Here is a 144,179-nt window from a genome sequence, read left to right on the forward strand (position 1 = left end):
GAGCCCCCTCCCTCCCCCCTCCCTCCCCCTCCCCCCTACCCCCCCTCCCCTCTCCCCCTCCCTCCCCCCTCCCTCCCCTACCCCCTCACTCCCCCCTTCCCCCCTCCCCTCCCCCCCTCCCTCCCCCTCCCCTCCTCCCTCCACACCTCCCTCCTCCCTCCCTCCCCCTTCCCTCCCTCCCCTCCTCCCGGTTACAATGGAAACCCTACGAGGACGGGCCCAACGGGGAAAGAGTGGTACTGGGAAAAGGGGAGAGCCCCCCTCCCTCCCCCCTTCCCCCTCCCATCCCCCTCCCTCCCCCTCCCTGCCCCTCCCTCCCCCTTCCCCCCTCCCCCTCCCCTACCTCCCCCTCCCTCCCCCTCCCCCCCTTCCCCTCTCCCTCCCCCCTCCCCCCTTCCCCCCTCCCTCCCCCTCCCCCCCCTACCCCCCTCCCCTCTCCCCCTCCCTCCCCCCTCCCTCCCCCCTCCCTCCCCCCTCCCTCCCCCTCACCCCTACCCCCTCACTCCCCCCTCCCCCCCTTCCCCCCTCCCCCCTCCCCTCCCCCCTCCCTCCCCCTCCCCTCCTCCCTCCTCCCTCCCCCTTCCCTCCCTCCCCTCCTCCCGGTTACAATGGAAACCCTACGAGGACGGGCCCAACGGGGAAAGAGTGGTACTGGGAAAAGGGGAGAGCCCCCTCCCTCCCCCCTTCCCCCTCCCATCCCCCCTCCCTCCCCCTCCCTCCCCCTCCCTCCCCCTCCCCCCCTACCCCCCCTCCCCTCTCCCCCTCCCTCCCCCCTCCCCCCTACCCCCTCACTCCCCCCTCCCCCCCTTCCCCCCTCCCCTCCCCCCCTCCCTCCCCCTCCCCTCCTCCCTCCACACCTCCCTCCTCCCTCCCTCCCCCTTCCCTCCCTCCCCTCCTCCCGGTTACAATGGAAACCCTACGAGGACGGGCCCAACGGGGAAAGAGGGGTACTGGGAAAAGGGGAGGTCCCCCTCCCCCTTCCCCCCTCCCTCCCACCCCCTCCCCCCTCCCCTCCCCCCTCCACTCCCCTCTCCCTCCCCTTCTCCCCACCTCTGCCCCCTTCCTCCCCCCCTCCTCTCCACCCATCCTCTCCCCCCCTCCTCTCCCCCCCTCTCCTCTCCCCTCTCCTCTCCCCCCTCTCCTCTCCCCCCCTCTCCTCTCCCCCTCTCCTCTCCCCCCCTCTCCTCTCCCCCCCTCTCCTCTCCCCCTTCCCTCCCCCCTCCCCCTCCCTTCCCCCCTCCCTTTCCCCTCCCTTCCCCCCCCTTCCCCCCTCCCTTACACCCTCCCTCCCCCTCTCCTCCCCTCTCCCCCCTCCCTCCCTCCCCACTCTCCTCTCCTCCCTACCTCATCCCTCCCTCCCTCCCTTCCCCGCAGCGCTGACCGCCGGGAAGTGTAGTCGCCGTCGCCTCTCCCGCTTCTGCTCTATAGATAAGATTAATTTCTTTTTCAACAAAGAATGCTGTTTATTTTAAAGTAAAATAGACACCTCTCCTCTCTCCCCCCCTCTCCTCTCCTCTCTCCCCCCCCTCTCCTCTCCTCTCCCCCCTCTCCTCTCCCCCCTCTCCTCTCCCCCCTCTCCCCTCTCCTCTCCCCCCTCTCCTCTCCCCCTCCACTCTTTCCTCTCCCCTCTCCTCTCCCCTCCCCCCCTCTCCTCTCCCCCCTCTCCTCTCCTCCCTCCTCTCCCCCCTCCTCCCCCCCCTCCTCCTCTCCCCCCTCCTCCTCTCCCCCCTCCTCCTCTCCCCCTCCCTCCTCCCCCCCTCCCTCCTCCCCCCTTCCCCCCTCCCACCCCTCCCCCCCTCCCCCCCTCTCCTCTCCCCCTCCTCCTCTCCCCGAAGCGGAAGTGTAGTCGCCGTCGCCTCTCCCGCTTCTGCTCTATAGATAAGATTAATTTCTTTTTCAACAAAGAATGCTGTTTATTTTAAAGTAAAATAGACACCTCTCCTCTCTCCCCCCTCTCCTCTCCTCTCCCCCCTCTCCTCTCCTCTCCCCCCTCTCCTCTCCCCCCTCTCCTCTCCCCCCTCTCCTCTCCCCCCTCTCCCCTCTCCTCTCCCCCCTCTCCTCTCCCCCTCCACTCTTTCCTCTCCCCTCTCCTCTCCCCCCTCTCCTCTCCCCCCTCTCCTCTCCCCCCTCCTCTCCCCCCTCCTCCCCCCTCCCTCCTCCCCCCTCCCTCCCTCCCTCCTCCCCCCTTCCCCCCTCCCCCCCTCCCACCCCTCCCCCCCTCCCACCCCTCCCCCCCTCCCCCCCTCCCCCCCTCCTCTCCCCCCCCCTCCTCTCCCCCCCCCTCCTCTCCCCCTCCTCCTCTCCCCGAAGCGGAAGTGTAGTCGCCGTCGCCTCTCCCGCTGTTTGATTTCATTTATAACAAAGACATTTATTTAAAATGAGGAATGTGATTTTCATTAAGTTTGATTTTATTTATTTTAAAAAAGCTGCTGCTCTATAGATAAGTTTATTTCCTTTTCAACAAAGAACGCTGTTTATTTTAAAGTAAAAACGCGGTTTTTGTCATTGGGTTTCATCCTCCCTGTTAGCGCCCGATGGTTGGGTCTTTACGTGGGGTACAGTGATTGGCTCTACCATCCCTGTTAGCACCCGATTGGCTGGGTCTGTACGTGGGGTGCAGTGATTGGCTCCACCCTCCCTGTTAGCGCCCGATTGGCTGGGTCTCTACGTGGGGTGCAGTGATTGGCTCCAACCTCACACTTGATGTGGGTGGAGCAGTTGATTTGAACTGACACCAACTGCCGTAACCAACAGTCCACCGCGCTGCTGCTGGTTGAGGACAGGCTCCAGCATCGCTCAGGAGGGCAGTTTAATCCAAATACAGAAAGAATATTTATAGATAAGTTTCTTATCATTTCCAACAGAAAAATTACATTTATTTTAAACGGTACGAGATTTCCATTGCATTTAATTTTATTTTTAAAAAAAGATAAAAGACAGAGATTTCATAGATAAGTTTACTTTCTTTTTTAACAAAAGAACATTTATTTCACATAAGTTTAATTTCATTTATAACAAAAACATAAGCTGCTGCTCTATAAATAAGTTTAATTTCTTTTTCAACAAAGGATGCTGTTTATTTTAAGTAAAATAGGCCCCTCTCCTCTCTCCCCCACTCTCCTCTCCTCTCTCCCCCCCCTCTCCTCTCCTCTCCCCCCTCTCCTCTCCTCTCCCCTCTCCTCTCCCCCCTCTCCCCTCTCCTCTCCCCTCTCCTCTCCCCCTCTCCTCTCCCCCCTCTCCTCCTCCCCTCTCTCCTCTCCCCCCTCTCCCCTCCCCCCTCTCCCCTCTCCCCTCCCCCCTCTCCTCTCCCCCCTCTCCTCTCCCCTCCCTCCCCCTCCCTCCCCCTCCCCCTACCCCCCTCCCCTCTCCCCTCCCTCCCCCTTCCCTCCCCCCTCCCTCCCCCCTCACCCCTACCCCCTCACTCCCCCTTCCCCCCTCCCTCCCCCTCCCTCCCTCCCCCTCCCCTCCTCCCTCCACACCCCTCCCTCCTCCCTCCCTCCCCCTTCCCTCCCTCCCCTCCTCCCGGTTACAATGGAAACCCTACGAGGACGGGCCCAACGGGGAAAGAGGGGTACTGGGAAAAGGGGAGGTCCCCCTCCCTCCCTCCCCCCTACCCACCTCCCTCCCCTCTCCCTCCCCCCCTTCCCTCCTCCCTTCCCCCCTCCCCTCCCCCCTCCCATCCCCCCTCCCTCCCCCCTACCCCCCTCCCTCCCCTCTCCCTCCCCTCTCATTCCCCTCTCCCTCCCCCCTCCCCTCCCCCCCTCCCTCCCCTCCTCCCTCCCCCAACCCTCCCCCTTTCCTCCCCTCCCGGTTACAATGGAAACCCTACGAGGACGAGCCAACGGGCCCACTTGGTCTAGTATATATATTACTAAAATTCAGATCTTGTGTTTATGTATATATATGTCACTGATTCTGGCTGATTTAGGCAAAACTGTGAAACCGTACCGCCACGATTGTTGTACCGCCTTAATCACCACGCGGTTCGCTGCTGGAAAATCATATTTTTATTTAATTCGGTCGCATATTTTTTAAGTTACAGAGGTTTTAAAGCGCTGCCCCCCCCTTATTGAAGTTTCTATAGGGGGCGCTGCGGTGCGGATTTAGTCTTCAGCGTGTGATGTCACAATGGACAAGCAGCTGCTATTGGTGTCTACTCTTTACAAATTTACATCTTTTTATTTTTAACCTTTTTTTTCAAGGTCTTCAGCTTGTGACGTCACAATGCTTGTGTGAGATGGTTGTTACATTGTTGCGAAAGGCAACTGATTGTTTTTTAAAGTTGTGTTTTTTATTGCAAGTCACTTAACATACACAGATCAGCATGGGGCCCCTATGCTCGTGGGCCACCGGGGCAAGTGTTTCGAAAAAAGAAAGGGGAGGTCCCCCTTCCCCCTCAACCCCTCCCTCCCCCCTTCCCCCCTCCCCTCCCCCCCTCCATCCCCCTCCCCTCCTCCCCTCCCCCCCTCCCTCCCCGCCTCCCAGTTACAATGGAAACCCTACGGGGACGGCCCAACGGGGAAAGAGTGGTACTGGGAAAAGGGGAGGTCCCCCTCCCTCCCCTCCCCCCTCCCTCCCCTCCCCCTCCCCTCCCCCCTCCCTCCCCCTCCCCTCCCCCCTCCCCCCCTCCCCCCCTCCCTCCCCCTCCCCTCCCCCCTCCACACCTCCTCCTCCCTTCCCTCCCCCCCACTCCCCTCCCGGTTACAATGGAAACCCCTACGAAGACGGGCCCAACGGGAAAAGAGGGGTACTGGAAAAGGGGAGGTCCCCCTCCCTCCCCCTTCCCCCCTCCCCTCCCCCCTCCCTCCCTCCCCCCCCTCCCCTCCCCCTCCCCTCCTCCCTTCACACCTCCCTCCTCTCCCTCCCTCCCCCTTCCCTCCCTCCCCTCCTCCGGTTACAATGGAAACCCTACTAGGACGGGCCCAACGGGGAAAGAGGGGTACTGGGAAAAGGGGAGGTCCCCCTCCCTCCCCCTTCCCCCTTTGCTCTACAATCTTGCACTTTTCCACTGTTTTGGACGCCATTGTATTGTTATATTTATCATTACTCTATGTATACTGCTTACTTTGTGAGTTTCATGTGAAGAAGGAATTTTATTGCACCCTGGTGCATCTGACAATATACTAATCTAATCTTATCCTACGATCCGTCACAATCAAATAACCTGTTGACACTCAATCAAACTCATGGATGAGTAATGGCCATATGTGTGATTGCTTAACATTCGGTGTTGCATTGAAAGATCAAAGACATGAATCCATTTTATTGCCTAACAATTTCCATTGTGCAATGCAGCATTTAAAAAATGGCGAGAGGTTGTGGATGGAAGGCCTTTGTGTAATGTTTGGTCAGCAAGATCTAAAGAGCAGATGGTGAGACAGAAAAATTCCAAGTTCTAAAACTTGGTGTGGAGGAATCTCAGTCAAAAAATTCACAGCCCCTTCACCTGTGTCTGGGAAAAGGTAGTTCTCTCAGAATCACAGTGTGGATTCTGTCTAAATAGAGGTGATAATGGAAATGATCTTTACTGCAAAACAGCTCTTAGAAAAAATGCAGGACAGAGCAAGGAAGAAAAAAACATAGCCTTTTCTTACAAATAAACTTAAAGAATTTTGACTTTCAAAGACTTTTGTAATGATATGTGGATTGGAAGGGTTTGGGGGCATGGGCCAAATGCAGACAATTGAGATTTGTCAGAATGCCAGCTTGGTTGGGCATGGACAAGTAGGGCTGAAGGGCCTGTTGCCATGGTGTATAGTTCCATGACTCTAAAATGTTGTTGACTCTAAACAGGGCGGCACAGTAGCACTGCTGTAGTATAGATTTGTAGGTTATGTAGATTTGTAGGTTAATTGGCTTCTGTAAATTGTGCAGGATGCAAAACTGGGATAACAGAACTAGTTACAAGTGATCATTGGTCAGTGCAGACTCGATGGGCTGAAGGGCCTGTTTCCATGCTGTATCTCTAAACTAAACTAAACTAAACTAAACTAAACTGTTTATTCACAAAATGCTGGAGTAACTCAGCAGGTCGGGCAGCATCTCGGGAGAGAAGGAATGGGTGACGTTTCGGGTCGAGACCCTTCTTCAGACTGAAGAAGGGTCTCGACCCGAAACGTCACCCATTCCTTCTCTCCCGAGATGCTGCCCGACCTGCTGAGTTACTCCAGCATTTTGTGAATAAATCGATTTGTACCAGCATCTGCAGTTATTTTCTTAAACTAAACTGTTAACTGACAGAGATGGTGGAGAATCCTCTCAAATTTGTCCCCTCTCAGAAATTCCTCTCTCTTCTATACCTGCCACATGATGTCTTACAATCCTTGTTTGTAACCAGCAGGTCCACCACAGCCCAATTCTTGTGCAGGCTTGGATCAAGCATGACTGTGCTCTAATCCTCATCCCCAAAAGGATTTCATTTGGATTGGAACTAATCTAGAGATTAATGGGGAAATGTTCAATCATTATAACATGATCTCTAAAAGCAATATTACCCCAACTTCTGTTATCAAGCTTCACCCGGTGGAATGTTCAAACACTCAGGGATTGGCATCTAAAGCAATGTCAACTTGTTCACCGGAGACACAAGGAACTGCCGATGCTGGAATTTTGAGTAAATCACAATGTTTGAAGAAGGCTCCTGACCTGAAACGTTATCTGTCCATTCTCCGTTGAGTTCTTCCAGCACTTTGTGTTTTGACTTGTTCACTGAAGCTTTCCAGAGAACGGGCCTTACATCAAACATGCACTGAAGACTCATTCACCAACCGTCTCCCATCGGCACGACATTGCCCCCTCTCAAACAATAAAGGTCTCAGAAAACACCCTGGAAATGTAGACCACTTTCCAAATTATGAGAGTTACCTCGGTGAAGTTCATGATAAAAGTTATCAACCACTACCCCGCCATTTTCCAGAAATAGCCTTTGGCTGCCTGAGGAAAAGAATGTTAGTAAACCAAGATCTCAAATCCAGTATTAACATAGACCACTGTACAGCCCAGTAATGGGCCATTCGGCCCACAATGTTTGTGACTATATCCCTCTATTCTTTGCACTTCCATGTGCTTACCTAAAATCTTCTTGAATGCCACTATCGTATCTGCCTCCATCACTACTCCTGGCAATGCGTTCAAGGCCCCCACCACTCTCTGTGTAAAAAAAAATTCCCTGCACATCTATTATTATATTACTAAAACTCTGTGTTTGTTTGTGTGTATGTGTCCACCATAACTTTTTGGTTCGCACAGCCAAAACGGTACACCATAGCGCCACAATGTTTGCACCACGTTACTCACCATTATCCTGGGCATAATCTCTAACAACTCTCATTCAAATTGAAGCTACATTTTTAAAGCTAGAGTAATTTTAAAGTTTAAAAAAATCCTTTCTAACCCATTTCTTGAAGGTCTTCAGCGTGTGACGTCACAATGGCACCCGTGCGACTGTGAGAGATGAGCTCGCGCTCATTTTCTATCCTTTATCAGAGACTCCAACGGACCACATAGCCTATGCACTTCACTTCTCTTCCCTTTGGAGATCTTCAGTGGACAAACTATGCACTATTGCTTTATTATGTGAAAATGTTCCTTGAAATAGAAACATAGAAACATAGAAAATAGGTGCAGGAGTAGGCCATTCGGCCCTTCGAGCCTGCACCGCCATTCAATATGATCATGGCTGATCATCCAGCTCAGTAGCCTGTACCTGCCTTCTCTCCATACCCCCTGATCCCTTTAGCAAAAAGGGCCAAATCTAACTCCCTCTTAAATATAGCCAATGAACTGGCCTCAACTACCTTCTGTGGCAGAGAATTCCACAGACTCACCACTCTCTGTGTGAAGAAATGTTTTCTCATCTCGGTCCTAAAAGACTTCCCCCTTATCCTTAAGCTGTGACCCCTGGTTCTGGACTCCCCCAACATCGGGAACAATCTTCCCGCATCTAGCCTCTCCAACCCCTTAAGAATTTTATATGTTTCTATAAGATCCCCCCTCAGTCTTCTAAATTCCAGCGAGTACAAGCCTAGTCTATCCAGTCTTTCTTCATATGAAAGTCCCGCCATCCCAGGGATCAATCTAGTGAACCTTCTCCGTACTCCCTCTAAGGCAAGAACGTCTTTCCTCAGATTAGGAGCCCAAAACTGCACACAATACTCCAGGTGCGGTCTCACCAAGGCCCTGTACAACTGCAGTAGAACCTCCCTGCTCCTAAACTCAAATCCTCTTGCTATGAATGCCAACATACCATTCGCTTTCTTCACTGCCTGCTGCACCTGCACGCTTGCTTTCAATGACTGGTGCACCATGATACCCAGGTCACGTTGCATCTCCCCTTCTCCTAATCGTTCACCATTCAGGTAATACTCTGCTTTCCTGTTCTTGCCGCCAAAGTGGATAACCTCACATTTATCCACATTATATTACATCTGCCATGCATTTGCCCACTCGCCTAATCTATCCAAGTCACTCTGCAGCCTCCTAGCATCCTCCTCGCAGCTAACACTGCCACCCAGCTTCGTGTCATCCGCAAACTTAGAGATGTTGCATTCAATTCCCTCGTCCAAATCATTAATATACACTGTAAATAGCTGGGGTCCCAGCACTGAGCCTTGCGGTACCCCACTAGTCACTGCCTGCCATTCCGAAAAGGACCTGTTTATTCCTACTCTTTGCATCCTGTCCGCCAACCAATTTTCTATCCACCTCAACACTGAACCCTCAATACCGTGTGCTTTAAGTTTGTACACCAATCTCCTATGTGGGACCTTGTCGAAGGCCTTCTGAAAGTCCAGATATAACACATCGACTGGTTCTCCCTTATCCACTCTACTAGTTACATCCTCGAAAAATTCTATAAGATTCGTCAGACATGATTTGCCTTTTGTAAATCCATGCTGACTTTGTCCGATGATTTCACCACTTTCCAAATGTGATGCTATCACATCTTTAATAACTGACTCTAGCATTTTCCCCACTACCGATGTTAGGCTAACTGGTCTATAATTCCCCGTTTTCTCTCTCCCTCCCTCCCTTTTTAAAAAGTGGGGTTACATTAGCTACCCTCCAGTCCTCAGGAACTACTCCAGAATCTAAGGAGTTTTGAAAAATTATCACTAATGCATCCACTATTTCTGAGGCTACTTCCTCAAGCTCAGTTTTGTTTCTTCACTTTCACATATGGCAGCACACAGAAGAACTGGAATCTCACACATTAACAAAATATTAACTATTACATTTTCATCCTGACTGAATTTCCTGTTGAATTTCTTTCTTGCCTCCAGACTTTCCTTTTAATCACTCCAAATTTCCACATGGATTTTCAGTTCGTTCATTTCCTCTAAGATCTTCCCTTGCTCTAATTTCCTGCATGACTTTTCTGTAGCCATGCCATTTCGCACAGCACTGTCCCATCTATAACATTTAATTCCTTGCTCCAACGCACCACTCTCTTTATGCTTCCTGAAACGGAACAAATAAATTCTTACCTGCACCAGCACAACAGATATGTAAACATACCAAAACAGCTGAAATGTATGAATGTCCTTCTGAAGGGTCTGAAGAAGGATCCTGACCCAAAAAGTTACCTAGCCATGTTCTCCAGAGATGCTGCCTGACCCGCTGAACTACTCCAGCACTCTGTATCTTTATTTTGCAAACAAGCATCTGCAGTTCCTTGCTTCTACTGAATGTCCTTATTCTGGATTGATTTGAGACCTCGGACAAAAAAATCAATTGCCTTGTTCAGCTTTCCTAATACTCTTGTGTGAAAGTAGTTACCAATAAATTAATTTAAAGCTATCTGGCAAATACTTAGTCGATTTAAAAGTTTCTTCACTGGCTCTTCATCATTGAACAAGTACGACTGGCACTATAATCAACATAAATTAATTGAAAATACACAGTCATGTTTATGCAATTGTTTACCAGTATTACGAGTTTAAATGTCATTTGTCCATTTTTTGTGGAAAGTATACAACTGCAAGTGTGCATTTATAAACTAGAAACTGCTTAGCCTTGTTGGCATGGAATAGTGAAAATCAGAGATGGCACTTGAGGCAGAAATTATTTCAGTATTTTCCAGGCCAATTGATATATTTTGCTGCAGAGTCATAGCTCTTCAACCAATCAACCATTCCTTGCCACCTGCCGCCATATCAATCCTGGAGATAGGACTGGCAGGATACCAGCCTACACCAGGAGCTGCACGAGTTTACTTGATATGCATCATTAGATGACCTGCATACAACATGTTTACTTGGCTCCAAACAGCAAACAATCCAAGAGCAACAAACTGCAATTTATGAGTGTGTGCTTTTACAGAGTACAATTTTAAAGCAGAACCTCATTTTCTATCCTTCATCAGAGACTCCAACGGACCACATAGTCTATGCACTTCTCTTCCCTTTGGTAACACAGTGGCGCAATAGTAGAGCTACTGCCACACAGCGCCAGAGATCCGAACTCGATACTGATTATAGGTGCTGTCGGTGCAGAGCTTCTGTTCTCCCTGTGACCACGTGGGTTTTTTTCAGGTGCTCCGGTTTCCTCCCACATTCCAAAGATGTGTAAGTTTGTGGATGAATTGGCTTCTGTAAATTGCTCTAGTGTGTGGGATGTGAAAGTGAGATAACACAGAACTAGTATACAGTGGATCAATGGTCGGCGTGGGCGAAGGGCCTGTTTCCAGGCTGCATTTCTAAACTAAATATTCCCTTTGAATATCCTTGCCTCTGTGAAACAGACACTGTGACAAGTTGGATTTATTGTCATATACAAATGTACAGTGGAGTTCAGGTACAATGAAAATCTTGCTTGCAGCTGGATCACAGGAATATAGACTCAGACAACACACAAAACATACATTATACAAGACATTGAAAAGACGTGTACAAAACATAATTCAAAAACAAATCCATGCTAGTGTAAGAACCTGATGGTTGTAGGAAACTAGTTGTTTCTGAACCTGGTATGTGGGACTTTAGCCTTCTGGAACTCTTGCCGGGTGGAAACTGCAAGATGAGGGCATGGCCTGGGCTACGTTAAGATTCCTTATAGTTAAATCACTATGAACGCAATTTCTAATTTTGGATGAAGTTCAGAAAGGGTAGGCACAAGTTCCATTCTGCCACATCTCCGCCACATTCTGCCACATCTCTAGTAGTGCAACTTGGGTTCTGGAAAGTCAACTCCATTTTATTTAGTCAGCTTGGAAAGGACAAAGACTTCTTACTTTGTTGTGTCTGACAGTATTCTTCAAAAAATAATGAACTTATGCATAGAAATGCCTCCACTGAAGTTTCAGGTCTGGGCTGAAGTCTGACGAAACATTACCTATCCGTGTTCTCCAGGGATGCTGCCTGACCCGCCAAGTTAACCCAGCTTGCCTTTTGTTATGGTGAAAGTTGTATTCGAGTCAGATCGGTGTTATTTTAGAATGTATGGATACTTTTCGAGCTTTGCTCAACAGTTGTTATGGGATAATATTTCATTGAATAGTGTTGGAACCAAATGGTTCATTTGCCGGGAAGGTGATTAGCTTAATTTGTGCCATGATTGTCACAACATGACGTGACATGCAGCGACTTTCTTATGCACAACCTTTGGTCTTGTTTAATAGTCACTGTAGTTCTAAGTTCTAACACATGGAGAGCTTCAGGACATTTTAGATATGATATGGAATTCTATTATATCATTTATCATATTTATTTATTAAAGATTCTAAAATATGACTATTTTCATCCATAAAAGAGACCTACTTAATTTTTAATTATTGAATAAATCATGATTTTTGCATATGAACAAGTATTTGATTTTTTAATTGGCTTTTTGTGTAGTTTTGATTGTATATCTCTATACAGTTGTTAAAGCAATTCAGTTTTGTAAATATTTGACTAGTTTCCTTGTAAAGTATTTCACACAACTCTGAAAATGAAATTGTGCTTAATAGTGCCATTTAAAATCACTTCATTGTCAAAGTAAGTATAGGAGGTAATGGGAAATTTTATGTTAGTTGAATGGTTAGATTAAAGAATCTCTTATTTTCTTTTGTACATCAGCTCACTTGTAATGGAATTCACTGTGATCACTTTCCAGCTGTTCTTTGTAACAAAGAAATGCATTAAAAGAGGCCTTAGTTCTCTGAGATAAATCATATGGCTACACAAAGAACATCCCTAAAGGCTACAATCTGCTCATCCTCCAATAGGATATTTGTTTCTGCAGCACTAACTGCAATACAACTTGTTCTCTGGGCTGAAAGCTCATGTTTATTCATCACACAAATCCATGGGCAAGTTCATTACTTGTACAAGGACCATTTACAGAGCAAGCATAAACTTGTGTTAGATAAAATCAATGCAATTAGAGTTGAGTGGTCAGAATATATATGTGGGCACACCTAGGAATTATGCAACATAGTCGAAATGTTTTATAAAAGCTATGCTCAAACCTGATTTGACATTTGTAGCAGTGAATCCATTGCAATTAAAGCAGATGCTTGTACAGTGGACTGCATTGTGATGTTTTTTGTTTATCCGATCACTTTATGAACATAACTTGTGCAGCAACGTGGATCCTTCCTCTGCTCAAGTTCTGAATTATTTCCAAAAATCAACAGCTTTAAAAGTTATTAGTAGCTGACCACTGCACATCAGAAAATTGCCAGATTTAATCCTGCCCATGCTGTTAGTAATCCCAATTGAGGCAGCAACAGGTGAGAGAGGAAAACTGTCAAGGGTTTTTGTTTATAGTTATAATCTAAAACTCTGCAGGAAGGTACTCTGATTGAAGCCAAATTTGGTTCAGCAGATAATGCTTGAAGGCATGACTGAAAGAAGATGAGGAGAGGAACTTGCTGAGGAATTGAAGAAAACAATGAAATGTATTACCATTATCAACAGATACCTACTACATTGTACAAAATAGCAAAATTAATTACGAATGGTTAATAAAACCGGAGGCAAAATCTCCATAGCCACACTAGCTGTACCACCGCAGAAAACTCACTACTTACATGCACCAAATGCTACTCTGGCCTCCCCAAGGTGCCTCACATGGCGGGCTTCCCGAGGTGCCGCGGCCACGGTGCCTGCCTGGAATGTTCATCGGTCAGCGAGATCTCGCCCGAAGGCTCGGCAATCGTTGGGCCAGAAACCCGCCTGAAGGCCTGTCAGACGTTGGAACCGGGAGCCTGCCAGAAGGTTCGTCGATGAAGTAACCTGGGGTCGGCAGGACCTGTAACCCACCTGGAGGTTTGACAGAGCCCGCCCGAAGACTCGGCACACAGCACAACCGGGACGGAGCTGGAGATGTCATATGTGAGGAATGTGGGCCGGTAGGAGGGTGAGCTGGGGCAATGCCTCCAGCGCCTTCAAGGTTGGCTACAGGAGCGCCCCAGGACACAAAGGTGGCTAGACAGTCCAACCTGACTTTGGGCTTTGAATGATGGCGCCAAAAATGGAGGCGCCCACAGGTGTAGCATATGGAAAAATACTTTTTCATACTGTGCAGCCACACATGTGATAAATGAAGCACTATTGACTATAGTTTCCTGAAAATGGCAATACAATTAGACAGGGTGGTAAAGAAGGCGTAAGGCATGGAGAAACAAGGAACTACAGATGCCGGTTTGCATAAAAAGACAGAAAGTGCCGGTGTAACTCAGCAAAGGTATTTATTCACAAAATGCTGGAGTAACTCAGCAGGTCAGGCAGCATCTCGGGAGAGAAGGAATGGGCGACGTTTCGGGTCGGTGTAACTCAGCGGGTCAGGCAGCATCTCTGGAGAACATAGATAGGTGATGTTTCAGGCCAGGTCTCTTCTTCAGATAAATTTAGACTTTAGGCTTTAGAGATACAGTGTGGAAACAGGCCCTTTGGTCCACTGAGTCCACGTCGACCAGCAATCACCCCATACACTAGCACTATCCTACACACTAAGGTCAATTTACAATTTTACAGAAGCCAGTTATCTTACAAACCCGTACATCTTTGGCGTGTGGGAGGAAACTGGAGTACCCAAAGAAAACCCACGGAAGCACAGGGAGATTGTACAAACTTCGTACAAACAGCACTCATAGTCAGGATCGAACCTGGGTCTGTGGCACTGTAAGGCAGTAACTCTATCACTGTGCTACTGTCCTGATTGTGGAGGGGGATGGGGAAAGAAAGCTGGAAGAGAGGAGGGGCAGGACAGAGCCTGGCAGGTGGATATGGATGAGCGGGAGGGGGGGGGGGGGGGGGGGGGGAGAGAGGGGGTTGATAGGCAGATGATTGGACAAAGGCCAGAGATGAAAAGACAGAAGGTATGAGGTTGAAGAGGACACCCGAAACCGAGTTTCACAGTGAATAACATTAGCAGATTTCATACTCCACACAGGGTAATGATGTTCAATGATGATGACAATAATAACAAAATAGTAAAGCAGGATTCATAGTTGTCTAAGCCCTTGTCAGCCCTGTAACAAGACTCTCGGATATACAATGTATTTGACTGAAATATTTTCAATTAAGTAGTTATTAAAATATGGAATACCATTCCAAAGGTGGCTATTTAAGTCAAATCATTCCAGGAAGAAATTAAGAGGACGTTAGCTATATAGGTCAAGGGAAGTATTTAAAGGATGCAGCAAAGGAATGGGGCATTCTGTGGTGCAGATGGTTGAGCTCCAGAGACCCAGTTTCGATCTTAACCATGGGGGCTGTCTTTGTGGAGTTTGCACGTTGTCCCTGTGACCACGTGGATTTCCTTCGGGTGCTCCGATTTCCTCCCACATCCCAAATGAAGAATGACCACATGGGTTAAGTACATTGGATCAGTCAGGAAAGAAAGGATATTAGTGAGGAAGTAGTAATGCAGGAATTTGGTGCATCTGCTAATTACTGTGAATATAAATAAGTTTAATGTAAATGGCATTAAAAAGTGTAATGGTGGCACTTGCTCAGCAGTAGAGTTGCTGCCTTGCAGCACCAGAATCCCGGGTTCGATCCGAACTATGGGTGCTGCCCAAATGGGGCTAGTACATTCTCCCTGTGACTGCCTGGGTTTTCTCTGGGTGCTCCAGTTTCCTCCCACATTCCAAAGACATGCAGGTTTGTAGGTTAATTGGCTTTGGCAAAATTATAAATTGTCCCTAGTGTACAGGATCACTGGTAGGTGATTGCTGGTTGGTGCAGACTTGGTGGGCCAATAGGCCTTTTTCCACGCCGTATTATCTAAAGTCTAAAGGGAATATTTTCATGGGATCAATTTGTTCATCGAGTTGAAAGTTGGCAGTGAAGATGGTTATCTGAAGTTTCTCTGAACTGTTTTGATAAGTTGTTACTAGCTAAAATCTTTTATTATGATCTTACACAAATTTTAAAAAATCCTATTTTGCTTTACATGTCCAACTTAGTTTTCACCACCTCAGCAGGATTTATAGCTTTCTTAGCTCTTGTCAGCCCTGTAACCAGACACTGGGATATACAGAGATCCTTCATTGTCTGTGGGAAAGTGCTTGATCAGGTTGGCTTTTCCCTTTGGCTGTTCTGTAGACAATAGCACCCATATCAGGTGTCAAAGTGAATCAAAGCCCAAAGCTCTCTTTATCTGCAAAAAATGGTGTTTGGATATATTTTCATAAGCTATAGAGATTTCGGTATAGAAGGTGATTGTCTCCTTGGGGAAAGGTCAGTGTTGTATGAGATCTTTCTATTTAAATGCTGATTTTCTGTTTAGTTTAGAGATGCAGCATGGAAACAGGCCCATCGACTCACGAGTCCATACTGCCCATCGATCATCCGTTCACACTGGTTCTATGTTATCCCACTTTCTCATCAACTCCCTACATACCAGGGGCAATTTACAAAAGCCAATCAATCTACAAGCCCGCACGTCTTTGGAATGTGGGAAGAAACTGGAGCACCCGGAGAAAACCCAGGCAGTCACAGGGAGAACGTTCAATACAATACAATATATTTTTATTGTCATTGTACAGGGGTACAACGAGATTGGGAATGTGCCTCCCATACGATGCAATAATTTAATTAGCTAGTCAGTATTAATTTAAACAACAACAACCCAACAAAACAGATTGTAACAGTTTTAAGACAGAATAAAGTGCAAGTAGATCTGCCGGATCACTGTGTGTTTTGACCATCCGGCTCAGCAGGACGGTTCATAGCAGCTATGGCCCTGGGGATGAAGCTGTTCCTGAGTCTGGAGGTGCGGGCGTAGAAGGCCTTGTATCGTCTGGCCGATGGAAGGAGTTCGAACAGACTGTTGCAGGGGTGTGAAGAGTCTTTGTGGATGCTGGTGGCTTTTCTGAGGCATCGTGTGTTGTAGATGCCCTCTAAGGCTGGTAGCTGTGTTCCGATGGTCCTCTGAGCTCTATGGACTACCCGCTGAAGAGCTTTCCTCTCTGCCTCCGTGCAGCTGAGGTACCACACAGGGATGCCATGTGTTAGGATGCTTTCTATGGTGCAGCGGTAGAATGTCGTCAGCAGCTGTTGGGGTAGACCAGACTTCTTCAGTGTTCTTAGGTGGAACAATCGTTGCTGTGCCTTCTTGACCAATGCAGCAGTGTTATTGGACCATGTTAGGTCATCCGAAATGTGAGTGCCCAGAAACCTGAAGCTGGACACTCTCTCCACACTGTCCCCGTTAATAAAGATTCAAACTCCATACAGGCAGCACCCATGGTTAGGATCGAACCCGGGATTCTGGTGCTGCAAGACAGCAACTTTACTGCTGAGCCAGTGCCACCATTACACTTTTTAATGCCATTTACATTAAACTTATTTATATTCACAGTAATTAGCAGATGCACCAAATTCCTGCATTACTACTTCCTCACTAATATCCTTTCTTTCCTGACTGATCCAATGTACTGAACCCATGTGGTCATTCTTCATTTGTGAACCCTGGGTGAAGCGAGGTACTCAAGCATATGGGAAATCACAACTGAGGCCAAATCAGTTCTCCCTCAGCGCTCTCATTAACAATTTCACGTTGCTCTGTCCAATGGTTTTTAAGTTGAACATGGTACATTATGAAGAATGTCTGATATCCTTTACTATTTGTCAATTTAATAACTAGATGAATACAGCATAGGGAAGCTTTGACAACTATTGTCTATAGTCATTGTAAAATATGACGGGGAGATAGTATAAGCTAAAAGAGACATTGTGCAGCCAATTTCCTTTCAACATGCACAGACAGTTTAGATGAGGCAGTTGTGGGTGGCGGCATATTTCTCCCATGATGGTGCAATTTCCTGTAGTGATGCAGAGGACACAGAGTAATCAATCGCCTTCGGCTATTAAATTTTACGGATCCAATATTTTACTGAACATAATCTGCAAGTTATAAATTTATTATCCTGCCCATTATTTTTTTTCAAATATTCAGTTTGATAGTTTAGTTTAGTTTGAAGTTACAGCATGGATCCAGGCCCTTCGGCCCACAGTTTGCACTGACCAGTGATCACCCACACTAGTTCTATCCTATGCACTAGGTTCAATTTACCGAGGCCAATTAACCTACAAACCTGCATATTTTGGGGATATGGGAGGAAACCATAGCCACCGAAGGAAACCCACGCAGTCACAGGGTGAAGGTGGAAATTCCACACAGTCAGCACCCGAGGTCAAGTCAACCCCGGGTCTCTGGCGCTGTGAGGCAGCAGCTTTATTGGTGTGCTTTTGTGCCACCATAGTGCTGTCACAGGTAGCATTTGCTGAGCTTGTTTTCACTCAACTCTTGATTGTGTTCATTTTCTTGTTATAATTTTTACAATCGTTCCATCTTGGCCACATCTTTTAGCATATATTTCTGTTGGTTAGTCTATCCAGCAATAACCACTAGTGTCCTTTATCATCTATCATGATTGCTACTTTCTGATAGTTCACATTCACTATTGTGGGCTTCAGAATGAATTCCAGGACCTGGAGGAGGCAAACAAGGAAAGGAGTCATGAAGATGAATGGAAGACCAATAAGTGGGAAATTGATGGCATTGGCCAGAGGTTGGAGAACTTTGCACAGAAAATACTCAAAGAAACTGTATGTATCTTTGTAAGGACAGGGGCTGGTTAACAAGGTTAGTAATGGAAATTGCTGCATTAGTTATTCAATTACAGGAGGGTGGGAGGAAATAAAATGAGTCCCACCTGCCAAACACTTTGTTTAGTTTAATTTAGTTTAGTTTAAAGATTCAGCTGGAAACAGGCCCTTTGGCCCACCAAGTCCACACTGACCATTGATCACACACATACTAGTGCCTTGTTATCTTAATTTTGCATCCTACACACTGGGGGCAATTTACAAGGCCAATTAACCTTCTAAACTGCATGTCTTTGGAATGAGGGAGGAAATTGGAGCAAACCCACAGGGTCACAGAGAGAATGTACAATCTGCACACAGATAGCACCCATAGTCAGCATCAAACCCAGGACTCTGGCGCTGTGAGACAGCAACGCCACTGTGCTGTCCTTTGTATAACATTCAAGATTAATTTATTTTATCAAATTTCAATTCCCAATCCAGCAGCTAGGATTCGGAACATGACATCACATCCAGCTGAGATAAGCTAACTCAGTATCAACATTTCTGATTGATGTAGCTCCACTACTCAGTGGGAAAGCTCACAAAGCCATAAGCGATGTGTGCCAACTGAATCCTGTGAACCTTTGTTACAGTGATGTCAAGCATGATTGATCATAAATTACGATACAATTAATTCATTTTGTCATGTTGAAACAGTTGAAACAACTTTCATTGAATATTGGTAAATTAGCAACTTCAGTGAATTTTAAAAAAATTGAATATCCTGAAGGGGGCAAATGAAAATGATCTTAAGAAGAAAGCTTCGAAAGAAGCTTTCAAACAGCTTGCATTTCAATAGGATGTTTAATGTAGGAAAATGTTCCAGGATGCTTCTCAAAGAAATGATCAGCCATAAATGAAAAATAAAAGAAAGATCATAAGGTGGTAAGGTCATAAGTAATAGGAGTAGAATTAGGCCATTCAGCCCATTAAGTCTGCTCCGCTATTCAATCATGGCTGATGTATCTCTCCCTCCTAACCCCATTCACCTGCCTTCTCCCCATAACCTCTGGCACCTGTACTAATCAAGAAACTATCTATCTCTGCCTTAAAAATATCCACTGACTTGACCTCCGCAGCCTTCTGTGACAAAGAATTCCACAGATCCACCACCCTCTGACTAAAGAAATTTCTGCTCATCTCTTTCCTAAAATAAAGATATGTTAAATTGGTGACTAAAGGCTTAGCTTACGTGTACTTTGAACTGTGCCATCCAAAGCCATGTGAACAGCAGTTTGAACTTCCACCAATGCAGTTAATGTTTTTGATGTTCTTGATGTTAATGCTCCTTTGGAAGCTTTGTCATCAATCATCAGATGCTCCAATTTAATAGATTCTAAAGATTTTCTGATTTAATGTTGGAAAAGCTGTAAAATATTATATGATCTGTGAAATTTTGTGCCAAATTAATTTTGGACTCTTCCATGCTCCTTCACACTAAAGATGGATTTTCAGTGGACACCCAATCTTCTTCTGCAGTCTGGCTCATATGACTTCTCTGCAGCTGAACTAGTGTGCAATTTCACTTTCAACAACCAGACATCTGCACTGTTTTTCCCTCTGCCTTGCCTTCGGCATTCAGGAGACAAGGATCTCTCATCTATCCTGGCTTCTAATATAAATGATTCTACTCTTTTGACTAGTGGTGCAATTATCATCATATCATATCATATATATACAGCCGGAAACAGGCCTTTTCGGCCCTCCAAGTCCGTGCCGCCCAGCGATCCCCGCACATTAACACTATCCTACACCCACTAGGGACAATTTTTACATTTACCCAGCCAATTAACCTACATACCTGTACGTCTTTGGATATAGAAACAGCATCCACTCATTTTCTCTCTCTCTTTCCTGTTCCTCGTTTGACTGAGAAAATGTTGATTCCTGGTATTTGAAATTAAAAGAGAAATAAAGATTGGGTTATGGAGACATCAGAAATTGCAATGCTGGAATCTTGAACAAAACACAAAGTGCTGGAGGAACTCAATGGGTCAGGCAGCACCTGCGGAGAAAATGAACAAGTGAAGTTTGGGGTTGGGACCCTTCTTCAGATTGGGTCTGAAGACTTTCAGTCTGAAGAAGAGTCCCGGCTGAAACATTGTCATCAATTCCCTCCACAGATTCAGCTTGACCCGCTGAGTTCCTCCAGCACTTTATGTTTTGCTCAAAGATTGGCTTATGGTTAGAGAATAAAAGAAAATAAGAATTGTATGCGTGTCCTTTTTGTAACTTGTAAGACAAAATAGATAATTTAAAGAAGAAGTATGTTGAGAGGAAAAAAATATGTTCGGGTTTATTATTGTCACGTATCAAGGTATGGTGAAAAGCTTCATTTTGCATGCTTTCCAAACAGATCAGATGTATCATATATAAATACAATGAGTTCAAACTCACGTACAATAGATAGAACAACGGAGAAGATACAGAATATAGTTCTCAACATTGTAGTGCATCAATTCCATAGATAAACTACAATATCTTCAAAAAGGTAGAGGTAAATTGGACAGCAATTTATGGAAGGACTGTTAAAAAGCCCAATAGCAGAGGGGAAGAAGTGATTCCGGAGTCTGGTGGTAAGCGCATTCAAACTTCTGTACCTTCTGTCGGACTCAAACAGGCAGAATGAATGACTAGGGTGGGACGTCTTTGATAATGTTGGCTACTTTTCCAAGGCAGTTCAAAGTAAAATGGAGTCAATGGTGGGAGGACTGGTCTGTGTGATGGACTGGGCTACATTTATAACTTTCTGTAAATTCTTGCGGTCATGGGCAGAGCTGTTCCCAAACCAAGCTGCGATGTAACCCGGCAGTATGCCTTCTATGGTGCATCTGTAGAGATTTGTAAGGATCATGCAGACATGCCAACTTTCCTCAGTGTCTTCAGGAAGTGGAGGTGTTGGTGTGCATTCTTGGCTGGTGCATTATTGTGGTTGGTCAATGAGATCATTGGTATTATTAAGGCCAAGTAGCTTGAAACTCTCAACAATTTCCATTTCTGCACTATTGATGCTGATTGGAGCGTATACTCCACCATGCATCCTGAAGTCAATAACTAGCTCCTTCAATATGTTGACATTGAGGGAGAGGTGATTGTCCTGTAAGTTCTCTGTCTCCTTCCTGTACTCCATCTCGTCATTGTTCATGACTTGGCCCACAGTGGTGTCGTGGGCAAACATGTACATGGAGTAAGAGCTGAATTTGTCCGTACAGTCGTGAGCATGTAAATCAATATGCAAATATTTTCTTCAGTAACCTCTCCCGACTTGCCAGCATTTTGTGCCCCTACCCATAACCAGCATGGTCTTCTCCATGCTGGTTTCCTTGTCCCCATTGCTTGTTTGCCTGCAGTTATTCTCCATCCCATATTGGATGAAAGAGCAAATTATGATTGTGATTGTCCTGCAAAATGCTTGGGTGATCAAGTTGCCAGTGTGTATTTTGGGAGCAAGGCAGACAACATAGCCTAATGTGTTAAGTTGAAGGAAATAGTGTGAATTTTAGGATTCGGTATTGATTGACAAGAATTGTTGGCTGGAGTCTTGTGGATTCTACCTACACACCATTACTCTTCTCCCATCTTTCCCACTCAGCTGGTACCTTAGCAATATATGAAGAACATTATTTTCTTTAAAGGACAGTGCATTCTAATATTGAATACTCAATCCAAGGAAAGTGTAATGAAAGTTGTTTTGTTCATCTTGAAAATAAAGCAACCTGATTCATTTCGGATAATAGTAAATGGATAACAGTTTGGCGATCTCTTTCCTCGCCTTCTTCCACCATTCCCTTTGTATGTTTCATCTGAGAATTTCAGATCGAATATTGTATGTATGTCTAACATGAACCGCACCAATACTATTGTTATCATAAGAAACAGTGGCTGATTACAGATTTGCATTGATTAGCAACAATAAGGCAATGATTCTCACGAAAGCACTGCTAAGGTAAGTCACTTAAAACATCCACAGGCATGTTCTTCGTGATTAGCTGAGTGAAATACCTGCATTGTTTTTGTTGGAATGGGACAAGTTTGAGCGGCGATATTAAGACACGAAAGTCAAGTTGGGCCGGGCTGGGTTGGAGGGACTGAAGTTGCGGATTGGGGTCGGGTTACTTCCTCTTTATTGAAGTGTGCGAGGCGTTGATCGGAGCAGAGAGAGGCGGGGCGTCACCGTCACCGTCACTTTATATAATGTGATTTGCCACACAAGGCGGCTACTCAGAATCAGACGGGAGACATAACGTTAGGAGGATTTTCGAAGGCATTGCTGATATGGCGGCTGCAGAGCAGTGGCTTCTTATCTACCTGTCTTTGTTTTCCCTCAAGGAATGGACTTTAGCTTTCAATTTGGATACGAAAAATGTCATGAAAAAAGTCGGAAAAAAGTCCAGCCTGTTTGGTTTTTCTCTTGCTATGCACCATCAGTTACAACCTTCAAATGAAATAATGTAAGTATGGATACATATGATTTTTATTTTACTCGAGGACGCTACTTTCAGAGTTGGAGAGAGGAGTGCAAAGTGTGAACTCTGCGCGTTATGGTGTAACCTCGCGCACCTTCACTGAGCAATTGCATTCGAGCAGGCGCATGGAATTTAAAAACTTGTCGCAAAGGTTTAAACAAGTGCAGCGAGAAGTTTCCGCCAGCGGCTACAATACCTGTTGAGCTCCCCCCTCCTCCCCAAGCCTGCCGGCGCTGGGACATTGAGGTCGCTCCGCCACTCCGCCACTCCAGGAAAACCCTGGCTGGAGACGCTGCCGTTGCCCGTAGTGTTTGGTTGTTCTCTGATTCCCATTAATCTACGTCGGTCTTTTGGTTTTGAAATGTTTTAAAATATTTAAGATCTTTATTAGAAGTAAAAAGGTTGCAGATATTTCACTAAGATTGTAGCTGGGTGTCTCGCCCCGATTAAAGAAAGCAAAGCGGTGAAGGGTGAAGCCCATCATTGGTATGCAGGGCAGCGCCGCCCGTGTGTGTTGCTCCTCGCACCGCTAACTCCTCCAAGGGGATCACAGGAATCTTGCAAAGTTGGAGCCGGGATGACCCCACGCAATTGTCTTCAGTGCAAATAATCCTAAAAGCCTTTTTATTATCATACAAACGACTGTCCTTTAATTGAAGAAGGTTACAACTCCAGCATTGAAACTTTTAAACATTTAACTGAGCAAATGCAACTTTTTCAGGGACTTTTGTTCTAATCTTTTTCTTTTTGCAAATATTTTTTTGCACGTTGCAATGCAGCGACGGGGTGGCGAGAGCAACTTTCACGGAATGTGCATCAGCACAAAACCTGCCAAAAACTGTTTTGCGAGAGTGGTGCTTTGAATGGCTGGGGTTTGGGTGGGGGAGGGGAGGGGCGTGGGTGGGGAGGGGGAGGGGCCTCGCCCATCGCCGCGTCGGGCGGCGGGTCCGGTTGCCATGGTGCGCGGCCCTCCGCTGCACCGCCATGACTGGGGCGCACAGCCACAGTAACGCCCGGACGGCCTGGCCTGCAGGTCGGTGCGGAGGCCAGCCTGGTCTTGCAAGTAAAACCTGTTGCTGAATGCATTTCCATCTTTCCCCTTGGCATTAAAGACCCTGGGACAAGTCGCAAGGAGGGACGGACGCCTTGATTGTTTAGGAAGGAACAGCAAATGCTGGTTTGCACCGAAGATGAACACAACACAAATTCCTGGAGTAACTCAGCGGGTCAGGCAGCGTCATGTTTAGTCTTTCCGTTGACTGCACAGCACGCAACAACAAAAAAAGCTTTTCACTACCTTGGTACATGTGACAACAAATTAAAAAGTAAACCAGTTCTTGAGACTCAATGGCCCGCACTGAGGTGCTGCTTAAGCGCTGGAGACTGGTTCGATCCCTGCCTCGTGTGCTGTTGGTGTGGAGTTTGCACGCTCGTGTGACTGCGTGGATTTAAACCGAGTGGTCTGGCTTCCTCCCAACGTCCCAAAGACGTTTGGGTTTGTGGGATAATTGGCTTCTGTAAAATTGCCCTTAGTGTGTAGGGAATTGATGCAAACGTGTGATAACATAGGATCAGTTTTTTAGTTTAGTTTATTGGTGATCGATGGTGGCATGGATCGAAGGGCCTGTTTTCCTACTGTATTTTTCAATCAGTTAAATCTGATGGATTCTGTTTATTCCATTGTACCCCCAATAAATGGGTTCGTTGAAATTGTTTCACATTTGTCACAACCTGTGTATTGTTGGAATGTGTAGCAAAGTACAGTTGTGTTTGACATGTTTGGTTTATTCTTTTCACATGTACTGAGGTACACTGAAAAGCTTTGTTTTGCATGCTAGCTAAACAGATCAGTTAAAGAAGCCTGATAGAGGGGAAGAAGCTGAGTCTGGCACGTGCTTTTAAACCTGCACCTTTCTGCTGGATAGATAGATACAGGATGAAGGAACGACTGGGGTGGGACAAGTCTTTGATTATGATGGCTACTTTTCGGAGGCAGTGTGAAGTGTAGATGGAGTCTGTGGTGGGAAGTCTTGTCTGTGTGATGAACTAGTGATCATAATGGGTCCATTCATTTTCGCAAGATCAACAAATTGTATGCAGTCCCTTTTTAATTTGAGAATATACCCAAAGCCTTGCACAACTAAAAGGGTATTGGCAGGAAGAAGTTGAAGAGTTAGACCAGGTTATTGTAGGAAAATCTTGATGAAAGGCGTTTAAAAGTGTGTGAGTAACAAGAGGGAGGTGTTGTTGGGTGATCTTTGCAGAGGGATCCAAATGCCAAAAGTTTCTGCAAACTAACATTGTATCCATTGTAGCTGAAGAGTGAAGGAGATAAGACCAACCATAAGTTTTAATGATGTTCAAGAAGTATTTAAATAGGTGTGAGTATTTGAAATTTGGTGTATTATGAAAATTGGAACTTGCAGAGATGGTGAGAAGGGTATTATGGGTTACAAGAATGAGGCGTTAGAAAAGAATTGGCACAATTTCCAAAATGATTTAAGATTGTATTGGGTAGAATTTGTGCTTGCAAGGAGAGCATTGAATAATGTTGCAGAGACGGTGGCTACTCTTTCAATGATGGGACCAAGCCATCTGATCACATTTTATTTTTGCAGCCTTTAACATTCTTGAGTTTAGTCAAAGTGAGCAAAGACAAATTTGATTTGTATTTGTACTGGTAGGGTGGGACATACGTAAAGATGGCGATGGAAGAGACTGGTTTATGGATATGATTCTGTGTTGGCTGTCAATAGTTATTTGGTTGGTCTTCCATTTGGGGCTCAAGTTCCCAGATATTTGTGAGGAGGAACACACTTCATACTTAAGAATTATATTTCTAGGTACTCCCTGACAGATTCTTAGATTTTTTTTGACAAATAAGTACTCGAGGAAAGTAATGCACTGCTTTATGCCTTAAACCATTGCAATGATGTTTTTTGTAAGAGAAATTTTTAATTAGATCGAGGATGTAAAACATTTCTCTGCAGACGGATTGCAGTAGGGTGGGGAAAAAGCTGGAAAAGAGGTGCTGAGAGACGAAGACTGGCAGGTAATGGGTGGATACAGATGAGGAGTGTTTGGTAGACGTGTAGAATAAGTGACAAAGGCTAGAGGTGAAATGGAAAACATGAGGGAAGAGGAATAAAATATAAAGGTAAAGGGAGGGATACAAGAGGAATGTGACGGGATGTAAAAGAGGAGGAAATAAAAGGGACATATGGGTCTTGCTAACGGAGAGCAATGTACCAAGGTGGGGAAAGGAGCAATGTGACTGAAGGACTGAATGTGACGAGAGAGAGGTTGTGAGGCATTATATGAAATTGGACAATTCAACATTCATACCATTAGGTTGTAAGCTATCTAAGTGGAATATGAGGTGTTCTTCCTTCAGTTTTTGTGTGCCATTTGTTCTGGCAATGGTGGAGGCCAAGGACTACACACTGAAAACATTTGTAGCTCCCTCTGTTTGGGACCCAGTTTGGAGATACATTGCGGAAACAGACTCTGGCCCATGGAATCTGTGCCGACCAGCGATCCCCGCATACTAACACTATCCTACAATTTACAACTTTACCAAGCCAATTAACCCACAAATCTGTACGTCTTTGGAGTGTGGGAGGAAACCAAAGATCACGGAGAAAACCCACGCGGTCACTGGGAGAACATACAAACTCTGTAGTCAGCACCCGTAGTCGGGATGGAACCCGGGTCTCTGCCGCTGTGAGGCAGCAACTCTACTGCTGCGCCCGATATTATGATATGCTGGAGCAGTGATTTAGTGTTGTTTTTAGACATATGGCGTGGAAACAGGCCCTTCGGCCCACCGAGTCCACGCTGACCACACTAGTTCTGTTATCACACTTTGTCATCCTCGTCCTCGGCAACTTGCAGAGGGCCAATTAACCTACAAACCTGTACGTCTTTGTGATGTGGGAGGAAACCAGATTACCCGGAAAAACCAACTTAGTCTCAGGGCATGAATACGCTGGAATTTAGAAGTAGGCTTGTATACGCTGGAATTTAGAAGGATGAGAGGGGATCTTATTGAAACATAAGATTTTTAAGGGATTGGACGCGCTAGAGGAAACATGTTCCCAATGTTGGGGGAGTCCAGAACCAGGGGCCACAGTTTAGGAATAAGGGGTAGGCCATTTACAACGGAGATGAGGAAAAGCTTTTTCACCCAGAGAGTTGTAAATCTGTGGAACTCTCTGCCTCAGAAGGCAGTGGAGGCCAATTCTCTGGATGCTTTCAAGAGAGAGCTAGATAGAGCTCTTAATGATAGCGGAGTCAGGGGGTATGGGGAGAAGGCAGGAACGGGGTGCTGATTGTGGATGATCAGCCATGATCACATTGAATGGCGGTGCTGGCTCGAAGGGCCGAATGGCCTCCTCCTGCACCTATTGTCTATTGACACAAATGGTGGCATGAGATTGTGAAGGTAAGTTAAAAAGGTTGGCAACCAGGAGATCCAGCAAGCCGGGACGAACAGAGTGCAAGTGTTTACCGAAATGGTTGCCTGGATTCCCACACTTCAGTCGCCTTCCTCCTATCACCACCTTCAGGCAATAATCTCCCAACCCCAAGTCCCTCATTTCCTCTTAATCCCCCCCCCCCCCCCCCCCCCCATTCCCCTTCCCCTACCCTGACCCCTTCCACCTATAACCCTTCCTTTGGCTTTATATTGCATTCATCTTTTAGTTTAGTTAGAGAGAAACATGCCGTTCGGCCATGTGGTCCGCGCTGACCAGCGATCCCTGCACATTAACACTATCCTACACCCATTAGGGACAATTGTTACATTCACCAAGCCAATTAACCTAAACCTGTACATCTTTGGAGTGTGGGAGGAAACCGAATATCTTGGAGAAAACACACGCAGGTCACGGGGAGAACGTACAAACTCGGTATGGACAGCACCCGTAGTCGGGATTGAACCCGGGTCTCTGGTGCTGCATTTGCTGTAAGGCAGCAACTCTACCGCTGTGCCACCGTGACTGCCGTTTTCTCCTTGCCTAACACAACTTGGTCTCCTTTTCATTTCTTGCCTTTCTCACTGATTCCACCCACTTGCGAATCAAAACGTCATCTGTATTTGCCTATCTCTTGTCCCGCTTTGTCCCGTTTGCACCTCTTTTACCAGCTTTCTCCCCCCAACGACAATCGGTTTGAAGAAGAGTACCAATCTGATTGTTGCCTGTCCGTTCTCTCCACAGATTCTGTCTGACCTGCTGAGTTGCTCTAGCACTTTGTTGAAGTGTAATAATGTTATTCTTTATCCTTACTATTCATGGGGTCCTTATTATGTTCATCTGTGAAGATGCCCTGAACTTAGCGTGACATTTGAGGTGCAATGGGCTAAAATTTCAGCAAATTTTGCACCTGCAAAATTGCAGTATTTAAGTTTGGAATTCTTCTTTCTAGGTAAAGCCACCTGTGAAGTGATAGATATTGAGTTTTAGAAAGAGAGACCTATCTCTAATGTTGCCAAGCATTATGATCGCCTTATCTCATCCTAGAATGCTTTTCAGCCAAATAACTATTTTTAAAATCTAGTCAGTGTTGTAGGAAACACAGCATCTAACTTCTTCTGGTAACAGCAATGTGAAAATAACAGATATCTGATGTTAATGAAAGGATTAATGTTGACCAGGGCATCTGATTCGGAGGCAAAAATGTTACCGCATTCAAACGTCAATCACAAATGTGCCCTAAGACGGTTTGTAAAGCAGCATCTCATTGTTTGCAAGGTTGGAAACATATTATTTTCAAATGACTGATTTAAAAAAAAATCCTGCTTGTGTTCCATCTGTCAATATCTTTCCTTCAAAGTACCCTGGCACACTATTGTCAGGTTATTGAAGGCATGCTTGCCACTCGAGACTGAGGAAATATTGTATTTGTACAGATGCAGCTGTATAAGGTACTTGGTTTAGATAGTTTGACCCATAAAATTGCTGATTAATTGCTGTTCAAAGAAATGTGAAATATTTTGAACTAGTGTGTGTGTGTGTGTGTGTGTGTGTGGATATATAAGTAAAACCAGTTTCGATTAATTCAGTTCCTCATGGCTGGACATTAGCACATACTCAACTTGTTTTATTTTAAAGTAAACTCCGCTAGTGTGTGCTTGTGCATGAACGCACATGTGTTTATGGCAGGGGATGGAAGTCGGTCACTGCTGCTATGTTAACTTTGCACATTTCAGCTCCATCTGGCAGACTCCAATTGACCTTTTAGTTTATCTTGTGGAAGTATGTCCCCTCCAGTTTCAGCAGGAGATAAATCGGCTTGAATTCCAAATTGTGACGGGTATTCAATGAAAACTGCAGAGAAATGAGTGTCTGTAGATCCCAAAAGATCAGAAAGGAGGTCATTCGTCCTGTTGAATTGTTTTAGGTGTCAATTAAATTTATTCAGCTGTGTAGATCCCTGCTGGGTCAGTTAGTCTGTTGGTGCACAGTATATTGGCTCCATGATAAACAGCCATTTGCGTGAGTTTCTAGAAGAGGGTTGTGCATCCAGCAAGAACTGATTGATGCCTTTGGCAATGGAGGAGTGAAAAGGTCCTTTAATTTCATTTCAGGCACGATAACTCTTTAGAAGATGGAACAGTACAACACAGGAAGAGACCCTTCAGCCCACAATGATTGTCAAACATAATGCCAAATTAATCTCATCTGTCTGCACATGATCCATATCCCTCCATTCCATGCATATCCATATGCCTATCTAAAAGCTGCTTAAATGCCGCAATCGTATATGCTTCCCTCGTCATCCCAGTTAGTATCAGGTCTCTCCGATCTCAACTCCAAAGAAAACGGTACAAGTTTATCCAACCTTATAGCTAATACCCTGTAATCCAGGCAATGTTCTAGTAAATCTCTTTTGCATCCACTCCAAAGCCTCCACATCCCTCATGTAATGGGACAACCAAAACAAAGTGCAACAACCCACCAGATAAACTGCTACACAGCTGGTTGCTAGCTGTACTGCAAGTTTTGTGACTAAAGACAAATCTTGTCCTTTCTTTATTAAAAGGCGATCAAAATGTTAGTATGTGCTTTGCATTCTCCTCTCTTTGGTGAAAGCAGCCAAATTACTTTCTCTGACAGTGCATTTCTTCAGTAACATAAATGGAGTCCTTTGTAAAAATTCATAAAATTAACAATCAACTGTTCATTAAAAAAAATCTTGGAAGGGATAATCTGCATGAAATATTTTATTACGGGGCACTGACCTTGTTTCGGAGGGCCAGGAATTCATGCTGTAGTGTTGCCAAAAGGTGCAACAAGATAAAAGTTTAGGAATTTCTTATTTGTAATAACAGCTTATCCTATTCTTGTAAAAACACAGAAGGCTAGTGATTCTGTACATGCTCCTCAGAAGGAACCTCATTAGTTCTGTTTCCCTGCAGCTCCTTCTCTTTCACATGTCCATCAACTCCTCTTTGCATTTTTGCCATTAACCTACATTAGCTGTGACATTAGGTAGATGGTTAACTTGATAATGCATGTTCAGGATGTTGAATGGAGGAACCCACACAGTCGCAGAAATAACTTACAATCTCTACGCATCTAGGTGCTTAGTTGCTCTCTGTTGCAAATAACGTGCCAACGATCAGTAAATCATTATCCCTTGCTTGTAAGATGTGATACCTGTTCCCATAAATGGGCTGGTGAATTATACATCCACCTCACCTTTGGTGGGATCTAACATCCCATGTCTGTTCTCTAATCCCGTTCTAGGACATCACTCCTCGCTTATAACTATAGATTATAATCAGTTTAACCAAATCCATGATTTTGGGAGGTATAGGTAGGAGAAACCAGAAAATACTGGAAGTACACAAACAGCCAATGGAATTGATCAAAGACTCTAATATTTTGACCTGAAGCATGAGATGAAGGGGCTTTGAACTGAAGTATTAACTCTGCTTTCATTTCCACAGATGCTGCCTGACATGTTCAGCATTTTTTTGCTTTTTCTTGGCTGGAGGAACTTGTCTTGTGGAAGAATAGCACATTGTTTCAGGCTTTTATAATGGCATCTTAGTCCGTGGAAATGTTAGCTTCCTAAAGAGTGGAATCCAGTCTCCAAGAGTTTGCGTGCAACAAGTTGCACCTTTTTAAGGGGAAATATAATATTTTGACCTTGGCATTCATTACTTCACTGTCCTGCAGCAATATACTCTGAAGCGCATGGGAATGAAAGTGCAGGAAGGTCATGAGGTGACAACCAATCATAAAATAAAATATAATGTGCTTGAAGCACTGAGCAGATCAGGTGTCACTGGGAGAGGGGATATGAAAGTATTGAAGCAAACTATGGAAGGATCTCTGAAATTTCTGGTGTCAGAACATAAATCTGGGCATCTCAACTGTCTGAAGCCACAGGGATTGCATTGCATATTCTTCAAAGATTGTATCTTGCTAATTGCATGAATGTCTGTAAATAGAGGTCTTGTGTAAAGTCAAAGTCTTAAGTTTCTATTATTGAACTTTAATTAAAAGATAATTAACAACATTTTCTGGTCTTCTGCAGGAAGTAGTTTTTGTCTGCTTGGAATGAGGAAGTTGTGTACTGACAAGTAATGAGGTTTGGCTGGGCACATATAGATGACTATATGACTGCTTTATCTGGGTTAAGGAATCAAAGCAAATGAGCTTCCCATTTAGATGCAGGATGATGGCATTCTTGCTCTATGAACCTTGCAGCTTTGAGGCACTAAACTATGCTGCTCCTTCATTACTCTCTGAATCTTGCTGTTTGAAACATAGAAACATAGAAAATAGGTGCAGGAGGAGGCCATTCGGCCCTTCGAGCCGGCACCGCCATTCATTGTGATCATGGCTGATCGTCCACAATCAATAACCCGTGCCTGCCTTCTCCCCATATCCCTTGATTCCACAAGCCCCAAGAGCTCTATCTAACTCTCTCTTAAATCCATCCAGTGATTTGGCCTCCGCTGCCCTCTGTGGCAGAGAATTCCACAAATTCACAACTCTCTGGGTGAAAATGTTTCTTCTCACCTCAGTTTTAAATGACCTCCCCTTTATTCTAAGACTGTGGCCCCTCGTACTGGACTCGCCCAACATTGGGAACATTTTTCCTGCATCTAGCTTGTCCAGTCCTTTTATAATTTTATATGTTTATATAAGATTCCCTCTCATCCTTCTAAACTCCAGTGAATACAAGCCTAGTCTTTTCAATCTTTCCTCATATGACAGTACTGCCATCCCAGGGATCAATCTTGTGAACCTAGGCTGCACTGCCTCAATTACAAGGATGGCCTTCCTCAAATTAGGAGACCAAAACTGTACACAATACTCCAGATGTGGTCTTACCAGGGCCCTATACAAATGCAGAAGAACCTCTTTCCTCCTAAACTGAACTCCTCTTGTTATGAAGGCCAACATGCCATTAGCTTTCTTCACTTCCTGCTGTACCTGCACACCACGTTTCAGTGACTGGTGTACAAGGACACCCATGTCTCGCTGCACCTCTCCCTTACCTAACCTAACGCCATTGAGATAATAATCTGCCTCCTTGTTTTTGCCGCCAAAGTGGATAACCTCACATTTATCTATATTATACTGCATCTGCCCACTCACTCAACCTGTCCAGGTCACCCTGCAACCTCCTAACATCCTCTTCACAGTTTACACTGCCACCCAGCTTTGTGTCATCCGCAAACTAGCTAGTGTTGCTTCTAATTTCCTTCTTCCAAATCATTAATATATATGGTAAACAGTTGCAGCCCCAACACCGAGCCTTGCGGCACTCCACTCGCCACTGCCTGCCATTCTGAAAACGACCCGTTTACTCCTACGCTTTGAGTTTGATCTCAACTCCCACTACTTCACTCCAGAATATGACAATTCCTGAAGGCTTTGAAAGTGCATGTTGACTGATGCATCAGGGTGGGGAAGATCCATAAATGCCTTTTTCAGAAATCGGCTGGGTTGAGTGCAGCAGGTCGAATGAATTGTGCGAGCTACACGAGGAAAGTTCAGCTTGAGACTGCAGACTATTTGGACATAAATGGAATCAATGAAATGAAATTAATTAATGAGTGATCTGGTGGTGACATAAATGCAGCCAATTACAGCCTGCACTTGTAGGAAGGTATCTTGAGCCTCGTCCCTAAGTACCAGGTCATTGGGGCTGGTCTCACCAATAGTAGACCATCTGTCTTGACACATGTGAGTGGCCAGCTGCAAGAGCCCACATATGTGTCTAGTCAAGTTCTGGGAGGATTCTGAGGATTCTGTAGAGATTGAAGATAATGGTCACTTTCATGGCTACTGGTAAAGTATGACTGTTCGGGAGATGGTAAAAATATGCAGCCATGTATGGTGATAGAACCTTTTCCATTACTGTTCTGACCATGTACAAGAAACTGAACCTCTACCTATGCATCCAATATACAACATAGAAGCTCCTGCAATTGCATCTCAGTTATGAGCACCTCTTTGCAATGGAGCCTACATTTGGCCCTTAGCCTCCAATTGAAGACCATTACCCATCTCTGCGTCCCACTCTTGCTGCTGGAGAAATGGTGGTTATGAATTTGTGAAGATCTGCTGTAAGCAAATATGAGATTCCAAAACTTCCAAACTCAACCTCAGTTACATAGTTATTGTAAACTCTCAAACTTTCCATAACATTTCTCAAGAAAAGAACATCATAGTTACTGATACTACATCAACGCTCAAAGTAGCATCTGGTCAAAATAAATCGTTGATTCCCAAATTTGTTTCCTTTGAAGATATACACAAAATGGTGGAGTGGCTCAGGTGGACAGGCAGCATCTCTGGAGAGAAGGAATGAAATGAATAGAGATATCTGTCTCCCTCTCCCCTGACTCTCAGTCTGAAGAAGGGTCTTGACCCAAAACCTCACCCATTCCTTCGTTCCAGAGATGCTACCTGTCCCACTGAGTTACTCCAGCGTTTTGTATCTGTCTTCGGTGTAAACCAGCATCTGCAGTTCCTTCCTACACATTTCTTTGCTTCTGCTTGGCTTGGTTTCATTGACATATCACAAACTGCTCTTACACTTGTTCTTAATTAGTAATGTGAACACATTTAAGTACCAACCCATCTTCCAGAGGGGATGTCATAATCCTAGATCAGCATTCCTGGGTAAAATTTGAAAATTGACAAATTTGGATTGACTTTCTGAAACAAAAGCAGAAAATGCTTGATACATTCAACAGATCTGGCAGCTTCTGTAAAAGGAAGTCATTCAAAGCAAATAAATCACTCTTCTGTGCAGAAACATAGAAAATAGGTACAGGAGGAGTACATTTAGTCCTTCGAGCCAGCACCACCAATCATTGTGATCATGGCGGAGTCATCTACAATCAGTACCCGTGCCTAACTTTTCCCCATATCCCTTGATTCCACTTGCCCCGAGAGCTCTATCTAACTCTCTTAAATTCATCCAGTGAATTGGCCTCCACTTCCTTCTGTGGCAGAGAATTCCACAAATTCACAACTCTCTGGGTGAAAAAGTTTCTTCTCACCTCAGTTTTAAATGGCCTCCCCTTTATTCTTAGACTGTGGCCCCTGGTTCTGGACTCGCCCAACATTGGGAACATTTTTCCTGCATCTAGCTTGTCCAGTCCCTTTATAATTTTATATGTTTCTATAAGATCCCCTCTCATTCTTCTAAACTCCAGTGAATACAAGCCTAGTCTTTCCAATCTTTCCTCATATGACAGTCCCTCCATCCCAGGGATTAACCTCGTGAACCTACGCTGCCCTGCCTCAATAGCAAGGACGTCCTTCCTCAAATTAGGAGACCAAAACTGCACACAGTACTCCAGATATGGTCTCACCAGTGCCCTTTTACGATTGCAGAAGGACTTCTTTGCTCCTGTACTCAAATCCTCTCGTTATTAAGTCCAATAATTGACTTTCTTCACTGCCTGCTGTACCTGCATGCTTACTTTCAGTGACTGGTGTACAAGGACACCAAGGTCTCGTTGCACTTCCCCATTACCCAATCTGACACCATTGAGATAATAAACTGCCTCCTTATTTTTGCCGCCAATGTGAATAACCTCACATTAGTGTCTTCTTACCTTTACAATTCCTCATCTACATTATACTACATCTGCCATGCATCTGCCCACTCACTCAACCTGTCCAAGGCACCCTGCAACCTCCTAACATCCTCTTCGCAGTTCACACTGCCACCCAGCTTTGTGTCATCCGCAAACGTTCTAGTGTTACTGCTAATTCCATCATCCAAATCATTAATATATATTGTAAATAGTTGCGGCCCCAGCACCAAGCCTTGCGGCACTCCACTCTCCACTGCCTGCCATTCTGAAAAGGACCTGTTTATTTCTATTCTTTGCTTCCTGTCTGCCAACCAATTCTCTATCCATGACAATACCCTACCCCCAATACCATGTGCTCTAATTTTGCTCACCAACCTCCCGTGTGATACCTTATCAAAGGATTTCTGAAGGTCTAGATACACTACATCTACTGGCTCTCCTTCATCCAATTTACTTGTCACATCCTCAAAAAATTCCAGTAGATTGGTCAAGCAAGATTTCCCCTTCATAAATCCATGCTGACTTGGACCAATCCTTTTACCTCTATCCAAATGCACCATTTTAACCTCTTTAATAATTGACTCCAGCATCTTCCCCATCACCGATGTCAGGCTAACTGGTCTATAATTTCCCGTTTTCTCTCTCGCTCCTTTCTTGAAAAGTGGGATAACATTAGCTACCCTCCAATCCACAGGAACTGATCCTGAATCTATTGAACATTGGAAAATGATCACCATTGCATCCACGATTTCTTGAGCTACCTGCTTGAGTTCCCTGGGATGCAGACCATCAGGCCCTGGGGATTTATCAGCCTTCAGTCCCATCAGTCTACCCAATACTATTTCTCGCCTAATGCAAATTTATTTCATCCCTCTGTCTCCCTTGATCCTCTGTCCACTAGTACATCTGGGAGATTGCTTGTGTCTTCCTTAGTGAAGACAGATCCGAAGTATCTGTTCAACTCTTCCGCCATTTCATTGTTACCCATAATATTTTCACCCGTTTCTGCCTTCAAGGGGCCCACATTTGTCTTTACTAATCTTTTTCTCTTAACATACCTAAAGAAGCTTTTACTGTCCTTCTTTATATTCTTGGCCAGCTTGGCATCGTACCTCATCTTTTCAGCCCGTATTGCCCATTTTGTTACCTTCTGTTGTCCTTTGAAAGTTGCCTAACCCTCTGGCTTCCTGCTACTCTTTGCTATCTTATACATCTTTTCTTTTAGTTTTATTCCATCTCTAACTTCCCTTGTCAGCCACAGCTGCCTCATATTTCCCTTAGAATCTTTCTTCCTCTTTGGAATGAAATGGTCCTGCATCTTCTGGATTATGTTCAGAAATTCCTGCCATTGCTGTTCCACCGTCATTCCTGCTAGGATCCTTTTCCATTCGACCTTGGCCAGCTCCTCTCTCATGCCTTCATAGTCCCCTTTGTTCAACTGCAACACTGACATTCCTGGTTTAACCTTCTCCCTCTCAAATTGCAGATAAAACTAATCATATTATGGTCACTACCTCCAAAAGGTTCCTTTACCTTGTGTTCCCTTATTAAATCTGGTTCATTGGACAACACTAAATCCAGAATTGCCTTCTCTCTGGTAGGCTTCAGTGCAAGCTGCTCTAAGAATCCATCTTGGAGGCACTCTACAAACTCCCTTTCTGGGGTCCAGAACCAACCTGATTTTCCCAGTCTACCTCGCATATTGAAATCCCCCATAACTACAGTAGCATTACCTTTGTTACATGCCAATTTAAACTCCGACTGCAACTTACACCCTATATCCGGGCTACTGTTTGGGGGTCTATAGATAACTCCCATTAGTGTCTGTTTACCTTTACAATTCCTCAACTCTATCCACAGTGACTCTACATCGTCAATTCCGATGTTTCTTAATTATTCTTATACTCTCCCTTTAGCTCCATCCTTGTCTATCCCATTTGAAACACCCCCCCCCCCCCACTATTTAATTTAAAACCACCCGTGTAGCAGTGGCAAATCTACAGTTTTAACACTGGGCCAACTTTGAAAACCTCATTTAAATTTGAGCATTTCATAAAATTCATCTTTTTATACACCAATGAGTGATTTGCGATGATTTGTCCACTTAAGTACTGTAAAGTTAAGGAAATTTGACATGTATCCAGTGATTCTTACAAATTTTCAATGCTTACTAATTCTTAGCAATACGCCATCTATACTTTACACTGGCTAATAAGCAGTCAGCATAATTAAGGACACCCACTCCCCATTCCTTCTATCTTCTTCACGGTCCTGTGGTGTTTGCCCTGGGGTAGAAGATGTAAAAGCTTGAAAGCACATTCCACTATATTCAAGAACTGCCTCGTCTGCTTTTATCAAACTCTTGAATGGTCCTCTTGTACGCTCGGGATAAATTTAGGATCTTCTGATCTGCATTGTTGTTACTTGCAGTTTTTTAATCTGGACTTTCTTTGCTGTTGTGATACTAGATTCTAAATTCTGTTTCTTTTTTCTTTTATGCGACCTGATGTACTCGCATGTAGTGTGATTTGCCTGGAACCCACACAAAACAAAGTTTTTCAGTGGTGCACTGTACACATGACAATAATAAACTAATAATACCAAAATACTCTAACATTGCCACAGACTAAGCCTCTGGATAAAGTTCAATTCAGTGGGTGAGGCATATGCTGGTTGTAGGAATGTATTTGCAGAACAGCATGAAAGTACCATCAAAATTGTGCCTCACACACTTGACAATACTGGATGTGTCCACTAATTCAGTGCATGTGTGCCAAGCACATGAAGAACCCAAAACAAAAAGTTGCGGTGTAGCCATTACATCATGGAGTTTTGATAAAAATTCCATCTTGTAGGGCAGTAATATGTTGCACCATGCAAAGGAGTTTCTAGATCTATGTATTAAATAGTCTGGAATATAGATTGATGAAAGCGACAATGTGGATTAGGACTGTTTGCTTGTAGGAGGAGGAGAGGTCAAATGAAATGGTTGGACCGAAAGGGTCTTGAGTATATGTTGTAACTTCTGTGCATTTCTGTATATTGAATGCATGATTTCATAAAGATTGTCGGTTGTCCAATTCTGGGAATTGCAGGCAATTTTTCCTTCCATGCCGAACTTAGTCACTAGGATTTTCTAGTCCGCGGCTGCATATTGGCTAACAAGCAGTTGAACCAAGGACATAATTTGTTCGTTTAATTAAAAATTGACAAGTACTACCTGCTTCCATAGTTTGTTAAATTTAATTAATGCTGCTAATGTTTGCCAGTGACTGACTTTCAGCTGCTAAATATGTAGCTACAGAGCAATGATGCCTTTAACGATAACGTCACTGTGCTGTGGGTTCTGAGTGATCAGTGTGGTAACAGCGCTTGGAAACTGAAGGCTAGTAATTAAAGAACTACAACACTGAGGCACTGTCAAATCATGAGAATAGCATGAGATTAAGAGAGCAGTCTGAATGGGGGGAAAAGTTGTAAGCTATAAATAAAATGTCACAGGAAACCCCTATTGTGCCGATCATTATTGGCTTCAGAATATGTTGGATTATTTTTGAGTCGAAATGATGCTTTGTTTAAATAATAAAACAAGTTCTTTTGTTGTAAGAAATAGTACTATATGATGCATGTTTGCATGTAGACATCATTGATGGCATTCACTGACTTGCAAAATTTCACAGTCATTATTGAAAAGACCCACTTGTGGTATATGATGGATGCAGAGGTCTGCATTAACACAAGCATTTTATTATTGTTTGTTGGAAGTGGTAATTGACATGGAGATCCATAAATCAGCAAACAAATTGCAAGCTGATGTCACTTAAGGGGTCACTGCATAGCCTGTAGGAGGGAAAGTAACAAGAACCCTCAAGGTTTTGACCTCCGGAAAGATCAATACTATTAGTTTTTGACTAGTGGACCCGTTGGGCCCAAACCCCTCTCCTGCATTGGTGCAGCACCCTTCCCCACCTCCCCTCCTCACTTCCTCCCCCTCCTCAACCCCCCTTATCCTCCCTCCTCCCCCCTCCCCCCTCCCTCCCTTCCTAGGAGATAGATTTAAACTTTAAAATGTGAATTACTTTAAAAATATAACCGATTTCAATTAAACTTCTTCCATTAGCACCAAAGGGACGACGGTGAGTAGGGTGGGCCTAAAATTGACGCGCTATCGTGTACCGTTTTGGCTATAGTTCAAGAACAAACAAACAAACAAACAAATGAGAGTTTTAGTATATAGATGCTCTGTTTGCTAAAGCCAGTTCCTTCATAATATTCCTTAATACATCTGCAGCCAGCTGAAGAGGGCTCTGGGTTTTGTAACTTTGCAAAGTGCAGGGTCTCAATGACTGGAACAGCCATAGCAATAAGAGCATATGCAAGTGAGTGAATAGTAGTGATTTGAAGGAAAAGCAAAATAAACCGCAGAGGCTGGAAGTACACTCGGCAGGTCAGCCAGCATCTGTGGAAAGAGAAATAGAATTAATATTTCGGGTCCAAGATCCTTGGTCAGAATTTTCTTTAAACAGATGACTGGCAGAAATGGTCAGTTCTGATGCAGACAGAAAAGGCGAATTATGTAAAGTTGGAAAATTCAGTGCAGAGTCCTGAAGGCTGCAATGTGCTCAGGTGAGGTGTTCCTCAAGCTTGCATTTGGCCTAATTGTTAAAGTTAGGGCGGCCACAGACAGGTCTTCATTTGTTGTGTGATCACTGCTAGGATCAGAGCCTGCAATCTCTGATGCTTTTCTGATAGCCGTCATAATGCCACGCAGCACATAACCCGACTTTCCTTTTGGCACAGTTTAATAATCACTCACTGATCAATGTAGATTATCCCCTCTGTACCTGTTCACTTGGATGATCCTAGACATGGAGGGGTTGACCTCCTAAGAAAGGTTAAATAGATTGGTACTCAACACATTAGTGTTAAGAGCGACAGGTAGTCTTATTAAAATGCCTCTAAGCTTCTTTAGAGGGCTAGACATAGGAAATGCTGAGAGAATATTTCCTCTGATAGGAGAACCTCAATCAGATAAAATGTTCCACCTATTCATGTAATTGGGATCCTTCCCATCACCCAGCAGGAACCCTACATTCTGTGCAAGTTGCTGCTCTCCAATGAACAAGAAGTTGACGAAAACAAGTAACTTTGCACAATTTGGAATAACGATTGCAAAAAAAAGCCAAGTAGCAAATTTAGGCTTGTTCATTGACTTTCATTATATGCTATTTATCATACCCAGACCTGGGTACTTAATGAGCAGACATGGGAAGAGCCCAGTGGCCCTTTGAAAATCTCTGTTTTGGAGTGTTGAATTTCGGATTAGAAATCAGCAAAAACAGACTCTGTCCAGTTTGCTTCTTGATTTTTATGCAAAATACATAACACAAATTTATGGATGTTCAAAGCCTCTATTTGTGTTTATGTGATGCCTTGAGTTCATCATTTGTAAGGGTACTCCTTTGCTAAAGGTGATAAGTATTCTTAAATATTTCTAAAGAACAAGAGTATTCTGGAAATGTATGGTGCTACTTTATTCATTGCATTATTTTAGTATGCATGTGCTTGTTTCTTTAATTCTAAAACTGATTTGGGACACTTAAGAATTTACACTGAGGGAGGAAAGAATGCGTTCAAAATAGAAGCTTGAGTTGGAGTCAGTGAGTCTTTGTTTTGCTATTGTAGTGCAGTTCTGCAAAACCTTGGATTTTGGCCTCTGAAAGGATCTTTACTTTTTTTCGGAAAGTTTTCAAGCTTCTCACAAATCTTTTGTCCTTTGTTCAAGTTCACGACTGTCGGTTTCAGCGACGTCATACATAGACATCTAATAATGGCCTGTGGCTACTGCTGCTGGTCACCATGCCTCGTGAAATGAAAGCCAGTATCTGTTCTTTACAACAGAAAGAGGGAAGGAAGGCAACTATAGAGAAAGCTGTTCCTTTGCCTTGAGAATGCACCCAACTCTACTAAACTTGGAAATTAATTGAAGCTATGGCATTCAGCACGTCCCTTTCAAAAAAGACTGAAGAGAGAAATGTTTTGTTTCTACTTTAAAATTAGTATTTTTCTTAGTGTTTCATTGTTAATTTAATATAATGCCTTAAAATTTAGTTAGTAACAAAATATGCCATGTACATCCCAGTTGCTGGAGTTCAAAGGAACATTTCTGTGGTTTTGTCTCCCATTGATTGTTCTTAGACATGGCCTGAATGCTGATATTCACCATATATAAAAACAATTAGGAAGGTATTCAATCTTCATATGGAATATTCCAATTTTGCATGATATGCAGACTAAAGTTTAGGAACAACTGTACAGTTCAAAGCATCCACTCAACGATAAGTGGTTTCTTTGCAAATAACTTGACGTGTTGAAGATAGACACAAAATGCTGGAATAACTCGGAGGGCCAGGCTGCATCTCTGGATAGAAAAAATGGATGACATTTCTGGTCGGGACCCTTCTTCAGAATAACCCATGTTGAGATGGGTACAAGTCAACTTGGACTTAACATGTGCCGAGGGCATGAAGATGCCTGGATTTATCCAGCAATGGTGCTGACTTCATTTTCTCAGTGATGCAGCATTTGGTGCTGCTGCCTCATAGCGCCAGTAAACCAGGGTCAACCCTGACCTATGCAGAGTTGGTACTCATCATAGAGACAAGTTGATAGGGTTAATTGGCTAATGTCAATTCTTCATTGCTATTAGTAAATGGCAGATATAATCAAAAGGGGAGTTAATGGACATGTGTGAGAGAGATTGTTGCAAATGAATACATGGAAAAAAAGGAATAGGGGAATGGGATTGCTTGTTTTGGGGGTTAATATGGGCTGAATAGCCTCCTGTGTCATGATAAGTGTAAGATAAGCTTGGTAAGCTTGATATATGATGCTTATCTGTTTAGGATTGCTTCTGAAGTAGTATTTGTAGGAATCTGTACCAACACAGTGCCAGTAATCTACTATCTTACACTCTTGTAATTAAGTATGATTTCTGCCTATGTATGGTGAGATTTTTACTGAACTGTATGCAAAAACAAAATCACAGTACCTAGGTACATGTGACAATAAAGTAGTATTGAACCATTGAATAGTTGAAAATTGCAGTCCCTGATCCCTGCTGCAAAGCTCTCTCCCTCTGTCTGCCCTGCATGTAAGTATTCAATGATCTGTTTGATCACACATCTAATGTTTTAAAATTAATTCTGAACAGGTTATTGGTTGGTGCACCGAAAGCAGAAGGATTTCCAGAGCAGAAGGCTAAAGTAACAGGCGGATTATACAAATGCCCCATTACAAACAGTGAAAATGACTGTGTGCGTGCCGTTTTTGACAATGATGGTGAGTGTTATTTTATTGAATGTCAGGATAGCTAACAGTATAAAAGGTTCTGCTGAATAATAATAATAATAATAATAATAATAATATTCATTTATTGTCATTGCAACGAGTACAACGAAATTAAAAAATAGCCAATCCTGACGGTGCGTACAAACATATATGCAATAAATGCAAAAACAAATAAATACATAAATACAATTAAATACAATTATATTAAGTACAAGATTTTTTAACGGTGTTGCCTAGTGCAAAGGTAGTGTTCAGTTCTCGTATGGCCCTGGGGTAAAAACTGTTCTTAAGTCTGTTTGTTCGGGATTTGATCGACCTGAAACGTCGACCAGAGGGCAGATGAACAAACAGACGGTGGCCGGGGTGGGATGGATCTTTTATTATTTTGCCTGCTCTACTGAGGCAGCGTAGGCTGAACAGGTGCTCCAGGGAGGGCAGTGAGCAGCCGATGATCTTCTGGGCCGTCGTGATGACCCTCTGAAGGGCCTTCCTGTCCTTTTCTGAGCAGCTGGCATACCATGTGGTTATACAGTATGCCAGCACACTCTCGATGGAGCAGTGATAGAAGGACAACATGAGCTTCTCCTGCAGGTTGGTTTTCCTGAGGATCCTCAGGAAGTGGAGTCTCTGCTGTGCCTTCTTTACTGTGGTGATGGTGTTGGTAGACCAGGTAAGATCCTCTGCGATGTGCGTACCCAGGAACCTGAAAGCTGGTACCCTTTCCACACAGACCCCATTGATGTAGAGTGGGTCGTAGTCTACACTGGTTTTTCTAAAGTCAATTATAAGTTCCTTTGTTTTGGAGGAGTTCAGGACCAGATTGTTCACTGAACACCATGCTGCCAGCCTTTGGATTTCATCCCTATAGGCTGTCTCATCTCCTTCTGAGATGAGTCCAACCACAGTCGTGTCATCCGCGAACTTGATGATGGTGTTGGTGGGATGGGTGGGGGCGCAGTCGTGAGTGTAGAGGGAGTAAAGGATGGGGCTCAACACACAGCCCTGTGGTGAGCCGGTGCTCAGTGTAATGGTGGAGGAGAGGTGAGGGCCTATTTTGACGGTCTGGGGGCGGTTGGTCAGGAAGTCCTTGATCCATTGGCAGATGGTTTGGGAAAATCCAAGGTCGGAAAGTTTGGTGACCAGTCTGCTCGGGATGACCGTGTTAAAGGCAGAGCTGAAGTCGAGGAAGAGCATCCTCACATAGCTCCCCTGGTGTTCAAGGTGGGTCAGTGCAGTGTGAAGAGCAGTGTCGATGGCATCCCCTGTAGACCTATTTGCTCTGTAGGCAAACTGGTGTGGGTCGAAGGTGGGTGGGAGGCTGGCTTTGATGTGCTGCAGGACCAGTCTCTCGAAGCACTTTGTGATGACCGGTGTGAGTGCTACCGGACGGTAGTCGTTAAGACCGCTGATGACAGACTTTTTCGGCAGTGGGATGATTGTGGCGGACTTCAGGCAGGGAGGGATGGTGGATTTTAAAAGGGACAGGTTGAAGATTTTTGTGAAGACCTCAGATAATTGGTCTGCACATTCCCTCAGCACTCTGCCCGTCACACCATCGGGGCCTGCAGCTTTCCTGGGATTCACAGAAAATGTTAAACAAGAAAATATCGCTGACCTTTTAGTCTTTAAGCTATAGGGAGAACTGTAAATGTATTTCATAACTTATCCTCTAATTGCAGCAGACGTATGTACATTTATATTAAAAGTTCCCAAGTATTGGAAATATTTACAGGACTGCACAACATTGATAGAAAATTGATAAACAACAACAAATAGTGGTGGTGACAGTTGTTTCTTGGAAGTTGGGGGGGGGGGGGAGGAAGAGGAGTGTGTATATGGGGAAATTCAGCAAGAATTAGTCCAATGGTCGCTGTTTTTCTTAATGTATCAGTGATTTGTATGGGTATGGAGGGGTATAGGGCGTTCCAAATTTGGTGTTTGCTCAGAAGCTCTGAGAAGGATAATAATAAACAGTTGAAATGGAGGTCTGGGCAGTAAATGAAATTTAATGCAAAGAAATGTGGAACACTACACTAGGTGGAATGAATAAGACAAAATTCTAAAAGAAATACCGAAATACAGAGATTTGCGCTATCTATACAGTTTATTGAAAGTAACAGAGTTGGTTTGGAAAGTGTTCTTTTAAATAAATAAAAAAAGCATAGGATCCTAGCTTTATAAACACAGATATTGGAGCAAGGAAGTCATGATAATTTTTTTCCAAAACACTAGTACAACCACAACTGGAATATTGAGTCCATTCTGAGTGCCAAACATTTGGACAGATTTGAAGGTTTTGGGGAGAATACAGAAGAGATTTCCCTAAATAATTCCTGGAATGACTTTTAGTTATATGGGTGGACTGGAGAGGGTGGAGTTTTTTGATTTTTGAAGAGGTAAATGAAGCAGGTTGATGAAAACCGGACAGTAGACTTTATCTGAATGAATTTTAGTAAGACATTTGTCAATATCCTGCATGCTAGGCTGGTCTAGAAGATCAATGCACCTGGGATCCAAGGAGAGCTGGCTAATTCAATTCATAAGTGTTTTGGTAATAGGAGGCGGGGTGTAGAGGTGGAAGAATGTCTGATTGAAAGTCTGTGATATACTACAGGGATCTGTGCTGGCACTGTTATTTGTGATATATTTCAATAGACAATAGGTGCAGGAGGAGGCCATTCGGCCCTTCGAGCCAGCACCACCATTCAATGTGATCATGGCTGATCATTCTCAATCAGTACCCCGTTCCTGCCTTCTCCCCATACCCTCTGACTCCGCTATCCTTAAGAGCTCTATCCAGCTCTCTCTTGAATGCATTCAGAGAATTGGCCTCCACTGCCTTCTGAGGCAGAGAATTCCACAGATTCACAACTCTGACTGAAAAAGTTTTTCGTCATCTCAGTGGCCCCTTGTTCTGGACTTCCCCAACATTGGGAACATGTTTCCTGCCTCTAACGTGTCCAACCCCTTAATAATCTTATACGTTTCGATAAGATCTCCTCTCATCCTTCTAAATTCCAGTGTATACAAGCCTAGTCGCTCCAGTCTTTCAACATATGATAGTCCCGCCATTCCAGGAATGAACCTAGTAAACCTACGCTGCACGCCCTCAATAGCAAGAATATCCTTCCTCAAATTTGGAGACCAAAACTGCACACAGCACTCCAGGTGCGGTCTCACTAGGGCCCTGTACAACTGCAGAAGGACCTCTTTGCTCCTATACTCAACTCCTCTTGTTATGAAGGCCAACATTCCATTGGCTTTCTTCACTGCCTGCTGTACCTGCATGCTTCCTTTCAGTGACTGATGCACTAGGAACCCAGATCTCATTGTACGTCCCCTGTTCCTAACTTGACACCATTCAGATAATACTCTGCCTTCCTATTCAGGTCATTAGTAAATGGAATGCATTAACACATGTGGATGAACAAATGTTGTCAAAACCCTGGACTCTTGCATATGGGTTCAGTGGGCTGTTTCTATGTATTCTGTACTTAATTGGGGATTGTACTTGTGTATGGAAATAATCTTACTGATCTAAATGCAAAAATATACTATTGAACCATTACAGTGATGAATTTTGTCTAAGACTACAGCAGGATGCAGATTAGATGGAAAGTTTGGCAGTAGCATTGGCAGATGGAATTTAATCTCATCAAGTGTAAGATGATGCATTTTGGGAAGTCAAAAGGGTACAACATGTACAGTAATAGGTTGGGTGCTAAGGAATGTTGATGAACAAAGAAATCTCAGGGATCAAGTTCATCTGAGCGTGTTGGGTTTGTGAAAGGCAAATGAGACTAGGTTAGATGGGACTGACATTTTAGTCAACCTGGACAGGTTGGGCTGAAGAGTCTGTTTCCTGTATGAGTTAATAACTAAATGGTTGTAATGCTTTATAATCCATCAGCAAAGACAGTGATAATGTGGCAAATGGAAAGGGAAATAAACTGATGTCCAAAAAAGTGGTGGTGTGAGGGGGGCTGGTATGCAGGAATCATTGTTTGCATGGTGTAAATGTTTTGGAAGTGGACCACCAATCTATAATTTGCGTCTTGTAAACATTTCATGACGGCTGTGGTGTGACATTGGACTCAACACTCGATACAACCAACTAGGGTTTCTAGACCACCTGGTGGATTGTGTTACTCTGTTACTGTGACTAGAATGAGGTGATTAAGACCCAGCCCACGGAACACATGTATTCTGTTCCTGTTCCCGGAAAGCATTCCAAATATGAGTGAGTTGAACAACATTCACCATCCAGTATCTGCCTTCAGTACTCCATTGAAATTGGAACATTGAACAGAGTGTAAAGCTGGTGATCACTGCAAAATCATTTTGCTCCCATTGTGTGCCTTAGCGAAACTCATGATATTATAGTGTAGTTTGCACATAAAATAACATAAATGTTATGATCAGAAAGCCTTTTGCTGACTTTAGTTGACTGCAGGGATTCTGCCTGTCTCCATGATGTAATACGGTTCTCTCCCAGTCATTGGAAATGTAATCGGTGTTTATACTATATCGGTTGCTAATTTGATGCAGATCCCAGCTGCTGTGGAAATTAATCTGCTGCCAACACTGGAGAGAGAATGTTTTAAAGAAGTTATTCTCTCATGTAAATTCACCATTAGTTTTCCAGATGGATGGCAGGTTCAGAAAATTACTCAGTGACTTTCCAAATATCTAATGCAGCACCAGAGATATTTTTATTCACAGTCAATTGTCATTAGCTAATGTGTGCAATGTAGGAAAGGAGATAAAGGTAATCCTCTGACTCTCCAGTCATAATTCTTTCGTACTGTAAGCCAGATGATTCTGCTGGTAATTGTTATAGGAAAATTTTGCCCGAACAGTATGTGACGTATAGCGCTGTGCCCATAGCACTATATTTAAAGCCCATAGCGTTGTGGCCCGTAGCGCTATATTTAGAACCCACAGCGCTGCAGCCGACAGCTCTTTGTTTAAATTCCCAGGTGCTAAGTCAACAGCGCTCTGTTTAAACCTTTGTGCGCCAAACCGGCAGCGCTGTGTGTATTGCTTTGCGTGCCAAGTCTGTAGCGCTGTGTGTATTGATTTGAGCGCCAAGTCTGTAGCACTCTGTATTGCTTTACGCGCCAGTCTGCGGCTGATAGCGTTTTGTTCCCGGGGAGGGGGGGGGCTCGCTCAGATGCAATCCCTTGCCATTGGTTATAGTTTGAATTTGGGAGCAGCATTATTGGCCAGGACTTGCCGGCGGTTATTTCAACAGCTGATATCTTACCTGTATAAAGGCAGGCGCCAAGAAGCCATAAGTTTAGTTTATGTACGAGAGGGGTTCACCAATGGGCTGAGTCGCGATCAGCGCCGCAGACGGAGGCAGAAAAAGAGGTGTGCTGCTGTAAAACGGACCCCGCGCATACCAAGACAAGTATTGTTTTTGTTCTCTCTTGTCAATAAAACTGATTTGTACCTAAACAGACGAGTGTGCCTTTTTTCTGTTCTACTAGTCAGATCCTTGAACCTGTTCCCTTGAAACAGTAATATAATTTATTGAATTTTTGTTTATATAATTGATGACCACAATAATAGCATCAAAACGCAAAGTCATTGCAATCAAAGACCGTCCACAAAAGTTGAGGTTGATGTTGTGTAGTGTTCAAGAGCCTGATCCTGTGGTCTTTTTCAGTGAATACAGAAAGTATTCAGACCCCTTCATTTTTTCCACATTTTGCTACATTACAGCCTTATTTTAAAATGGATTAAATTAATTTTTTAATCTTCAATCTACACACCAGACCCCGTAATAAAAAAATGAAAACAGGTGTTTTGAAATTATTGCAAAGTAATTAAAAAGAAATAACTGAAATATCCTGGTGAATCTCTTCTATACCCTTTCCAACTTGATAACATCTGTCCTGTAGCGGGGCAACTAAAACCACAAGTGTGGTCTCACCAATTATTTGTACAACTGCATTGTGATTTCCTAATATTTGTACTGGATACCCTTTCCATTGAAGACAAGTGTGCCAAACACCTCCTTTATCACTCCATCTGCCTGACCCACCACTTTCAGGAACCATGCACGTGTACTCCCAGATCTCTGTTCGACAATACTTTCTGGGGTTTTACCATTTATTAAGTACTATTTTGGTTTAACATACTAAAATGCAACACTGCAATCATGTCAGAGTTAAATTAATTTGCCACTCCTTGGCCCTCCTTCCAAATTGATTTAGATCCCATTGTAAACTTTATACCATTTTTCCCCATCTATAACAAGCATTCTCACCAAGTGAAACAAAGAAAAGCACAAAAGGTTGGAGTAATTCAGTGCGTCAGGCAGCATCTGTGAAGAGCTTGGAAAGGTGATGTTTTGGGTTGTGACCCTTCTTCAGACTTTTAGTCCCGACCTGAAATGTCACATATTTATGTTCTACAGAGATATTGCCAGACACGCTGAGTTACTCCAGTGTTTTGTGTCTTTCTTTGGTAAGTCAACATCTGCAGTTCCTTGTTATTACATTCATAACATGTAGATTAATTGATAGCACATAAAGAAATAACTCCTTTTAGGTTGTATCCATTTATGGAGACACAATGCAATGTTAAAAACGTGCCAATGACATATCTCAGGATACTTAACTCGTAAATGGATAAAGCGAAGAGTAACCCTGATGATAAAAAGTAATATAAAGTCAGAACAGAGAGGATGCGAGTTCAGAATCAATAGTTGGCAATTAGTTTCGATGGAGATTGCAGGGAGCTGAAAACATTGAGATGGAAATTTGTCAGTTGGCACTCAATCTGTGGTAATAATGTACAGCGTTGAATAAGTAAAATTTCTCACTATATCTCAGTACGCATGACAATAATAAATCAATACCAAATCAAGAAAAAGGAGACTGTATAACAAAGGTACTATAATCGTCATGTGGACTTTAATCTTTGTATAGGCTGTGTAGACTAAATCAGCAGGAATAGAGAAAAAGACAAATTAAGGAGTATATCATATTTTGTTGTCTGTCAAAAAACCTGCAAGAGAAAAATATATTCACAAGGTACTGCAGATACTGGTTTCCACTAAAGATAGACCTTAAAAAGGGAAAGATATTTTAGATTTGGTATAATGCAATGAAAATCGTCAGTTAAAACATTTTAAATAAGAACATAAATTGTTAGAAATATTCGGCAGATCAATATTAGACGGATACATGGATAGGACGGGTTTGGAGGGATATGGACCAAGTGCAGACAAGTGGGAATAGTGCAGATGGGACATTGTTGGCCGGTGTGGGGAAGTTGGGCTGGAGAACCTATTTCCACACTGTAGCACTCGATGACTCTATCAGGAGGCATCTTTGGGGAGAGAGAGACAGATTTAATGCTTCAGGCCTGAAGTGGAAAAAGGAAATAAAAAGTCTTGTGTAAAGTTGTAAATAGGGGAAGGCAAAGAGAGAACACTGGAATGTCTGTGATAGGGTGGAGACCAAAGTTGTCTTGGAATTGCTTTTGATATTGGTTTAGGGGAAGGACACTAATGTTAATCATTAGTGGAACTTTCCAGAGAGTAAAAATGTACACAGATGAATGAGTTAAATGTTAAAGTTAGTTTTCTCTAGACAGACAACAATGCAACAAAGTTAGTGGTAAAACAGTAAATTTAATAGGCCAGGCGGGAATGGGGAGGTCAGCACTGGGTATCTTTAGACACCCACAGAGCTCACCTCGTGTCCCACTCAAGAAACCAAAGGACAAAACGGTTTAGTTATATCTTTATCTTATCATTGAATGATGTGACACAACTCACATCATGCCCATACGTAGTAAAGGAAATAAGACCATGTCCATATAAGGTATTAAAAAGTCATCAGTAGGTCTGTTTTTTTTTCATAATAAAGCAATCTCAGATTTTTTTTTAGCAAAGCCAACTAAAGGTCAGTCTTTTTAAATTAAAGTATGTGCTGTACTTCCCAGGGTTAAACACAGCTCACCCTCTTTCTGCTTAGCTAAGCAATTTGCAATGTGCAAAGAAGAAGCAGACATCCATTTTGTGACCTGTTTCTTCTTTAATTACTTTGACTCTTTCACTCAATAGAGAAAAACAAACCGAAGGTAGACACAAAATGCTGGAGTAACTTAGTGGGCGATAGGCAGCATCTCTGGAGAGAAGGAATGGTGACATTTCGGGTCGAGACACTTCTTTAGACTCTTCAAGTTGGGACTGCTGTGATATGCTGAACACAACAAAATGGGTAGAAATCTGAGATAGGAGAATGCTGGAATAGTTGGCAGAAAAGGTACCATTTGTGAAAAATATAAAATGGTACAGGTGGATGACACTGGAATTTACTAATTTTTGACACAAACAGGAAAAGCTAATTACCAGAGAGGTTGAATTGCATATAGAATTACACTCTCTGTGATTAGTAATGTGGAGAAACACAAAACTGCACAACTAATAATGTGAGGAAACAGAGAATGCTGGAATCTGGAGCAAAAACTAATCCACCAGAAGAACATGGCGGGTGAAGTGGCATCTGTGGAGACAAAAGAGATGTTTCAACATTTTAGATCTTGTATCAGGATTGGTGGGGGAGAGGGGGGGGGGGGGGGAATGGCCAATATAGAAGTGCTGGAAGGACAGGAGTTGATAGGTGGATCCAGATGAATGGAGGGCTGATGGAACCAAGTAAGGGGCGGAGGGTGATGGAAAGGGTGAACAGAGAGAGACTCTGGGTGGACTGGTGGGAGTGGGAAAGGAACACTGGAAGCATGGGCTACTGGAAAATAGAAGATACAATGTTCATTTTATTGTGGTGTAAGCCACCCATGTGGAATGAGGATTTGTTCTTCTAATTTGTGTTTGGTCGTGCTGTGGCAGTGGAAGGGGACGAGAATGGAATGTCAGTGTGGGAATGGAAAGGGGAATTGAAATGATGTTCAACCGTAAGCTGAGATGGCTGTTGTAGTCAGAACACGGATGCTTTGCAAACCATTGGCTTATCTACGCTTGATCTCTCCCATTTAGAGGAGGTCTCACAGCAAGCACTAAATACAGTAGACCAGTTTGGACGAGGTACATGTGAATGTCTGCCTCACTGGAAGGATTGTTTGAGTCGTTGGAATCTCTTGCACCTTCTATATTTGCAGGGGAAAGAACCAGTGGGTGGGATGGGTGCGGAGGGATTGGAGCAAGCAACATCTTGGGTTAATGACCTATTGTCAAACGAAAAGAGCAGAAAAACAAATATTTTATCTGTCTTGATGGAAGAAGATTGGTATTGGCATTTGTTTATTAGACAAATCTGAAAAACAGTGCAGAAAAACAGGACAGAAATCTAATAAATGGCTAAGACCCGATGACCCGTATCCCAAGCTTGTGAAAGAGTTGTCTATGGAAATTGTGGATGCATCAGTTGCCTACTTCCAATATTTTACCAATTTTAGAAAATTTACAACAGACTGGAGAGCAGCAATCTTAACTTTATTACTTGAGAACAAAGAACCATAGATTAGTTGGCCTAGATCAGTAGTAAGAAAAGGAAAACATTTATGATTATGGAAATGTTAATGGCACAAAAAAAAATATCAAGAGTGAGAAGAATCTTATGTGGAGTTTTAAAAGGAAGATCATATTTCCTAACTCCATTTGGGGTTGTAACATGCAGAATAGTTAAACGGGAACCATCAATTAGATTCTCTGAGAGCTTACTAAACAAAGTGATGGAATCTTGGATATTAAGATGACTCGAGGAGTATAGTGTTAGTGCAGGAAAGTGGCACAAAGGTCTTAAGACCAGTCTTGATCTTATTACATACAGAGCTGACAGGAATGGCCCACTGTTTTAGTTTATTTTTAATTTCTAATGGTTTATTAAACAAAATTCAAACTTGGGATTGGGGATAATAAACAGACTTGTACTGATAATTGGTTAATTAATAGAAAACTGGGAGTCAGAATGAACTGAACAGCTTAGGTTTGGGAGGCTATGATTGGTGAGACTGATAGGACTGGGAGTCATAGTAGATCCAAGTTGATTGTACACGTGAATTGTTATAAATTAACATGCGGGAACAGCTATATTTAGGAAGGCAGAGAATATGTTGGTCTTAGTTACAAGAGGCATTGAGTACAAGAGTAAAGAAGTCTTATTGGAATATGGTGTATAGCTAGTCTTCCTCTCTAAGGAAAGATCGTGCTATAGTGGGAGCACAAGCACACCAAAGCTTCATCAGATTGATTCCTGGAATATGACATTTGGCCTTTGAGGAAAGATTACGCAATCTCTAGATTTTAAAAGAGTCGGTGGTAAACATAGAAACTTTTTCCCAAGCCTGATAGGGTTGATGATTCCCTGGCTGGAGGATTTCAAACTACAAGTCAGGATCTCAAAATTCTTCACGATGACTGCAATGAGGTTTTGGAATTCTGCATGCAAGAGGGATGTGGAGGTTCAGTGACTGAGTATATCCAAGACAGAGATTGCTGGATTTTTGGAAAATAGGGGAATGGACGGAACTAGAGTTAGCACAGGAATGAGGTGAGGTTTAACGATCAGTCATTGTATTATAAAAAGACAGAGGAGGTGAGGAGCTCAGGGGTCTATTTCTTCTGTTTCCTAGATGGTTATGAAATGTGCTTTGCTGATTTCTGCAACATTTTGGGCTTCTCTTTATCCATTCTGCCTGGGGAAATCATGGGAGAAATCCACAGGTTAGCTCACCTAAAGGGACTTTTGCCTCCCTTGCTCCTCAGCAAATAAAATATATTTGCAGAGTTTATTATCCTCAGTTTTGACAGACAAGTGTCAGTGCTTTGGGCATTTGAGACCGTGGTAAATCCTATCTGCAAGCGTAGCTGTGTCATTGGCTTGGCAGATGACGAGTGTCCTATTTCTGTTTTCCTAAGTACAGTGAAGTTCCTTTTTGCATATAGTTAATAAATCTTGCTATAGATGGGCGCAAACATACTTAAATACAAGAATGTTAGAGTAGTAAATTACACTGAGACAGTACATGAGAGCCACCACATTTCCAGTGCCATTTTGTGCAATTCAAGTCCAAACTGTTAACAATGGAGAAACTTAATTTTGCCATAAAGGTCTTTAGTCCTGGTGGCGGCACTGGGTCGGAGTTGCAAGGTTTGCCTGGACAGGCGATGTCGTTGGTGTCCTCCACTGCTCCATGTCGCAGCAAATCTCACTTACAAAAGATTTGGTGATTTTTAAAGGTTGCAATTACCAGGGGGAATTGTGAGAATCCCAATGGGAAGGACCACATCTCCATGAACTATACATGCTACAATTGCTGCCTTCACATTGCAAACTAGTATCAGTGCCAGAAATATGAGGTGTCTCCTTTGGCCACCTTCTTTCCCACCACTCAGAGCCTAAGATCTGAACAATGGACAGCCTAATGGCACATTCAAAAAGGTTACGGGGAAATGTTTAATTTTAATTGTCTCTAAACCTGTTATTTTTACCCTCTTTACAGTTGACCTATCACAGGAAAGTAAAGATGATCAGTGGATGGGTGTATCTGTGGAAAGCCAGGGTCCAGGAGGAAAGGTTTTGGTAAGTTTTGAGCTCTTCACAAATGTTCCTTTCCTACTACTTTCCTTGGAACCTGGTGCCCAGCCGTTCCTTCCACCCATTTACCCGTGCTGTTTTCAGAGTAGTCCACTGTATTTACTGCCGACCGTGTAGCTTATCTACATTAGGAAGACTAGATGCAATGACGGGATATCTCCATTCAATCCACTGGCTTCTGATAGCTTTTACTTATCTGTTGAACCCCCTTTTGACCTTGCTGACCGTGACCATCCAACTGTTCCAATGACACTCAATTGAACTTGAAAAACAGCTTCCTTTGACAAGGCAAACAATCTCCTTCTGAGCTCAACACTTCAGGTCCTAACCATGGCTCCATTTTATTTTTTCAGCTAACAGCTCTTGGCAATTTTTTTTATTTGTATTTCCTTTAGAGCTACCTTTCATGGCCAATTGGAACGCCATTTTGCTTCATTTACAATGGAAATATCTATGAAGGATTTCCTTCTGGAATTGCAACTAAAATGAAGCTATTGAGGAATAATTTGTTTATATGCTTGTAACTTTGGTTTTCAGCCTGGGTGATCTCCGTGCAGGTAGATGGGACAGATCATTTTAAAAACAGATACATAGGTTCAATTCATTATTTTTAATTAGTGGGGAATTTTTGGCAGGAATTGTTCAGTAGAAAAATGATCACTTCGAAGTGAGGCACAACAAAACAAAATTTGGAAACTCCGACTTGCAGCGAGTGGATTTTTCTGGTTAATATTAACCTGCGGAACATTGGTGATGGGGAACTTGGCATTTGTAAAGCCATTGAATATCATGGATAGATTAGACTGCTCTTGGAGATGGTATTGTCTGGCATTTTGTGACATGAATGTTATTTACTATTCCTTACCCCTTGCCTGCATGGTGTTTAGGTCTAGCTGCTTGCATGCACCCACTGTTCCATATCTTGAGGAGTGTCAAATGGATTCAAACATTACACAATTATCAGCAGACATCATTTCTGAGTCTGTTGGTAAGAACTTAATTGCTGAAGATGGTTGCAATGATTATCACGGTTTGATTTAATGGTGGGCTGTATAGGTAAGTGGATGGATTATTATTATTCTTATTGTCTAACTGTTCATCTTAAATGTAAAATGTTTTGTAATTTCAGGTTTGTGCGCATCGATATGAGCAAAGGCGACATGTGAATAATTCAGAGGAGTCTCGTGATGTGACCGGACAGTGCTATATTTTGAGCCAGGATCTAATTTTCCGACGGGAAGGAACTGATATAAATGTGAAACTTTGTGCCGGGCGACCTCAAGGTCATGAAAAGTTTGGTATCTGTCAGCAAGGTGTAGCTAGTGCTTTCTCCAAGGGTGATAATTATTCTGTGTATGGGGCTCCAGGTGCCTACAACTGGAAAGGTAACATTCTTCCGAACAAAGCACTGTAACATTGAGTTTTTTTGTGGTATATGATATCTGTAAAATAACATATCAAGTTTGCAGAATAATGTTTCACTTTTTAAAAATTGTAATAAATATGAAGAATCAGCAATTAGCAGCTGTTTACAATATATTGTCTGTAAAGTTAAATTAATCTGCTTAATCTCCTTTGAATTCATGACCATGCATGGGTTTGTATGTAAAATTGCTCAGGATACTTTTCAGATTCATCATTCAAAATTTTCCTGTCAAAAGAACATGTAAACTCTGCCAAGTTTGAAATGCCATTTTCACGTCCCATGGTAGATTCCACCATTTTCCTGACTACTCTTACTTTACATCCCTGCTTGGAATTTGAATTTGTGGGTTGAGTTACTGAAATGAAATTCATATATTTAAAATTCGTACAATTGTGTAATCAATATAATTGAGAATGTAAAACCAACAAGAATTCTCATTAAATACTCAAAGTAACCTACAGCATACTAACCATAATGCAACATGCACCTGTACTTTGGATGGAGTCACTTATGCTGATAATTACCTGTTTGTCCCCTCAGGTATTGTGCATGTAGAATCCAGAAATGTTGAGGAAATTAATTTTGATGATGGACCCTACGAAGTCGGTGATGAAAGTATCAGGGATGAGAAATTGGTGCCTGTTCCTGCCAACAGCTATTTAGGTATGTTAAGTAAAGGGAATAAATATTGTGTGCGTATGTATATATTGTATGTAAGGGCAGAAGTTTGAGGCAAATAGATGGCTCATTCAGTGAGTCATTGCACAGTGACTTAGGTTGAATGGTGTCTTTCTGTGCTATGAGATTTTATTCCAAGATTGGTTCTGATTCATTGGGGCGGCATGGTGCATCGATAGAGTTCCTACCTTGCAGCACCAGAGACCCAGGTTCTATCCTGACTACGGGTGCTGCATGTACAGAGCTTGTACGTTCTCCCTGTAGATCTTCTCCACATGCACTGGTTTCCTCCCACACTCCAAAGACTTAGATGTTTGTAGGTTAATTGGCTTCAGTAAAGTTGTCCTGAACATGTGGGATAGGCATATATGGATATGGAGGGATATGAATTATATGGTGGAGGCAGATAAGAGTTGGTCTTAGCATCATGTTCAGCACAGACATTGTGGGCTGAAAAGTCTGTTCTAATCCGGTACTGTTCCATCTAGTTAACTTGTGCAATTCGATTCAAGAGAAACTCTCCAAATAAGAGAATATTTAAGTCACTATTCCCGTAACACGGTGTTTGTCTTGTGTGGCCATACTCCGAGATTGGTGGGGGACTTGCTGAAGTTTAAGAACGTGGAATTACCAAGTCTTGGAGTGAAGTTGAACCCCAATCCTTATTCGTGGGAGTGGGCCTATTTCCCTTACCGCAGAGAGATGTAGGGGTACCTAAGCTGCAAATTCCACATCACACATTCCTATACAGTTCACTGTTGCTCAGTCTAAGGTGTCCCCAGCAAGCCTGGGCCAAAGGGAAAAAAATGCCAGAGATGTTTTGTTCCCTGAAGAGCCGATGTTCCCTGCAGACCAAGACCATTAATCTCCTTTTGATTAGATTGCCTTAGTCACTGAAAGAGTTACGGTCTTTTTTGTGGCCTAAATGGGACGTGTGCCAGGTTTGAGCTGGCATGAATTCTACTGAGGTTTATCAAAGACATAATGAGCAGAATTTTCCCAGGAAAGTTTTGGAAGTGACTCGGGTGTACTCCTTCGACATTGGTTCAAATAAAAAATGTACCATGGTGATGTTCCACCTCCCCCTCAACAAACTCTCATCAAAAGAGCAGTCTGAGCAGAACTATGATCCAGCAGTGGAAGTTTTTACCACCTTCACTGACTTAAGGAATGTTAGCATCTAAGGAGTGTTTAATTACTGATTTTTTTGTTATCTTATACCATGAGTCATGCAATTTATACTTGAATAATTATTTTCTGGTTTGCGTTTATAAAGTATAATTCCTTGGTGTGAGGTATTCCACAGATGCAGGTCACCTTTAGTCTGCATCCATTTGATTCCCATGATCGTGTCATCAGAACATCTGACTGCAGAGAATTATGGCCAGACGCAAAAAACCGAGCAGGAGCCTTGTTTAATTACCAATGTGCTCGTATTGTTCAATAGAATATAGAACATAGAACAGTACCGCACCAGAACCGACCCTTTGGCCCACAATGTCTGTGCAGAACATGATGCCAGGACCAACTCCTGTATCCCTCCATTACCTGCATGTCATGTGCCTATCCAAAAGTCTCTTAAATGCCAGTAGCGTATCTTCCCCAACCACCTTGTAATATACTCGTAACCAAATTGCAAATATGTATTGATTTAATAGATTGCAGATATGATGCAATTACATTTTTATAGTGTCATTACCTGTCAAGTTGCCCATGGGTGTTTTATTGATTAGAGTATGTGCCTTCATTCTACTGTTCTGTGTTAGGCTTCTCTCTGGACTCGGGCAGGGGAATCATATCGCACGACACATTGACCATCGTGTCGGGTGCACCAAGAGCCAACCACACTGGGGCTGTTCTTTTCCTAAAGATGGAAAGACAAAATCTAAAGTCCGAGTACATCCTGAATGGAGAAGGGCTAGCATCGTCTTTTGGATATGATATTGCTGTCGTGGATCTTAATCAAGACAGGTTAGTCCATGGAGCTGTAGCAGGCGACAAGTGATAATTTGATATTCTGCAGGTCACGTGTCAGACTAGCAAGCTCCCAACCCACCCCTTTCCCATCACCTTCTTTCTGCCAGCTATCACCTTCAACTACCATCAGTCTGACCCAAAATGTCATCTGTGCATTCACACCACAGATGGCACCGGGCCCACTGAGCCTCTCCCGCAGTATGTTTTTTGATTGCGGTTCCAATAACTGCAATCTCTCCCACACAATGGGTTAACACAGTAGTGAGCCAAAAGTGCAGACCATGCTAACTTTTCTTTCCCTGATTATATTCATAAGGAAAACCAAAACAAAGCATACTGACTCAATTGGCACAAATTCATCTGATTAAGATAAGAAGAGCAAAGAAATTGTATGTGAAATGATTGCTAGTTAAAAGGAAATACACAAGTCGTCTGAAATATAGTTTCAATTGGTTTGTTTGTGGAAGAATGGCGGGGCAAATGAAGATGCTGGTTTCCACAAAAGGACACAAAGTACTGGAGTAATGTAGCAGGGTAGGCAACATCTCTGTAGAACACGAGATGCTGCCTGACCTGCTGAGTTATACTCTGGCACTTTGTGCCGTTTGAAGCACCTACATTTTAGAGCCAGAAGGAATGGCTTGACATACCGAATAAAGGATCCAGGCCCCTCAGAATGTTTTGCACTTTGATTAACTAGAAACATAGAAAATAGGTGCAGGAGTAGGCCATTTGGCCCTTCGAGCCAGCACCACCATTCAATATGATCATGACTGATCATCCAAAATCAGTACCCTGTTCCTGGTTTTTCCCCATATCCCTTGATTCTGTTAGCCCCAAGAACTAACTCTAACTCTCGAAAACATCCACTGAATTGGCCACCACTGCCATCTGTGGCAGAGAATTCCACAGATTGACAACTCTCTGCGTGAAAATTTCTTTCCTCATCTCAGTCCTAAATGGTCTACTGTCGTGAGTCCAAATCGAGCGATGTTATCAAAAGACTTTATTCTTGGTAAAAACCGTGACAAGACGCAACGCACTTACTTTGGACACACACTACTTTACTAGCTAATATAATCTAATCTCATCTCTCCAGTTTGGCACCAGACACACCTATACCTCGCTCTCCCGCACCACGTGACCCGTTAGCCCAACCGAGGGTTCGAGACCCCCCCGCCAATCCGTATGTCCCTACACTACTCCTTATTCTTAAACTGTGACCCCTGTTTCTGGACTCCCCCAACATCAGAAACATTTTTCCTGCATCTCGCCTGCCCAATCCATTAAGAATTTTTTTGTTTCTTTCAGATCCCCTCTCATCCTAAATTCCAGTGAATACAAGCCTAGTCGACCCATTCTATCATCATATGTCAGTCCCGCCATCCCGGGAATTAACCTGGTGAACCTACATTGCACTCCCTCAATAGCAAGGATGTTCTTCCTCAAATTTGGAGACACATTGCACACAATACTCCAGGTGTGGTCTGACCAGGGGCCCTGTACAACTGCAGTTGGACCTCCTTGCTCCTATACTCAAATCCTCTCGTTATGAACGCCAATACACCATTTACTTTCTTCACTGCCTGCATGCTTACTTTCAGTGATTGATGTGCAAGGACACCCGGGTCTTGTTGCACCGCCCCTTTTCCTAATCTGACATCTAAATATCCAGTCTCTTCAGTTTCAAAATCTATATACTAAAACTCTCGTTTGTTATCTTGTGACTGAACTTCAGTCAAAACGGTGCACGATAGCACGACAATTTTAGGCCCACCTTACTCACCATTGCCACTTTAGTGAAAATGCAAGTAGTTTCATTGAAATCGGTGTTATATTTTTAAAGTTATTCACATTTTAAAGTTTAGAGGGAGGGGGGAGTGGGGGAGAAGGGAGAGGAGGGGGGGTTGAGGAGAGAGGGGGGGGGGTTGAGGAGAGAGGGGGGGGGTTGAGGAGAGAGGGGGGGGTTGAGGAGAGAGGGGGGGGTTGAGGAGAGAGGGGGGGTTGAGGAGAGAGGGGGGGGTTGAGGAGAGAGGGGGGGGTTGAGGAGAGAGGGGGGGGGGTTGAGGAGAGAGGAGGGGGTTGAGGAGAGAGGAGTGGGGGGACGACAGGTGCTGCACCAATGTAGGAGAGGTTTGGGCCTAACGGGTCCACTTTGTCTAGTAAATAATAAATCTGGCCCTCTCTCATTACTAACCTAATCTAGTTTGTGAATCTACTCAGTGCCATCTCTAGTGTTATCAGATCCTTCCTTTAATCTAATGACTAGGAACATACACTGCAACTTGCTACAGGATAATTATAGTAACTGAAGGAGGATTTCAACTCGAAACATTGTCCATCCGTTTTACTCCGCAGATGTGGCTTAACCTACTGAGTACCTCTAGCAATTATTTTTTTGTTCAAGTCAAATAGAGTGCAGGGTGTGAAGTTAACATGATTACCTATTAGCATTCAAAAAACAAATCAGGATGCCATCTGCTGGCATAACAACTAGTGCGGATAAATGATCATCCTTTAGAATAATTTTTTTTACAGACAGAAGGAAAAAAACTAGCATTTATACAACACAATTCAGAACATTCCAAAAATACTCTTCAGCTAATAAAGTACATATTAAAGTGTAAGCGCTGTTGTAATGTAGGAAATGTGACTGCTCTAGAAAGGTGCTTATCAAGCATTTTGAGATGGAGTTTTGTAACCCAATCATTATTTGTAATGTTATATTACAAGTCCTTAAGATATTGCCCCTTGCTCACCAATACCTGGTGAGCATTTTATTTAGAAGGAAGGTGGAGTGGGTCATTGTTTTATATTAGAGGTGGGGTAGGACCATGGATCTTTTAGAAAGGAATTGAATACTGGTTTGATAAAGCGAAGAAAGAGTTCAGCATTAAATTAGGTGGCTTATAATGGAAAAAGCAACTGGTCAGCCAGATTTTATGATATGGTTATATAAGCATTTCCATTGTAAAATAAGTTGTGTTAGTAATTGAATTCAACTCGAGTTTAAAATCTAGTTTTTGTAACCTAGTTGATGGTATAAATTCTGAATAAATATAATACTGAATAAATGTTCTTCCCCATGGAGGGATCATATAATTGCCTCCTGATACAATGAAGTCGCAATCAATAGAAATTGAGCAAATATAACAATATTAGAGAAGTGTAATGGTGGGTCTGTACAGCTGCTAGCATCAGAATGGCGTGTGTGCATTGTTAATAAGATGGAGAAACTGTCAAAAGGTGACTGAAGTTTGTTTCTGTACTTTAACGAGTTTTCTCCCCTCAGCTGGCAGGATCTTGTGGTTGGAGCACCTCAGTTCTTTGATAGAGAAGCGGAAATTGGTGGGGCTGCATATGTTTATATTAATGAAAAAGGGAATTGGGATAAATCCAAACTCATTCGATTAAATGGTACTAAGGACTCCATGTTCGGATTAGCAGTTGAGAATATAGGTGACATTGACCAGGATGGATATCCAGGTAATATCATAGCTGTAACCTGTAAGAAATAGCTTGTATTTAATTAAATGGATTTTTTGTGCTTTTTACATGTATATAAATAAATGTAGTTAACCAATAAAAAATATATAGCTTGCACTTGTATGTATTTTTACAACTAACAGTATTACTTTCTTAAACATAATTTTATATTTGCATCTTAATAGAAATTTCCTTAGTAAGCATTTATAATGCATTCAAAATACAAACATGTATTTAAATATAAAATGGTGGGATGTGTTCAGACATCTTGCCATCGTAAAACTGATTTATGTTGCATTTTCCAAGTGCAATTGAATCATACTCTAAAAGCATTCCCATTTGTTGAAGATAAATACAGTAAGCCCTTGCAATAATGGACCATTGGGATGAAGGATGGTGTCCGTTATTGTTAATTGTTCGCTATAAATGGGGGGGGGGGAAAGTTTAACCTAAAGCCAGGATGGAAGAAAAGTGGCATCGGGAGGGGATGGGGGCTAAACAAGTGTGTATTTGCTGGGCCTGGGAGCTATAGAGCCTCCGGCCCCACACATGGTGCGCCAGGGATGGGGCTGGTACCCACGTTGCCTTCAAGCTGCTTGCCCTCTCCGCTCACGCAACTGGAAGGATGCCACATGGTGCCATCTTATTGGGTCATTGGCGGAAGTGGGGGGGAGGGGTGCAACAGGAGCCTCGACCCACTACAACTGAAATCTGTTATAGAGGCCCGTTATTGCGAGGGTTTACTGTGTCTACTTGGCTTTGTTGACTACCACTTCCAAAACACGACTGCTCCGATCACAATAAATCCCACATTCGGCAGATAATTCTTACAATTGTATCCAGTTCTGCCTAAAAGTAATTGCTGATGTTCATGAGGTTAACTTTCTACCGCATATGTCATGTGATTCTGATATGTAGTCCACTATATCTGCCACCACTCTCTTGGTCCACAGGGTGTCAATGATAATTGCACATGACTTACTTCATCAGGGGACCAAAGACTTTCTACCTCATTCTACTCCTATCACTTATGATCTTATGATAACTTTTAATTAGATTGGTCAAAGCCTGTTCATTTTCATATAACTTTGAAAAGTCACAGATTTCAGCAAAAATAGAACCTGACATTGAATCAGTACAACAATCTATACCACAGTGCTAACTACTATGTGATGTAGTCATCTTTTTATCTTTGTTCTTTAATTCACTGTGACATGTGCTGTGTAAGACTTGGTGGCTGTTCATAAAGCAGGTGCTAATTATTCTGCCAATCCGCCTTCAGATATTGCTGTTGGAGCACCTTATGATGGCAATGGCAAAGTTTTTATATACCATGGGTCTAGTTCTGGAATAAATACAATCCCAGCTCAGGTAAGGATTTTTAACTGATGTTTATATTACTAGAGGCTTGTGATTTGTTACTGTTCAGAAAACCAATTATTTCAATTTTACAACAAAGTTATAATGTCTGATTTTATCCTGTTGAACATTTAACATGGGTTATTTATAACAGTAGATAATACAGTGAATTGATCAGCTGTGAGCAAGTAATTTGGCTGCAGTACCTATTGTGTGAGTATGTAACCAAAACGAAATGTTGGCTTAACATTTACTGTGAATTGAATTGTAATTATAACTAGCTTTGCCATTGTCAGAAATTTACTGCAGATGAATGGGGATTGAATCTAAAGGAATAAAGAAGTTAAACTGTAGGGCATTTTTTTGCTTGGGTGTAACTTTGATGCATATCAGTCATGTGATTATGTATTTTGGATGGCGGCTGTATTTCAGAACTTTTTTGCTTTATTTTTTTGACAGACAACTTCATGGTCACAGTTCATATCAAAGGATATTGGGAGTTATGAGTTAGCCTAGAGAGTGTTTTAATGTTGAAATTGCCAGCCTAAATACCTCCTATGCATTAAAGGTCTTGCCATTCCAACTGAAACAGTTACACTAGATTTCAAATGGTCCCTTTATTCTACATTGTAATAAGGCATAGTATATTTTAACGGTAATAAATTGGTAGTCTAGTCAAAATTAACTCCAGTATTGGAGTGTGAGTATGGGTTTACTGTTGTATTTTCACATTCTATTTTAATATTCATCTGACTTGTTTACATGAAACCCGAGTCTCCATCTGGTAAGAATGTATTTTGCTTGCTTTCAATCCACCCTATCCATGTTTCTCATAATTTTGCTCTTTATCCGTTTCCTCCATCTCACCCCTCCTTGGCCTCCTCCATTCCAAGAAATACAGGCCCCATCTAGTCAATCTTTCCTCATAACTGAAACACTCCAGCCTGTGCAATATCTTAGTGAATCTCCTCCACACCCTCTCTCATGCAATCCTGCCCTTCCTCTATTATAGCAACCAGAACAGTATACTGTACCTCAGCTGTGACCTAACCAAAGTATCTCTGTTCTTGTGCTCTATGACCTTGCTAATGAAGGCGAGCATCAATTATGCTGCTTTCACCATTTTATATTCCTGTGCTTCAGGGATCCTTGGATTTATATATTGAGGGCACACTTTTCCTTAATATTCCCATGTATCCCACCATTTACTGTGTGTGTCCCACTCTTAATTACTCCTCACATTGCACTTAACAGGATTAAATTCTCTCTGCCATTATTTTTTGCCAATTTTAGCAACTGATCAATGCTATTCCATAGTCTGCACCTTTCCTCCTCATTATTAACAACATCACTGTTTTTAGAGCGATACTATTAATTGAAGAATCTTAGTTTAGTTTAGAGATACAGCGTGGAGACAGGCCCATTGGCCTACTGAGTCCAAGCTGCCCAATGATCACCCATACACTAGTTCTATCCTACACGTTACTGACAATTTACACAAACCATTTAACCTACAAACCTGCACGCCTTTGGAATGTGGGAGGAAACTGGAGCACCCGGAGAAAACCCACAGTCAAGAGGGAGAAATGCAAACTCGGCACAGACAGCATCTGTAGTCAGGATCAACCCTGGGTCCTTGGCGCTGTAAAGCAGCAATTCAATTGCTGTGCTACACCAATTTAAATAGCATCTTTCATGACCCCAGGGCATGCCAAAGCTTTACATACTTTGAGGTATATTTTGAAGTATAGTTAATGGTGGAAAATAGGTAATCAGAGATTCAGCTCCTGGCATTTTGAAGTTGATGCATGATTTAGTTCTTTAACTGATAAAGTAATAATAAAATGTAATTGTTTCAAATAAACCAGATCCTTGATGCGAAAGACCGATCTGTCAAGCACTTCGGCTACTCTCTTGCCGGCAACATGGATCTAGATGGGAACCGCTATCCTGACATGGCTGTTGGATCACTTAGTGATGCAGTCTTTATATACAGGTGAGATGCTTTGCTCATCAACCATATAGTGTAATATAAGGATCCCACAACATTTTCAATTCTGAAATATTTTGCTTTTGAAAATTTAGCAAGCTTTGGAACCATTCAGCAGATCAGATAACATATGTGGAAAGAGAGACAGATTTAGAAAAAGGCAGTTTAATACCTTTGTCAGAACTGAGGAAGTTAATTTTAAGATGAAAAACGTGTGGGGAGGGATGGATGGGACAAAAGGAATGTTGTTGATGGGGTGAGACCAGGGTTGCCTAGGAACAAACAGCAATGAAATCTGGTTGAAGGGGTGAAAAAGGGCAGTTGGAGTGAGAGAACACAAGCAAAGGAGTGTGAAAGATGGACAGTTAGAGAGGAGGAGAAAACAAACAAACAAATAATTTTAAGGGCTGAGAAATGGAGAGCTGTAGGAAACGTCCTGCAGTCAGGCCAGTTCATGCTGGATGAGAGAGAAAAATGAACCAATTTATAGATTGCTGATCTACAAAAGAAATCACCAATTTTGATACAGGCAGAGAAAGCAAGTTGCTTCATGTTGTTGAATTTAAAATTGAGTCAGGAAAATTACAGCATGCCAAAATCAAAGCTGTTGCGCTGTTCCTCAAACTTGCATTGGACCTCATTATAACAGTGCAGTAGGCCCTGTTAGGTCAGAGTGAGTTGGAGGTGGAATTACAGTGGCAGGTATATGGAAGCTTGGTGTTACCCCTCTGGACTGAATGCAAAATGGTCATACAATTAGAGGAGTATCTGTACTTGTTTTGTGCTCACAATGGTGATATCACTGATTGACAGCAAATGCAGGCCACTAGATTGGAATAAGTTGTTGTGAATTGCTGCTTCGCCTGGAAGAGTTATTTGGGTTGCTGGATGATGGGAAGAGGTAAAATGGCAGATGTTGCAACTCCTGAGAAGGCGTCATTTTTGGAGATTGGATGATGGGACTAGAGAGTCTGAATGGAGCAAATATTGAAACTCTAGTACTTATGGGTTTCTCAACGCATAAGTTAGACAGCAGATGACCAAAAGGAGTGGATTATTGGGCAGGGTCTACATTGCTAAATTATTGCCCAGAAGCTCCTCTGTTACCAGATTCAGATATACTGGGGCATGTAGAAATTTTACATGTAGAAAATATACAATCCAGTATAGTTTACAAGCTCTAAGCTTTCATTCTATTCACATTTGCCTGGTGTGCTTTACCAATTAACAGTACAGGTATGTAGGTTAATTGGCTGGGTAAAATGTAAAAATTGTCCCTAGTGGGGTGTAGGATAGTGTTAATGTACGGGGATCGCTGGGCGGCACGGACTTGGTGGGCCGAAAAGGCCTGTTTCCGGCTGTATATATATGATATGATACGATAAGATGCCCAGAAATATGGCATGATAATTTCATTGTACAACAGTCTATAGCATTGGCCCTATAAACAGCCGTGCATGGCATGGTTTATTGGTATTGAGTGATATTATGTCCTCCAGAAACATCTGCACAGTTTAATTGCTGCAATATTTTACAAATTGAATCTCAGAGTTATCTTTGTTGCAGTGCCAGTAAACATCTTCGGTATTGTTGTTGCTTTAAAACTGCCCAGGCCACAACCTGACGGTGCAATTGCATTTAAATAGAACAGCTTCATGACAAACTCGCCTGTCAGTCATCAGATGGCTGAGTAGCTAGAACTGTGTGCATGGTGTGAGATATGTTAATGCAAGTGTTCAAATAGTGCTAAGTGTGCAAGTATAATAGTGCAGTGTTTGTCAGATGGGGTTTGCTGATCTTCCACTAACCCCATACACATTTATGAGGCATTAAACCCCATTCTCCACTTCAGGTACTGGTTTCTCTTGACTGACACTATTTCTACCTAATACCCTACTTCTGGTGGCAACTTCTTCCAACACAATCTGCAGTGTCCATGAATCGGAATGTCTATCCCTGTTCCTTTTGTGCCATGGTTGCTGCAGATGCAACTTCCTCCTCATAAAGAGATCTGGTGTGAAGTCGGTCGTCATTCTCAGTTACAGCTGGTACACAAGACTCCTGAAATTACTAGTGGTCAGTGTTTGCTGAGGAGGAAAAACATGATGTTTTGGGTCTTGTAATTGCACAAATCCCTTGCACAAAGTGCATGCATGAAAGATGTTCACTGTCCTGGATGTGCAGGTGTAGTCCTCGATACCGTTTTAGCAAGTTTTCACAGACTAATGAATCTTAAGGCCACTTGCTCTACGAAACCATTGTTGTTGTTTTTTTTCTCAGAGCTCGACCTGTTATAAATATTGAGAAAACAGTTACTACTACACCCAAGAACATTAATATTAATGAAAACAATTGCCCTGGTGGGCAAGGAATTTGGTAAGTAATTAGAAGTATAAGCGAGCATCTACATGAATGTAAGCTTTCAAGCTGCTTTGACTACACTAGTCTAATTGCCATGATATAGAATCTAATGGGGTAACGGGTAGTATGGGTGGGGAAGAGGGTTAGATGTAGGGGGCAAGGTGTCCAATACAGCAGAGTTCACAGTAAGCCTTTTAAGATGAAGGTAATCTCTGGTAGATGCTGGATATACAAAGTCTCTGTTTCAAATCAAAAACATCTCTTTACCAATGTGGAAATTTGCCAATTTTCAAGACAAAATATACAGATTAATTAAACTCCAAAATACATGAATGAGCGTCATGTGTAGGTCCCTCACAATTTGAATGTTGATTTCATCTTCCAGTTCAAGGAAGGCACAAAACAGAAATTCACATTCTAAATCTCAATCCATTCATTCTGAATATGAACACACTGTATCGTAAAAAGAATGAAACCTGGGCTGGAAACTGCAGACAGAGTAATCATGGACTGACTGGCAGCACTCGGAGAGATGGAAGTAAATTGATAAGGTAGCCTGACCTGGGATTCAGTTTGTTAGGCAGGAGATATGAGAATAAAAATGAAGGCTTGGGCTTGACATGCTATCGTGCTTCAAGGCAAGGTTGAGGTCAGATAGCACAGAACATTTGTGTGAACCAGTGACTGAGCCATTGGAGAAAAGTATAAAGCTTGAAGATGGTAGAAAGTAATTGAAATACTGGAAACACTATTATGGATGTAAACAACATCAGGAAACATGCCCTGGTGTTGTATACACCATTACTTTGGAGACAAGTCGACACAACTCTATGGATTAATTCATATTTGCCAAATCAGTAGAAAGTAATGCTGCCAAATTCAAACACCATTGATCATAATGCTAGAAAAGGCACCTCTTTCATTCAAAACACGAAGTACTAGCAGATCAGGCAGCATTTGTGGAGGGGGAATGAACAGGTGACCTTTCATGTCAGGACCTTTCTCCAGTCTGAAGAAGGGTCCCAATCCAAAACGTCATCAGGCCATTTCCTTTTACTGATGCTGCCTGAGACCCTCCAGCCATTGTGTTTTGCTCAAGATTCCAGCCTCCCCAGTTTTTTGTGTCTTTCTATTTTGCTTTTGCAGGGTATAGTTAGTTATATTTGGTGACCACAGACTCATTTTTTTTGTTCTAGTTGTTTTTCATTAACTCTTCTTTCTGATTGGAACTAACTGATGACTGTTATGCTCCTTGGTGTTTCTTTTGCAGTGTGACCATCGAGGCATGTTTTAAGTACACAGCTTACCCCAATAATTTCAATCCCAGGATAAGTAAGTGAAAGAAAATGTACCATCTCTTTTTTTGCCCTTTTTCTTTTTGGTGATTGAGTTTTGAAAATGTTTAATTCCCTGTTTAGCTGTGAACTACCAGCTTGAAGCTGACACTGAGAGAAAAAAACTGAGTCTGCAATCGAGAGTCTTCTTTCTTGGTCAACCGAACGATCAGGAGAATCGGGTTGTGGGCACTATTATACTAGACAAGCAAAACAAAAGGGCGTGTGTCACTCAGCGGCTGCGGTTTCAGGTGAGAACTTTTCAATAGTAAACATTTGAGTCAGACTTAGAATGTTGATGCCTGCAGTAATTCAGTAGGTCGGGCAGCATCTCTGGTGAACATGGATCGGTGACGTTACAGATTGAGACCCTTCTTCAGAATCTTCTTCTCTTTTCCATTCCTCCTTACACTCATCTCCCATCCCTCATTTTCCAGAAGTTTGAAGACCTGAAATGTCGCCTGTTATTCTCTCCACAGATACTGTTTGACTTTGTGTTTTGCGCAAGTGCAGTTCCTTGTATTCCATCCATGGAACTTAATGGTAGCTGCGCTATCTTTAAAACATAATACTTAAGTTAATTTTTGGTACGTCGGCAAGTTGTGGTTTATATCAAAACAATCTGCTTCCCGAGGTACAACAGTTATGTCACTGCACACTGTTTTTGTTTCATATTTTCAGGACAATATTAGAGATAAACTGCGCCCGATTACCATATCAGTTGAAGTAAAGATCAAACAATCTAGGCGCAAGAAAAGGCAGAATTCTAACTTAATTGACTTGCCTCCTGTCCTCCAACAGAGTGAGCCCACAGTCTCAAAGGTTAGTGGTCTGATTTTTAAGTAATAATCAGATTTTTTTTCTCTATTGTTCAGTGAATCAAACCATAAAACAATTTATTTTTGTTTGAATATTCAATACTCACAATAGAAGAATGAACCAAAGAAATTGTCTTCTCGGCAAACTCATCAAACTACAAAAAATACTATCTTACAAAGATTTGATTTTCATCATATCATATCATATATATACAGCGCGGAAACAGGCCTTTTCGGCCCACCAAGTCCGCGCTGCCCAGCGATCCCCGTACATTAACACTATCCTACACCCACTAGGGACAATTTTTACATTTACCCAGCCAATTAACCTACATACCTGTACGTCTTTGGAGTGTGGGAGGAAACCGAAGATCTCGGAGAAAACCCACGCAGGTCACGGGGAGAACGTACAAACTCCTTACAGTGCAGCACCCGTAGTCAGGATCGAACCTGAGTCTCCGGCGCTGCATTCGCTGTAAAGCAGCAACTCTACCGCTGCGCTACCGTGCCGTTTTCTGAGCATCAGATACCTGGGTTTGATCCTGACCTCAGGTGCTGTTTGTGGAGTTTGCATGACTCCCTGGGTTTCCCTCAGTTGATCCAAGATCCTCCCATATCACAAAGACGTGCAGGTTTGTACTTTAGTTCACCTCTGCAAATTACTCCTCATGTGTAGGGAATGGATGAGAAGGTGAGATAACATAGAACTAATATGGATTCAGTGAGTCGAAGGGCCTGTTTCCATGCTGTATCTCTAAACTAAACTCATTGGGTCAGCCAAGTATGAAGTGGCTGAGTTGCCTACTCATGGTGCTATTTCTCATGCCCTGAGGTATATGGAAGTAAAGTTTAGTTATGTTTATTGTGTAGGTATTATACATTTATCAATTTAAGGCGCCTACATGTTGTTTTTGGCTGCAATGTAGATGTTTGAATCTGAGCTATCCAATCAATCATGGATGAGGTTGAGGCCTCTGGATGCTCACTATGTAGCTTTAGTAAGCTTGTTTCATTCAAATATTACAATATTATACAGCATGGATTCCCTTGGTTGTGATTTTAATACAGATCCAGTTTTTGAAGGAAGGTTGTGGATCTGACCACATATGCCAGAGTAATCTTCAACTAAAATACCGGTTTGGCTCCAGAGTTGAAAAACAACAGGACCAATTTGTTCCTTTACAAGTGTAAGTTTATTTTAAATTTGATTTGTTATTTTATTTTTCATTTTACCAATATTATATATTTGATCAAATATTGCTATATTTGACTAGATCTTCAACAGTGCAGTTACAAGCTAGGAATTTTTCCCCTTGTGAGAATTGTTTAAGTATAATAGATCAGATAATAACATTGAAGCTTATTTAAGAAAGAAGTGTTTGCAATAAATGTAAAAAAGATTAAGTACTGAAGATAGGCAACCCACAGAGCATGGATAAACCTTTTAACTTTGTTCATTGATGTGGAGGGAAGTATGCAATCATTTATTTTTGTTGTTACTTCTTTAGGAAGAATGGTTTGCCAGTATTTAAATTAAGTGACCAAAAGGATATCGTACTGGAAATAACTGTTTCTAACAAGCCATCTGATCCAAAAAATCCAAAGAAAGATGGGGATGATGCGCATGAGGCTCACTTGACTGCAACATTTCCACCTACATTGACTTACTCTGCATATCGAGTATCATCCCCAAATCAGGTGAGGATTTCAACTTTCTTCATTTACACACCTTGTCCAAAATTTGCTTATTTGGCCACTCCCAAAATTGTCTTTGGTTGGAAGGTGAATAAATTAATACAAGCAGACCCATACACCGTGTCCAGGTAAGCATATTTTAGCTGGATAGAAGGGAGTACATAAACTCTCAAGGGATTTAACTTTCATCACATGGTTCTAGTTTGTCCTTGTCTAATATATAGGTGCGATGCTACGTATTAGGCAGGATGAAAATCAGAGTCCTGACTTATTTCTTTATCTTCTCCCTCCACCTCTTCACTTCCACCAAATACACCAGTTTCAAGTAACACCAGTTGGCATACTACAGGCTGGGAATGGGACGGGATGCTCCGGTTGAGATCAGTTAATGCTACACAGAACAGTATATTTCCCTGCTAACAACTGCTTAATTTTATTGGATGTTTGCATTTGTTACCTTTTAATTGATTGCTTTCAGTAACAGAGACTTACTTTTATATTATTTCCTGTTTTTAAATTAGGACAAAGTATCATGCACTGCAAATCAAAATGGATCTCAAGCACAGTGTGATTTGGGAAATCCTTTAAAGCGTGGATCAGAGGTATGCTATTTTCCTTTTATATTTCATGATGTATATATTATACATAATAGCTATAAAATATGAAAATTTGTGTTTATCTGTGTCCTGAATTAGACAAACATAATTTATACAGGGTGTTGATTTATGTTAAATGTTTCAAGGTTTTAAGGTCAGTTTATTGTCACATGTACCATAAGGTACAGTAAAATTTGAGTGAAATGTTCATCTAATACAATGATGATTTTGATCTCTAGGTTACTTTCCACTTGATCATGAGTACAGCTGGAATTACACTGAACACTGGAAACCTTAGCATCAACCTGCAGCTTGAAACGTAAAGCAAATTACACATTTGTACTTTGTTTATACATAGATTAAAAATTGCAGTTATTGATGATGCAATAGATTGAAATTTTATTTCCGAAGTGCACAGTTAATATATTCTGAATTTTTGAATCTTGAAGCCTGCATTTTATAGCGTTTTACAGCATGGAAACAGGCCCTTAGGTCCCATTTGCCAATGCCAACCTAGATGCCCCATCTACATTAGTCCCACCTGCCTATGTTTGGCCCACATTCTTCTAAACCTTTCCTATTCATGTACCTGTTCAAATGTCTTTTAAATTTTGTTATCCTATCTGCCTCAAATACCTCCTGGCAGTTCATTCCATATACCCATCACCCTTTGTTTGAAAAAGTTTCTCCTCGGGTTCTCACCTAAAATAAAGCTAAATAAATATCTGCAAGGTAATGTCTAGTAACACATTGGTAAAATGGAATGGCAGTATAACTGATGCATTTGTATTTACTTTGAGTAAATAAACCAACAGTTAATTTCCTGCCTTGCTTATCACTGATACTGGTTAGAGATTAAGACAGGGAATTACAACTTTTCCCAATGATAGTTCTAAAAACAAAATTGAGTGCCAATCCCAATTTAAAACTGATATTTGATTACTCTGCTTTGTCTGGCTTCACCGCTTTCTTCTTTGCTCAAATGAGTTGTCAGGGAATCTAAACTAATTTTTTTAAATCAATTTGGTAATTTGTAATTAAGCTTTTCATTTCCACTTACAGGACCAGTGAACAGGTTAATCGGTCATCCATCGCCATCGCTAGAGTAGTGGTTGAACTACTCTTGTCCATAGTTGGGTGAGAAAGAAATCTTTCCTCTAGTCTTATTTTGGATGCAAGTATATTCTCAGTGTTGTATTTGTGTTGCTGGATAGAAGAAACTATAATAAAATATAAACAAATAATTGTATTTCTTATTGAACAGTGCTGCAAAACCATCTCAGGTGTATTTTGGAGGTTCAAAAATGGGTGAGAGTGCTATGGAGACTGAAGAGGATGTAGGAAGTTTGATTCAGTATGAGTTCAGGGTAAGTGTGGTAACATCTGTAAAGAAAAATACAGTTAATATCGTTTGTGATTTTAATCCAAATTATGCGTAGTTAATTTAAAATTGTCCATCTTAACAGAATAGCGTTGTGTGTTGAGATTCACAGCAGCTGCTTTAGTTAACAATGGAAGCCTGATATTTACACTGGATACTTTTATTCTTCCACAGATTATTAATTTGGGAAGATCACTTAAAACTCTGGACGATGCTTGGCTTCAAATCATGTGGCCAAAGGAGATTTACAATGGAAAATGGCTACTCTATTTGACGAGAATTGACTCGAAAGGCATTGATTCTGTATCTTGTCAGCCTAGCAGTGAGATTAACAAACTAAACTTGAAGGTAATTTGTTGTTGACTATTTGCTTAAAGATGAGGTTGACTTAAGTTATTTCTGCAGAAATAAATATATTTCTTTCATGCTGAGTTGACCTGTCACTGATTTATTTGAGTGTTTGCACTACATGCATTTTTTGTTATTTTCACAAAGAATTATAATTCAGCGAATGCATACCTAAATGCTCAAGATTTCAGTTTTCATTTAATGTTTTGTAAATTTTTAATCCAAATAATGTTTGTCTTTAAAATAAAACTGCATTTTAATAGTGGTAGGGATGAGAGGATGAAAATTAAGTTTTATTAAAATGATATGTATTTAACTTTCAGAGGATGGTAAAAATATAATAGAAGGTAAACAGTCATAAAAGCCCAAATAATCATATTGATCACCCATGTGATCAGAGTCTGAAACCCAAAAGTGCACATTTGGATTGCACAAGATAACTTGGCATGTTGGAAATCGAATCTCTATCTTCTTGTCCCTTGAGCTATAAAGATTTTTTGAATAGGCATACTTTAATCTGAAGATGGGTCCCGAACCGAATCATCATGCATAATTTATCTCCAGAGATGCTGCCTGATCCGCTGAGATACTCTTAGCAGTTTGGGTCTATCTTCGGTGTATACCAGCAACTGCAGTTCCTTTCTACACATACCTACCACTGTTTAAATGTGGTTTATTATCAAAGGACAAATATTATCTAGTTTAATAATTAACAAAAATTATTAAATGAAAACTGAAATCCTGAACATTTAAGTATGCATTATCTAAATTATGATCCTTTGTGAAAATAACATGAATAACACATTCCATAATTACAGGCTTAATTTACAAAACATTTTGTGACCGTCGCAATTTACTCAATTATTTTGTTCTAGGAAATTCCAATCCAATCAAGAAAGAGAAGAGAACTTGAGGACAATAAGAATACAGGATTAGTTTCTCCTTTCTTCACAGGTAAAAGCAAGTATACAACTCTGGTAAGTGCAGGTGTTACTTTAATAATTGAATTGGAATATTTCTTTCCATCTCAAAACTGACTATTCACCTTGATGTTCCACAGGAATGTGGCCAGCATAAGCGTGCTAGTGCTAAATGTGTTAATATCAAGTGTCCCCTCAGAGGTCTTGATAGCAATGCATTCCTGGTCTTGCATTCACGACTATGGAACAGCACTTTCCTCGAGGTAAATATATCTCTGAGCAGTGTGCAGTAACCTTTTATAAATCTGAGGCTTTACAATTCCTTTTAACATATTGGTTATTAAATGTGTTTAATTCTGTTTTGCAGGAATTTTCCAAACTGAACTATCTTGACATCATTGTTAAAGCCACGATAAATGTAGAATCTAAAGCCAAAAACATTGTAGTTAAGAATGCAGAAACTGAGGTAATTAACATTGTAGTAATTATGAAGAAATTATGTTTGAAATTAAGACACGTCATTAATGCATATTTTCTGAAAATATTTTCTCCAGTTAATTTGAAAGCATTGCACTTGATAGAATAGAATTATCATTTACATATAATTACTGAATTCAAGAAGTGAAGATTTATGAGTCCAACTGACTGTAAATTTTTAATGACTAGGGAGTTGTTAGAAAAGGCAAAAGGCACAGGATTTGTGAATAACTTTTCACTTGCAGGTTGGCTGCAAGGGGCATACATGCAGCCACTACATGGAAAACTTTTGGGTATCAAGCCCACAGTGAAACTGTATGCAATGACACCAAATGTTTTTAGCAAAAAGTGTAGGAAGGAACTGCAGATGCTAGTTTAAACCGACAGACACAAAAAGCTGGAGTAATTCAGCAGGTCAGACAGCATCTCTGGAGAAAAGAAAAAGGTGACGTTTCAGGTCGAGACCCTTCTCTACACTGGAGAAGGGTCTCGACCCAAAACATCAACTATTCCTTTTCTCCAGAGATGCTGTCTGACCCGCTGAGTTACTTCAGCTTTTAGTGAAAAGACAGATTTGAGAGCTGGATGTCTTTGAAGAGCTGAATTTAGAGCAGGCAAATGTCCTTCCACTCTGCTATTTAAATACGATATTAGAGATTTCAATTCAGATTTAAATCCAAGCACTTTTGACAGGATCCCAGCACGACATATCTTTACAAATTAGCAATGATTTAATGATGATTTGTAAACATCAATATCTGGTGACGGTTATCCTATAATGTCAAGTCACATAGATATGGAAGGGTAGGGGGTGAAAACAACAGATCAAAGGGGACCATGATCAAGGAAAATGTAGAATGGTTCATTGTTAGCTGAGGTGAAGGTGACAACGAGGCATACACTTAGTAAAATTTAATCGGGACAGTGAAACTAGTCGAACGATGATGGGGGATGGACAGAGAGAGAGAGAGAGAGATGGAAAGCAAAGGTTACTTGTCAATATTCATACTGCTGGGTTTTAAGCTGTCCAAGTGAAATATGAGGTGCTATTTCTTCAATTTGTGTTGGGCCTCACTTTGACTTTTGAGGACTACTTGGAAACTAATTATTTCATTTTTATTTAAAATCTGATTTTTCTCAATGAATAGATTTTGTAAATGTTGTTGAAGGGAACCTTTTACATCAGTAATGTTTTTAATTTGGGTAGAGTAATGAATTTTAGTGAACATTATTTAAACTTCCCCTAAACAAGTAGCCTGCAGTAGTGAAGAGTAGCGAACTAAAAATTATGGCAGAAGCCTTCAGGAAGTACATCTCAGGCTTTCAACTAATTCAAGAATTTCAATCTTAATCAAGTCTTGTTTACCCATAGAAGTGTTGTTGCGTAGAGCCCCTTGTATATAATTTTCTTGTATTTTTCATTTGAAGATTGAAATGTTCGAGTTGTTTATTGTTATTTCTTTGCAGTGGTTGCTGGAGGATGGTTTTGGTAAATATATCTTATGAAATAATTTACCCGTTCCTTGTGTGCATGAATGATTGTGATGTGAGGACCAATGTAATATTGTTGTGCTAATGTACTTGATCGGTGGCTTTTCTGATGGTTAACCCAGCAATGAAAAGGAGCATTTTTTTGTGATGTTTAATTTTATTAAATGTTCTTTCAGGTACGGGTTACAGTATTTCCAGAAAAAACAGTGAGCCATTATTTTGGAATTCCTTGGTGGATCATTTTTGTTGCGATCCTGGCTGGAATTCTGTTGTTGGCACTTTTAATATTTTTATTATGGAAGGTGAGTGCTTCTATCTTTTTATTCTACAGATTGAAGAACTAGTTACTGTAACTGTGGTAAACCTACCTGGAATCTTTAGGGTATTTTGGCATTTATCATAGTTGATCACAGTTTGCTTTACACCAGCCAATAGTAGATATCCCTTATTTAACAGGTAGGAAGAAAAATCAGTCTGAAGAAGGGTCTCAACCCGAAATGTCACCCATTCCTTCTCTCCCAGATGTTACCTGAGTTACTCCAGCATTTTGTGTCTACCTCCCTTATTTAACACGCATTCTGGGCCAAAATTAATTCCCATATATGCCAATGTCAGCTCTTGCCTTCCCTGTGTAGCCCAAAGAGAATTTGCGAGGAAGCGCTGCTCTGAACTCAAGTGGTGAGAACCAACATCGGGCTTTCAGCTCGTGTATTGTGCAATAGAAGGGGGAAGGAGGATGAGGCACAAACATTCCCAACAAAATTTAAAAGGCGGAAGGTATCATGAAGGCAGGTACTATCCTAACACTTAATGGACATTTAAACAGGTACATAGGATAGGTTCAGAGGGCTATGAGCCAAGCGCAGGCAGGTAGGACTGGTGCAGAGGGGGCACTAGTTGGTGTGGGCAAGTTGGGCCAAAGGGGCTGTTTCCATGCTGTATAACTGATTATAAAATTGTTGAAAGGAACATTGGCTACGTCGCCTGACCTAGTGGCTGTCAAAATAAGAGTATTTTTTGTTGTCTTAGAATAATTCTAAAATTAGTTAGAAATATTCTATAATTATTGGAAATTAAGGACATTTAGAGATTTTGAATCTCATTGAAATGAATTTAAACAAATAAATTATATATTATGTCTAAATGAGTTCATGTAATGAATGTGATTTATAAACTCAATGTAAACTTTATTTCTTCTGTTCTTATATTTTAAATGTATTTTAAAAACATCTGAGGATTCTGTTTTTGATTGGTTGTGTTCTGTGAAATTGTGCAAATTTTCAGTATGTGTGCAACTTTTAACAAGTTAAAACAACAAGTGCTACATTTTAACAAGTGTGTACTGGTAAGTGGCATCAGACAAAAATGATTCTTAAACATTGTATCTTGTAGTTTGGTTTCTTCGGCAAAAACAAAGGTTCCCACTATGACGCCAGGTATAACAAGGCTGAGATCGATGTTCAGCCATCTGACAAAGAAAGACTTACTACTGATGCATAATGTTGACAGTCACTAATTTGGTAAATAGTCAGTCCATTGGTCTCTGATTGTTGGATTGGAATGGCATGGTGTATGGAGCTTGGCATCATTTTAATCTTCCTTTTCCTCAAAAGGAACACACCTCACAGATTGACAGCATTAACACAGCAATAACCTTTTGCTTATTGGAGTGTGGATTATATATAGAAATACAATATTCTGATTTATTAAAAATAACATGGGGAAACATTTTAAATATATATAACTTAAAATTCTAAATTATACAATTAGATTTACTGATATTAATTATTTCTGAATTGAAAATGTAATTCTTTACAAAGAAGAATTAGCCAACACAGTCCCCAACTATTGGTTAGACACACGGATGCTGTCATATTTATTGGAGCTTTTCAGTATTTGTGCAACTTTGCTGCAGCCTTCTTTGCATGGAACTTGTTTGGGAAATGGTGCTTGCCTTTTAGGTTACTGAATATGGGAACTTCCACACTTGTGTTCTTTTGCGCATTCCAGCTCTCAGAAATGTTTTTTTTTTAAATGATTTTTTTTTGGCAGTTATCTGTAAAAAATGCTACGTATAGCATTAATTTGTTTCTTTGCAAATTGTACTTTTTATAGTGGTATTTTCTGAACCACCATTCAGGCTTTTGATTTATAATTTCATTATTATTTATTAAAATTACATCAGTAAGACTTCTATAGTTTCCATCTTTCTTCACCAAAGTAATATTTTTTAAATTAATTCAGTTTGCTGGAGTCATCGGTGAAAGAAAAAAAAAATTTCATTGTGGGAAAGAGTAACTTCTGTTATGTTACAAATATTTTTGATGGAGTTCATTCCTTAAATTTCCTGTAATTATTCTGCAACAATGAGTTTGGAATAAGTGAAGATATGTTTTGCTCATGTCTCCATCAGAAATTTTAACTGAAAACGTAATCTGTTGAGCTGTTCCTGAACCAATCAACTTGCTGAGCTGCAAGTCAATTTGTTTCCACTGTTTCTCAAGAAGACTTGTATTTTTAACGTTCTTTGAAAAGATCTATGCTTAAGCCTTCTCTTTGCTTTCTGTGTTGCAAGGCTGTGGGCTAATGGCGGTTTTGACTTTATTACTATAAATTTTTAATATGAATAACTATTGCATTCTTGAGCAGGATTGCATGCACTCGGAATTATTCCCATGGGTATAGTATTATAAGCAACTGATTCTTTTAATTGCCTCTTCACATTTAGTGTGGATTTTTTAAACGTTCCCGTTATGAAGATAGTGTTCCACGGTACCATGCAGTTCGAATCCGGAAAGAAGAGCGACCCTTTGAGGATGAAAAATTAAGCAAGAAAAGAGGCAAGAAACAATGGATGACAACTTGGCAAGAAAATGAGAGCTACTCCTAAGAAATCAACGAATGCCTTAAACTAATTGAATTTGGGACTCCAAAGCAACTCATCCATATTGGTGTAGCATGATTGTGCATTGGTTTCTCTTCAACAAAGGGCGATTCTTGATAACGCAGATTCTTTCTGCTCTGCACGTCAATATCTCAGCATGTCTCCCTCCTTTACATCAGAATGCATTTTGGTGTTTATAGCTTTTTAGACTGCTTCAAGTTTAGGTGTTAAAGATGTGCCTTACAAACCAAGTGTACAGCAATGTGAGACTGAATTAGTGTCTGCTTCAGAATGCGGGTGTGAAAAAATACTTCCAATGAATTTAAGCAACATTTTGGCTTTAGGCTTTTTAAAATCTGTCAGCTGTAACAAACAATTTTTAATTGACATTGCCAGGACCCAGATGAACAGAAATGTAGAGTTTGAAAAAAATGTACAGATTTGTAAATAGTTATATATTTTAGAATGTCCTGGTATTTATTTTGTCATAAAATTGTCCTTTTAGTAATAGTAGGGTCACAGATCTCCCTTCGGGGGGTGATATTGTCTTGCTTTTAGAAATGGACAACTTATTGCTTTGGTCAATATTTTTAGTCAAGATATAGACCTGAATAAAATGGGTGTAATATCTTAATGAAGCACTGTCTATTTGCTTATAGTTAGCTTTATTCAGAATCACTCGTCACATTCTACTGAAAAAGGGAGGCAAATATTTAATGAACTTGTGGAGTTTATTCAGATTCTTAAAGCATTTTGTCCAAAAAAGTAATTTGTTATTTTACAATATCAGAGGATAAATGTTTCTGTACCATAAAGTTAAGCAAGAATACTTTAATAACACTGTACATATTTACATTGCAAAGGAAAGTATGTTGGTGAGTTTGCTGGTTGTGAAAGAAAAAATATACAGATGGTATAAAAGTATTTTGTGCCCAAGAGTGGTGATTATGCGTCTATTATATTGGAGGAGCAAGAGAGTATTGAAAGGGAGTGCTCAGCCAGTTGCAGGTACTACTAACCCAATTATTATGGAAGAACAGTGCTTGAGAAAAAGAAAGCTTACTGGGAGGGATGGTGTCTATGCCCATATCACAGGGAGTTTACAAAATGCACTGAGACTGGAGGTTGGTTGTTCAGTCAATGGTTAACTTTTTTCCTTGGACAAGTGCTGGGTGTGATTCATAGTCTGCTGCTTTTATTTTGTGAATAATGTGTTTATCGCAGGTCATTATCTGAGCTGTCCCTCTCACATTGTCTTTAAATTCAGTATTATTCATGTTACAATTGATGCATGAGCATGTACTGTACATACCATCTGAAAGATAGATTATCTTTTGCCCTGACCTGTGGATCCATGTTTCAATCTTGCTCCCAAACCAGCAATGTTCAACAATGGATAAATCTGTTAAGGAAGATTTCTACTTTGTTCAATTATTTTTCTTTACCTGTAGTGTTCTATTAAGAAGTGCATTACCTGCTCAAGTTGCAATTCTTCCTTTTACTTACAAGTTTCCTGGCTAATAATGAGGAGACTATGGATTTGTATGGATTCTCCAGTATCCTTATCAACATCTTTCTGTTATGATAGTCTTTTTTTTATTTTGCAGTTCTGCTTTGTTTATAAATTCACATGATACTGTATTCATTTTCTCGTCGTCCTTTGTCTCATTTTGCACATTTGAAGGTATTTCTTTCAACCAGACATTGACATACATTTTTATATAATTGGTGAATTCAAAGGACAGTATTAATAAAAAAATTAAAATATTGCATTACTCCAGAACCAAAGGCTCCAGGATTTCTCAGTTGCTTGGCTGATTCAGTCCTGCACCCTAACTCATTGGAAAATGGATCTTGTTTCCATTCCATCAAACAATTTCAATAGGCAGATATAATTTCAAATAATATTTGATTAAGCAGAACAAATATGATGCCATATTTTGCTGTTTAACAAATAGATAAAGGTACACAAGTATTTCAGGATTTTGATAAGTTTTTATAGCTCTGCATAGAAATGTAGATTTTAGGTGCAAATGATAATTGCTCAGCAAAGAGAAAGATGCATATTTAGTGTCTTCGTTTTTCATAAATCTGCCTTGCAATGCAAGCCATGGGGACAAGTTCTTTGAGCTTTCTTCCCCTGTATTTTTGCATATTATTTTTAATTATCCCCTGATTCACCCTCTCTGAGTTGTAATTTCATCATTGCTAGTTAACTTTCATGAAATATTGGGCATTTCTTTATTTATCTAACATGACAGTTTTAATGATGAGGTGAGGGAAGTGGTTGTGAGGGATAGTGGTATAGGATAAGCTAAAGATGGGCTGATACCCTTTCTACCATGGGTCATGGCAATAAAACAGGACCTAGAATCAATAGACAATAGGTGTAGGAGTAGGCCATTCGGCCCTTGGAGCCAGCACCACCATTCAATGTGATCATGGCTGATCATTCTCAATCAATACCCCGTTCCTGGCTTCTCCCCATACCCCCTGACTCCGCTATCCTTAAGAGTATCTAGCTCTCTTGAAAGCACTCAGAGAATTGGCCTCCACCGCCTTCTGAGGCAGAGAATTCCACAGATTTACAACTCTCTGACTGAAAAAGTTTTTCCTCATCTCTGTTCTAAATGGCCTACCCCTTATTCTTAAAATGTGGCCCCTGGTTCTGGACTTCCCCAACATTGGGAACATGTTTCTTACCTCTAACATGTCCAACCCCTTAATAATCTTGTATGTTTCAATAAGATCCCCTCTCATCCTTCTAAATTCCAGTGTATACAAGCCTAGTTGTTCCAGTCTTTCAACATACGACAGTCCCGCCATTCCAGGAATTAACCTAGTAAACCTACGCCGCACGCCCTCAATAGCAAGAATATCCTTCCTCAAATTTGGAGACCAAAACTGCACACAGTACTCCAGGTGCGGTCTCACCAGGGCCCTGTACAACTGCAGAAGGACCTCTTTGCTCCTATACTCAACTCCTCTTTTTATGAAGGCCAACATTCCATTGGCTTTCTTCACTGCATCTGCCCACTCACACAACCTGTCCAAGTCACCCTGCAACCTCATAGCATCTTCCTCACATTTCACATTGTCACCCAGCTTTGTGTCATTGCAAATTTGCTAATGTTACTTTTAATCCCTCATCGAAGTCATTAATGTATATTGTAAAGAGCTGCAGTCCCAGCACCGAGCCTTGCAGTACCCCACTAATCACTGCCTGCCATTCTGAAAGGGACCCATTTATCCCCACTCTTTGCTTTCTGTCTGCCAACCAATTTTCTATCCATGTCAGTACCCTACCCCCAATACCATGAGCTCACTAATCTCCTATGTGGGACCTTGTCGAAAGCTTTCTGAAAGTCAAGGTACACTACATCCACCGGCTCTCCCCTGTCCATTTTCCTAGTTACATCCTCAAAAAATTCCAGAAGATTAGTCAAGCATGATTTCCCCTTCGTAAATCCATGTGTCACCTAGGCGGGGTAGGCATCCAACCTCGACTTCATCCGGACTCCTGTGCCGAATGATGGGTCAAATTTGCCCCCTGTGGCCGGAACTCTAGCCTGGCCAGAGCTGGCAGATCCATTCCCATAGCTGACTTTGCGGTCCGGTATCTCGGTCCCTCAATGGCTTGTTCCAGCACACTTGGACTCCTCTCAGAGGCCTTGGCCTCCGCTGGTCCAACAAAACGGAAAATCCAGAAAGGCTCTGCAACCAAGGGTAATCGGTGGTGGACTAGTCTTTCTTTTCTTTCTCAAAAGTTTCTTAGCAACTGTAAGCTCAATTTTTGAATGGTTTTTCTGTTGCAGTGTATGCAAAACTTGCTATGTTGCACAGTGCCAGAGACCCGGATTTGATCCTGACTTCGCGTGCTATCTATGTGGAGTTAGTACGTTCACCCTATGACCTTGTTTCTTGCAGGTGCCCCAGTTTCCTCCCGCACCCCAAAGACGTGCGAGTTTGTAGGTTAATTGGCCTCTGTAAAATCGAACCTAGCGAGTAGGGAATGGATGAAAAAGTGAGAAAGTAGAATTAGTATGAACAGGTGCTTGAACGTCAGCATAGTGTTGGTGAATTGAAGGACATGTTTCCATGCTGTATATCTACACTGACCTAAACTTTCCAACTAACCTTTAAAAAAAAATGATTACAGATCATTGTGATATTGCATCTCTGGTTATTCATCCATAATAATGTTGATCTGTTTGAATGAGCACACACTTCAACTTGGGCTGTTCAACTTCAGCAGACCTCCAAAAAGACCATTTGCTGTTTTCCTTTACAAACTGAAATAAAGTTTTGTGAATTAATTTCTGTACATTGATTTCTTCATGTCACATTAGATAAATGGATGGAAGAAATAAGGCTTGCCTTTCTCATTGAGTCTTTTATCATCTCTGGATGTACTGTAGCATTGTACAATCACATAATTAAGTGCAGTTGCTTTTATGAAAACACAGCATTCAAATAGTACACTGGCAAAATCAGCAATGACATAAACAGATATGGCTGAGGGAAGACTGAAAGAAGAGCCATGCATTTTAAAGGGCCAGGTGACGCAGGCAGTACAACATAGGTCAATTGGCAAAGACTTCATGAACCACAGCACAAAGCTTTTAGGATCTAAAAAAAGTAATTGTACGCACGTGCTACAACTACAACGATGTACCCTACATGATGGAAATTGGGATTAGGCGGGATAAGACAAGCAATTGCAGCTGGTATCTTGAGCAAAACAGTGCTGGAATGTTAAGTGGTGTTCACCTGGTCTGTAAATTTCAGATTCTACTACACAAGAAAACAGGACCAAGAGTAGGCCACACAGACTCAATATGATCATGGCTGATCTAATGTGATCTCTACTCCTCTAATGTTGCAGTTCCACAAACCCGTCAACTTCCCCGATCTTTCAAATAGTTATCCATCTCCAACTTAAATATCTAATGAAGATAGACACAAAAAGTTGGAGTAACTCAGCGGGACAGGCAGCAACTCGAGAGAAGGAATGGTTTTGGGTCGAAACCCAAACTGGTTTCAACCTGGTTAGGGATAAGGGAAACGAGAGCTTATAGACAGTGATGTGGAGCGATAAAGAACCATGAATGAAAGATATGCAAAAAGTAACGATGATAAAGGAAAGGCCATTGTAAGTTCTTTGTAGCATGAAAATGAGAAGCTGGTGCTACTTGGATAGGGGAGAGATAGAGAGGGAATGGCGGGGCTAACTGAAGTGAGAGAAATCAATATACCACTGGGCTAAAAGCTGCCCAAGTGAAATAAGAGATGCTGTTCCTCCAAGTTGCATTTATCCTCCCTCTGACAATGGAGACCAAGGACACAAAGGTCTGTGTGGAAAGGGAAGGAGAATTAAAGTGTTTAGCAACTGGGAGATCAGGTTGGTTCAAGCAGGCTGAGCAAAATAAAGAGGTCTAGAAAGGGTAGAATGCCGTTCTGGGGATTCCAGGAGGAGGGGGACCAGAGAAGATGGGAGAAGGGGTCATCACTGGATGGTGAGGACTCCTTCCCATAGAAAAAGGTGCAGAAAAGCTCTATGTCATGGCAGACCTGGAGCTCGTTGAGGTGGGGGCGGAGGGAAACGAAGATGAGGTCTCTGTTGAGGACAGACCGTTCCGTATAGGAAATGGGGAGGTCAGGGGGGATGGTAAAGTCATGACAAGGTTGGAGTCAAAGGAGGGCCGGGGAGTGGACAAAGGCTGAGGCGAGATCTGGTGGGTGTTCAGAGAGGAGGGGGGCGTGAGGACTATTGTATGGGTGGGGTGTGATCAGGGTAACCTGGTTTGAAGAAGGAAGGGGAAGACCCATCACTACTGAGGTTCTCTGTAAGAGGGGGGGGGGGGGGGGGGGGGAGCAGTAGGACTCAACAGAGTCAATGATCTGGCCTCCACTACCATCCAGGAGAGAATTCCAGAGATTCCCTACTTAATTTTAGTTTAGGGATACAGCTAGGAAACAGGCCTTTCGGCCCAGAGTCCATATGGACCAGCAATCCCCATACACTAGCACAATCCTTCACACTATGGATAATTTACAATTTTAACTGAAGCCAATTAACCTGTATGTCTTTGGAGTGTGGGAGGAAACTGGAGCAAACTGGACCAAACCTGACACAGTGTGGCCTCACCAGCGTCTTGTACAACTGCAATGTAACAGCAGTTGGAAACTTTAAAAAAATACTATCAGGTTAAGTTCATGAGGATTATTTTTTTTCCTATGTGAACAAGTCATTGAAATGAATGGAATGAACATGTATACATTTTGCCAGGTTACAGACCAAAAGATTTAGAATGTAACATATTCTTATATCCAACTTCTATATTCAATACAGTGACTGATGAAAGCCATTGTACCAAAAGTCTCCTTGACCACCCTATCTATCGACCTGTGATATCACACTCGGGGAACTATTTACCTATACCCCTGCCATTCTCTGAAGGTCCTGCTCTGGTTTGACATCTCAAAGTGCAACATCCCACAATGTTGTGGCTATGCCCCCTTGTTCATGACTTCTATCTGAGCAAATTTAACACAGTCTCTTTCCATAGAATGTAAATGACCAATTACACTATAAAATGTTACAATGAAGCTTCTGGGGGGAAAAAAGGACGACATAAAATTGAAGGTGATGTGCAATTTTCTGTTCCCTCTTTAATGGCATTCTCATATCATCATATCATATACAGCGCGGAAACAGGCCTTTTTCGGCCCACCAAGTCCGCGCCGCCCAGCGATCCCCGCACATTAACACTATCCTACACCCACTAGGGACAATTTTTTACATTTACCCAGTCAATTAACCTACATACCTGTACGTCTTTGGAGTGTGGGAGGAAACCGAAGATCTCGGAGAAAACCCACGCAGGTCACGGGGAGGACGTACACACTCCTTACAGTGCAGCACCCGTTTCAGGATAACCTGAGTCTCCGGCGCTGCATTCGCTGTAAAGCAGCAACTCTACCGCTGCGCCACCGTGTGTACTGTAATAATTTGGATTCTGTTCAGCTTTTTTTTAAACATTCACCTTTCCAATTATAGACAATATGCAGTTACTCTAACATGCATCCCCAACTGACCTAAAAATCTAAACATACTAGCATTACCTTCTTAAACCTCTTGGTCTGTAATCTGGAAAAAAGGCAACACATGATATTTGTTCCATTTATTTCATAGACGTGTTCACTTCTGAAAAAAAGAGAATACCGATGATAGCATTTTTTTAAAGATTACACCAGCTTTTCAAATATGTTAAAAGTCTGAAAATATATTCACCTACTAAAATCAATTGGACCCAGTGAGTTACTCCAGGATTTTGTGTCTAAACCACAATTTTATTACTCTCACTCTCTCAACTCAATATTAGGCTCCATGGAGATGACATTTGGAGTTTCAAGACAGCAATAAAAGTTAGTTGGATGAGTTTGTGAATATTTAATTTAGTTTCATATTCTTATTTATAAATGTAAAGCATTCCATACTACAGCTTGAAGAAAGAACAATATACGTTGTACACTGGCCCTACCCCCGAACTCTACCTCCGCTACATTGACGACTGCATCGGTGCTACCTCCTGCACCCATGCAGAACTCACTGACTTCATCAACTTCACGATTAATTTCCATCCTGCACTCTTCACTTGGACCATCTTAGACATCTCTCCACCGTCTTCATCACAGGAGACAGACTATTGACGGACATTTATTACAAACCCAGACTCCCATAGCTATCTAGACTATATTTCTTCCCACCCTGCGCCACATCTGAGCCCAGGATGAGGTTTTCCATACCAGGTCATCAGAGATGTCCTCATTCTTTAGGGTACGGGGGCTTCCCTCTTCCATTATAGATGAGGCTCTAACTAGGGTCTCCTCAATATCCCAAAGCTCCACTCTTGCTCCCCCTCCCCCCATTCGTAATAAGGGCAGAGGCGCCCTTGTCCTCAGCTTCCACCCCATCAGCTAACATATACAGCATATAATCGCCAACATTTTCGCCACCTCCAACGGGATCCCACTACTGGCCACATTTTCCCATCTACATCCCTTTCTGCTTTCCGCAGAGACCACTCCCTCTGCAACTCCCTGGTCAACTCGTTCCTTCCCACCCAAACCACCCCCTCCCCAGGTACTTTCCCCTGCAACTGCAGGAGATACAACACTTGTCCCTTTACCTCCCCCCTCGACTCCATCCAAGGTCCCAAAGTCTTTTCAGGTGAGGCAGTGGTTCACTTGCACCTCCTCCAACCTCATCGACTGTATCTGCTGTTCCAGGTGTCAACTCCTGTACATCTGCAAGACTAAGCGCAGGCTCGGCGATCGTTTTGCTGAACACCTCCGCTCAGTCCGCCTTAACCTACCTTATCTCCCGGTTGCTCAACACTTTAACTACCCCTCCCATTGCGACCTTTCTGTCCTGGGCCTTCTCCATTGTCAGAGTGAGGTCCAGAGCAAATTGGAGGAACAGCATCTCATCTTTCGCTTGGGTAGCTTACACCCCAGTGATATGGTGGGACTGTCATATGTTGAAAGACTGGAGCGACTGGGCTTGTATACACTGGAATTTCGAAGGATGAGAGGGGATCTTATTGAAACATATAAGATTATTAATGGATTGGACACGCTAGAGGCAGGAAACATGTTCCCATTGTTGGGGGAGTCCAGAACCAGGGGCCACAGTTTAAGAATAAGGGGTAGGCCATTTAGAACGAAGATAAGGAAAAACTTTTTCACTTGGAGAGTTGTAAATCTGTGGAATTCTCTGCCTCAGAAGGCAGTGGAGGCCAATTCTCTGGATGCTTTCAAGAGAGAGTTAGATAGAGCTCTTAATGATAGCCGAGTCAGGGAGTATGGGGAGAGGGCACGAACGGGGTACTGATTGTGGATGATCAGCCATGATCACATTGAATGGTGGTGCTGGCTCGAAGGGCCGAATGGCCTACTCCTGCACCTATTGATATGAACATTGACTTCTCAAATAGCCCTTGCTCTCCCTCTCTCTCCACCCCCCCTTCCCAGTTCTCCCACCAGTCTTACTGTCTCCGATTACATTCTATCTCTGTCCCGCCCACTCCCCTGCCATCAGTCTGAAGGGTCTCGACCCGAAACGTCACCCATTCCTTCTCTCCAGAGATGCTGCCTATCCCGCTGAGTTACACCAGCATTTTGTATCTAGCTTCAACTATGTGGATAATGGCTTAAGAATTTAAATTATTTGGGAGCAATTGGGACATTATAACAAAATGGTGGTACTTTTGAATACTGAACATCTATCTGTTCCCTTTGCAGGGAAGATTCTCCAATCCACCATCACACCCAAGTGCTGCAATGTGTGACAATTTAAGGGAAAGTGATTGTAAATATTGTATTTTGGCTGTAAAAAAAATGCTCTTGAAAAGATTTTAAGATGGTCTGCAAGGATGGCAAATTAAACCAAATAAAAACTTTTGCCAGATGGAAGAATTGCTTAGGTTCAACTTATGGAAACTTGTCAAAGATCGCTCTTCACCTACAGAAAAATCTTCTCGTGACATTAATCTTGTGAAATTATGTGACAGCCTTTATAGGTTGACTTTTCAAATGTTTTTACATGTTCACCTTACAAAATTTGTCTTAAGATTAAACAAGATAATTAAATTATTTCCAAAGCAATTATCACCCAAGGAGATTTTATAACAAAATGAATGTCGGAGAGAATAGGACACCATAGAATTTAAAGTAGGAAAATAACTGCAGATGCTGGTACAAATCGAAGGTATCACAAAATGCTGGAGTAACTCAGCAGGTCAGGCAGCATCTTGGAGAGAAGGAATAGGTGTCGTTTCGGGTTGAGACCCTTCTTCAGACTGATCAGTCTGGGTCGAGACCCTACTTCAGACTGATCAGTCTGAAGAAGGGTCTCGATCCGAAACGTCACCCATTCCTTCTCTCCAAGATGCTGCCTGACCTGCTGAGTTACTCCAGCTTTTTGTGATACCATAGAATTTAAAGTGGCCATCTATGTGTGGAGCCACGGAAGATGTGTGAAGTCTTAATGAATACTTCCCATCAGTTTTTACCCTGGAGAAAGCCATGAAGACAAGGGTATTTAGGAAAGTTAATGGCCATGTCTTGAGGATAATCCATATTACAGCCCCAGGTGCTGGATGTCCTAAAAGCTATGAAAGTAGATAAATGTGTAGGGCCTTAATAAGGACAATGTCTTGAGGATAGTGCATATTACAGTTGAGGCGATGAATGTGCTAAAACATATAAAAGTAGATAAATCTCCAAGGCCTTATCAGAAAATCACTGTGGGATGCTGAGGAAATTATGGGAGCTCTGACTGTGATATATGAATCATCATGAGACACAGGTGAGGTGCCGGAAGACTAGAGTCTGGCTAATGGTGTGCCTTTACTTAACAAGGGCTGCAAAAAAAACCTGGGAACTATAAACCTAACATCTGTGGTAGACAAGTTGCTGGAGATGATTCTGAAGGATAAGGTAATTAGGAATAGTCAGCATGGTTTTGTGCATGAATGATCATGTCTTATGAATTTGATACAAGTTTTTTGAGGCAGTAACAAGAAGGTTAATGAGGGCAGCGTCATAGACATTATCTATATAGTCAGCAAGGCCTTTGATAAGGTTTGCATGATAGGTTGCTCTGGAAGGATAGATCACATGGGATCCAGAAAACATTGGCTAACTGGATACAGCATTGGCTTCATCGAGGTGTGCAGTGTGTAAACGGGCCTTTCAGCCCAACATGCCCACGGCGACCAAACAGATCTACACTAGTCCTGCCTGCCTACTTTTGGCCCATGTCCCTCTAAACCTATCCTATGCATATACCTGTTGAAATGTTTCTTAAACGTTATGATAGTACCTGCCTCAACTACCTCCTCTCGCAGTTTTTTCCATATACCTACCACCTTTCATGTAAGAAAATTTGCCCCACAGGTTCCTATTAAATCTTTCCCCTCTCGCCTTATATCTATCTCCTCTGGTTCTCAATTCCCTTACCCTAGATAAAATACTCTGTGCATTTACTCTATCCCTCTCATAATTTTACACAATTCCTCTCATGACTTTATACGGCAGGAAGTAGAGGGCGGTGGTGGTGGCGGTGGCAGGTTGTTTTTTGGACTAGGCCCTTGTTTAGTAGTCTGTCTCACCAGTGGCTCCATTGATGTTTGTTTTCTGTATCAATAATTTGGATGACAATATATGAGGCATGATTAGTAAATTTGCAGATTACATTAAAATGGGTGGCATTGTAGATAGTGTAGACGATTGTCAAGATTTACAGCAGGATCTTGATCAGCTGGGCAAACCACCTTCATGTAAGAAAGTTGCCCCAAAGGTTCCTATTAAATCTTTCCCCCCATACCTTATATCTATCTCCTCTGGTTCTCGATTCACTTACCCTAGGTAAAATACTCTGTGCATTTACTCTATCCCTCCCATAATTTTACACAATTCCTCTTATACGGCAGGAAGTAGAGGGTCAAGGATGGCAAATATTGTTTATTTCAGATAAGTGTGAACTTTTGCATTTTGGGAAAATTAACCTGGACCTTTACAGTGAATGGTAAGGTTCTGGGGAGTGTTGTACAGCAGAAAGATCTAGGACTACATCATTCTATGAAAATGGTGTTATATGTTGTTGTTGTTCGTCCTTCGGGTTCGAAGATGACCATGACTTAACTTTCAGTTGGAGGATTGGTGACTGTGGGTCCGGAAGTGACTGGTGAGGCCAATCCGGGCCCGGAAGGCACGGCCACACCTAGGACACAAGTGGATGGCTGCTGCAGTGGAAGTGGAGGTAGCCCGGGCCTTGCTGCCGGTGCGTTTCCTCTGGGCCTCTGCAGTGCGTCTGTTCTCTGCTGCACGGGCTCCTGTGGTGAGCTTGCTACGCCAGGTAGGACTGTCCAGAGCAAGAGACTCCCAAGTGCTGAGGTTGATGTCCAAGTCTTTGAGGGACACTTTAAGGCAGTCCTTAAACCGTTTCTTCTGTCCTCCTACTGAGCGCTTGCTCTGACACAGTTCTCCATACAGAAGCTGTTTTGGCAGTCGACTCTCGGGCATTCTGACGACATGGCCTGCCCATCTGGCTTGGGCTTTCCGTAGGAGGGTGTGGACGCTGGGGATTCCAGTGTTGTATGTAGATAGGTGGTGAAGGCAGCTTTTATAATGCAGGCCTTCATCAGTCAGGGAATTGAGTATAGAATTTGGAACGTTATGTTACAGTTATACAAGACATTGGTGATAACACTCTTGCGTATTGTGTTCAGTTCTGTCATAGGAAATTAGTCTGCAAAGAGTCTAGAGAAGAATTACGAAGAAGTTGCCAGGACTCAAGGGGCTGCGCTATAGCAGAGGTTCGGCAGGCTCAGATTTTATCGCTTAAAGTGCTGGAGACTGACAGGTGATCTTATAAACTTTAGATAGCTCCTCTGTCCCTCCCTTCCCCTCCTCCTTCCCAGATCTCCCTCTATCTTCCTGTCTCCACCTATATCCTTCCTTTGGCCCGCCCCCCTGACATCAGTCTGAAGAAGGGTCTCGACCCGAAACGTCACCCATTCCTTCTCTCCCGAGATGTTGCCTGACCTGCTGAGTTACTCCAGCATTTTGTGAATAAGGTGATCTTATAAAGATGTACAAGATCATGAGGGGCACAGATAGGGTGAATGTAGTCTTTTTCCCAGGGTAGGGGAATCAAGAACTAGAGGGCATAGGTTTAAGATGAGGAGAAAGATTTAATAGGAACCTGAGGGGCAGTTTTTTCACAAAGAGGGATTGGGCATTTGGAACGAGCTGACAAAATATTTGAGGCAGGGACAATAACACCATATAAAAGTCATTTAGACAAGTACATGGATTGGAAACGTTGAGAGGGGTATTGGTCAAATTCAGGCAAATGAAACAAGCTTAGATGGGCTATCTTGGTCGGCAAGAACGAATCAAAGGGCCTGTTTCCATGTTATATGTCTCAATTACCATAAATGTCAAAACTAAAATTTAATATAAATATGCTGGAAGCATCTACCTAAATATTATTACAAAATACCACACCAAAAATCTGAAATAAAAACCAAATATTGCCAAAAAAGTTTATGTTTAAACCACATTTGTTGAGAGGGAAATAAAGGCATTGCAGGCATTCATCAAAACGCAAACTTAGTGTATGAATCTTTATCTACCTGGCTGGTGTGGGAAGCCTTTAATATTCCCTGTATTGCCAACCAATAAAACACCTATAAGGAAAGAGGCACTCAGAATGCATCGAATAATGCACATTAATATCGCTGCACTTTAGTCACTGCTTGTCAGCTTCTTACCTGGCTGAAATATGCTTGCCCAAATCTTGCCTATGTTCAATTTGGCCATCAATCCCACTGGCAAATTTCACATTATGCTAGTTTTATGGCAAATGTGGAAGTTTATGCATTCATCTCTTCCGATAGCACCAATATTGCCATTATTAGAGGTATATCCTCTTGATTAGTACAGGTGTCAGAGGTTATGGGGAGAAGGCAGGAGAATGGCAGGAGGGAGAGATAGATCAGCCATGATTGAATGGTGAAGAAGATTTGATGGGTCGAATGGCCTAATTCTTCTCCTATTCCTTATGCCAAGTTCTACAACTGCAAGTTCTACAACCCCACATTTCATGAACACAAACTACTTATAATTTACATTATAAATCTTAGTAAATAGAGTGCAAAATCTCAAGACTATATTGATCATAACTTGATGATTCAAATTAAATTAGAACTTTTTAAATAAGATTTGAATGCGGTTTTGGTTCAGCAAAGTTTACACTATAATCCCGTTTTGTTGACATTAATCTGATCAATTTTACATGAGAGTTGACAGTCATGTTTTATTTGTCTAGAATCCAAAATTTGCCAAATATATTTTCCTTCGTAAACCACCACCAATTCTACATCCTTAAAGGGCATTATTGCATATCCCAATGACTGGGCTAGCCAAATAGTTTTCTGCCCGCCTGACAGAGACAACTGCAAATAGCCGGCAGTGCAGTTCAGGCACAGCAGCACAGCATTTGCCTCACAGCATTATTGATCTGAGTTTGTTCCTGAGTTCTGATGTTCGCTGTGTGGAGCTTGCACCTTCTCCAAGTGATTGTTTGGGCTTCCCCGGAGTGCCCTGGTTTCCTCCTGTAGATGGGCTATTGCATGCTAGCCAATCGTAGTGCTTGTTAGTAGTAGTCCCGCCTAGTACGTGCTTTATAATATTAAGAACTCGCCTACGTCAGGCAGTAGATGTAGCAGCTTGGAGCTGTAATGTACTGCAGGTCCTATGCTGTAAGAGCTTCAATAAAATGATGCGTTGTATCTTAGCGTGTACTTAAGTACTTTGTTACATGGTGTCAGAGTCAACTCGGACCTACTCCGCTGCGTTTATCGGATTTTGTTTTCTTTATTTAGTTTGCGCCTCTGTTATCTCCATTATGGCTAATTCGTGTCGTCGCCCGGACCCTCTGATCTTTGATTTAGACATTGCTGAACGTTGGCGTCTTTTCGAGTGTGACTACACTCATTATGCTCGCATCGTTCATCGTAATGAACTTTCTTGATGTGCATGCGTCTGTTTTGCTCAATCGTGCGGGTCCTGAGGCTATGAACCGAGCTGACAACTTCGTTTTTGCTCCAGCTGTTTTGGGTGTCAACGACCAGGTCCTCGTTCCTACCGAGACTATAGATGACCCTGTGGTTCTACTCAAGAAATTCAGAGAACTGTGTGATATGCCTTCCAACCATATAATTGAAAGAACAAAGTTCTATGCTCGTTTGCAGCAGGCTGATGAACCTATTGAACAATTTATTAGCGACCTCAGGCATATGCTGCGCGCTGTCGATTTGGTGAGTTGCGGGACAAACTTGTTCGAAATAAGCTGGTAGGGGGCATGATTGATGGCAAACTGAGAGCTGAGCTGCTTCGCAACACTGAGTTGACCCTAGACCAGGCTATACACTCCTGCCGTATTTCAGAGATTACTGCTTCCCATGCTGTTCCTGTCCCCTTCAGCCCACGCCAGCAACATAACGTTAATCTTACAGACTTCTCCTCCCGCAGAACTAACGCGCCTGTTACTCGCTGTCTGAATTGTAACTATTTACATGCGAAGGGTCGTCAGTTCTGTGTTGCTTACGGAAAGGCTTGCAATTTCTGTAAAAAGTTGAACCATTTCGCTAGATGCTGTCGTTCCCGTGTGACTGCTAATGTTCCAAGGACAAGTTTGCACCTGCTTCAACAAGAATTCGCTGATACTGACTCCCAGGAGCCTGAATTGTCGTCCCCCGCGCTCTGCTCAATCAGTGCAGATAACAGCTCTGCTATTCACTCCCTCCTCCCTTCGTCTAACAAGCTACTTGACCCTGAGGTAACTGTGTTCGTAAATGACAGGCCTCTACTCGCCAAGGTAGACACGGGCGCAAAGGTCAACGTCATATCATTAAGGGAGCTCAACAAAATTCGCAATGCCCAAAGTATAAAGCCTCCTCAACGCTTCGGGCTTATGGGGGAGAGATCCTGCACCCACTTGAAAAAGCTAATTTAAAGTGCACTGTTGATGAGCAGACCCACACCCTGCCGTTTTACATTGTTAAATCAAATACGGAGATGTTGCTCGGTATCAACGCATGCCACGATCTAGGTCTGGTGTTTTTCGGACGCGCGGTCCACAAACTATGCCTTACTGATGAGCCTACTCAACAACTACTTTCTCACTACAAAGATCTCTTTGATGATGAACTGGGCACGCTGCCTGCCAAATATCGCATCACTGTTGATCCTACCGTCACACCTGTGGTCCGAGCGCCACATCGGGTTCCACATGCCATGCATGACAGAATACACAACGAACTCAAACGTATGGTCTCAATGGGTGTTATTGCCGAAGTAACTGACCCGTCTGATTGGGTTTTCACCATGGTCGTCGCAACTAAGAAAAACAAACAGGAGATCCGCATCTGCATCAATCCCAGAGATCTTAATACTGCTATCAAGCGCCCTCACTACCCTATGCGAACCACAGAAGATGTCGCTGCACAGATTGGTAACGCAGCAGTGTTTTCTGTCCTGGATGCCAAAAGCTCCTTTTGGCAGATTCCACTTGACCCGGACTCATCCAACCTCACTACTTTCGCCACACCCTTTGGCCGTTTCAAATTTCTGAGGTTGCCCTTCGGCATCCACTCCGCCAGCGAAGTTTTTCAATGTACCATGGAACAGTTGTTTGCAGAGTACCCTTGCGCCATCACCATTGATGATATTCTTGTCTATGGTCGCGACCTGGCTGAACACGACGCTAATCTGAAGAGTATTCGATCGCGCCAGGGACATTAATCTCAAACTGAATCCACTAAAGTGCAGGTTTCGCATTCCTGAGGTCACTTACGTCGGACATGTTTTCACCAGCAGCGGTCTCCGACCAGGTCCACTGAAAACTGCAGCCATCAATGAACTGCTGGTTCCTACTGACGTCGTGAGTTTACAACGATTCCTCGGCATGGTTAACTACCTGGGGAAGTTTATCCCCAACCTTAGCGAATTATCAGCCCCCCTGCGCGAACTGACGCACAAAGACACGGTGTGGCCCTGGTACCCGCAGCACCAAAGGGCTTTTGACACCCTCAAGCTACAGCTGGCTGGCGCACCAACACTTTCATATTTTGATCTAGAGCTACTGGTTATGATCACCTGCGATGCATCCCAGTACGGGCTAGGCGCAGCGTGCCTGCAGACCACGACTGATGGCGGCTTCAAGCCCGTCTCGTATGCATCCCGTACTCTGACACCGAGCAGCGCTATGCACAGATCGAAAAGGAACTGCTCGTAGTGGTTTTCGCCTGCAGCAAATTCAAGGACTTCATCTTTGGTAAGACCGTTACCATTGAGACTGACCACCAGCCGCTGGTCACTATATTGAACAAGCCGATTCACGCTGCCCCAGCACGATTGCAACGGATGATAATGCAGCTGCAGCGCTTTGATTTCCAGATCGACTACAAGAAAGGTAAAGACTTGCACATAGCAGACACGCTATCCAGAGCCCCGCGCAGAACCAATGAACAGCATCTCTCCGAACAGGACGAATTCTCAGTCATGAAGGTCTCGTTTGTGCCAACTGATCGTTTATGCCGCCTAGCCGAACACACGGCTGCTGATGAGACTTTACAATTGCTGTCCACAGTCATACGGGGCGGTTGGCCCCACAAACAGTCAAACACCCCGCCTGAGATACGCCCCTACTTCCTGGTTCGCGACGAACTAGTGCTCCAGGACGGAATCATAGTCAAGGGCCACAAAGCGGTGGTCCCAGCCGCACTCCGGGACCAATATTACAACGACGTCCACAGGGGTCACCCCGGCGCTGAGGCAACCCTTCAACGGGCGCAAAGCATGTTTTACTGGCCCCAGATGACTAAATCCATACGTGGAAGAACCGAAACGTGCGCTGTCTGCAACAGCCTGGCACCACATCAGCAGAAGCAGCCCCTACTGCCCCAACCAGTCCCGCCTCTTCCGTGATCCTCGTTGGCTACCGACATCTTCGAATGGCATGGGAAACACTACCTGGTTTTGGTTGACTCTTACTCGGGCTGGTTCAAGATAGACCTTCTGCAGACCATTTCCTCGGAGGCTGTGATCAAGAAGCTGCCACGGCACCTCTCCGTACATGGCTCCCCTGCACGTATTCAGTCTGACGACAGGCAATTCACCAGTCAAGCATTTAAGAACTTTGCTAATCAATGGCACTTCCAACACATTACCAGCAGCTCCGAATTCCCGCAGTCCAATGGGCTCGCCGAACGCGCTGTCCAAATCCGACGTATACCTGGACTTACTCAATTGACGGAATATCGCACGGGATCCTGTCCTAGGCTCGCCAGCCCAGCGACTAATGTCTCACCAAACCCGTGCTCCCCTGCCTGTCTCCCAGCAGCTACTCCAGCCGCACGTTTGGTCCCTGCCCGTGGTGCAGAAGCAACTACAACGTCAACAGGACACACAGAAGCGGTTCTTCGACAAGTCCAGTAAGCCACTCACACCTCTTGCACGTGGACAAGTGGTTCTTCTGCAAACAGACAAGGGCCATACACGACTGGGACACATTTACGGCCCTTCCAAGGAGCCACGTTCATACCTGGTTGAAGTGGACGGGGTCATCTACAGACGTAACCGTCAACACATCCTTCCGATGAAGGAACCGCGTCCTGCGACTCCGAGTCCTGACGCCCCGCATCTCGTGTTCGCTCCCACAGTTGATTCAGCTTCCCCACCACCAACCGTTGTTCCTGCTACGGGTTCCCTGCGTCGGTTGGTGCCTGGCACGCCCATGTTGTCTCCCACTAGTCCTGTCAAGTCGCCTGTTGCGTCTCCACTCTCCTCCCCCGTCTGTTCTCCTGTGAAAGGAGGTGAGGCGGTCCCTTACCGCACGAGGGCCGGACGGGTTTGTGGGCCACCCGTTAGATATGGCGTTTTTGTGTAACTTTGCTAGTATATTCTTCACATTCTTTTTTTTTCATTGCTTAAGCTACCGCTGTTCCTTTATTTCTACAAGAAGAGATGTAGATGGGCTATTGCATGCTAGCCAATCGTAGTGCTTGTTAGTAGTAGTCCCGCCTAGTACGTGCTTTATAATATTAAGAACTCGCCTACGTCAGGCAGTAGATGTAGCAGCTCGGAGCTGTAATGTACTGCAGGTCCTATGCTGTAAGAACTTCAATAAAATGATGTGTTGTATCTTAGCGTGTACTTAAGTACTTTGTTACACCTCCCATGTCCCAAAAACATTTGGCAGGTTAACTGGTCACAAAAAAATTACTCCTAGTTTACAGAAGAGTAGAAGAATGTGGGGCAGGGAGTTGTGAATGAAATAATACAAAAGGATGGAAGTAAATAGGGAAAAAATAAACTGCTGGAGGAACTCAGCAGGTTCATGCAGCAGCTGTGGGGAGGGGAAGGAATTGTTGATATTTCCAGTCATGACCCTGTACGAGGACTAAGAGTAGACACGGAGGCTAACAATATAAAGAGTGGAGGAGGAGCGAGACAGAGACCAGTAGATGATAGAAGAACAGAGGAAGAAAGAATCATTGATGAATGGGGCCTGGTGGAGAAGAGTTGAGAGACAGAAGCAGATGGGTGGTAAGTGGAAGTATAAATGGGTGCTTGATGGTGGCTGTGTGACTTTTTTATATCCATCATTGTCTTACCAATAAATAACAGGCTGCTCAAACTGCAGTTGTTCCTGTGCATCTGCCAATCTTCCCTATCCATCCCAAATCCTGCCCAAACCATTCTTTCCCAGCGTCTCACTTAGCCAGAGGACTCCTGACATTGTCTTTCCATCAATGTGGCCAAACCCTACATCTCAATGATTATCTGACTAATCAATTCCCGATTCCCTACCTGAACACCGCCCTCTCCACATACCATTTTCTACCCCTGCAGTCAAGATTTATCCTCTTGTAAGCTAAGTAGCCACCAGAATGCTGCTGCTGTGGAGATGATGCAAACCACATTGGATCTTCTGATTACCCCATCAATTTAATACAATGAAAAATGCAAGAAATACTCAGGTCAGGGAATATTTACGTAGTGAAGAGCAGTTTTAGCATTAACTCTGGAAACATTCATTCTGTTTCTCTCTCTAAGTATGTTACTTGCTGAGTATTTATAGTATTTACAGCTTCTTGGTTTTTGATTACCATACAAATTTCTCAGATCGAAATGTTTGGTAAACATAACATTATAATAAACATAACATCATGGATGAGTTTCTTCTATTTGCTGCTTCTATGTTTGAGATTGTAGCTAAAGCACAGCCACTGGATGGCAGTATAGTCTACCCTTATTCTGGACCCATTTGTAACAGATATAGTGGATGGAACATCCCCACGGTAATCAGACACCACTGTTTCTTTAAGAACACAGGCTGCTTGTTACACTGCGGGAGGTCTTAGAAATTGATAACCAATTGCTTCGATCGACGCCGGTGTAATGATACTCTATTAAACAATGTAACAAACAGCCGTCAGAATTTTTAGCTTGCAATAACAAAAATATAATTTTAGCTGTTAGCTGTTAAAAAGGGTTATCTGTATACAACTTTTATGCATCAATTGCAGCACCTACATTACAAAATGCTGTTGTCGTCAGGAAGCTTATATTGTTTGAGAAAAAGAATGATTATAGAACAGTGCAATAAAAGAAAAATTAAATTAAAACAGCAAAGATCCATTAGTTCAAAAAAAGAAACTGTAAGGACTTTATAAATTCTTTTTATTCTCAATTTGTATTTCATTTCAAAATGTTTTAGAGCTAAACCATGTAAATCTATTAATCACTCTTGTACAAGTGCTAATCCATTCTCTTCACAGCTATTGACCAAGACTGAACCACGTTATTAACTACCTTGATGTTGTACTTGATTTCAAGCTGAGTCTCAACCCCATATTCTCAAGGTCATCACTTAAAGCACCTACTTCTGTAGCACCTACCATCATTCCTGTCCCAGTTTATTTGCTGCTGGAGCATTCATCCATATTTTTCCAGTTTGTTATCTCAATTCAATTACTCCAATACCTTCCAAGCCATCCTCAACTTCTACCCTCCATAAACATGAGCTCCAAATTCTTCCACCTGGATCCTAATTTATCTGCTTCCCTCAAGCTTGTCGACATAACACCTAGACCAGCAATGCTGTGATTTAACAATTATCATTCTCCATGACATTATCCTCCTGTCGTCATAACTTCCTCCAACTTTAAAACACTCAACTGCATTCTTCCATTTCTGGCCTTGTGTATCCTTGATTTTCACTAATGCTACTACTGGTGGGCAAATCAAAACACTGACACCACAAAATAACAAGATAGCAGTAAACTAACAATATTCCAAAAACTGAAACAAATTCCCAACAAAATACAGTTAAGAGTAAATAGTTATTGGATACCACTGATAAATGACAAATTGATCTTTTTTCCAGTTTTTTTTATCAGAAGAGTTGATCTCAAAGCGTGAGAAAAATCATGGTGCTAAACCATGTATGTATTGAAACAGGCTGGGGAATAGAAGGCACCCATTAGATGACTATCAAGGAAGACACATCATCAATGAACTACATCCTACAAATCTTACTTGGATAATTATTTGTTTTAATCCACAGCTAAACAAGTGAAAATTAGCCAATTTTCCCATTCCTTTTATCATTCATTTTTTTCCTTAGCAATGAAGGGAACAAATATTAACTTTGAGGAACAGAAGAAACCCAGGCTCCATAATACAAAACTATTAAATTCTGCTCTGTCATCAAACAACAGAAAATAGTTTCCTGGTTTCAGACATTGGCAGTAACACCCACTGACAAAAAGTGCACTCCGCATAACAACAAGTTAGACTTGATTTTTAATGATTAGTAATATAATAGCTCTGTTTTCAGTTTTCATTTCAGTAAATCACATTCAAGTGAAAATCAAGAGAAAATAGTTTAAGGAAAGGTAATGATTCCTCAAAGTACTGCATGTCTATTCGCACTTTTTTTAAATTAGGTATACTTTAAAATATTTTTTCCAATTTTATTTAAAAGTATAAAATTGGAAAAAATGTAACATAACAAATTATCTGCTTTAATCATTTAAAAGAACTAATAAAAAGTGAGGGAATACAGAATATTTGCTCTGAATATCAAATTAGTACTCTGTGCTAAATGGACATGACAAAGGAGAATACAGATTACACATGGGACCAGGAACAAGATGGGCATCGGAGCAATCAAATTCATGTGGAAGCTGACCAAGCTGGCAGCAGATGGGTGCAAGTAAATAATCATTGTTATGCTTCACACCTACTGTGACTTATCTTCTGATGGATAGTGGGCAGAATAAGAAGGTAATGTATTCCAAATTATATTAATGAAATCTTGATGTCCAACCCAAATAAGCACAGAAACAAAAAATCTAGTTGCTTTCACAAATCTAGAATTTCAGAGAACAGCACGTTGGGAAGATTTTCATATTTTTGATGATAAAAGGCCAGTGGAGTGTAGAAACTGAAACCAAAGAACCATAAAAGTAACATAGCTACACACACAATTAAAAACTTGAAAGTGGGAAGATAATTATTAACCTCCCATAACAACAGTGTCATAGCTTGGACGATGTGAATTAATGTATTAGAACACTCAAAGGGATCTTCTTGCAATCATTCCTGATAATTTATCCTTTGGTCACCAATGACCTCAACAGAGAAGATAAAAAGACATAAGACTAAACAGTGGTATCCCTTCTGTGCAATGGATTTATAAAGTACAGAATTATAAAATTGTAACATTGTATAGTTTGCACTGTAAATACAAAAAGCTATTGCAATTTTACCCCTTTGTGAAATGTACAATAAACTATGGATCGATTAATGCCACAGGCATAACATTTAAATGTTCCACCTTTGTACCTTATTCTCTAGAACTGTGTACATCGCCGAGTTGGTAGTGTCACTTTCCCTGCAATGTAGTTTGAATCACATTAGAAAATTCCAGATACTTTTCAACACCCTTTAGAAAGTATTTGATTAAATTGTAATAGTGTGCTTAAGTTTTAAAATATTAATTTTATTTATTATTAAGGCCAGAACTATTTTAAGACTGCATAGAATTATAAACCTACAAAAACGTATGAACATTATATACAGAAAATCACCCAATCCATTAAACAAACCAGAAATGTACCATAAATTTCTCTAATATAAAATGTCAAAGTAACATACATTTGAGTTGCTCTGTATATGTGAATAAATATTTTGTGAAGTATTCAACATACAGCAACACTGAAATAGGACAACTATCTAAAATATTTGTTCTCAATTGCACTTTTTAACATATTTAACATATTGTTTCTACTGATGTGGCCTGTCTACCGGTTCTTCTTTGTTGATCTTTCTCTTTCTTTTGAATCTTCTCTCTTTGTTTCTCTATTTTTTCATGCGTTTTCTTAATTTCCTTAAGCTTTTTCTTAATGGTGGCACGATCATTTTGACTGGTAATGCCTAAAGCCTACAAAATTAAAGCATAACAAAATGTAGTGAACAGTAACCCATTTCTATTGCATGATCTGTCCATCATGGTACAAACTGAACGCTGTGAATTTACATTAAGTTAACAACCAGAAGAATGATAATTAGTTTGACACTCAAGAGTGGAAAAACACAGCTGATATGTAATGAATCTGGTAAATGAAAGGTCTTTCAAGGGGATGAACCAGTTTGTGCAATCAAATTATGCAACACATTCTGAAAAGGTAAAAGGCCATATTACTGGAAATATAAATTAAAAACTGATTATTTAAGTCCAGAACACTGAAAGATGAAGTACTTTCCTTAAGCATTTGTTGAAAATGAATGAGCATTTGAGGACATGGAGGTCAGAATGGGAGTGAAAAAGAGAATTAAAATGAAAAACAGCTGAAATCTTGGGGTCATGATTGTAGACTGACTAGAGATGTTTCATGAAATAGTGACCCAGTCTGTGTTTGGTATCCCAAATGGGGAGGACATCACATATGAGTGCCATTATGAGAGGGATTGTGCCCCTGGTCACAGTGCAGGGCAATAGTCAGTGCTTTTTTTGTGATGGTACTATGTAATGGTACTTATAAAAAGTTAAACATTATTTTGTTTTCCGGCCACATGACATATATGACAGACTTATGCTTACTAGCACCGTTTTGTCTACAAAAAAAAGCATTGGTAATAACTTAGTCTAGTTTAGTTTAGAGATACATCGCGGAAACAGGCCCTTCAGCCCACCGACTCCGGACCGACCAGCGATCCCCGCACATTAACCCTATCCTACACTAGGGACAATTTTTACATTTATACCAAGTCAATTAACCTACAAACCTGTACGTCTTTGGAGTGTGGGAAGTTCTCGGAGAAAACCCATGCACGTCATGGCGAGAACGTACAAACTCCACACAGACAAGCACCCGTAGCCAGGATCAAACCAAGGTCTCTGGCGTTGTAAGGCAGCAACTCTACTGCTGTGCCACAGTGCTGCCCATGGGACTGATCAGACATCTGCTACTATCAGAATCAGCATGAAAAGGGACCATTCAGCCCATCACATCCATGCATATTAATCCCATCTTAAAGCATTGGTTTTGTAGCCTTCAATGCCAAGGCAATTCCTAAGTGCTCATCTAGACAGCTGTCAGCAACTCTGCCATTAAAAGGGAAAGTGAGGTCCCAACACAAATTGTTTCCCAGCATAAATCAATGAAGGGCCAGCACTTTTGTTTGTTATTGCAAGAATGAAAGGATTAAATTTCATAACCCACTGGTCCACGCAATCACACTTCATGCATCTTCCAATATAATATTTTAAATGAAGATTTTGGACGAACATGCCATATGTACCTTTAGTTTGCTGTTATCCAGTTGCATTAATTGTTCTCCGTCAATGTTTTTAGAAATAAATTCTGCAGCATATTGCTCTAAATTAATTTCTGTCAGCCAGTGACAGACTTGTTGGGTTGTCCATTCAGGAACTGTGCGAATTTGACATTGACTTTTCCCTGTTGTTTGCGTATCAGGTATCTATTTGGACAAGGCAATAAAATCATGGGTGATGTATATATTTTTTACATCCTGTACATAAGACTGACATAAGTAAAAATCTAAAAACATGCACATTCTGTTCAGAAACAAAATGCCCAAGTACTTTTAATACTAATCAATCAGACACACACATCCAAAACAAAATGCAACAATGTCGTGCTTTTCCATGTCTCATGCAAGCGTAACTCAAAAGAAACAAACTTTTTAACATTTTAGATTTTTGGGTCTACTTGCTAGGTTCAATACTTGGATTCAATATTCATGATCGTATCAATGGGGAGATTTAACATCTAACATAGAATGAGAAACAAAGTGCTAGAGGAATTCTGTTCGTCAGGCAGCATCTGTTAAAGTAATGGACAGACGATGTTTTGGGTCGGAACACTTTTTTTTTAAGACTGTGCTTCTCCATATTCCAGCATCTGCAGTTTCTTGTTTCTCCATAATATTGTTCAGAGTTTGTTTTTTGCTAAATATTGAAGTTATTGTAGAAAGATTCATGCAAAAAACAGTCAAACACTACCACTCCATTCTGGTTTACTGGAATAGATCATTCTAGTTGTAAATATACATTCTAGTTGATTTAACCCCCCCCCCCCCATATATTAAAGCAACCATTATATATTCAGCAAACTGTAAATGAATATTTAGGAGAGTTTATTTATAATAGTTATTTATTATTCCTCTTCAAATTTGAAAATCACTATATTTTAAACATATATTTAATCTTTGAATACTGCTGTTCACTATTTATGTGGAGAAATCTATCACAGTACCCTTGATCTTTGCTTAACTTGATAAAGCAACGAAGCATAAGCCAACAAACTCAGTCACAACAGTAAGCAGTAATTACAGAAAACTATCATGCCTTTCAGAACCTTAAATATTTTTTTCATTGCTGGAGTGGAACTAATTGTAAAATACATCAACCATCTTTTTAACATTATTTAACTGTTAACCTGTAATAGATGACTCTCTCACGTCTGTACTTTCATTGCATGAAAAGGACAAGTACCAATTTTTTTCGAACTTACTATATTTTGAGGCTTTTCTTTATCCGGTTCACAAGAAACGTCATGTGAACTTGAAGGCGATGGAAGACTGTTGTCAGAAGTGGCAGCTTCTTTACGACCATCCCCAAACCAAGAAAAAGGCATGCAAGTTGGTATAGACGAAACTGAATCTGCAGCTGAAAGGTTACCACCAGACCTTTCAAGCAATTCTTTTGATCCCCTGACAAACACAAGAACAAGGTTCAGAAATCATATGTAGCAATAGAACTATTTAACTTTGTAATGCAAGGTGCATGCAAATTATACCGTTACAAATTTTGCAAGTATTTAAACACCAACTGCATCATGAAATCCGATTTGAAAAGATTAACTGGCATTATCTATAGCAACATACCTGCTATCAAGTGAAGTTCTACGATCTTCTTTATCTACTTTCTTGCCTTTTCCACCAGATTTTCTTAATCCACTTTTTTATTAAAGTAAAAAAAGAGTTGGGTGGCCAAGAAGGAAAAAAAATACATGAAAAGAAAACAATGTACCAATTCCTAAGAACTACTAATCAATAGATATTTTGTCCATAAACAATGAAACTTAATTTTTGAACTATTATTGCCTGGTTTTCTTTAGTTTCTAGAAGCTGAAATTATATTCTAATGAAAACACACTTTCACATTACCATATGTTTTGTTTGGACAGGAGAAAAGAATAACTGTTTTTGCCATTAAGAAGAAAAAAAAATCAGATTTAGTTTTACGACACAGACGGGCAGACTAGTGATTCCCAACTGTAATGAAGCTAGGGACAAGACCCTTCTCAATCACTATTGGGTAACTCTATGACAATTATCCTCCCCTTCGTCAGTTCCTCAGGATTGAGTTTGTGGGCTTTGAGGTAGCTGATGAGGCCGTCGAAGAACCACAATTTTTTAAAGAGAAGAGGCAGGCAGTGGCTGATTGGGTGGCAACTTGAGAGGTGGTGCACTTCTGTATGCATAGCTTCAGGGCTCTCAGTATCATTCCATATTGTTCTTCACAACTCTGAGTAGACATGGACCAGAACTTCCAAAGTATCAGTTGGGGTTTGCATTTCACAGAGGCATTGTGAACATCTTTGATTCTTTTTTTTTTGTCCATCAGGTAATCTTCTGCCATGGCAGAGCTCAGAAGAGAGTGTTTTGGTAGCCTGGTATCAGGCATGTGGGCACGAGAGGCATATATTTCAATATGATTATCCCTCATCCTTCTCAGCTCAAAAGAGTACATATTAAATTTCTTTGGCCACTCATAATTAGATGAAAGAAATTGCATTTTGCCACATTATGGAGATGTCATCTGTTCCATGTCTACTCAAAGTTCTGATCCATGTCTACTCAAAGTTGTGAAGAACATTATGGAGATGATGAGTAAAATTTAAGCTCAAGCAGGTCAATGTGAATTACTTTGACTCAGCTTGATCTGGGTATGGTAAAAACCCGATAATGCGGCACCCGTGGCACTATAATGGTATCCAACTGGCAGATTTACGGACTATTAGATATTACTCTTATTTAAACTCTAACAGTTTTAATTCTTATTTATTAAGATGCCACATAATAAATGTTCAAGTAAACCAATTAAGTTTAAGAGAACTATGGGGGAAAAAAGTACTGTGTGAGTTTAAAGGAGCATGAGAATGGGGCTCTGGTGATTTTAAAAGAAGCATGGGAAATGGGACTCATTAAGTTTTAAAGGAGTGCAGCAAATGAGACTGTTGGAGCAAGAAAATGGAATCTAGAGGACTTCAAAAGGAGTGCAGGAAATGAGTGCATTTAATGGGAGAGTGAAAAACACGGTCATGGTGAATTTAAAGGGAACACAGGTAACAAAGTGAGATGCCAAATATTGGTATTTTTGAACAGGATAGTGGATTATCCAGGTTTTACTATAATGTTATGTGAATTCTGAATTTAATTATTGTAATTATTAATTTATCAATACTATAAGTGTGCTATTATATATAATTTTATAATAAGTGTTTCCATAATGCAAATTAAAATCATTCAATTGATGAATCCATGTGTATTTCTTAGGCTCAATTGGTTTAACACTATTTCAGACAATAACTAAAGAATTACTTTGGAAATTGACAAGCAGAAAAAAAGTTGTCACTGAGAAAAGAAAGTGTCACATACAGCATTAAGTATATTAGCTTGCATTAACAAACATAAACTTATGGCTATTAAAAGACAATTATTTTTGAAAATCCTGCAGGAAAAATAATTTTGTTTTGTTGAGTCTGCAACTCTTTACCCCCAATCCACATATTCCCTATTTACATAATCGGGTTTAAAATGTGATTTAAAATGTGAACGCCATCTATCTAGTTATAGCGGAATTAACTAAATACTCTGTGTAAGAAGGAACTGCAGATGCTGGTTTAAACCGTAGACAGAAAAAGCTGGAGTAACTCAGCGGGACAAGCAACATCTCTGGAGAGAAGGAATGAGTGACATTTCGGGTCTGAAGAAGGGTCTCGACTCGAAACATCACCCATTCCTTCTCTCCAGAGATGCTGCCTGTCCCGCTGAGTTACTCCAGCTTTTTGTGTCTAACGAAATACAGTGCCTTCTACAATGTTTGGGACAAACACCCATCATTCATTTATTTGACAATAGACAATAGGTGCAAGAGTAGGCCATTTGGCCCTTCGAGCCAGCACCACCATTCAATGTGATCATGGCTGATCATTCTCAATCAGTACCCCGTTCCTGCCTTCTCCCCATACCCCCTGACTCCGCTATCCTTAAGAGCTCTATCTAGCTCTCTCTTGAATGCATTCAGAGAACTGGCCTCCACTGCCTTCTGAGGCAGAGAATTCCACAGATTTACAACTCTGTGACTGAAAAGGTTTTTCCTCATCTCCGTTCTAAACAGCCTATCCCTTATTCTTAAACTGTGGCCCCTGGTTCTGGACTCCCCCAACATTGGGAACATGTTTCCTGCCTCTAACGTGTCCAACCCCTTAATGATCTTATATGTTTCAATAAGATCCCCTCTCATCCTTCTAAATTCCAGTGTATACAAGCCTAGTCGCTCTAGTCTTTCAACATATGACAGTCCCGCCATTCCGGGAATTAACCTAGTAAACCTACGCTGTTTGTGTGTTGTCATTTGTGAGCGGAGCACCAAGGCACATTACTTGTATCTGCATACTTGGCCAATAAACTTATTCATTCATTCATTCATTCATTCATTGATGATACAACTGCTGATGGTAGTAGCTTAATGAATTCTGAAGTGTATAGACACATCCTATCTGCTCAAGTTCAAACAAATGCTTCAAAGCCCATTGGCTGGCAGTTCATTCTACAGCAAGACAATGATCCCAAACATACTGCTGAAGCAACAATGGAGTTTTTCAAAGCTAAAAAATGGTAAATTCTTGAGTGGCCAAGTCAATCACCTGATCTGAACCCAATTGAGCATGCCTTTTATATGCTGAAGAGAAAATTGAAGGGGACTAGCCCCCAAAACAAGCATAAGCTAAATATGGCTGCAATACAGGCCTGGCAGAGCATCACCAGAGAAGGCACCCAGCAACTGGTGATGTCCATGAATCGCAGACTTCAAGCAATCATTGCATGCAAAGGATATGCAACAAAATACTAAACATGACTACTTTCATTTACATGACATTGCTGTGTCCCGAACATTATGGTGCCCTGAAATGGGGCGACTATGTATAAACACAGCTATAATTTCTACATGGTGAAACCAAAATGTATAAAAATGGCCTTTATTAAAATCTGACAATGTGCACTTTAACCGCATGTGATTTTTTTCTAATGCAAATCTCAAATTGTGGAGTACAGAGGCAAATAAATAAATGATGGGTCTTTGTTCCAAACATTATGGAGGGCACTGTACTCTGCTTGTTTCTTGTTCATAACTTGTTCATATTTTATTGCAACCTGGTGTATAAGACAATAAACTAATCTGAATTTGAATCAATAGCCACAATTAAAATCATGCAAAATATTTTCTTCAAGGCAACGGAGATCATACCCAAAATCAGCAAATCTTCTTTTGGATTTTCCAGATATGTTTTCACTTCCATTAGCTGACTCATCTTCGCTTTTCTTGCCTTCTGTCAATATAAAATAATTACATTTTCCTGTATTTATAACCCTGTTTTTAAGATGTTATCAATAAATCTATTGTGTATTACACAAAAGAAAAGGCAAGCACAATTTTAAAAGATGCCTCGAACTATCTTTTGATTTGAATGCCAAACCTTATGTGCAGTTAAAACAATGAATGAACACTAAATTGGACAACTCTGATTGAACAGGTTTTCGGGCAATTATTCGAGATGATCCTCCCCACCATGATTTTCATTATGCACTGAATTTTTGGGAGGAACAAAGAACTGATTGGCTTGCACTGTGGAGATTAGCACAATGCGTGTAATTGAATAATTATTTCCAATCTCCAACTAAAATTATTTTCCTCCCTTCTCCATCTTGGCTAATAATTCACCTGTGCAACAAAATCTTATCCAAGTACCTGTTTTTCTGTGTACGTGAACTTGGATGATTGTTGACTGGCTAGTAAGGTATGTGGAACATCATGGCCAAAACCACTTCCATTACTTGGTAACAACATTGATTGAATAGGAATGAGATGGCACTGATTTTCCTTGTTACAAGCCAGAAATTGTGAGGCCAACCAAATTATCTCTGATATCTTAGAGATCAACTATTTTTAAGAAATGAAAGTGAGAAAGAATGATCTGAACTTATTTACTGCACTTCGAAACTGAAGCATAAACAAAATGTTTTGCAACCAGTGAAGTCCTGCTTGCAGTACACAATGTTGTATGAAATGAAACAGTCAATTTACGGTGGGCTTTAAATACTAAAGAAGGGACCAGATAACATGATTTAATGCTATGGATTGAGCAATAGATATCAGCCAAAATCGCTGGAGAACAGACTTGTTCTTCTTCAAAACAGGCTTTAGGTTTGACATCTCCTCTGAAAGACACCATTACCTCATCTAAATAAACTGGCACCTTGCTTAGCAATCAGGATACCTGGCTGTAAACAATAGTGCAAATGGTATCAGCACTACACATTAAGTGCAAAGAAATGTTTAATGACAGTGCTCCGTGCCAAGGACAAATCAGTGCAAATCTCTGCCCCCGCTGATGCTATCCTCGCCTACAGCTTGGTGTGGAAAAGCTCCCAATGTGGACTCTATTGGGTGGGCTGTGGTGAATTGTGCAGCCATTCATCTCTGAAATGTGGGGCTCAGGGTTGCATTCTGACCAGCACATGGAGAAATCTTGGAGACTGGGAAGGGAGGGATGTACAGATAAATAAAGAAAATGAGAATCAGTGGTTTCAAAGGTCTTTTATTGTCACGTGTACCAATTAAGGTACAATGATATGCGAATTACCATACAGCCATACCAAAAAAAGCAACAAGACACACACCTTCATAAAAGTTAATATAAACATCCACTACAGCGGCTTCCCCACATTCCTCACTGTGATCAAAGGCAATAAAGTCTAATCTTCATCCCTCATTTTTCTCTGGCGGTCGGGGCAGTCGAACCATCCGTTGGAGCCGGCGGTCGAAGCCCCGCGTCGGGGCGGTCGAAGCTCCTGTGGCTCTGAATTCTCAATATCAGTCTCTAACCAGAGACCGCGAGCTCCACGATGTTAAAGTCCGCAGGCACCCGCGGTGGAGCCCTCGAAATCGGTCTCCAGCAAAGGCTGCTAACTCCTCGATGTTAGGCCGCAGTGCGGACGGAGATACGATATGGAAAAAAATTGCGTCTCCGTCGAGGTAAGAGAATCAATAAGGTTTCCCCCAACCCCCAACATAAAAACAAGCTAAAGAACACAAGAACACATACTACAAAGACAACGAAGAAGAAAGGGACAGGCAGACTGTTGGCGAGGCAGCCATTACTGGCGCCACCTGATGGTTTCCATCACATGTAACAGGTGGTGGTGAGGGAAAATTCAGGTAGTCTATCAATATGTGCAGCAGGAATTGCCAGTCCCTAAGAATGATCCACTTTCACTGTGCGCTGTCAATCACAAACAGCCTCTCCACATTGAGCCATGGGTTATTCTTTGATACGCAAGCATCAGCAGAGATGCACCCAAATCAGATACCTTAACTAAAGTTTAAGAAGGCATGTACCTGTGAGTGCAGAACTACAAGACCAAGCATACTGTAATGAATCAGTGCTCTATGGGGTAGAGCTAAGCCAGGCACCTGTGTGCTTGCCTCTTAACCTACATTTTATGCCCAAATGTCTGAAGTAGAAAATGAATCACAAACATCTTGACCTGGAGATGAGAACTACTAAACCATTAAATCCTTCGACATGTCCTATTTTGGATGCAATGCCAATATTTAGTAAAAGTGCAAGTATTAACCCATCAGGGTTATTTACAACCAGCTGATGTCGACACCATGGTATTATAAACATTTAAATACTGAAAGATAGTACATTATTTTGTGAAGAATGAAATGACAAAAAAGAAAAATTCCTCAACTGTTTTGACATTTTGACAACTGTTTTACATCCAGTGTAGGAAGTATTGGCAGGTTGAACACGTGCAAATTGAATACGGGTTTGATTTTAAATCTCAAGGTTGTAAATAAAAAACTAAAGAGGACATCCAACAATGGATAACTTCCCTAATTTTTTCCCCATCCTTCACACTTTCCTTTCCGTTTGAACTAAAAATATTTTTTAAATGGTTGAATGGTGTCTAACAAGTGAATATGCGTTGCTGTCTTCCACCTGTGTAGTACTATCAGACTACCATCCAATAAAGATATTCTGAACCAAAACAAAAACTCAAAAAGATCAGCTGCTAAATAAATGAGTTTTTAAATATTATCTTGACCAGAAACATAATCCATGCACTATGCCTATTACCCACAATTTAAGAAATGGATTAAATGATTTCAGCATGTAATTAATATAGAATTGCAATTCAATGAAATCTGGATGCCGGGAATCTGAAATTACAGCCAAAAATGCTGGAAAAAGCAGGATATTAGGCAAAATATAAGGAGAGAGAAATGTTTCGGCCAAAAATATTTCATCAGATCCTCCTGTTTAGAAGTCACCAACCAGAAACGCCATTTCTCTCTCCACTGATGTGTCCTTTCCAGCATCTTCTATTTTTACAATTAACTCAAAATTACTAAAGATATTCATAAAGCTATCGATGAAGTTTTGATTTGAACATTACAGATATATAATAATTAAATAAGTTTACCAATAGTTTCTTTTCTTTTGGCTTTTGATTCTCTCTTCCTTATCTTTGTAAGAAATGATGGAGAACTAGATGGTGCTGTTGCTTTGGAAAGAGACTGTTTTGAGCTTGTACTACTCTCAACTCCCTTATGAACTGGTGAGGAACAAGGCGATGCAGAAGGACTTTGATCATGCAAACTGATTATGCTTGCCACATCAGACTTATCCTCCACTGCTGCTTCCTTCGTAGATGTTTCAGGTACAGGAACAAATGCATTTTCAATAGCTTGTACTGCACCCAAGTTACTTAGAATACGTGATGCATCTGCTTGCTCAACTCCTTCGATATTTTCCTCATCTTCATTATCCTGAAAATGTAGTATAAAAATGTTGATTCGTTAGCTAACATTGGCAAAGAAACATTACCTAAAGAAATAGGTAAAACTGTCAAACCTAAAAGTACCCATGCAGAACTCACTGACTTCATTCACTTCCAATTTCCATCCTGCCCTTAAATATACCTGGACTATCTCCGACATCTCCCTCCCGTTTCTGGACCTCACCATCTCCATCACAGGAGACAGACTAGTGACTGACATCTACTATAAACCCACTGAATTGGGACAAACCTAAAAGAAAGCTGTGCTCTGCATACAATAAGCAAGTTCATCAAGTAAGAAATACATAGATAAATTATTTTGACAGGTTTTGTTTGTATCTATATAAAATCTCAAAAGATGATTATTCAAATTCATCTATATACTAAATCTCTAGTTAGTTTGTTTGCTTATTCCTGAACTACAGCCAAAATGGTACACGATAGCGCGACAATTTTAGGCCCACCTTACTCAATGTCCCTTTGGTGCTAATGGGAGGTTTAATTGAATTCAGTGTTATATTTTTCAAGTTATTCACATTTTAAAGTTTAAATCTATCTCCTAGGGAGGAAGGGGGGCAGAGGGAGGGGGGTGAGGGAGGGGAGGAAGGAGGGTAAGGGGGGTTGAGGGGGATGGAGTGGGGGGAGGGGAAGGGGAAGGGGGAGGGGAAGGGGAAGTGGACAGGGGAGGGAGGGTAAAGGAGGGAGGGAGGGGAGGAGGGGGGAGAGGGAAGGGATGGAGGGGGGGAGAGGGGAGGGAGGAGAGGGTGCTGCACCAATGCAGGAGAGGTTTGGGCCCAACGGGTCCACTAGGTCAAGTTCTCCATATAACTGTTGTAAATAGGGGCAGTCAAGCTACTTAAAAATTAACAATTGCTTTTCTCCAAGGCTATAAATTAACTCCAGTTGAGGTGCATAGTAGGTTAATAGGAAATACTAATATATTTTTTGCAACTGTTAGCTCTGGAATTGGCCAATTAAGTAATTTAGTGACTGATATAAGCAAGACTTGCACAAGGGGTGCAGCCTTGTCCGGGTAAAGTGCGAGTCTTTGGCTGCAAGTCTTCGGCGAGGAGGCTGAGGTGAGGAGGTTACGCTTGTTTTGGAGCCTGAATTGTTTTCGACTTCACTAAAGTAATGGCGGACAAGTTGGTACAGTGTGCTTCCTGCAGGATGTGGGAAGGTAGGGACACCGCTGGAGTTTCTGGGAACTACACATGCAAGAACTGTGTCCAGGTGCAGTTCCTGAATGGACATTTGGCGGAGTTGGAAAAGCAGCTGGAAGACCTCAGGGCCATCCGGGAATGTGAGAGTTTCCTGGACAGGACCTACTGTGAGGCTGTCACGCCAAGGGTCCAGGTCGAGCAAAGGTGGGAGACTGTTTCAGGGGGGAGCGAACGTGGACTACAGGAGACCCTGGTGGCTGTGCCTATTGCAAACAGGTACACCCTCTTGGGAACTGTTGGGGCAGAAGAAGCTTCCAGTCAGAGCGGAGGACGTGTTGGCAGATCTAACCCAGGCAAGGAAACTCGACCGGGGAGACCAAAGTCAGGAAGAGCCATAGTAGTGGGTGACTCCATTGTCCGTGGTATGGACAGTAGATCCTGTGGCCGCAGGCGGGACTCGAGGATGGTCTGTTGCCTCCCTGGTGCCAGGGTTCAAGACATCACGGAGCGGCTTCAGAACATCCTAGCGAGGGAAGGCATTGAACCGGAAGTAGTTGTGCATGTGGGCACGAACGACGTCGGGAGGAAGAAGATACTGCAACGTGAGTTTATAGAGTTAGGGAGAAGACTGAGAAGTAGGACGTCGAAGGTAGTTGTCTCTGGACTGCTACCTGCACCTCGTGCTGGTGAGGGCAGGAATAGAGAGATCGGGGATATCTATTCATATCGGGGATATGAATGTATGGCTGAGGGGCTGGTGCAGGGAGCAGGGATTTAGATTTCTAGACCACTGGGATCTCTTCTGGGGTAGGGGTGACCTGTACAAAAGGGACGGGTTACACCTTAACAGCAGGGGGACCAACATTCCGGCAGGTAGGTTTGCTAGTGCTACAAGTGAGGCTTTAAACTAAGTAGTGGGGGGGAGGGGTAATGGACCCCAGGAAAGAGAGTTTGTGGAGTGTCTCCGAGATGGATTCTTAGAACAGCTTGTACTGGAGCCTACTAGGGAGAAAGCAATTCTGGATTTAGTGTTGTGTAATGAACCTGATCTGATAAGGGGACTCGGGGTAAAAGAGCCATTTGGATGCAGTGATCACAATATGATAAGTTTTACTCTGCAAACTGAGAGGGAGAAGGGAAAATCGGAAGTGTCAGTATTACAGTATAGCAAAGGGGATTACAGAGGCAAGAAGGAAGAGCTGGCCAGAATTGCCTGGAAGGAGGCCCTAGCCAGGAAGACGGTGGAACAGCAATGGCAGGTATTCCTGGGAATAATGCAGAAGTTGCAGGATCAATTTATCCCAAAGATGAGGAAAGATTCCAAGGGGAGTAAGAGGCACCCATGGCGGACAAGGGAAGTCAATGTCAGCATAAAAATAAAAGAGAAGAAGTACAACAAAGCAAAGAAGAGTGGGAAGCCAGAGGATTGGGACTCTTTTAAAGAGCAACAGAAGATGACTAAGAAGGCAATACGGGGAGAAAAGATGAGGTCCAAGGGTAAACTAACCAATAATATAAAGGAGGATAGTAAAAGCTTTTTTAGGTATGTAAAGAGGAAAAAAATAGTCAAAGCAAATGTGGGTCCCTTGAAGACAGAAGCAGGGGAATTTATTATGGAGAATAAGAAAAATGGCAGACAAGTTGAACCGGTACTTTGGATCTGTCTTCACTAAGGAAGATACCAGCAATCTCCCAGATGTTCTAGTGGCCAGAGATCCTAGGGTGATGGAGGAACTGAAGGAAATCCACATTAGGCAGGAAATGGTGTTGGGTAGACTGATGGGACTGAAGGCTGATAAATCCCCAGGGTCTGATGGTCTGCATCCCAGAGTACTTAAGGAAGTGGCGCTAGAAATTGTGGACGCATTGGTGATCATTTTCCCAATGTTCTATAGATTCAGGATCAGTTCCTGTGGATTGGAGGGTTACTAATGTTGTTCCACTTTTTAAGAAAGGAGGGAGAGAAAAAGGGAAATTATAGACCAGTTAGTCTGATATCAGTGGTGGAGAAGATGCTGGAGTCAATTATAGAAGACAAAATTGCGGAGCATTTGGATAGTAGTAACAGGATTGTTCCGAGTCAGCATGGATTTACGAAGGGGAAATCATGCTTGACTAATCTTCTGGAATTCTTTGAGGATGTAACTAGGAAAATTGACAGGGGAGAGCCGGTGGATGTGGTGTACCTTGACTTTCAGAAAGCCTTTGATAAGGTTCCACATAGGAGATTAGTGGGCAACATTAGAGCACATGGTGTTGGCGGTAGGGTACTGACATGGATAGAAAATTGGTTGACAGACAGAAAGAAAAGAGTGGGGATAAATGGGTCCCTTTCAGAATGGCAGGCAGTAACTAGTGGGGTACCGCAAGGCTCGGTGCTGGGACCGCAGCTATTTACAATATACATTAATGACTTGGATGAAGAGATTAAAAGTACCATTAGCAAATTTGCAGATGATACAAAGCTGGGTGGTAGTGTCATCTGTGAGGAAGATGCTATGAGGTTGCAGGGTGACTTGGACAGGTTGTGTGAGTGGGCGGATGCATGGCAGATGCAGTTTAATGTGGATAGATGTGAGGTTATCCACTTTGGTGGTAAGAATAGGAAGGCAGAGTATTATCTGAATGGTGTCAAGTTAGGAAAAGGGGACGTACAAAGAGATCTGGGTGTCCTCGTGCATCAGTCACTGAAAGGAAGCATGCAGGTACAGCAGGCAGTGAAGAAAGCCAATGGAATGTTGGCCTTCATAACAAGAGGAGTTGAGTATAGGAGCAAAGAGGTCCTTCTGCAGTTGTACAGGGCCCTAGTGAGACCTCACCTGGAGTACTGTGTGCAATTTTGGTCTCCAAATTTGAGGAAGGATATTCTTGCTATTGAGGGCAAGCAGCGTAGGTTTACTAGGTTAATTCCTGGAATGGCGGGACTGTCATATGTTGAAAGACTGGAGCGACTAGGCTTGTATACACTGGAATTTAGAAGGATGAGAGGAGATCTTATCGAAACGTATAAGATTTATTAAGGGGTTGGACACGTTAGAGGCAGGAAACATGTTCCCAATGTTGGGGGAGTCCAGAACAAGGGGCCACAGTTTAAGAATAAGGGGTAGACCATTTAGAACTGAGATGATGAAAAACTTTTTCAGTCAGAGAGTTGTGAATCTGTGGAATTCTCTACCTCAGAAGGCAGTGGAGGCCAGTTCTCTGAATGCATTCAAGAGAGAGCTAGATAGAGCTCTTAAGGATAGCGGAGTCAGGGGGTATGGGGAGAAGGCAGGAACGGGGTACTGATTGAGAATGATCAGCCATGATCACATTGAATGGCGGTGCTGGCTCGAAGGGCCGAATGGCCTCCTCCTGCACCTATTGTCTATTGTAATTTAATAAATAGTCCATTGGGCAATGTTGATCTCAAGCAAACAGCTTCTTTAAACTGGGGACATGTTAGAATGCCCAGTGATATGATGTTGATCTACAACAATTTGTAAAATGGTACCTGTTTTTACTGGATTGACCAATAATCCAATGATACTAAAATCTTTATTTAACTGAGAGTATCAACATTCAAAATGTACTTCAAAATAAAATGTTTGTGAAATAGTGTTGAGAGAAATAAATTATCAGCTCCGATTTAAATGGCCACATCCAACAATAATATAAAAACAAAAGGAAATATTTCAGTATAGATTCTTCATCCTTTAACACCTGGCAAAGCTTTTATAGGATGTTAAAACAATTTTGTATGTTGGATAGTATTGCAAATGATGAGGGAGTGATTCATAATAGAACTTATTAGATTTTCCCAAGTTTTTCATTACAAACTGATGGACAGCTGAAGACTGAAAGAAATGATTGAGATTTTTAAAAATCCACACAAAATTCACTTACTAAAAGTTTCAAAGTTGTGGGATTCCTGGTGTAGTTGGATCAATATAAATATTTGTGTGTGTAGGAAGGAACTGCAAATGTTGGTTTACACCGAAGATAGACACAAAATGCTGGAGTAACTCAGCAGGACAGGCAGCATCTCTGAATAGAAGGAATGGGTGACGTTTCGGGTCTGAAGAAGGGTCTTAACGTCTCAACCCGAAACGTCACCCATTCCTTCTATCCAGAGATACTGCCTGTCCTGCTGAGTTACTAGCATTTTGTGTCTAAATGTTTGTGTGGGCAGTATATTAATGTTTTAAATATGTCAAAGAATACTCTTAACAGTTCTGTACATAGAGTTTCCAGCACAAAGTTTTAAATGAGAAGTTGTCCTTGGGTTCCTCATAACCTTCGTATGCAGAATCTCACAAGTGCTTGAGAAGGTTTTAAAAAGTACTCCAGTAGGCCTAATTTTCTTATTCCTCATTACTTAAGCACAAACATTCACATTTATGTTTTCTGGCCTACAAAGCTTTTGGAAGTACAGTCAAAATTACAGGTCTTATAGAACCTTGGTGAGCAATAGGAGAAAATGTGTTTCAACCAAAGAAAGGATGGTTAAATTACAATTAAAAATAAACTGAGAGGAATAAGGGCAAAAAATCAAATGCAGCAAACCAATCAGCATTTGTAGAGGGAACAAATGACAGACAATGTTTTTGTTAGGACTCTTCCTTTGTCTGAAGAAGGTTCCATACCCAAAATATTGCCTATTAGAAATCTTAACTCTGAAAACATATTCAACTTAGTGGAACGCGTTTTCAAGTATAGAAATATCCAATAGATTTCTAATATATTTCTAATCATTTTCAGAAAGTGCAGGATTCTATAACTTTTTCATTCTTTTTCTCCAAGATGATTTTTAAGCAATCATTTATGTTAATTAATTTTAACTCCCAATCAGACGACATACTACCAGAAAGGATATTTTAAGCTAGCTGTTTGTCGTGCCACTTTACTTTTACTTATAGTTTGTGAATTTTGAGAGAGAAAAAATCTCCCAAAGCATTTTCTATTTCTTCTGTCAAAAGTCAAACGATAGGCAGCAACATAAGAACATCGTCTCTTTATTTCCATATTCCAAAGCTGGCCTATGCAACTTCAGAACACACACACACACATACAAAAGCCTGCTCCTCTTGATATAAAAATGTTGACTGCACTTTTTCTAAGATTTTCACAAAGCATTGTTAGAAGAGGATATCTAACAAAGTAGATAGAATAAAGACACAAACAAAAACGCAGATACTGGCATCTTTAGCAAAAAACAAAGTTACTCAGTAAGTTAAGCAGCATCTGCAGAGGGAATGGATAGGCAACGTTTCAGGTTCAGTTTCGAAGTCTGAAGAAGGATCCCGGCATGAAGCATTACCTGTGCATTCTCCCGACAAATACTGCCATGACTCGCTGAGTTATTCCAGCACATCATGTTTTCAACATGGATAGAATATTCCCATGAAATGTTACTTGAATTAAATTGTAATTCTCTTTCCACCTCAAATGACACTTCCCAATTTGCTGAGGATTGAGCAATTTTTGTTTTTATTATGATTGGAGACTTGGTAGATAGTCTGGGAATATGTAGTAAGTAATGGAAGTTGTTCCTAACAGAGACATTTTGAAAGTAGCGTACAACAGCAAGAGTCACGATTGGGATCTTCTTTAGCTCTTGGTGATTATGAATGATCCCCATTTGAATGATCAGCCATGATCACATTGAATGGCAGTGCTGGCTCGAAGGGCCGAATGGCCTACTCCTGCACCTATTGTTTATTGATTACAAAATCTCAAATGCTGATGTCACAAAAAATTAGGCTTGACTTGGCATGGCCATCACGGAATTGCTGAGAGATACTGAGTTTGTGATGTGGTGGAATTAACAATGAAATTGTTAAAATCCAAAATGAATGTGTGTAGGCAGTAGAAGGGTTATTGGAGAATTGGGTTTAAGGTGGGCAGGATGAAAAAAAAGTGCAATCAAAGATACATATGTGATTAACAGATTTTGGGAAGAAAATATATAAGAAATTGTTAGTTTGGTGCTAAGTGGTCAACTGTGGGTACTTGTTTATGAAGTGGACATTGAAATCTACATCCAGGTCATCAGGACGATACTAGAAAGAGGAAAGCATAACTGTAAGGCCATCCTTGAGATTAAGAGATGAGGCCAATTCTCTGAATGCTTTCAAAGAGAGTTAGAGCTCTTAATGATAGCGGAGTCAGGGGGTATGGGGAGAAGGCAGGAACGGGATACTGATTGTGGATGATCAATCATGATCACGGTGAATGGCGGTGCTGGCTCAAATGGCTGAATGGCCTCCTCCTGCACCTATTGTCTATTAAGGCTATTTCCACATGAGCAGAGAATACTGCTGAATCTCAAACGAATGAAAATGTGGGAATAATTTATTTGGAGCTATGGCGTACTTCGCGACAGGTTTTGTAAAAGTAGAAGGCATCACATTTTCGAAAGCAAAATTGGATTATTCCTTGAAACAAAGGAAGACACAACTCAATGAGGAAAGAATAGAATTCAAAATCTCTGCATCAAAAAGAGAAATATTACCTTCTTAAAGCAAGCTTTTACAATTCCCTATAACCAGGAATTAAATTGAAAATTTAATGCCGTAAAACTTTTAAATTACATTAGTGATTTTTGAAAAAGTATGATAAACTTATAGTATGAGAAAAGATTAGTAAAAAAATAATCAAACCATATTGCCTTTACCTGTATACTTTCATTCTCATTATCAGCTTCAAGATATTCCTTTAGTTTTAATCTAGAAGGAGGCTGTCTTTTAACTTTCAAGGCAAGGTGTGCTCTTTCTTTGTGTGAACTTGTATCTAATCGCTTCGTTTCTGGAACAGCCTCATCAAAATCTGAAATTTTAAAATAATTGCAGACAGATGTACAAGTTTAAAATCCAGTCAAATACCTAATTTTTTGATAGGGCATAGCGGGTTATGATTGTAATTGAATCAGGAGCTAAAATTGGCATGTCGCAAATGTAATGCTACGGTGGTTATGGGAGATTTCAACATGCAGGTAGACTGGGAAAATCAGGTTGGTAATGGACGCCAGGAAAGAGAGTTTGTGGAGTGCTTCCGAGATGGATTCTTAGAACAGCTTGTACTGGAGCATACTAGGGAGAACGCAATTCTGGATTTAGTGTTGGGTAATGAACCTGATCTGATAAGGGAACTCGAGGCAAAAGAGCCATTAGGAGGCAGTGATCACAATATGATAAGTTTTATTCTACAAATTGAGAGGGAGAAGGGAAAATCGGAAGTGTCAGTATTACAGTATAGCAAAGGGGATTACAGAGGCATGAGGCAGGAGCTGGCCAGAATTGACTAGAATGAGGCCCTAGCAGAGAAGACGGTGGAACAGCAATGGCAGGTATTCCTGGGAATAATGCAGAAGTTGCAGGATCAATTTATCCCAAAGAGGAGGAAAGATTCTAAGGGGAGTAAGAGGCACCCATGGCTGACAAGGGATGTCAAGGACAGCATAAAAATAAAAGAGAAGAAGTACAACAAAGCAAAGAAGAGTGGGAAGCCAGTGGATTGGGACTCTTTTAAAGAGCAACAGAAGATGACTAAGAAGGCAATACGGGGAGAAAAGATGAGGTACGAGGGTAAACTAGCCAATAACATAAAGGAGGATAGTAAAAACTTTTTTAGGTATGTAAAGAGGAAAAAAATAGTCAAGGCAAATGTGGGTCCCTTGAAGACAGAAGCAGGGGAATTTATTATAGGGAACAAGGAAATGGCAGACGAGTTGAACCGGTACTTTGGATCTGTCTTCACTAAGGAAGATACCAGCAATCTCCCAGATGTTCTAGTGGCAAGAGATCCTAGGGTGACGGAGGAACTGAAGGAAATCCACATTAGGCAGGAAATGGTGTTGGGTAGACTGATGGGACTGAAGGTTGATAAATCCCCAGGGCCTGATGGTCTGCATCCCAGGGTACTTAAGGAGGTGGCGCTATAAATTGTGGATGCATTGGTGATCATTTTCCAATGTTCTATAGATTCAGGATCAGTTCCTGTGGATTGGACGGTAGCTAATGTTGTCCCACTTTTTAAGGAGGGAGAGAGAAAACGGGAAATTATAGACCAGTTAGTCTTACATCAGTGGTGGGGAAGATGCTGGAGTCAATTATAAAAGATGAAATTGCAGAGCGTTTGGATAGTAGTAACAGGATCGTTCCGAGTCAGCATGGATTTACCAAGGGGAAATCATGCTTGACTAATCTTCTGGAATTCTTTGAGGATGTAACTAGGAAAATTGACAGGGGAGAGCCGGTGGATGTGGTGTACCTCGACTTTCAGAAAGCCTTCGATAAGGTTCCACATAGGAGATTAGTGGGCACAATTAGAGCACATGGTATTGGAGGTAGGGTACTGACATGGATAGAAAATTGGTTGACAGACAGAAAGCAAAGAGTGGGGATAAATGGGTCCCTTTCAGAATGGCAGGCAGTAACTTGTGGGGTACCGCAAGGCTCGGTGCTGGGACCGCAGCTATTTACAATATACATTAATGACTTGGATGAAGGGATTAAAAGTACCATTAGCAAATTTGCAGATGATACAAAGCTGGGTGACAGTGTGAACTGTGAGGAAGATGCTATGAGGTTGCAGGGTAACTTGGACAGATTGTGTGAGTGGGCGGATGCATGGCAGATGCAGTTTAATGTGGATAAGTGTGAGGTTATCCACTTTGGTGGTAAGAATAGGAAGGCAGAGTATTATCTGAATGGTGTCAAGTTAGGAAAAGGGGACGTACAAAGAGATCTGGGTGTCCTCGTGCATCAGTCACTGAAAGGAAGCATGCAGGTACAGCAGGCAGTGAAGAAAGCCAATGGAATGTTGGCCTTCATAACAAGAGAAGTGGAGTATAGGAGCAAAGAGGTCCTTCTGCAGTTGTACAGGGGCTTAGTGAGACCACACCTGGAGTACTGTGTGCAGTTTTGGTCTCCAAATTTGAGGAAGGATATTCTTGCTATTGAGGGGGTGCAGCGTAGGTTTACTAGGTTAATTCCCGGAATAGCGGGACTGTCATATGTTGAAAGACTGGAGCGACTAGGCTTGTTTGTATACACTGGAATTTAGAAGGATGAGAGGGAATCTTATCGAAACGTATAAGATTATTAAGGGGTTGGACACGTTAGAGGCAGGAAACATGTTCCCAATGTTGGGGGAGTCCAGAACAAGGGGTCACGGTTTAAAATAAGTGGTATGCCATTTAGAACGGAGATGAGGAAAAACATTTTCAGTCAGAGTTGTGAATCTGTAGAATTCTCTGCCTCAGAAGGCAGTGGAGGCCAATTCTTTGAATGCATTCAAGAGAGAGCTAGGTAGAGCTCTTAAGGATAGCGGAGTCAGGGGGTATGGGGAGAAGGCAGGAACGGGGTACTAATTGAGAATGATCAGCCATGATCACATTGAATGGCGGTGCTGGCTCGAAGGGCCGAATGGCCTACTCCTGCACCTATTTTCTATTGTCTATCAGCATTGTAATGTAAATGTAATTAACTCTGATGGTATCTCACAAAATTAAACCATAATTATAATTATAATTTGTGATAATCCCATCAAATGAATGAACAATATTTTAGTGTACCAACTTACCACAGATCTTGGAAGTGTTGCTATATTCCCATTGTTCAGGAGATTTTGCTTTAAAAATAAAAGAGGGAGTATATTGTAATGATGACGTATTTAAAAGTAAGAAATTCTATTGATTTACTACATTTAAAAGATCTTGCTGATGCAAATGTCTCTTCATTTGCCCAAAGTATTAGCTGTGCAAAGAAACAGATACAAATATGATGTTACAGTTGGGAAAAAAAACACTCTCCCTCCCTCACTGAACAAAAAAACCCCCAATATTTTAAAGAGTTAATACATTGTAAACATTAGACATGAGACCAGTGTCATTTTAAAAATAATCACCCAAAAAGGCAGGCATTAATTTAATGCTTCACTTGAAAGACACTGTCATATCAGTCTACTCTTGTGCTCCAGCCTCTGGAGCGGAACTTGAAACCACAACCTCAGACACTGCAGTGTTAACAACTGTGCTGTGACATGAGGATGTTGATGTTTACATAAGAAATTGTGAAAGTTGTGTGGTGTCAATCAGCAGATATCCACATTGAAGCATCAGTGAATGATCTCGATCTTGTGAAGGAGAGTATTTTGTCAGAATACTGCACCTACATGTTCACCATACAGCCGTAACAATAATTGACAGCTGAGACAATGTCTTGCCTCGCAACTGATCAGGCAAAAGATATTTCAAAAATATTTAATCCTATCATCTATAATGCCAGAAAACTGAACAATTTATCAACAACTTTAAGAAACAGGTCCTCCCAAGTTTACGATTACCTAACTTATATACAGCCCATACATACAACAGCATTTGGAAGACCGGGGAAATGGACTGTCTGGCAAATACGGAACTACACGCATTTTATCATATCATATCATATATCTACAGCCGGAAACAGGCCTTTTCGGCCCTCCAAGTCCGTGCCGCCCAGTGATCCCCGCACATTAACACTATCCTATACCCACTAGGGACAATTTTTACATTTACCCAGCCAATTAACCTACGTACCTGTACGTCTTTGGAGACGTCATTTTCTGTTGTGTGGGAACATAGTTTGCAGCCGCATTTCTGACTTGAAAACTATTCACAGGAACAGTTCATAGAACTCTGTGGCTACCTGGGAAAGATCTGTATTGAGGCTTGCCTCAGACTCTGCTCTTAGGAATTTCACATTGCAAAATAGCCAAATCTTTGCAGGTTTAGCCATAAATGCAAAATGTTCTCAAATGCATTCTATCGCAGGTTTTTGATATTTCTGTGCAGGCCAACATTTATTGCTCAGTCCTAATTGGGAAATTTTATTTGCAAGTGTGGTTATAGAACATGGAACAATACAACACAGTATAGGCCCTGCGGCTCACAATGTCCACTCCAAACAGGATGCTAAATTAAACTATGCACATGGTCTATGTCTGTCTATTCCCTGCCTGCTCACATGCCTGTTTGAATACCTCTTAAATGATGGCATCAACCATCTCCCCAGGCAGTGTGTTCCAGGTACCTTGCATTCTCTGTGTAAAAAGAGGAAACAAAGATCTCTGTCAAGGCCCCAGTAATCTCTTCTCCTGCCTTCCGTACAGTATTCAATTAGTACCTTGCCCACTTCCTGTGGCTCCAAATATATTTTTTCCACTTTGTTCTTGAGTGGACCAACCCTTCCCTAGTTATCCTTTTGTTTTAAATGCAAACATAAAATGCCATAGAATTTTCCTTAATCCTACTGGAAGTATATTTCATGGCCCCTTTTTGCTCTCCTGACTCTCAGTTTATGTTCTTTCCTGCTTCCTGTATATTCATTAAGGGTTTCAGCTTCCTAAAATCTTGCATGTTTCCTTTTTCTTTTTGAATAAATTTACATCTCTCATCATCCCAAAGTTCTCAAACCTCGACGTTTTTGTTTTACTTTAGATGAAAGTGTTGATCCTGAATTTTGACCAGCTGGCCTTTAAATGACTCCCACGTTACTCGGCTTTTGCCCAATTTCAAGTATCTTAATGAAATGCATGCAGATTACAGCATGCATGCCACTTAAGATTGATTCATGAATTTCCTGCCAGGAGATCCACTGTAAATCAACAAATGCTCACTTGATCACACATTTCACTGTAACTGTAATACTGTAACTATATTCTGCACTCTGGTATTTTTCTCTTTGTACTACCTGGTGGCTCAATTGTATTAATATATAGGATGATCTGAGTTTTCATGGTATAGTCAAGTCAAGTCAAGTCAATTTTATTTGTATAGCCATTTAAAAAAACCCCACGTTGACCAAAGTGCTGTACATCAGTTCAGGTACTAAGAACAAACATAACAGCACATACATAAACAGTTCACAGCGCCCCCCCAGAGGGCCTCAACCGCTAGGTTGAATACTGAGGGGCTCGCTGGTGCACTTTGCGAGTGGCGTCAGAAGCCAGAGCTCTAAACGGCCGGGGAGATAGTGAGACCCAGGGATGGGTCGGCAGGTCATTCCATTCACATTCCGTTTACATTTGTTTTTTTAAAAGTTTCTGGCACTCCATGGCACTTTAGAGACACGGGTGGGGTATCATTAGCAGGCCAGGGATGTATTGTCATCTCATTATCACATGACCTCTGTTGGTCTGGGAAAACGGAAACATTTAGAAAGGCTCTGAGTCCGAGGTGCATGTGACAATAATAAACCAAAATAAACAAGAATCATAAATTCATGTTCTAATACTTCTTTTAAATCAAAAATGCATCATCTAAATTGGAAAATTATGTTTCTTTCCTCAAATTGTGTTCAGTTTTGGTCACCCTGCGACAAAAAAGATACCATTAGGCTGGAAAGAATGCAAAGAAGATTTACAAGAATCTTGCCAGGATTGGAGAGTTGAGCAGGTAGTGGTCAAGCAGGATAGGACTTCACTTCTTGGAGCTATAAAATCAAACATAAAGTTGCCTCTAATGCAATTTAATCACAAAAATTGTGTTGCATTCAAGAAATCTGTGCAATGTACCCCTCAGAAAGGAACGCAACACCAAAAAGGGATATTTCTCCTCTCATATTTCTGACTTACTTAGGTTTGTGTCATTTTCTTCAGTGCAAATTTCTTCAAATTGTTCTTCATTCTCAAACACTGGTTTTGCTTTGTCCAGCTCACTGTAACTGAGCAATGAAGGCATATGTCCAATAGATTGCAGTTCATTTTTCAGTTCGTGTATCTGAGGAATAAACAAGCAGGTTTAACTTTCCCTCCATGAATTAATGTACTTTGCTCAAAAAGAGTAACTATTTTGATTATACTTTAACCTTGTCATGCAAACTCTTCAGCTGTTTAGTGTGTTCTTTTTCTTGATCTTCCAGATATTTTCTGTGATCCTCTTCCTTTCTAATAAATTCAATCTCTCTAAAAGAGAAAGAACATTGAGATTTTAAAGAAAAATCGATGCAACAGCTATTGCAAAGAAATTCAAAAGGGCTAAATTGCGCCTAGCCGTTGCAAAATAAATGTAATTGAAAACCCAGAACATTTTGTTTACATTGTCCTTTTCTTTTCACTGTCTTGGATAATTTATGATCCTGCATGTTGTCTGAGTCTGCGTGTCTACAATGCCACTGCAAGTAAAATTTTCATCATACGTGTATCTTATGACATGTGTATATGACAATACCTGACTTACATTCTGCATTATTAATCAAAAGACAATTAATTTTCATGGCAATATGGCCTTATTTCTCAGAGCATTTTAATTATGATCTTTGAACAAGCACCCAACCAAGTAGTTGGAAAAATATCAACATTAATAACAATGAAATTTAAGACGACAAAATTAACAGCACTTTAAAAATGAAAAAAAACAATCCACCTATTCTTAGCTTTTGAATAGGGTTGTCAATCTTCCTATAGTTCAATCGGGCTGTGGTAGATGTATTAGGATGACGGATGCAAAGCTGTGGAAGCCAGAAAGGTAGTGTAGCCAGCCCCTCAGTTCAGCACTCAATTAAAAATGTTCAGAGGTGGAGAAAGAGGTCAACTACTTGTCTATCTCATTTTCAATTTCTGTGCTTCATTGCAGATGCAGATGTCTAGAATGTACTGATATGCATCATGCAGTAGCTGGCAGTTCAACTTGGAACTGGTGGCTAGCCATTAGCATGTATCTGCCAATTACTTGGCACAATCAGAACTTATATCAATTTATTAGAGGTGAGAATTACCTTAGGTAAAAAGGGTGCGTGTGGGGGATTAGGGGTGACAAGGAGTTGAAAGTCAAATAATCTATATACTAAAACTCTCGTTTGTTTGTTCCTGAACTACAGCCAAAACGGTACACGATAGCGGGACAATTTGAGGCCCACCTTACTCACCGTTGTCCCTTTGGTGCTAATGGAAGAAGTTTCATTGAAATTGGTGTTATATTTTTAAAGTTATTCACATTTTAAAGTTTAAATCTATCTCCTCGGGAGGAAGGGGGAGGGAGGGAAGGAGGGAGGAGGGCGAGAGAGGGGGGAGGAGGGGGATTGTGGGGGATGGAGTGGGGGGAGAGGGGAAGGGGGGTTGGGAGGGGTGATAAGGGGGGTTGAGGGGGACGGAGGGGAGGGTAAGGGGGAGGGGGTGGAGGCAGGGGATGGAGGGAGGGGGTGAGGGGAGGGAGGGGGAGAGAAGGGGGGGAGAGAAGGGGGGGAGAGAAGGAGGGATGGGGGGGGGGGGGGAGAGTGGAGGGGGGGAGTGGGGGAGGAGAGGGTGCTGCACCAACGGGTCCACTTGGTCAAGTTTGCACTAAATCCAGCATACTAGTTCCATAATTAGGACACTATAAAAGTTTACAAGCTTTGCTACTTCTCTGTTTGGGTACATTGAAAGCTTACTTTTGTTGATATTCCTTTATCAACTTCTTGGCCTTGTTATATTTCTTCTCCAAAGCATCATGCTGACATTGGGTCTCTTTCAAGTGTTCATTTAGTGTTTTGCAAAGAGTTTGTGCCTCTAACCAGTACTTTTCCAACTTTTCAATTTTTTCCTTGTTCTCTTCAATACTTTGCTGAAGCTGTATCTTTGCATTTTCCCATTCAATCTTCTCTGCTTCAGCAATTTTCAGCTAGTGGAAATGAAGAACATGCCGGGACTAGAACAATCCAAACAACCATACAAGCATATAGTTTTTTAATTCTTAAACTACTTTACCGAAAATCAGAATCTTCCATCAATTCAGATTTCTGCTGGATGGTTTAAATTAAAGCTGGGAGTAGAGACAAATTAGTATAATTTTTGAACTCCAACAAATAGGCAAGGACTGATGCTTTACATACAAAGGCTGTTAATACAACAAATACATATTCCATAGTTGAATAGTATGTACATTGGTCAAAATGCATTTTCAACTTGGCCACTTAGCTGGACAATTCATTGTTGAACTGTTTATAACAATTGTCAAGGAATCTTCAAGTGATCCAAATTATTCCTAGGCAAAAGGTCAAATTACATCTTAAAGAAATTTGAGATGAATTGTTAGGACTTAAATGAGAAATAAAAGAGGGTTAAATAATAGAACATGAGTTGGTTATGTTAAAAACTTTATTTAAAATTCAAGAGATAGAATGCACATTGTTCCAAGTAAATATGTGTTTTTTTTAAACTCAAATGAGCTTGAAAACACATTTATAAATTTCTAATATCTGTCAGTAATATTTAATTAAATATTTAATCAGAGCCACTGGGATCCAAGAGAATTTTCCATTAATTCACTGGTACAGATACGTCTTAAAAAGTTAAATACAAGATCACAATATTCAAATTCAACTCTCAACTGTGGGGAAACATAGAAAGTCCAATACATACCTTTGCAGAGGAGGTCATGTCATAAGTGATAGGATTAGAATTAGGCCATTCGGCCCATCAAGTCTACTCCGCCATGCAATCTCTCCCTCCTAACCCCATTCTCCTGCCTTCTCCCCATTACCTCTGACACCTGTACTAATCAGGAATCTATCTACTAAAAGGAGGCAGAGGCCGAAGGTAAATACTTTACGCAGGCCACTAATAGCACCAGGATAATGCATAAATATAATCTTGCATTTGTGGAAAACACATTAAACATGTATTCCATCTCATCAAGCAACACAAAATGCCTACCAGCATGGTAAATGTATAAATAGTAAAATATGATGATTTATGAAACGCTTGTTACGGGCAACAGATCAGTTTAACTTAAAATATGAAAGCTATCAAGGAAATAAAATACAATTACCTCTTTTATCTTAAGAACAAGTTGGGAATGCATATCACTTGGTTCACACAGATTATCACTTGCAGATAAATTAGGAACTTCATCTATCCCCATTGCTTCATCATCTTCAGGAAATTCTTCGGACTTGGAAAAAAAATCAAACAGATGTGATACACAGCAGGTCCGCATAATATTTTTATCATTGGATACATAATTATTCCATGTCTGTGTTCCACAATAAGTATTCTTGTACAGCATCCAACTCATCTTAAATACATATCACAGAGTAAATAAATATTTACTTTTTAAATATAATTACTTTTGTTGATATTGTTGATATTGGAGAGCTGGGGTGCAGGCCAGGCTACGGAGGGCCCCACAAAGACTATCCCTACCGAGCGTCATTCTCGCAAATGTCCAGTCACTCTCCAACAAGCTGGATGTGGTAAGGCTATGGATCAACACCCAGCGATCTCTGAAAGACTGCTGTGCGCTGATCTTCACAGAGACGTGGCTCAACGCGCTGGTTCCCGACGGGGCTGTGGAGCTAACGAACCGGTCACTACATCGTGCTGATAGAACAAAGAACGGTAAGAGCAAGGGCGGTGGGCTCTGATTCTACATTAACAATGACTGGTGCACCAACCACACTGCAATAGAGAGCTACTGTTCCCCAGACCTGGAGTACCTACTGCTTAAATGTAGGCCGTTTTATCTGCCTTGGGAGTTTACTGTGGTCATCATCATGGCCGCTTACATTCCCCCACAGGCTAATGTTAACCTAGCGCTAGCACAGCTGCATTCGGCCATCAGCAAGCAGCAGGATGCCCACCCCGACGGTGCCCTCATTGTTGCCGGGGACTTTAATCAGGTCGACCTACGAGCTGCGCTCCACAAATTCCACCAGCATGTGCAGTGCCCTACCAGGGGCTCAAACACGCTGGATAAAGTGTACACCAACGTAAAGGACGCCTACAGAGCTCTCCCGTGCCACCTCTGGGACAATCCGATCACCTCTCACTGTTTCTACTGCCCGCATACAAACCCCTCATCCGCAAGACCAAACCTACAATTAAGAGAGTCAAAATATGGCCCGAGGACGCCACCCTACAACGCCTGGACTGCTTTGATCGCACCGACTGGGACCTGTTTGCACAACAGGCGACCTGCGGTTCTGAGGTAGACTTGGAGGAGTACACATCCACTGTGCTCTCCTACATCAACTGCTGTGTGGAGAATGTCGCAGTGGACAAGGAAACAAAGATGTACCCAAACCAGAAACCATGGATGAACAAGGAGGTACAGAATCTGTTGAGGGCACGCAACAATGCCTTTAAATGTGGTGACACTTCAGCATACAGTGTTCCCAAGTCAAACCTGAACAAAGGTATAAAAAGGGCCAAAGACACCCACAGGCAATGGGTGGAAGACCACTTCAATACCACGGACACCAGAAGCATGTGGCAGGGTGTCAGGGACATCACTGGCTACATGAGCAGCCCTGCCTGCCCCCACAGCGATATCACACTAACTAACGAGCTAAAAACCTTCTTTGCCCGCTTCGAAACTGGCAACACCACCAAGAGTGGAAGAACCCCAGCCGAGGCGGAGGGACTGGTCTTGCAACTGAGCACACAGGAAGTACAACGTGCTCTGCAAAGGGTCAACCCACGCAAGGCTGCAGGCCCGGATGGAGTTCAAGGGAGGGTACTTAGGGACTGTGCTGAACAGTTGGCTGAGGTATTCACCATGATCTTTAACCTGTCATTATCTCTGGCTACGGTCCCCAAGTGCCTGAAGTCAGCTACCATAGTGCCGGTGCCGAAAAAAGCAAAGATCACTAACCTGAACGACTACCGTTCCCTAACTCCTATAGTCATGAAGTGCTTTGAAAGGCTGGTCCTCTCACACATCAAATCCAGCATCCCTGCCTCACTGGACCCACATCAATTTGCATACAGGGCAAACAGATCCACAGAGGACGCCATCTCTCTGGCTCTTCACTGTCCTGACTCACCTGGAGAGACAGGGCACGTACGTGAGGATGCTATTCATAGACTATAGCTCTGCCTTCAACACGGTCATCCCCACCAAGCTCATCACCAAACTCCACCAGCTAGGCCTCAGCTCGTCGTTATGCGACTGGATCCTGAACTTCCTGCTGGAGCGACCGCAGGCAGTGAGAATGGGCCCGCACCTGTCCTCCACTATCACCCTGAGTACCGGCACACCACAGGGCTGTGTTCTGAGCCCCATGCTCTACTCCCTATTCACACACGACTGTGTTCCTGCATTCGACACCAACTCCATTGTCAAGTTTGCAGACGACACAACGGTGATCGGGCTCATCACCAACGGTGATGAAACAAAATACAGAGCGGAGGTGCAGAACCTGGCGGACTGGTGCTCTGATAACAACCTGTCCCTAAATACCACCAAGACCAAGGAGCTGATCATCAACTTCCTTAGGTCACACAACGGGGAATACGCCCCGATCTTTATCAACGGGAATAGTGTGGAGAGAGTGTCCAGCTTCAAGTTTCTGGGCTCTCACATTTCGGAGGACCTAACATGGTCCAATAACACTGCTGCGCTGGTCAAGAAGGCACAGCAACAACTGTTCTACCCAAGAACACTGAAAAAGTCTGGTCTACCCCAACAGCTGCTGACGACATTCTACCGCTGCACCATAGAGAGCATCCTAACACATGGCATCCCTGTGTGGTATCTCAGTTGCACGGAGGCAGAGAGGAAAGCTCTTCAGCGGGTAGTCCATAGAGCTCAGAGGACTATCGGAACACAGCTACCAGCCTTGGAGGGCATCTACAGCACACGATGCCTCAGAAAAGCCACCAGCATCCACAAAAAACTCTTCACACCCCTGCAACAGTCTGTTCGAACTTCTACAATCGGGCAGACGCTACAAGGCCTTCTACGCCCGCAACTCCGGACTCAGGAACAACTTCATCCCCAGGGCCATAGATGCTCTGAACTGGTCCTGCTGAGCCGGATGGTCACATCGCACAATGAACCGGCACAGACCTACTTGCACTTTATTCTGTTTTAAAACTGTTCTAATTTGTTTCATTTGGTTGTTTAAATTAATACTGACTAGCTAATTAATTTATTGCATCGTATGGGAGGCGCATTCCCAATCTCGTGTACCCCTGTACAATGACAATAAAGATATATTGTATTGTATTAGCCTGAACATGCGAAAGATCCAAGCAATGGAATTTCTTTTAACTGCAGATATTGCAGTTTAAACTTTATACTGATAATGTATACCCTCAAGACCCCATGATGAAGACCACCATGACTCAAAGACATCACTCCACAGCTTCAACAATATGCCGAGTCCTATTTTCCTGGTGATTGCAATTTTACCAGATTTTTGTCCTCCCCTCCACTTTCTGAGTTTCAGCTACAGCTGCATCTTTGTCTCTGTTCTCTTATAGTGAAGAGTGAAACCAGGTACTTGCTTAATTAATCTGCCAGTCTTGTTTTCCATTATTAATTCCCAGACTCACTTTCTATGGGATCAAACCATATTTTGTTATTTTTTCTTTTATAACTTTATTTACTAAAACTTCTATTTTCACATTTTGGCCTAGTTTTATTTTGTACTCTAATTCTTTTCTTTCTTATTAATCTTTTAGCCATTTATGATGTTATTTACATTCTGTCCAATTTTTCGACCTACCACTTGTCATTGCATAATTAAATGTTTAATTTTTTAAATCAATCTTTAACTTTTTTAGTTAACTGCAACTGGATCCCCCTTTGTAAAACTCCTTTCTTGTTGGAATGTATCTACTATGAAGATATATTAAAAATCCTCATACATGGTTTCCACTACATTTCAAATGATTGACACCATAATCTGATAGTTGATTTTATTGACCTCTGCATTCATGACCTTATAATTGCCCTCATGTTGAACTTTTATTCATCTTGGACAAAATGAATACAAAATTCAATCATGATCACTGGGATAGATATCTAGGGGTACCTTCACAGTAAGGTCCATCATTAATCTTATTTTGTTGCACAATTGCAAGTACAGAATATTCATGCTTTCTGGTTGGCTCTTGTTATTGGAAACTACCCATTAAACATTATGAATTCCTTGTTAAGGTTTCCTTTGCCTATCTGAATTTCCTACCTTTATGCAGATTAATATTCTACTTGAATATTTACTTTCTGGTGAGCTAACTTTACACTTTCTCCTACCAACTGGTTATGGTTCGGGGGTCTATACACCACTTGCACAAATATCTTCTTGCCTTCATTGTCTCTTAATTAAATGCATTGCCACATGCTTAGAATTAAAGCAATAATTCCTCTTACCTGCTCAATATCACTTCCACTATACCGATTACAGCGCTGCTCCAGAAATGCCTCTTGGCATCTTTCCTGTTCTAGTGTTTCACTGATAAGCCGAGCAACTTCACTCTGCTGTCCAGGTTTTTCTCGACCAATAAGAAATCTATGAAAAAAAATGAACATTTTTGATTTTCTCACATTTCATAATTTTATTCTTCAAAATACATCCTTAAATGCATTATTCTACAAAATAGTTTAAATCCGAATTAAAGGATGACATTCTCTAAATGGTCAGCAAATCAGGCAACAACTGTGGTGAAAGAATTAACACTTAGATTGTTAACTTGCTTTCTCTCTATTCTGTTGAGCATTACCAGTGTAAATTTAAATGTTTTTAAACATATGGTATAGCAAATTGATACATTTTGCATTACAACCTTTCAATTTGCCTAAAAATATTCTATCATGTGATGTTGGTGGCCAGCAAGGCCAGCATTTATTGCCCATTCCTAACTGGAGACATTTTAGTTCACATTCTGAAGGTATTCCTCATAAGGGTATTATGGATGGAGAAACAATTAGCTACGACAACGATGAAGAAATGGCTTATATTTCCAATTAACACAGAGAACAACTTGCAGGTGGCAGTTATGTCAATTGCCATGTTCCTCCCACGTGGTAGAGGTTGTAAGTTTGGGAGATGCACTGGAAGCGTGGCCAATTGTTGTACATTTTTTTAGACTGCCAATTTTGAAATAGTGTATATTGAAGGGTGTAGTTTGAGTGCTGATTAAGTGAACTGAGTTTTTTGTGAGTCAAGTGGAGAACATTCTGTCACCATATTCTGCCCAAAACAATCTCAAAAACATTAAGACAAATCTAATCAATTCAACAACCTCTCCATAAGCATAAAAACAGGAGGGCAAGATCAACAGACCTACCATAAGGTCATCAATTTGAAACCTTAACTCTATTTCTCTCTGCCAGATGTTGCACGGTCTGTAGTGTATTTCCAGGATTTGTTTCTTCAGAATACAATCATTTGCCGTTTAAAAAAAATTCAGCAGTTACTAATACTCTGTTGACAGTTCTCATTTGAGTTTCACCAGGATCACTTGGTTTCAGATTTCGTTACAACGTTGATTCACAAAATGATTCAATTAATTACTATTAAAACACAAAGTACGTGCTATAAAACCAGGATAAGTAATCAACCAAGAAAACCAAGCCCAAAGCCAAAGTAGTATCCCGAAAGATACAGTAAGAATGTATGCCCTTGATAACATTTGACTGAGTGTGAAATCAAGGAGCACTGGCAAAAACTGAAAGCCATTGCAATTAGAGGCTACCACTCTACTGCCTGGATAAAGGTTGTAGTTGATGAATATTAATTATATCAGCCCAGGATATTATTTGCAATTTTACTGACATTGAATTCAGGCTTGGGCATAAAGGTATATGTACTGTGCAGGTCACACAATTTCTCAGTAATGATCATTTCCAACTATCTCACCCTAACATTATCACTGCCAAATACTCAGACATAACATCCCGAATCAGGAAGATTTGTCCAGATGAGCCATATCTGGGGTGCTGCAAGGATCAGTACTGGGACCCCAGTTATTTACAATATTTATTAACGATTTAGACAAGGGAATTAAATGTGACATCTCCAAGTTTGCGGATGACACAAAGCTAGGTGGCAGCGTGGGCTGAAATGAGGATGTTATAAAGTTGCAGGGTGATTTGGATAGGTTGGGTGAGTGAGCAGTATAATGTATAATGTGGATAAATGTCAGCTTATCCACATTGGCGGCAAGAACAGGAAGGCAGATTATTATCTGAATGGTGTCAGATTAGGAAAAGGGGAGGTCCAACGAGACCTGGGTGTGCTTGTGTGTCATTCACTGAGAGTAAGCAGGCAGTTACAGCAGGCAGTGAAGAAAGCTAATGGCATGATGGGCTTCATTGCGAGAGGTTTTGAGTTTAAAAGCAAGGAGGTCCTACTGCAGTTGTACAAGGCCGTGGTGAGACCGCACCTGGAGTATTGTGTGCAATTTTGGTCTTCAAATTTGAGGAAGGACATTATTGCTATTGAGGGAATGCAGCGTAGGTTCATAATTTTACATCAAAATTCATAATATGGCGCGTAATGCAGCTTTTCAGCAAAAAAAGTATGCACGCCAAATGCGTGTACGCGTTGCGCTACATTCATGTGTGAAAATCGACTATTATTTCCAACAGTCTGTAGTTCTTGGACTATATGTACAATGTCAGGCCTATCATGAGTATATTCTGCTATTTATATAAAGGTTTTTGAACAGAGATACTTTTTACAACACAAAGAAAAAGTTGTTTTGTTTTGTTTTCTCTATTTTGCTTTTTCCTTACACAAAATGTACGACTAAGTTATGAAGAAAGAGTTTCATTTAAAAATACACATGCCTAATTTCATTGGACTTTCTTGCTCCAGTGGTCTTCAACAGCAAATCACAACAGTCCATGTCCCCCCCACCCCCCACTCCTCCCCACCCCACAACTACCCTCCCCACTCTACCCCCTCCCCCACTCTACTCCCATTCTACCCCCATTCCCGACTCCCCCCCTACTCCCCTCCACCCTTTCCCCCCGACTCCCGCCTACCCCCCTTTCCCCCCCCACTCCCGCCCTCCCTCCCCACTTTTCCCTCCTTTCCTCCCCCTCCCCACCCCCTTCCCCTCCTCCCCCACCCCCACCCCCTCCTCTCCTCCCCCTCCCACCCCCACTCCCCTCCTACCCCCACTCCCTTCCTCTACCCCCATCCCATCTCCGGGCCAGCGGCGAGGCGAGACCAGGCCAGCGGCGAGGTGAGGCGGGGCCACCGGCGAGGCGAGGCGGGGCCAGCGGCGAGGCGGGGCCAGCGGCGAGGCGGGGCCAGCAGCGAGGCAAGGCCAGCGACGAGACGAGACCGGGCCAGAGGCGAGGCGAGACCAGGCCAACGGAGAGGCAAGACCGGGCCAGCGGCGAGGTGAGACCGGGCCAGCGGCGAGGCGGGGTCAGCGGCGAGGCGAGGCGGGGTCAGCGGCGAGGCGAGGCGGGGCCAGCGGCGAGGCAGGGCCAGTGGCGAGGTGAGGCGTGGCCAGCGGCACGGCGAGGCCAATGGCGAGACGAGACCGGGTCAGCGACGAGGTGAGGCCGGGGGAGGCCAGCGGCGTGAGGCGGGGCGAGAGGCGGGGCGAGAGGCGAGGTAAGTGTTTTGTGGAAAAATGTGACGTGAAATCGGAATCGCAGAAATTAAATAAGAATGCGGAAACTTTTCGCCAAATTCGGAAGGGTTGGGAGGTCTGCTAATGAGTCTAGTTAATAATGAAGTAAAAACAATGCTCATTTTCGCAAAGTGCCAGTTAAATATATATTAAAATATTGATCCAAGCCCATCGCCTCTACTGTATAAATTGATTTATTTTTACTTACCTGACTATACCTTTGGTGTTCTTCAATACAGTGGCTGCAAACATTTGTGTAACTCCAACCAAACTGACACCATCCACTTCAACTATCTGGTCATTTACCTGGATTCTGCAATAAAGAATACAAATTTATACTCTGTGATACAATATATTTTATCCGATGAATTTCAAGCAGCTTTTATGAGCAAACTGCAGTACAAAGACAGCTACTATTTTCTTTTCTAAAATTAGTCAGATTTTCTTAGATAAGCAGTTTAAGTTAAGCAAATTTAATAAAAAGGCCATTTTTTCGAAAGTTGCTGTAGAGTTTAAGACTCAAAGTTACTATGAAATAGATCATGCTTAAACTCAAGTCACAAGAAAACCAACAATTAGCAAATATAGTATCTCCATGCATTTCAATGGAGAGGAACACTGCACAGAAGACAATTTATAGATAATTATATTTTCTTGATATAATTATGTTAATTAAATGCATTTGCTTTAGGTATCTAATACTTTTAAGTGTTTTTTTAAATGTTATAGTTTTGAAAATATTTGTACCTTAAGGCTCATTTTAAATGTTCTTAATAATTTTCAATCTTGCAGCTTTATCAAACCATTTGCATGGGATTAATGATCAATGAAGCCTTGTGATACCTAGTGCCTTACTAATCATGTTATGGCTGGTTTCTTTCTAGACTTTTATACCGGTGGACTCGGAATAAGAACAGAATTAGCAAGTGCATGAACAGTGAACAGTAAACAATTTTATAGATATTTTGGATCAATGACCTTTGTTTCTCCAGGTATCATACAAGTTATAGAAAATATGCCAGGCTATACAGGGGTATATGCTTCAGTAGACACAAAAAGCTGGAGTAACTCAGCAGGACAGGCAGCATCTCTGGAGAGAAGGAATGGGTGACGTTTCTGCTTCAGCAATTGCTTTCAGAAAAGGATTTGCAATTAATAAGATAAGATCAAAAATGTTTATGAAAAAAACCCAAATGAATCAAATAGCATTTTTATCTGAATACTGAGCCATTGCTCCAATTGCAATGCATCATTCTTAATTCTTTATCATTCAAAAAATGCAAGACAAGGAAGGCCTGTTATTTGATTAATCCATAGCTAGATACACCAAACTCCAAAGAAGATACATTAACTAGCTAACGTCTTACCGTTTGTCTCTACATGCAGCTCCACCCTCAGTGATAGTCTTCACAAAAATTCCCAATTTTTCAAGTCCTTGATCTGCACCAACACCCATTCCAATAATGCTAATTCCAAGACCACCTTCACCTAAATGTTAGATACATTTTTAAACAACATTCATTTCTTTTAAAACAATGACCATGCTCACTTATTTCACAAGTCTGCTGTAGTAAAATATCCCCATGTCCTTCAAAAAAGTGCACGGTGATTTGGTTAAACTCAAAAATCATGCATTAGCTCATGCATGGGGTGTTGGACAATGTCAAAGAAATACATACTGAGGAGGATTTGGAGGTTGTGGGAAATGTTGAAAGACTGATGAGTACAAAAATCAATTCTAGAATGAAGTAGTTTGATAGCTAAAAATATCTGTGGATCTGAACCAAGTTTTGCGCAAATGGTACATGAATTTTGTGCTAGATAATGAACTAGTTGTAAACTGTATTGAGTTATGAATAGTAATTAAGCCATTAAGTTTGAGCTCACCGTTTCAGTTCAAGAATTTAAATTAAAATAATTAAATAGATATGAACTTTTAAAAGCTATTCTCAGTAATAATAACCATGAAAACTATCAGTGGCCACAAAACAACATCCGGTTTAGATATCTTTCAGTGAAGGAAGTGTACTATCCTTATCTAGTGTGAACTATATGTCACTCCAGTACTTCCAACGGGATTCATTCCTAATTGCAATAAGGGGTGTACAAAGAATATTGTATTGTCAATGATGTTTACATCCCATGAATGAATGGATAAATGAATAAATAAATAATCTGAACCCATTGTTCCATTGATAGTCTGGAACACACATCTCTTTCTCCTTGGCAATTACCAAAAAAACAAATGACAGATGTCTCAACAAAGTAATTCAAACAACTCTTCATGTTACCCTGAAAAACACTACTAATACTTTCTGCAATGGTTATCTTTCTCTACATTAGATTACGATACTTTATCTAAAAGGTTGAAAAAAACGTACACTTTGTACAGTTAATAATTAAAGTTGTTGGAAATAATTTAAATATCTTTTGAGATGCATGTCAAATTCCACATTTTCATTATCTGATATTTTATAAATATCTGATACTTTAGAAACAACTATTTGTTAGCTGATTAAGTAGGAAAAGAGAGCCAACAACAAAACAGCTATTTTAAAACTCACCCTTCTCAATTTCAACTGGAAAAACATCCATTTTTTCCACTCTCTTTTCCAATTCGTATTCTGCCGATGCTGCCACAGGATCAACGTCCTCATTTCGCCTATCATAGTCCTCATTTGAATAGGCACTGTAAACCTGAAAAAAAATTGTGAAATTTTTCATACCGTCATTAAATTTCAAATCTCACCAAAGTTTTTCAGTAAAAATACAGTAAACAGTTACTAGGAAAATGCTGCGGCTCACAAATATACTGGGATTATGCTGAAGCAAGTACTTTTGTCGTAATCCTCCAGTTCGATATAGACGTACAATATAACATGCTACCCAAAACATTATACTGCACTGCCATTAACTAGAACATTAAAATATTGTCCACTTGGCTCAAGCAGGTCTAAATTCAACTTCTGTTTTAAAACTTCATTAAATTTCAAATCTCACCAAAGTTTTTCAGTAAAAATACAGTAAACAGTTACTAGGAAAATGCTGCGGCTCACAAATATACTGGGATTATGCTGAAGCAAGTACTTTTGTCGTAATCCTCCAGTTCGATATAGACGTACAATATAACATGCTACCCAAAACATTATACTGCACTGCCATTAACTAGAACATTAAAATATTGTCCACTTGGCTCAAGCAGGTCTAAATTCAACTTCTGTTTTAAAACTTCATTACCAATGGAATGTATTAAACTAAACCCGATGTGCCTAATAAGACACTCCATGATTTTCCACAAAAAAGTAAAAGACAAAAAGACTCTACGCATTCATTTTATTTGCTTTCCAAATACTAAATGAAATATTTGATACATTTGATGTGCAAAGATGACTGCACTTAAAAAGCAATTAAATGTTAACTGTCCCTTCCCAGATTTCCATTTCAGGGATTCACATATTTAACCTGGCCAGTGAACACAATGGAACTTGTTACCACAGCAAAATCTCTGGGCTGGGGCAAGCCATGGCAGTCAAGAGAAGAGAAATAACAGGAGGAGATGAGTGAGACTACAGTTTAGTTTAGAGAAACAACACGGAAACAGACTCTTTCGCCCACCGAATCCATCCCGACCAGCGATCCCCGCTATCCTATACACACTAAGGATAATTTTACAATTACACCAAGCCAATTAATGTATAAACACCATACAGACAAGCACTCGTCGTCAGGGTTGAACCTGGGTCTCTGGCACAGTAAGGCAGCAACTCTACCGCTGTGATTTGTCTGCCACTGCCACTGAAGTGAGGACTACCAGTTCTCGACAATGGACGATTTTAGAAAAATAATGAAACAATCCATGGTAAAAAATAAAGTTAAAGTGACACAAGGATTATAAGAAGTACATTTCATTCTCTTCTAGTTCTGATTCATTTAGATGAAGGATTAGGAGAGTGGAAGAATTGGAAGAAAATCCAGAAATAGGAGAAATAGTAATTATTTATGACGACTATTAACTGTGTTTCCTATAACAGAATCGTCTCCAGATCTGGATAGTACCAATCCTGGCCCCACATCCAAAATAAATTGCAAATCAATGCCAATAAAAATGGTAAAGGAGGGAAACAGTAGCAGATTCAGTTAACATTACTCATATGAAGCACCAGATTATAACAAAATATACACTTTGCATGGGAAAAAGCAAGATACTGTGGAAGGACAAAAGATCTTGTTAATTCATGGTATCACAAATTTAGATAATTATAATTTTGCAGTAATGCATAAATTGGAAAATAAAGATTGAACACACATACCAAGATGCAAGTCACATGAAATAAATCTACCACTCTTGGCAAGAGTGCATCTCTTGGCAAGAGTGCATCTCTTGGCACACCAATTGTCCCAAGTTTGTTAAGTCGACTTAACCACAAAACATTACATATTATCCTATCTATTTTCTGCAGAGATGCTGCCTAACCCACTGAGTTACAATAGCACTTTATGACAAATTTTGGTTTAAATCAGCAGCTGCAGTTCCTTCTCTTAACATTATATATTGTTTGATAAAATCATAATTTGTATGAATTTGTGAATACTGAGATCCTTTTCCTTATTTAAGACAAATATTCCACTGTCAAATTGAGAATGCCAAAGCAGAAATCATAATAAATTTAGTTGCAGTAATTATTTAGTTTTGAGATATAAATAAAAATGAACAATACTATTATTAAAATTAGAAATGCATAATACTCACAAAATGTTTCCTTGAGGCTTTCAAACTAAATAAACTTTAATTAAACTATTGGATTTTAGCAGAGTATTGCAAAACCTTGGGAAATATACCACTGCACACAATTTTCTATTGACTTCATTTTTTGGGATGTGGGATTTTTTGGGATGCGGCATTTACTGCACACACCAAATTGAGAAAATGGTGTGAGCCACCTTCTTGAACTGTTGCAGTCCTTCTGATGAAGATACTACACAGAGCTAATAAATCAAGAACCGCATAGACTGATTCCCCTTCTCCCCCCCCCCCCCCCCCCTCCCCAATCTTTGCACATCCCCAATCCTGGACTTTCCACTCATCACTTTAATTTCATGTTTCGTGTATCTTATTGTGTTTTATGACTGGTGGTAGACCAATTTCCCTCCTGGGATAAATAAAGTTCTATCGTATTGAATTGGGAGAGGCTATCAGATTGGGAGTAGCCCCGGCAAATAACTGAAGCTGGAATACATTTCAGCCACCAGGTGGTGGTGGCAAAGGAAATGAACATTTAGGGTGACTTATGCAATGCATCAAATCAGATGTTCTTTCGTGTTTGCAGTAATTTGTTGCAACATTGTCTTCCGGAGCAATTGTCTTCTTCTACATTAAGTTAGATGAAAACCAAGGGTCATTTTCAGAATGGGATATAATAATTTTATATCCATGAGTTTCAATTTTCTTCTCAGGTAAATCCTGTGTTCCAAATTCAGCCTTAAAATCGCAATGTTTTCTAATCTGACAAGTCAGTAGAACAGTAACTGCAAGACAACTAACTTCAAGATTGAGGGCGAAAAAACGTGAACATGATTTAATGAGATACATAAGGGCCCCCTGGTCACCTCGACTCCATCCTATCCCCCCCTGGTCAAATCTCTCCCCACCTGTCCAAGACACCTCACATGCTCTCCGTCTCCTTAATAACTACCGGTTTCCAGGCCCCCACTCCCTCATCTTTACCATGGATGTCCAGTCACTCTACACCTCCATCCCCCACAAGGATGGTCTTGAAGCTCTCCGTTTCTTCCACAACTGTAGAACCAGCCAATCTCCATCTACTAACACTCTCCACCGCCTAGCAGAGCTGGTTCTCACCCTCAACAACTTCTCCTTTGAATCCTCCCACTTCCTCCAAACCCGAGGCGTAGCTATGGGCACTCGCATGGGCCCTAGCTATGCCTCCCTCTTTGTCGGGTATGTCGAACAATCCCTGTTCCAGACGTTCACTGGCCCCATCCCCAAACTCTACCTCCGCTACATTGATGACTGGATTGGTGCTACCTCTTGTACCCATGCAGAACTCACTGACTTCATACATTTCACCACTAATTTCCATCCTGCTCTTAAATATACTTGGACCATCTCCGACATCTCCCTACCATTTTTGGATCTCACCATCACAGGAGACAGACTAGTGACCGACATCTACTACAAACTCACTGACTCCCACAGCTATCTGGACTACACTTCTTCCCACCCTGTCTCCTGCAAAAAGTCTATCCCCTACTCCCAATTCCTCCGTCTACGCCGCATCTGCACCCAGGATGAGGTGTTTCACACTAGGGATCAGAGATGTCCTCATTCTTTAGGAAAACGGAGCTTCCCCTCCTCCATTACAGATGAGGCTCTCGCTGGGGCCTACTCTATATCCCGCAGCTCCGCTCTTGCCCCCCTTTCCCCCCATTCGTAACAAGGACAGAGTCCCCCTTGTCCTCACCTTCCACCCCATCAGCCAACATATCCAACAAATCATCCTCCAACATTTCCGTCACCTCCAACGGGATCCCACTACTGGCCACATCTTCCCATCTCCTCCCCTTTCTGTGTTCTGCAGAGACCGTTCTCTCCGTAACTCCCTGGTCCACTCGAGCCTTCCTACCCAAACCACCCCTTCCCCAGGCACTTTCCCCTGCAACCGCAGGAGATGCAACACCTGTCCCCTTACCTCCCCCCTCAACTCCATCCAAGGACCCAAACAGTCTTTCCAGGTGAGGCAGAGGTTCACCAGCACCTCCTCCAACCTCATCTATTATATCCGCTGTTCCAGATGCCAACTTCTCTACATCGGTGAGACCAAACGCAGGCTCGTCGATCGTTTCGCTCAACACCTTCGCTCAGTCCGCCTTAACCTACCTGATCCCCCGGTGGCTGAGCACTTCAACTCCCCCTCCCACTCCCAGTCTGACCTTTCTGTCATGGGCCTCCTCCAGTGTCATAGTGTGGCCCACTGCAAATTGGAGGAACAGCACCTCATATTTCGCTTGGGCAGCTTACAGCCCAGCGGTATGAACATTGACTTCTCTAACTTTAGATCTCCCTCTCTTCCCCTCTGTCTTCCCAGTTCTCCCACTGTCTTCCCGTCTCCACCTATATCCTTTCTGTGTCCCGCTCCCCTGACATCAGGCTGAAGAAGGGTCTCGACCCAAAACATCACCCATTCCTTCTCTCCAGTGATGCTGCCTGACCTGCTGAGTTACTCCAGCATTTTGTGATACCTTCGATTTGTACCAGCATCTGCAGTTATTTTCCTACATAAGGGCCTTGATCAGCTGGAATCTGCCTCACATCAAAACTATGTTCCTGTGAACATGATGAAACAAGCAGCATGCTTCAAAGGGTTTGCCACTCATAAGATTCAGTTCTTCAATGGCCTCTGCATAATACTTTCAAAAATTTCTGCCCAGCCCACTCATACATGTAGGCCCAAGTTTAAACAGATCCCATCCAATTCAGAACCAGTTATTCTCATTTCACTGCAGGCTAATAACTCACCTTGTGCTGCTATGAATGATTTCAAAGTCCAGTATGTTGGCTTCTGATGTTTAGATGTGTTCAGGTTTATATTTGAGGACTTCATATT

The 144,179-nt window shown here is 41.7% G+C and overlaps 2 protein-coding genes across 4 annotated transcripts in view; one reads left to right on the plus strand and one right to left on the minus strand.

Moving 5' to 3' along the window:
- Positions 1-22,279: 22,279 nt before the first annotated feature.
- On the plus strand, positions 22,280-83,073 carry LOC144595965 (integrin alpha-6-like). 2 transcript variants are annotated; one of them, XM_078403954.1, is made up of 26 exons: positions 22,280-22,534; positions 41,839-41,966; positions 53,454-53,533; positions 54,678-54,933; positions 55,515-55,637; positions 57,419-57,623; positions 60,922-61,115; positions 62,398-62,486; positions 64,343-64,470; positions 66,745-66,840; positions 68,096-68,157; positions 68,244-68,410; positions 68,841-68,981; positions 70,046-70,164; positions 70,486-70,675; positions 71,194-71,274; positions 71,508-71,587; positions 72,331-72,405; positions 72,533-72,635; positions 72,824-72,997; positions 73,873-73,974; positions 74,058-74,180; positions 74,285-74,383; positions 76,062-76,187; positions 77,278-77,405; positions 78,614-78,741. In XM_078403954.1, exons 1-25 carry the CDS (start codon positions 22,359-22,361, stop codon positions 77,383-77,385), a joined length of 3,225 nt encoding a protein of 1,074 aa, XP_078260080.1. In that variant the 5' UTR covers positions 22,280-22,358; the 3' UTR covers positions 77,386-77,405; positions 78,614-78,741. The 2 variants fall into 2 exon arrangements, with proteins under 2 accessions (XP_078260080.1, XP_078260079.1); XM_078403953.1 differs by lacking the exon at positions 77,278-77,405 and having other exon boundaries at positions 78,614-83,073.
- A 16,007-nt stretch (positions 83,074-99,080) lies between these two features.
- The window catches only part of LOC144595966 (neurabin-1-like), a 76,147-nt gene continuing 31,048 nt past the window's right edge, over positions 99,081-144,179 (minus strand). The window contains exons 2-17 of one of the 2 annotated variants that reach the window (XM_078403956.1): positions 139,119-139,251; positions 137,922-138,042; positions 136,763-136,867; positions 133,334-133,472; positions 129,005-129,127; positions 127,626-127,855; positions 126,066-126,162; positions 125,833-125,977; positions 122,803-122,850; positions 119,894-120,045; positions 111,719-112,064; positions 108,474-108,552; positions 104,825-104,896; positions 104,452-104,650; positions 103,217-103,396; positions 99,081-101,855 (exon numbers count right to left, since the gene is read on the minus strand). In XM_078403956.1, coding sequence (XP_078260082.1) covers positions 101,685-101,855; positions 103,217-103,396; positions 104,452-104,650; positions 104,825-104,896; positions 108,474-108,552; positions 111,719-112,064; positions 119,894-120,045; positions 122,803-122,850; positions 125,833-125,977; positions 126,066-126,162; positions 127,626-127,855; positions 129,005-129,127; positions 133,334-133,472; positions 136,763-136,867; positions 137,922-138,042; positions 139,119-139,251 — 2,340 coding nt within the window. In that variant the 3' untranslated portion in view covers positions 99,081-101,684. Of the gene's footprint in view, positions 101,856-103,216; positions 103,397-104,451; positions 104,651-104,824; positions 104,897-108,473; positions 108,556-111,718; positions 112,065-119,893; positions 120,046-122,802; positions 122,851-125,832; positions 125,978-126,065; positions 126,163-127,625; positions 127,856-129,004; positions 129,128-133,333; positions 133,473-136,762; positions 136,868-137,921; positions 138,043-139,118; positions 139,252-144,179 lie in introns of both variants that reach the window. The other variant, XM_078403955.1, reaches the window with a different exon arrangement.

This window comes from Rhinoraja longicauda, chromosome 8 (genome assembly GCF_053455715.1).
Source record: "Rhinoraja longicauda isolate Sanriku21f chromosome 8, sRhiLon1.1, whole genome shotgun sequence".
Classification (NCBI taxonomy): domain Eukaryota; kingdom Metazoa; phylum Chordata; class Chondrichthyes; order Rajiformes; family Arhynchobatidae; genus Rhinoraja; species Rhinoraja longicauda.

Excerpts from the sequence above, each read along its gene's own strand:
- LOC144595965 (XM_078403953.1), top strand. The coding sequence starts at position 22,359 with ATGGCGGCTGCAGAGCAGTGGCTTCTTATCTACCTGTCTTTGTTTTCC. Across the intron at positions 72,998-73,872 it reads TTAACAAACTAAACTTGAAG|GAAATTCCAATCCAATCAAG; the intron begins GTAATTTGTTGT and ends ATTTTGTTCTAG. Across the intron at positions 74,384-76,061 it reads TTAAGAATGCAGAAACTGAG|GTACGGGTTACAGTATTTCC; the intron begins GTAATTAACATT and ends ATGTTCTTTCAG.